This window comes from Gambusia affinis, linkage group LG23 (genome assembly GCF_019740435.1).
Source record: "Gambusia affinis linkage group LG23, SWU_Gaff_1.0, whole genome shotgun sequence".
Lineage (NCBI taxonomy): Eukaryota > Metazoa > Chordata > Actinopteri > Cyprinodontiformes > Poeciliidae > Gambusia > Gambusia affinis.
In genome coordinates this window covers 7,258,647-7,401,993 of record NC_057890.1, presented here as the reverse complement: position 1 = coordinate 7,401,993, position 143,347 = coordinate 7,258,647, and the positions used below count along the sequence as shown (strand labels likewise).

Below are 143,347 nucleotides of genomic sequence, written 5' to 3'. Positions count from 1 at the left end.
CTATTATACAAGGGAATCTTACCTTCTCTTTTTAAGCATTAGTTTGGATCTACTTTTTGGGGATATTACTTTTTGACAAAGAGCCACGTTAGGCGTTTTGCTAACTTTTTCCCCCCTTTAATAAATAAAATCAATATTTTAGCCCTGCATTTTGTATAAATTCAGCCTAAAATTGCCTGAAAATAAAGGAGAAACAGAAGAAACCTGGAGGAGAGGAAACTCTTTTTCACAGCACTTCAGTTACACAAACAGAGCAGCTTGAGATTTACTGAAGCTTGCTCGTCTTCTCAAGGCCGCAGGTCCTACGTCTATCTTCTCAGCGACGGCTGCTGCCGGTTTCCAGCCTCTGCTGCTCCAGGTGGCTCTCAGTGAACCCAGGATTGTTGTTTGCATCTGCTGACGTAGATAAGCTTGGGGCGCTTTCATCGGAACAGCCCAGAGAGGAGCAGTCGCTGGCTGTCACGGTTAAACTCCACGTGCAGTTTAACCTTTGACCTCTTCAACCGCGGCATTACCAGCAGAGCTTATTTTTCTTTTGTCAGGATTTTTTCTAGTTTCCTGAGCGAAAGAGTTGGAAGTTGTTCTGTTGGAACTGGATTTCATATTGAAAGTTGCTGATAGGATGTGAAATTATTCTTACACAACAACAACCGATCAAAAGACGTTGAGAATAAACCATCCATGTTATTTCAGATCCAAGTTGTGATCCGCATTCCTCCCTAAAATCCATAGTTTCCTTACGAAGAAACAGAAATTGCATTGTTTATTTTCAACGTTCTGTACCAAACTACTTTCTTTTTTTTTTCCTGAATTTGGGTGTTGTCTTTCTAGGAGCAACACTGCAAACGCAAACTTTGCTTGGATTCCCACAAAGCTTTTCCCAACAGAAGTAACTCTGCGTGCTCCGCTCTGATTATTTTTGGAAATTTTCTGACGGGTCAGCATTTTGATCTGCATGTGGAATTTGCTGGGACTCTCCGCTCCTGGAAGGAATGTCAACAATCCTGAACATTTTCCACTAGTGAATAGTCTTTCCCCCTGCAGACTCCCAAGTAATTTCCACTTGGAAAATTCAACCTGATTGACCCCGACTGAGAGATGCAGCTGCTAACATAAGTGCTGATAATAATCCCAGGTTAATGTTGGTGTCTCCAGAGTCTGCTGTGGGAGTTCAGGAGGACCGAAAGAAAGTGCCGTGGTCCGACAAAGAGACCATCATCCTCCTGGAGGTTTGGGGCGACCCTCAGGTAGAGATGCATGCGAGATCTACGCTGCCCCCATTGCTAAACCAGGCGGTTAACTGGTCTGAACCCAGTTTTTTATGAACTGGATACGTTGTTTAAGATGCTAAAGGTGCTTTACTGTTCAGATGCAGCAGTGCTTGAGGCGCTACCCGCACAACGGACACATCTTCACAGAGGTGTCAGAGAAGCTGAATGCCAACGGTTACTCCCGCACCCCGGAGCAGTGCCACACCAGGATCAAACGGCTGAAAGCCGCCTACCGCCAGTGTAAAGAAAACATGAGGTAAAAACAACTCAAGTGTTGTTGATTGGTGTGATTTTTTTATTTTTTATTTATTTTTTTTGTTACATGGGCGCTCATAAGTTTATTTTGCATCTGCAGCTCATCTGGGACGGACCGAGTCGACTTTAAGTTCTACGATCTGCTGGAGCAGATTCTGGACAAGCAGCCGTCGACGTCGTCCACCATCATAACCGACTCCATTGAAATATCGGAAGACTCCAACGGAGAGTCTGGAACAGAGAGAGGTAGGCGACCTCTTCCCTTTCTGTCCTATCCAGCTAAAGAGAGCAAACTAGCGTCACTCTGCAGTTTTAAGCACTGAACTTCACGACCTTGATACACTAAGGTTGAGCTGCATTTGCTGCCGGCTCTAAATTTTCCACATCATTTGTTTTGTGTTTTTCTGCTTTGTTGCCAAGAAAGGTCAGCAATCCCAGAATTACCGCCAACTCTCAGGTGACCACATACTTTACGGAAGCTGCTTCCTTTGAAAAGTGCTGCTTTTATTGTAGTAGGAGCTTTTTAAAATCCTCATAAATACACAGAAAAATCTGCTAACTTTCACATAACTTTTCTTTGGTTTGAGGGTTTTTTTTTTGCAAACTGAAAACTAATTAAAATGGGGAAAAAAATGAATCAATAATCACTTCAGGTTGAATCACTAAACCTCTACAGAACATTTAATACCAAAGCAAGCTGATTGATTTATAACAAAATAAAACAATTGTCTAATTCAGTTCAGTTCACTCAGTTCATTTCTTGGCTCCTTTTTAGTCCTGCTAGCTTGTCGGGTTTGTCTCATTAAAATTGCGTACTTTGTCTTGTGTTCACCTCGTTATACGACTTTAGACTCAGGTGAATTTTCTTAGGTTTTACTTTCATGGAGTCAACAAGTCACACAATGTTGCAACCAGTGCTGCCTGTTCTGCACCAGATGGAGAGAACCCGGACGTATCGGCAGACAAACCAGCGACCAGCACCTGGTCGGACGAGGAAACCCTGGCTCTTATCGAGATCTGGGGAGATGTGGACATCCAGAGGGCTCTGAGGGGCTTCATCCACAACGGGCACGTTTACGCCGAGATCTCGGAGCGGCTGCACGACCTCGGCTTCTCCAAAACCCCAGAGCAGTGCCGCTCCAAAGTCAAGTCGCTGAGGATCAACTTCCGGCAGTGCTACGACAGGAAGAAGTGAGGTCTTCCTGTCTGTTCTCCCCTAAAACCTTTTTTTGGGGGTTCCTACAAATTGCTACGCAAAAACTTTCCAGGGTTCTCAGTCCTTTAAAAGTCTTAAACTTAATCTTTACTATGGCTTCATGGTAGATATTTCTGAATTTTGATGCATCTGTAGTCAGGTTTTCTATATGGAGGCCAGAGAAAACAGACACTGGAAGAAAAGGACAAAAAAGGAAGACAAGAAAGAAACTACACGCAGTATTTGCATTTAATCATACTTTCTGATTTATTGACATGTTTTGATGCTCTCATTGAACAAACAGTGGAAAAAATTGCCTGACAATAATCCCGACAATGCAGACACTTTTGGGAGGAATTTAAACATCAATTGAAATTTATTGTGAAAGAAAAAAAATAGAAATTCAGATCATAATAAGAAATTTGACATAATAAATGCTGCATTAAATGCCTATTCCTATGAGGAAGGGGAGTAGATTAGGAACTGAAGTATGTAAATACAAAGATTTTTATATTTTCTTTCTCCAAATTCTTCTCAACCTGGAACAATATGGTGGGTTTTTTTTTTCCCCAGATTCTGTGTCAACCCTTTCTTTTGAGACAGTTGACAAAAAAAAAAAAAAATCAATTTGCTCTTTGTAGGAGTGGAAGAAAAATGGATTACAAGTTCTACCACCAGCTGGAGGGGATCCTGGGCCAGGAGGCCGTGAGCATCGATGAGTTTGACGAGCGGGACGATCAAGCGGCCATGGATCCAGGTACCGCCTCTAAGCGTTCACACGTTCCCGTTGCGTCAGAACAAGCAGCAACGTCCCACAGATCTTTGGATATCTCGTCCGCCTGCAGGGTCTTCGGACGAGCAGACGAACACGCCGTGGTCGGAGGAAGAGACGGTGGCCCTCGTCGAGGTGTGGGCCGCTGACGACGTGCAGCACAGCCTGAAGAACTCCATGCGCAACGGCCACGTGTACGAAGACATATCCGAGAAGCTGGCCACCTATGGCTACCTGCGGACGGCGGAGCAGTGCCAGCTGAGGATCAAACGGCTGAAGAAGACGTACAGGCGCTACTGCAACAGCCGCAGGTACGGGAATCGGATCGGTTTCTCTCCTTTTGTCGTTTCAATTTTCCTGCGTACTTAAAAGGAATTCACGGTTTCCAGGAACGGAGGGCGGCCGGCGGTGTTTCGGTACTTCAACCTTCTCGCCCCGGTGCTCGGCAACGAATTAGTGTTCGTAGATGTGGACGGTTCGGCCTCCGATACCGCCGTAGAGCCCCTAATGGACCACGATCCTGCAATGTGTACGTATAAATGCGATGACGCCTTCTTGTTTGCACTTGCGCATTCCTTAATTAACCGACAAAGAAATCTTTAAAAGTTCGATTTTTTGTTTTTTTTCCTTGTTTTAGACGAGCAGCCCTCGACCAGCCACATCCTGGCGGACATGAGCAGAAAGACGCCCTGGTCTGACCTTGAGACTCGCACCCTCCTGGAGATCTGGGGCGAGGACAGCGTCCAGCTCACCCTGAGGGGCTGCCTGAAGAACCGACACGTGTTTGAGTACATCTCAGAGAAGCTGAGCAACCACGGCTTCATCAGGACCACCGAGCAGTGCTACACCCGCATGAAGCGCCTTAAATACAGCTTTGTCCACGAAAAGTGAGCCAAACTGTAACAATGTGTTTGTTGTTAGGGTGTTTCCTTATGATTTTGTTTGTATTTGTCCTTTAAATCCAGGGAGGAATTCAAATTCTTCAATGAAATGGACAAAATCTTTAGGAAGGACCTGAACATGGAGGACTCTGCTGTCAACCCGTTCACTGTAGACGAAACGGAGGAGCTCGCCTCTGAAGCGCACCAAGTGAAAGGTAAAATGGAGGCATTTTTCTGACTAGTACCTTGGCAGTGAATATTTTTTGGGGTGTTTTTCTTTTAACATGTTTTACAAAACGGAAATCTGAAAAGCGGGGAATGAATTTGAATTCTACCCTCTTTATAAATAAGATCCACTCCACTCTATTGACAGGGCGACTTCAGGGTCGTTACACTTTCTGAAAAAGAGGGGGAAAAATGTAAGGAAAATGTTAGCTTCTTCAGAGTTTATTCCTTACTCCATAGTGCAGAAGTTCCTATGTTCCTTCCTTGATCTGAGTCCAATACCACTGTTTTTTTCTAGGCTTTGTATTTTAAATTGTCGTTGCTCTCCTTTGTGTCTTTCAAAAAGGAGGAATAGATTTCCTCCTTCCTTTCTTATGCAATTTCTTCTTCCTGTTTCCTTTCCTTCTGTTACTTTTTGCCCTGGTTCACTTCCTTCCTTCCCTCCAGTCTCTGTTTTTCCAGTATTTTATACAAAGGGCGACCGTAGAAATATATGCTACTAATCCAGAGTGAACTTTAGTGTCTTATATTTTAAACAGAAGTCTGGGTAGATAAGTATGGATTTTTAAGATGTTAAATGTTTCTGAACCAGAACACAGCTAAGAAAAATAAAAACATCGTTCATTCTTAAAGTTTAGATCAAGCAAAGAACGAGTAAATATTTCTTTCTGAAGATATGCACGGATTTTAAAGTCAAGACTTGGAACTGTAACTGCAGCGACATGGGGTTCTGAATCCAAATGCATGACACAATTTTCTATCTTTTATTGTGTAAAAATAAAAGTTTAAATGCATAGTTTTATTCCACGTCATAATCATGCACTGTGTTTTGTCTGTCCTGTAACATTCCCAATTTGGAAAGTAATTAGATCACCTTATCTGTCGTTTAATTGCTCCCCCCCCCCAAGTAAAGTTTCACGACGACTCGACGTTGTTCCTCATAGAAACATTCCTGTCTCGATGTGCTTCCTCGATAGCCTCAAGTAACCACTGGCTGGCCGACAGCTCCAAGATGGCCTGGGGGGACGGAGAGACGGAGGCCCTGCTGGACATTTGGGGGAGCGCTGAGATCCAGGAGAATCTGAAGGGTGGCAACAAGAACAAAAGCATCTATAAGCAGATATCTCAGGTCATGGCCAGCCAGGGCTACCTCCGCTCCCCTGAACAGTGTCAGTCCAGGGTGAAGAGGCTGAGGGCCAACTTCAGACAGTTCCTGGAGGGACGACAGTAAGCGCAGAATATTCTGTACAACTCTTATCCACCGAGCTTTTTTACTACTTATAATTATTCCTTTCTTTCCTGTACTCAGAGGGGATAAACAAGAGTGCAAATATTTTGAGCAGTTGGTGCAGATCTTTGGCACCAAGTATGTGATGAACTCTGATTCGCTGACTGACGACACACCTGACGTCATAGGTACGGCTGATCCACATAGCTTTTTGTAGTTATTTTACAGCTTGTTTTTGATGTTTACTTGATATTTCTGCTTTTTGCAGAGTCATGAAATCCTTCCTCTTCACGATGAGGATGAAACAGCCGCAGATGGACGTGCATCATCCAGACGAACTGAGACGTTGATGCTGAAATATTTACAGAAAATCTCTCTGTACACACTTTAAATACTTCGACATTCTTTAGAAATACAGACCTAGATCAGACTGAAGTTGTGTGTGTGTGTGTGTGTGTGTGTGTGTGTGTGTGTGTGTGTGTGTGTGTGTGTGTCCCTTCTCTTGAGTGTCTTGTGATAAATAAAAACCAGAGCCATGACACGAGGCGCTCAGGACTCAAGGGAAGCCAAACGCAGCGCTCCTCGGCGAGAACATGTTTTTGTAGTGATTGATTTTTACTTGAAGCTAAAGAGACTGAATCCAAGCACACGTGAGTTAAGAAACGCAAATCAGCTGTCGCCACAAACTTGCTTTTTCATCGCACTCCCTGCCCCACTCTGTTGCGTCAACTGCACATGTTTATACCGTTTTGAAATCCACGTGCTTAAAAAGAAAAACATTCGAGTCTCTTGTTCTGTACTCAGTGTGAGTTAACGTTGTCCAGAATTTTATTTATTTAATTTATATATGTATTTTATAGGTTTAATCGTGTCGCCAAACCTTATCGCAGTACATTTGTGCCACGAAATGTGTCAAAGTTTTTCATATTCATTAAAAACAAACATGCATTGCCTGATTGTGGTTCACTCTTTTTGCAAGTTGTTGCCACAGAGATTAATCGTTTATTCAGGGTTACTGTGCACTGAGAAAAGAGCAAAACGTCATTTATATACGCACCAAATGTGCATAAGCGAGGGAAAAAAAAATTCATACTTTTCTGCTTTCAATTATTCCATCTCACAATCTCTCCTTATTTTTATTCTCCTTTTAATCTTTCCATCCGTCATGCGAGTCTGTCCACTCAAATTTGAAGTTTCTTCAGAGAGCAATTATAGTTGCTGATTGTTGGGAGGAAGGATCTTCTGCAGCAGTCTGTGTTGCAACTTCTGACTGAAGACGATGGTGTTGATTACTGTCCTGAGAAGTTAAGCGACTTACTTAAATTGTATCCCTGATTTGTTCAACCTGGGTTGTTTACCTGGTAATGGTGGAAGGTAGGTTAAGACTTTTTTATAATATTTTTACCTGCCTAATATTTTATCTTATCCATATGTATATATTAAGTACAGTATCTTGTAAAACTGTTCAGACATTCAGGGAGTATGAAGACAAGAGATTTTAACACTGTGACGAGATGTTTTTTAAATTTTTTTAGGCAGTCTTACTAATTTGGTTGCTTTTCAGTTTTGTCATTCCTTGGCCATCAGTAGTTTCCAGCAGGAAGCAGCTGGCTGTAGCATCTGTTGTGTGTTAAAAGACAGACATTAAACAAAACTACTGAAGTCACAATAACTTATTCGCTTGCATTTAATTGTTTATTTTTGCTAAAGCATAAAAAATGACTTCATGTCGCTTCTCCCCATTTTGTCTCCAGTGTTGGACAGTTTTAGACGCATTTTGACAGGAAACCGACCTTTGGGACACTTTTTAAACCTTTTCATCGACAATATGAGTCAAAAATAACATTTATCTTACGTGTTACAAACTAATTTAATCAGTAAGTGTCCCACTTTTTCTTCAGTTGCTCTGTTTTGGTCATCAAATGCACAACCTGTCAGCTCATAAACGTTGTAATTTCTCCTAAAATGTATTTTGTTGTTGTATATTTCTTTATAAGCAAATTAGTACAATATGAATAAGGGTTACATGATGAAATTCATAATGTAATGAGTTGTCGGTTTATAATCGTTGTACAGCTTGATCGTTGGTACGTCACATGTATGTGTTTATGTGACGAAATGAATGACAGACATGTTTGTATCTTCCCATTTACCGCTAAAGTAGCTATTTGAAACAACGTGTTGTGTTATTAAGTAGCTTAATTTTAAATCATAATTGGATTAATGGGTAACCTTGGTGCATGTTGAGCAAGAGAAAGTTGGGTTACAGTTTAGTTTAGAAAACGTAACTGAGCGGCTTCTCTTGCCTTTATGAGCTGAAGTTAGTATACGACTTGTAGCTTGTGAAGGCTCAGTTTTCACTCATTTAACATCGGAAGGGTGAATCAGATGCTAACTTCGACGTCCTTTCCCTCTTTTTTGTCTAATAATAGCAGAAATCTCTTCATTTAGATTCGAGATGTATAAATATCTTGATGTCTAAAAAGTAGCTTTGTATTTATAGTTTTATCTTCCACATGAGCGGATTTCAGAATTTGGATCCCAGGAGCCGAAAAGTGAACAAATCTCACATTGGCCACTAAGTGGTGCAAATGGACAATTTAAAAAAAATAGAAAAATACTGGAGTTCACATTCACGTGCTCTTGAAGCATTTTGGCCTTTTACTTGATTAGTAATTGAAGTCAAGAGGGTCTGTTAGGACTGTAGCAGTAAATAAACCTGCTACATGCTGGCATTTAAAAGTATATTTAGATTGGCGACTTCACAAAGACACGTACTCACAAACATATAGTCCCCAGAAGTTAAAGCAGTAATTACAGGTCTAAATCTGACAGAGCATCTAACCACCACCGCCTGGCTGCAGCCAAGAGTGTGTGAGAGTGCGGTGTTGCTGTAAGGACACAAACACACCATGGAGACATGACTCTCTTTTAGGGTAATGTACTAACCTTCATAAACAAGTAACTCACTGTTTGTGCGACTGCATGCCATGAGGTAATGACTACAATGGTAGCTGTTGTGGTTTGTCAATGTGTTGCCCTGTGAAGTAATGGAGATTTTACAGCATGAGAGGATTTTTTATTTTATTTATTTTTTATTGGGCATAACTGTAAATTATTGAGGAGGAGAACCGCTCCGATGATGCTCTCAAAGAGACATCTGATGGGATTTTTAAGTTGTGTTTGTCGAGAGCTGTGGAGAAGTAATGACCAATCAGGGCCTCGGCTGCAGGAGATGACTTTCTAAATATCTTTATATTTTGAAAATAAATAGTTTAAATGTCAAGTCAGGTCAGGACCCTGTTTATACAGAAAAAGCAGAACAAGAGCAACATTTCTGACTTCACAGTGTAATTTAACTAATTTATACTGGGTCACATTTGTCTTTGAGGTCAGTTCATAGATTCATCCCTTAAAATGAAACACACTTAATGTTGTTCGAACACGTGACATTTTTACATTTAGATGCCCTTATTAATTTTCATCTCTCTTTGTAAACATTTTCCTTAGCTGCAAGACAACAATCTCCTGCTGTATTTAAATAACTGAATAAAAAATGCTGTTGATTTGATTCTAAGATGGCATGAATTCACATTTTGATCCATTTAAAGGATTGTGACACTTTTGTTTCTCTATACTTGGCACTATATTTTATATAAACACCTTTTGCGGATTCTGTTTATATTAGTCTTTGTTTGTTTGTTTTTTTTTTTCAACATAAGCATCTTCTCTAAGTTGACTGCAGTCTCTCTGTGCTGTGATGAACTTTCTGGATGTAATTAAACTGATGACTGCAGGGTGAAAGCACCAGCCACATGGAACCCTGCGCAACATTAAGGAGGTCAATGAAATAGATGGATGGATAATTAAGTAGACAGGCTTATGCTCCACCATTAATATAAGATTTCATAATGCAGATGTATCTAAAAGTCAAAGCAAAGTTTAGACAATCCAGAGAAATGTCCTGAGACCTTCCAGGATGAACATTATGAAGATATGTCTGCAGAACATTTCATAAGGACAAATTCCTAAAGAAGCATTATTCTGTGTTATTCCATGAAGGCAGAGTTTTGGAAAAGTACACAAGCTTACAAGATCTAGGAAGAATGGAGCACCTTCACCAGAACCCGATGGAAAAAACAACTTGTGCAGTAGGAGTTGTTGTTTTTTTTTGTTTTTTTTTTCTCAGGTTGAAGGACTTTACAGATAACATTTCTTTTAAAAGAGCAACCAAAAAACCTGCTAGAAATGAATCTGCCTTGCTGCCTTTAAATTGGATTGATAAGGTTTTACGAATTCTGACAAATTTCTTAAGTATTTTTATTGGATGAGCTGGCGTTTGGCAGCAAATACAAATTCTTCTCTGGCTGTAATGGGGCGCTCAAAGGGCTCTCTCACTTCAAAACTACATGAAGCACAAATATATGAAAAAGCAGAAAAAACAAGCAGCAAAGGGGGAACGCATTAAGATCATTTTCAACCAAGTATAACAAAAATACTTTTAAGCCCACATTTCTGTCCTAAAAATGATTTTTACTGGTATGTGGCAATATTCTAATCTAATCGTTCAGTAGTTGTAATTATACAGCTCCTAAAATAAATTTTAATTATACATCATGACAATAATTATAATGTATTTATACTTCACAATTAACAGAAAACATTGATCCCTTCCTGTGTGCAGTTAATCTATATAATGTGTTTCTCTTAGTGAATTGAGTTACTGAAATAAATGAACTTTTCCATAATATTCTAATTTATTGATAATTGTACAATAAAAAAAACAACTTTAAGCACAGTGTTGCAGAAACAGATGAGATGAAAGGAAAATAATCAAACTCGTTTCCACATAACGAGTTCTGACAATGAAGCTGAGATGCATTTTCTGCTGCTTTATCAATCGTTTTTTTTATTTTTATTATCCTTACCTAATCTACTGCTGTAGCACCTATTAGTCACAGAGCATGACGGCGATCATGTCGCCTATTAATACTAATCCGTTACCAGTAACTGACTGATATCTGAAACAGGAAGGGGCTTGGTCTGATTGTGTAACCTTCCTCCCCTTTAAGGCCCCACAGGGTAAAACTTTTTTACACTACTACACGACTGCGTATGCCAACCGCACATTCCCATTTCACCCCGCTTTCAGACGTGCATCATCATGCTCCTCTCGCAGAATGTGAGGAAGTGGAAATCTTCGTTAAAGCGAAGAGAGTCATGAGGAGGGAGATTTTTTTTTATTTGTGTTCTGTGAGTGATTGCAGGGAGCCTCCCCACCTTCAGGGTTATGCATGGGCTTGTTGGAGCAACATTCCTTTACTCAGCTGCTTCTGAACAGCACATTCCAGAAAGAGAGAGGGAGGACAGAAGAAAAAAAAAAGAAAGAGAGAGAGAGAGAGGAGGAGGAATGAAGTGGAGATAAAAGGAGGGAACAGAGGAGAACTAGAAAATTCCTGAAGAAATTTAACTGGGGCCTGCCAAAGTGTGCCCGTCGGTTTGGACCCAGCGTTCTGATGCTAAAAATTTGCATCAATGCTAAGCTTAGCTCAAAAATTCAAAAGAAGCATGTGGAGAATCACAAGAATGTTGACTAACATGGACATGAACGATTCAGCATGATAATCAGCTCACTAGCATGTTGTCTATACTTGACCTACACCATTAAGTATACTAAACATGGCTAATAAGTCAGAAAATAGCTAATAGCAGCTTTTAGCTGCCTTTTAAAGGTTTGATAAGGTTTATGAAGCATTCTAATATTGACAGAATTTCATGAAGGTCATTTTTTATTTTGAAATTTGCAGAAAGCTTCATCATAAATGCCCACACTAATCCAGTGTAAGAGTGCTTTGATAAACCAGTCACATAACGCCAAAACGAGCAATTACATGATGTAAAAATTGCCAAGGCTTTTATTTTGAAATTTTTGTTCAGCTTCATTTGAAAGGGTAAAAGTAATTCCATGTGTAACAGTCATTGGATTAAATCAGTCATATAACACTCAAAAAGCAATTACCTGATGTAAAAATTTTCAAGGGCTTTTATTTTGAAATTTTCAGTAAGCTTCATTTCAAAGGGCCAAACTCATCCCATGTGTAACAGTGACAGGGTTAAATGAGTTATATACAGCCCATAGCAGCAAGTAGTTCTAAAGGCCAGCTCAGTCCTCCTCTGTTTTAACTGAACTACTAGACAGTGATGCGATTTGTAGTCCTAAGCAGCTCTCCTGCTCTGGGTTCCTACATGGTGAATAATCCTCTGCCAGCTGTGAGTGAGACATCCAGGGGAGACAATTCTGTTTGAGCCAGCCAGTTTGACTAAAAAAGCATTGCAGACAACTCTTTCCTGTTCGGGAACCGTAATACATATTCAAAAACCGTTTGAAGCATATGAGAGGGCTATTTGTCGCCTCACATAGTCCCGCCATTCATATCTCTACCTCACTCACAGTATTAACAGCGATGAGATAAAAAAGTGTGTGCCAAGGTCAGAAATTTTTAGAAATACATGGAAGTGAATCAGTGAGATCTGTCTGCTACCCTGGCGCATGACTTTGCTCTGAAGCACCTGGAGAGAAAACCGTAAGCACTAGATAATTTTGAAAACATTTGACCGGAGCAGGCATGCGTATCAATGTCATGACCGAGTTTCATACCAATCATGCAATATTTGTGAGCGTGAGGGCGAGTTAAAAATGATTTGGGGTCAAAATGTCGCCTGACTCTCAGCGGAGCAGCATTTACACTCTGATTTTTCCAAAAATCAAAAACTTTGGGTCGCTTAGAAAGAAGTTGTGGACAAACCATAATTCATATTGACGGTTGTCTTCACTTTAAAAGAGATCACGGACGATTCTACAAAATGAAGTTTGAATGGTGTTTCTACATAAAGTTATGGACACAGAAAATCCTCAAAAATAGGGTATTTTCAGTTGCCTCGTCCCCTTGATGACGAGAGTTGCACCTGGTGAGCTCGTTAGTGATTTTGGGGTCGTTTTTTTCTTTTTAAGTCGCCAAGGTAACGCCAAAAACCACCCAAAATAATAGCACACCTCCGGGATCGACGCTTTGATACCACTTTGTGGGTGGGGCGAGCCGCATTCCGGGTGACGGAAGAATAATAAATAATACTTAAAGAGACATTCTATTGGGTGTAGAACAATAGGTGCCTGCCATGCAATGCATGGAGGCAGTGACTGACTTGCTTCGCAAGTCAGTCACTGCTCTCCTTATGCATTGCTATGGGCAGGCCCCAATAAAGAGCAAGACAGTGTGCTGTGTTGAAAGTTAGAAAGCACAGCAGTAGTGGACAGAGAGAGGGAACGGTTTAAGGAAGGGGAAGGAAATAATAAGATGATTTGTAAATGACCCCTGCTGTGAAATAGTGAACCTCTGGCCCCCTTTTTTCCCACGTGGGGATCAAAGGTCAGGGTCAGATACAGTACGGAGTAACTAGAGCCAGCGCTGAGAAAAGAAGGAAAGGTCACGAGGTCATTTTATGCATCTATTAGAGAAAACACACAGAAGACAGACTCGCTGAAGCATTTATTCATCAGTATACAGAAAGGAACTTGGATAACTGAAGTGACTTTTTATACACAAACTTGACACACAATTCCTTCCATATATACAAAATACAATTTTCTTTTTGATTTAATGAAAGAGAGGGGATCCTATGTAAGTCCCACTCTCATAGTTGTAATAAATGATTTAAGATTATTATTCTGTCCTCTAGAATTGATCAAAACCCTCTCCAACCAGGTGAAGAAGACTTCACAAAGTAAGATTTCACGTGTTGACCTAAAGAAATGAGAAGGAAAATGATTAGAAAGTTATCTTTGAGTTTGTAAAAGTATACAAAGCACATTTCTAAAGCTTTGGATTCACTGTGAAGCACGTGGTGAACTTAAAACAGAGATGAAACTATTTGTCGGAGCGACCAGCCTACCAAATTGTTCAGGATGTCGCAAAAGAACCAACATCTTCTAAACCACTGAAGACCTCGGTTATCTCAGCTAAGGTCAAACATATCCGCAAGACGAACCCCGGAAATGTTTGGAAAAATGTTCTATGCTTAAAGAAAACAAGAGTGAACTTTTTGGTTGGTAGCAGCACAAACTTTCCAAAGATTTGATCTCAGTTTAATTTAGTAGTTTGGACAGATGAGACTAAGATTTATTTCGTTCATAGCAAATATTCCACCTGACATAAAATAAATGAAAATAAGTGCATATATAGAAAATCATCTGCTGTACAATGATAAGTAAGGTGGAGGATCTATAATGCTGTGGGTTGGTTTCTCTCCTAAAGGACATGGGAGCATTGTTACAGTGCGTGGCATCATGAACTCTTTGGAATAACAGAATAAATCAACCCAGAAATGGTTTACTAGATACAAATTGGCCATTTTTGATGCTTGGTGCTCCTACAACTGCAATCCTGCTGAGACCCAGTGGGTGAGCTGAAGAGCGAAGATTTAATTTGATTTATTTATTTAAAACAGAAAGACAGCCAGACAGGACTTTGGACAATCTAGAGATATTGGAAAAAGATTAAGTCATAAAACTTTCATTTTTGCTTTTTTTTGTCATCCATGAGATGCATACATATTATGAGATAAAAAAATGCTTTCTTATTGTTTGTTGTTGTTTTTTTTCCTCACCGGAAAAGTTCATTTTCTAAAAAAACAAAAAACAAAACAAAAAACCCACTGGGAACCGAGGTGCATTTCAATTCTCTGAGCTGGATCAGTCTGTTGCTGAAGAGGCCTAATGAGGACAGAGCAGAAGCAGAAGTGGGAGAAGAAGAAGAAGAAGAAGATAAAAGAAGCAAAGACTGAATATGTACGGAAATAACAAGCAAATAAGTTAGAAGACAAGAGCAACAAAAAGCAGCCTGTGTGAGCAATACGTTTGCTGGCACAGCAGCAGCGTCCCCTCTCTGTTTCGCACTCAGTCGCAGTGAAAGGATGGGTTTGTCTGCCGTTGCTGCTAGAACTAAAGGAAAACAAAGTAGCTTGATTCCTTGTTTTGGTGTGTCTCTGTGTGTATGAGTTTACCAGAGGACAATTCCTGTGGCATAAGAGTCTATTGAAGTCCTTTGTAAGGGCAACATTATGGAGTATTATGTGCTTCTCTTTATTGCAAGTCATGTAGTTGTAAGTTAGCTTAAATCTCAAATGTGCAGCCCTAAACATATAAGCATGAGAATCTATTATCTGTTGGGAAGTTTTAAAAGGTTTTCCTGTACCAATTAGCTCTACCTTAGTTAGACTGGGTGGAGAGATTCAGAGAAAACAATTTTTCTTGAAGTCTTGCCACTGTTTTTAGATTTTACTTAGATCTGGACATTGACGAACTTTGTATTTCGTGTATTTATCTTCATCCAAATCCAAATTACTGTGATTTGTTCTCATCTGAGCAAATCAACTTTTCCACATTTGCTCCATTCCCTACATTTCTTGTGCCAAACAGGATTTCTCCACAGCAACGTGTGTGTATAGTGGCCAACCAACAGTTGTGTTGTCTTAACTGAGTTGTGGATTGTTGGAGTTCAACCAGAATTACAATGGGACTCTGGGCTTCTTCTTTGATTCATGACCTCATTGCTTGACTTGTTAGTTTAAGTGGACAGCCATGTATTATTAAATGGGCAGGATTTTTTTCCCCATTTTGCAATATCACATATTAAGTTGAACAATTGTATTAGAGTAAAGGGAGCAGAATGCAAATATTCTTCATCTCAGATTTTTATTTGTACAAATGTATAAAGACCATTTAGTTATTTATTTTCCTTCCAGTTCAAAATGATAACTATATTTGTTCTCCCCAAAACGTATGTATGTTTATTTATTTATTTTTTTTTTTTTACTGAAAAACAACATGAATAGTTACTTCATCATTTATTTACTGGTGCATAGTTTGAGTATATATTCAAATCAATATGTCTAAAACAGTGACGTGCGGTCAGGGGAGGCAGGTGAGGCAGTGCCTCACCAGCCATCATGGAAAGAAAGAAAATATATAATCATAAAGTAATTTAAATTGTTATATTCATCCGGTGGTTTGTACTAAAAAATATTTATTTTTCATGTAGCTTCACCAATTTCGATTTTTATTTGTTCAAAATCGCTGAATTTTCTTATTTTCCCATTCAAATGCTTGAAGCGATGGGTGAGGCAGCAGCGAGCTCTGCCTCACCTTGGATTGCTGCAACCCCTGGCTCTGCGCTGGCTGCTAAGCGGAGAGAGAGCATGTTGCTGTAGCGTCAATAAAATGGTTTAAACTAATTTAATATGTGAACTTATTTCCAATAATTTAGCTTATGTATATAATGTACAGTGCTTTTTGTCACCAACTGTGTTTAAGTGGACAGCCATGTATTATTAAATGGGCAGGATTTTTTCCCCATTTTGCAATATCACATATTAAGTTGAACAATTGTATTAGAGTAAAGGGAGCAGAATGCGGGCTATCTCAGATTTTTATTTCAAGTGCAGCGATAGATTATAATAGAGATAGTTATTTATTTTCCTTCCAGTTCAAAATGATAACTATATTTGTTCTCCAAAACGTATGTATGTTGTTTTTTTGTTTTTTTTACTGAAAACAATAACCTGTAAACTGCTGTCAATCTATGCATCTATTTGCAAATCTGATTCTGATGACGTCAGTGCCTCACCAGCTATGAACCTCACCGCACGTCACTGGTCTAAAATACTGTAAATGTAAAATATATTGGATATTTTCTTTAGTACATATTATTTATTTTATTTATTTCACATTATTTTTTGAAAGCGCCGACACTAATACGTGTCAAAATAAGGGACGTGCCTTCTCTCCAATCACACGTACTTATTTAGTAGAGCAGTATCCATTTTATCCAATGGGATTCCGACAATGTATTTTCACCAACCAATCAGAGGCGGACATTTCCTGTCAGAGGCGGGCCTACCTCTTGTTGGCTGTGCCCTGTCCGGATGTTCCCCCTAGTAGCGAAATAGCAAGCAGCAGCGGCAGCAGTGTGTGAATGTGGCAATCGAGGTAGGCAGGGAGGGGTGGAAATACTGACCGGACCGGTGTGGTTCTGATTTTTGGGTCCTGTTTTGCTTTATTTTTCGTTTCTTGTACCGCCGAGCCATTACGGTCGATACCACGCAACGTTTAGGAACTTGTTTGCGGAGCTGCTGAGCCGGTTGACGCTTTTCTTCGGGACTAAGTGCTGTCGTTGTGAAAATAGTCCAGAAGAAAGAAGGGAAGGCAGGAACAACATGGGGCGATAATAAAAAAATGTGTTGTGTAGCGGACCGACGATGACTCTCTGGGAGGACCCGTGAAGCCTATTTATTTTTATTTATTACCCATTTTTACCCCTACCCCCTGTATCCTCTTTGTATTATTCCCACCTTGTTAGTTTGGGAGATTTTTTTTAAAGGAAAAGGCAACGTTACAAGAGGACTGAAGGATGGACCAAGCCGGCATCCTGAGAAACTTTATCCAGAGGGTGAAGGCCATGAGCGAATTGGACGAGGACAGGGCAGAGGACAACTTCGGCAGCGACTTTATGGTGGGTCAGACTTACCAGGAGCACAAACCTGGACGTCTTTATCTTGTATTTATCTCACACAGGACCTCCTCCATATCCCACCACCTCCCCTTCCCGTCCCTTGGTTCCCCTATATCCCCCAGGAGGTGAGGCAGGGGCGGCCACACTGCCCTCTTCCTTTTCCTCCCATTTCCAGTCTTTATATGGCGGCCTTGCATTGTCTCCCAAACCTCAGAAACAACCACCGAGTTCTGCTTTCAGAAATGTATAAAAAGAAAAAAAAAAAAAACAACACACCACCAGGCAATATTTTTCTATTAATGTTTAGGTGTTACTGGAGCAGCTAAGTTAAGGTTAAAGTGCTGTGTTGTTGTGGCTTTTACTGTCTGTCTGATCATCATGATTGTTGGGTTACAGTGCAATGCTTCGTGTGTAAAGGAATATTGGGTGCAAATTCGTTTATGTATCTTTAAATTTCTTATTGACTGGATTGGTCTAGAAAGGTAAAATATGTACAATAGATTAAGATTTCTCCACCAAGCCTTACATTTATTATGTGACTAATAGCATACCATAAACATGAGAGAATTTCTTTGAGACCTTCAGCAGTTTAATAGATCAAAATGCATGGAAAAAATATACATTTAATCAAAATAAAGTAATCTGATTCCAATCTTAGGCAAATTGATTAGTGCAATCATTCCTCCTCTACATTAAATGAATCAAAACTTTATTCTCCCAGCATATTTGGTCTGTGAATGCATCAAGCAGCTTCCACTTTTTTGGGGGGTGGAGGGCCTAATATATTATTTACTTAAATAGAGATATTGAAGTTAGTTAATTTTCTGTTACATTTACAGATATTAAAGAACCTGTAGCACATTTGTTTTCTGTTATAGTTGTAAGTCAGACGTCAAAGACAATCGATATCTAACGAGAAAAGCCTGATGAGTGCATTTCTATAAATAGTCGCTCTAACAAGAATTGGGCAATATGAAATCAAACCCATTTATAGTCTAATACCATTAGTCAAAATGAGAGTTTTTTTGGCATATAATAGATAATTGTGGAATGTAATGAAATAAAAATAAATTGATAGATTGATTCTGATGAGGATGATCTTCTTCCTGTGTCGTTGTTTGATTCAAAACCTCTGCTCCAGTTTAAGGGCCTGCAGTACATGATGTTTTGCGATTTCTAGTCATCTAGACAAACGTTGATCTGAATTGGGAGGTTTGAGCTGGAAGAAAACGAGTTTTGGCCGACTTCAGCTCAGCATTTCGATGCCGGTGGGTTTACAGATGACAGCAGTTCTAAAAGTGCATGTCAAGGGTGAGAGGAGTCTGACTGTAGAGCCTTGACAGACGATCGAGATACTCAAATCGCCCTTTCTGCTCCCCTCACTATCTTCTGCAGGATCGTCATGTCGGCCAATTGATACGCGACGTGAAATCAATCCAGACAGTTATTTCCACTCAATCAATGGTCAAATGACTAATTAATTATTAAGCCATTTGTCTTGTATGCATGGAAGATCCTTCTGATATTGGAAACAGTAGTTTATTGGCGATTTCAACATCTTATTCTGTTTGTCTGATGACCACAGACTGGCAGCAGTAAGTTTGTGTTTGCTCCATCTCTGGATGTTGCAACTGTGAAGTCTAAATAAGGCCTCTCCTTCTCCCTGGGCTTGTGAAGTAGCTGAAATGGCATGAATGGCACTTCTATAATAACTTCTGAGGCCTTGAAAATTTTGTTTTAAGTGGGTGGTAGAAGACTTTTAATTGGTGCGTTTGGACTGAATAAAGTGAGGGATTAGAAATACAAATGGATTCAGTCGGTACTTTTTTTTTTTTTTTAATAGCAATCCTTTTTTTTCTAAATCATCGAGTGTCGTCTGGGCTAATCAGCCTCAGCATTTAAACTTTTCTTGCATTTGTCTACACTTGCAAACAAACACTCCTTACTTCCCTACTTTGTGCACACGCTGCTTGCTGGAGCTTGCAACATTCTTTCTTGGCCTATTTCATAACATTTTGTGCATGGCTAGCAGAGGGAAACATTATCAGCACATTAAGAGTCCAACAAAACGATGGGAATTATAACTGTTTGTCTTTGAAGAAGACAAACTGGCGTTAGGAGCTGGGTAGTGTCAGAGGTCTCTCTCTGTGTATCCCAGCTAGACGATTGCTTCACAATTTACCACCAAACATTTACATATTTAACACTTATCCACGCCTCGTTAGGCTATTTGCTTTCAAACGGCTCTTGCCGGTTTATTTGTGAAGTTGTGTTTCTGTACAAACCTTCCTTTGCTTCTTATTTCCAGTTTTCTCTCAGGTTACTGTGCTTCTCCTGAGGAGAGCTTTCTCTCTTGCTTCTGCATCAACCCCTGTTATATTGTCATTACAGTAACCAGATTATCTCAAGTGAAGTTTCGCAACTTAAACAGAGCTCCAGGCAAGTCTTGTTCCTTTAAAATTTTTAAAATTTATTTATATATTTTTTTAAAGCGACTTAGCTCACGCAGCCAGGAATCGAGCAAACCTGTCCTGACTGAACGCAGGTGGGCTGTGTGCCAGCACACCGATTAGAGCGATGCAAAGGTTGACCGGCCGCGGCCTTCGCGTCCGTTTTACCGAGCGCCAGCCTGCTGTGAAGGACGCATTTTAAAGTCTTAACGCCACAAGCCCAGGGGGTGTGCTCCCTCTGCGCTGTGAGTCACCAGAACAACCTGATGTAACTCCCACTTTAACTGTCTATTGTTGTTTATATATAGAATGTGTTTTATAGGCATAATTACAGGCTCCAGAGGGGCAAGGAGTCAGAGTTTACACTCTTTGTTCGCTGGACTTTTTCAGCAAGTTGATAGAGCAGCTTGGATGCATGTTTCTTTCCCATTTGGCTACAAGTCCAAGTTTGTGCAGCTCGGTTCTGTTGTTGTGGCATCCGATCCCTTGGGAAATATGTGGCGGCCATTTTTAATGTCAGGATTATGTTTCTCTACCAATATTACCAAAAATGCCCCCAAATACAAAAATTTGAGGTATTTTGTTGCTAGAGATGTTTATAATCGTAAATTGAAGTTGAAAGAAAGTAAAATCTTTAAAAAAAAATCAAAACAAATCTACTAAGTCTTATCATGCTTCTACTAGATTTGCCCATCTACAGACTAAAATTCATCCCATTTGGTTTAAGGCTTAAACTCAGCATGTCTGGTTGGTCTGTGAAGATTCTGAGTTAGAATTGGGTCTAGACTTTGACTGGGCCATTTCAAAGGATCAATGTACTTTGATTGTATTTGTTCCAAATGTCTCAAAGTACTTATTGGACTGAATTAACTCAGAAATATTTAGGATAAGATGTTTTGCTTCTGGTCATTAAGAAACTACAAATAAGCTTGATCTTCTCAGGACAGCGGATTTAGCCAGAAGCATCTTTTTAAATAAAACTGTTTCTGATTTCTACATAGATCGAGTAAAAATATATGTGATACAATTATTCCATCCATATTGAGGTGTGTTGGGTATAGAAGACGCGCTACCTTCCGACTCTGCTTCGGGTTATCTTGAAAACGCTGATTGTGCAAGAAACAAAACATGTACTGCTGCACCCTGGAGTTGGTCTCATGACACAGGTTCTGCAAAAATGGACTGTCTGTGGAGTTCTAGTTCCCCAAAACCAAACAATAGCAATCTTACTTGTTGCACAAGGTACTTATCAGCTTGCCCAGTCAACCCATGGCTTTTCCAATTGGCTGATGAAAGAGACACATTTTTCTTTTCTTATTCTTTTTTTTAGATGAATTAACCAAACACTAACAAAATGTTGGAAAAGGATTCAAGGTCAGATTAAAATATCGTTAGTAAAGTTTTACTAAAATGTCTTTTATTAAGTCACATATTTCAGCAGTCAAATCGAGAAAAGGCCACCACAGAGTTTGAGTGCATCTTTTCTTTGTCCAAATGCCATTCATTGTTTCGGACTTAAATAAACTAACCAAATGCTTTTAATATCACACTTTCAAAAAACACAAGACGGATCCAACAAAGAAAGAAGAGAGGAAGAGACGAGGAATGAGGAAAGGAAAAAGGAAGTTGAAAAATGAAAAGTAAAAGAAGAATGCAAGGAAAGGGGAAATATTCAGAGAAGGAAGCACTGAAAGAAGGAAGGAATAAAAATAAATAAGTTAATGACTAATGAAAGACGGAAGAAGTGAGAAAAGGAATGGAGGGAAAAAATAAAAAGCAGAATCAAGGAAGGAAAAAGATGAGGATGAGACAAAGGGAGGGAAGAAGGAAACATGGATGAACTGATGAAATAAAGGAAGAGGAATGAAAGAAGGAAGACAGGAAGTGTCAAAAACTGGGGAAGGAAAGAATCAAGTAGGAAACAAGAAACTCTGGACGGATGCATAATCTGAAGTCTCTTGAAAACGGTGCAAATCTCCAGCATAATACGCATTCTTACCACGATTTATTGGTTGTTCTGCAGCTGGAGACGATATCCTGAGGCAAACTGCATTTGAGCATAAGAAAGTCCTGAATATCACATGATTTTAACAAACTTTGTCCAACTTGTTATTGTTTCAAAATGCCAAGAATGTGTCAGTAGATAAAAGTAGATAATATTATTTTAAAACAATATCTAAAAAAAAAAAAAAAATCTGTATTGGAAATACTTGAAGTGATATACAATATCTAACAATTAAATATGTAATTTAATAATAACAATAAGGAAAAGTAATTGATAAGATTGATGTGACTATAGTAAGTGATGCGTAGGAATAAAACGGAGACAAAAACTAAAATCATGTCAGATTTTTATTTCACATTTTTGCATACATATCATGACAGAATGAAACTTTAGTATTTTTACAGAATATTTTACTTTTAGACTTCATAATATTCCAGCACTTAATCCAAAAACCACCTCGTCTGCACATTTTTAAGTACATTTCTGCGAGTTTGTTGTGTTGTATTTTATTTTATAAACGTACTGTCCAGAGTAGAACTGCACAGTTTATGGAAGATATTTTATTCTGGATTGCTGAGGATTTTAATAGTGATAAGGATTATGTTCAAATAAAATATTCTGGAGGCTTTTCTTTCTTTTTTGGTAGAAAAAGAAAGAAAAGCCTCCAGAAAATTTGGGGGCTATGAGCTTTGCCACAAAAATGCACGCTGGTGTAGAAATAGAGTAGTTATCCGTCCCGCTGACCAGATATGCTGTTTATATTTAGAGTTTGAGTACCTAATAATTGGAGTGTACGCCCTGAAAAAAACTGTGTCCAGTCCGTCTCTTCTGATAGTGATTTTACACTCAGCTATATTGTGATTATAATTATATTTCTATATCCTGTGCTGTTCTGGAATATCCTAGGAATCTGTTAAACATCTCGATTGATAGTCCATAGCTAAACTGTTGCTGCTGTTTTTCTTCTTCTGTTGCATTAATAGCTGCTGACAAACAGTCAGCGCCACCTTGTGTTAAAGCTCAGTGTAATGGGAGCATTAATTTAATGGTAATTTAATACAAATTAGGAGAGCTTCCTTCTTAGTTTTTTTAATTTTTTTTTATAACCACTTTGCTCTGTACAGTGTCGTCAACTGGCTTTAATCATTCTGTAATTACAATCAAATCGGATTTGCACACAGTTGAACCTGAATGTGGCTGTGATTCGACCGATCGGAGTTGAATTTGGACTGTTTTTAAATATTAGGTGTGTGCTATTCATGTAATTTTGGGCTTTTTTGTGTAGTAAAAGAGAACTGCAACATTGATTAAAAAAAAATGTATTTTATCTGAGTGCGCCGGGACAAGTGAAGGCTGAATGTTTTTGTTTCTTTTCTCTTTTTTTTTTTTTTTTTACACAAATTTACTCTCAGGTGTACCTCGTGCATCACTCAGGCTCGGTCTTTCATTTTGTAAAAATTTTTCTAAAATTTAACTAAGACTTTAAGAGTCTGCGTAGGTGTTTTAGTCAGCAGGTGAAGCCACAAATATTTTCACTCAAGAAGAAGTCAAGGAGCTTGAAGCAAAGACAGGAAGCAGGTTTGTACAGCCGGAAACTAAAAGAAGCACAGATCTGTGTGAGCTGCTACCTTTATGTTGTGTCACTGCAGCAGCTTTGATATTATCTTACCAACTGTTAAATGTGCCAACATAAAGTGCACATGTAGCTGCAGTGGAGCTCGATAATGCAGTCTAGACAGGGTTTAGGAGTTCAGCCCCTATGTGTGTGTGTAGTAGTAGTGTGTGTTCCTGCCACACCTCTGCATGCCGATGACTCCAAATCAGCACATCAAAGAAAGCGAAAAAGTGCAAACACACACACACACACACACACACTTCTGTGAAGTGTCCTGTCTGGTAGACAGGAGGAACTGAGATGGGATGCAGAAAAAGGGGAAACGTGAAAGTGTCGGACATAAGCTTATGCACGTGTGTGGTAACAGTTTCTAATAATATTCTCTTTTGGTTTTGCATGTCTATTAATTTTGCATGAGCTTTGTCATGCAAGTTTATGTTTTAAGTGCACAGAAGCGTGAAGGCGACTTTTTTTTTTTTTTTTTTAATGCAGCTGTGAGACAGAGAGTAGATAAGAAAATATGGTGCACTTTTAATCCAGGACTTAAGATCAAAATGAAGAAGTCGAAGTGGTTCTGATTTACTCTTGGTGAAGTCATTTACCACCTGGAGGGTGTTCGTCATGCCGCCGTCTTGTTTCAGACTCATCAGTGCCGAAATTGAGCCTTGGAGCTTCAGGAAACACAAACCAGACACTTGATGAAGCTTCTTTAAGATTTGACTGTTTTAGACAATAACTAAAGAAAAAATAAGAAGAAAATCTATAAAATAATTATAGCTTAAAACATTTTTCATACCTCCTAAAATTCCCATATTTTGTTTTTACCACTTCATAAACACAATCTTCAGTGTTTTTAATGGGGATTTTATATATTATATACACACAAAGTGGCTCATAATAGAGAATTGTAATAAAATTATATCATTTTTATTTCTGGTACGTGAGTGAGCCATTTGGTCCTGCAGGTTTTCTGTAACAGGTCATTTATGTATATTTAGATGTAGATCATTACCACCAAGGGTTGAGCATTTATTGTTTTTCTCATTTATCACAATAAATTTCTCTTTGTCACCATAAATTACATTTAATGAGGGATGACATGACTCACTTTTAAGTGGTGTCAGAGTAAAGGGGTGTACATACAAATGCAAACCACATTTTTGTGACTTTGATGTGTAATAAAAATTCAGTTTTCCTTCACTTAATTTTTGTGCTGGTTCTATCACATAAAAGTTGAACAACATAATATTTGTAGCTGGAAATTATTGCTAAGCGTTTCAGGAGTTTATCCATCTTACGTAAACTAGCCCAGAAAATGAAAAACATTAATCAGTTTCCAAAGCATATTTGCAGCCGTACTTTGGCTGTGCATGCATGTTTTAAAATATGTGCAGTGGAAGGCTGGTAAAATGTGCCCGGATGGTTGTATTCCCTCAGAAAATGAGAATCCAGCTGTGTTTGTTCGTCTGAGCTTTTATGAGCTTGTTTTTGTGCGTGGGTGCAAAGGGGCGCACCGCAGGGCTCGGCTGCCGGTCCTGGGTGCGTTTGTTTGTGGCGACTACTGTCTGCCCGCCTTGTGTTACTGCACCATGAAACACGACTTCCCAATGTCTCCTGGTGTCACAAGTCTCCCTGGTTCTCACCCAAACCCTTCCCAGGGCTTAACTCAAAACGCAGCCTCGGAGACGGCTGCTTCCGAGAAAAACCGTAACGCAGTATTTCCGTTCTGTAGTTCTGGTGTGTGTGTGTGTGTGAGTGTGAGTGAGAGAGGCTTTAGTGGATGAAAGTGAGCTGACCCACCGACATGGCAGAAGAACTTAATTGATCGAGATAAGGAGGCCACACACAGGAAATTTCCACTGATGCCGTCTTCTGGTAATATGTGATTTATGTGAAAGGAAACGGTTCAATAGACGAGTCGCGTTGGCTGTATGTGAAGCAAAGAAGCAAACTTTAAATTCAAATTGGGCTGCCTTTAAATAATAGAAATCACACAGTGGGGGGCACATTTATAATCTGACTTGAGAAATTAATCTTGGCAGTTTTTCTACTCAAATAACTTTCAGCTGGGAAGCAAAAACTACAAACTTGGACGCACTGGACACATAATGACCCTCGGTCCCAGATGACTGGGATTATGTGAGGTTTGTCCACATCTGCTTCCTGCTGCAGGGCTGGATCCAGAGAGGGAAATTATATCCTCACTAATACCACTTAACCCTTTTTGCCGACATACAACGAAGACTACATTTTAATTTAAATCATTAAAGCTGGTCACTTGTTGTGCCCACTCATGTTAAGAAAAAAAAAAAAAGAAGTAAATTTTACAATTTTTATTTATTCAGTGAAATAAATAAATCCCATGTTAAAAAATATTGATAATAAAACAACAACTAGCACATACATTGTTTTAACGAACAATCCCTTTAAAGAAATGCAACTCATGCATTTTTCTAATTTGTCACTTTTTTTTTGTAAAACAGCTTCTAGGAGATTTTAATTAGTAATCCAGGGTTCAAAAGGTTACCGTAGCAACCATAAAACCTGCTCTTTGGGAAGCAGCCAAAAGCGTGTCCTGTCCTATTGCAAAGATAAACGTGTGGAGTTTGCTAAACCTCACCAGGACTTCAACAGTCTCGTTCGACCAGATGAGACTCAAGGAGAAACATGTGGGCATGTTTCTCCTCCCATACATCTTTAGGGAGCTTGTGAACGAGTGGTGAGTTTGTTGAAAATTATAAATTCTTTACATGGGATTTTGTTTATCCAACAAATATGTGCCTTGATCCAAAAAAGTAATTGTATCCGTGTTTCTTTGTGAGAATCTATACATAGTGTTGGAACTGATTCACCTTCAAGAATGAAAGCACTAGAAAGCTGCTAAGCTAACAAATGCAGCGGCGTCTAGACTTTTTGTTGCGAAATTGGACATAATTCATACTTTTTCACAGAGATTTTAGCGTCAATTTGCAAAAGCAAAACTGAAGATCATCCTCATGGATTAACTTTTTGTCACGTCAGACCTTTAAAGATGCAGAGCTCAGAAAAAAAGGAATCACAAGATAACAATTTTTTCTTTATTCCTTCTTTACTGTGTTCTGTTAAAGGCTCATCTGACTTCTTCTGCCTCCTTCCCTTCCATACCTCTGACCTCTTAGTCAGTGAGTAGTTTTTTTCTGTGGCTGTCTGGGTTTACAGGAGGACACAGACGGTACATGCACGTTCGACAGATCTCTGAGGAAGTGAGCGCCCTGGCCGAAATGGCTGGTTGAGCCGACTGCTCTCAGTTCAGTGTAGGTGCTTCCTGCAGCCAAAGTTAGTTCAGTTTATTCTGACCACAGTTTGCATCAATTGTCACAGTTGCAGACTTTGGGGTTGGCGACTGTCGCCTGTGTGGTTGCTCTCTAAATTTGTTAAACAAAGTGGTCCGAGATCCTGTTTTTAGCCAGAAAAGCCACATGGTTCTTTGTTGCATAACTACGTTTGTGTGCAGCAATTGTGGCAGATGGCTGAGAAAAGAAAACGAAAGGGAGACAGAAAGGAAGGGAAGCCTGGTGGCTGATAAAAGGAAATCACATTCTGCTTTGTGTCACCGAATGACAAGCTGTTGTAGCCATCGCGTTGTGCATGTGTGAATGCTTCCTGTGCTCCACTGACCTATATTGGCCAGTTGTCATTAAATGGAAATGACAGCTTCATGATGAAGTGTGTGCTGGTGAGTGTGTGTTTACCCGTTTGGTAACCGTTCCAATCTGTTTGATGTTATCTTTGGAGAGATCATCGAGCTAGCAAAGGCCGGAGTGCTGACTCACGCTGGTTATCAGGGTGGAGGGTTCATGTTTTTGGATTTGTTTCCTTGCAAGCCAAAAGACTTAATGAGTTTGATTCATGAGTGGCGTTTGAAGGAATACCTGCACCAGTCCAGGCGGGTCCAAAGCCAGTCCTCAGCATGTGTCCTGTCTGCTTTCGATGTGTCCCTGCTCCAACACAGATCAACCAGTGGCCGAGTTCCCCTCCTCAGTACTCTACAGAAACCTGCCAGGATGCCATTCATTTGATCTGGGTGTGTTAAAGCAGGAAAACGTCTAAAACTGATAAGACGGAGGCTCCTCAGGGCTGGAGATGGTCAACTGCTTCCTCTTCAGCCCTTGTGCACCGAGGACGCAGCAGTCTGTCCCTGAGGGAGCTCTCCAGTTCTGCAAAAGCTTCTTGCATGAGAGTGACAGACATTGCCCAAGAGTGAGGTAATTTTAGTCAGACTCCTTCTGTAATGTCAAACAAAGCGTCTTAACCCTGGACCTCCTTAAAAACTGTATTTTGATTCGGAAGCACAACGCCGGCCTTTAGTCGAGAGGTTGGCTTGTTAAAAAGGCTACGTGTAGTTTGCCAACTGTGCTGCCAAAACAACGTTGATAAAAGCAATTAAAGGCGCTTCAATGGTCTGCATAACATGACTGTTGATGTTTTTCAACTGGAAAAATGCCCAGTGGTAGAGGCACAGAGAAGAAGGGACGCCTAGCTGACCAGCAGTGCACAGCGAAGGCTGTTTTGAGTTACATTTCATACAAACTGAGAACACTCTTTCTCTGGGATCTCGCTGTAGGAAGAGTCTGACGAAACATTCTTGTGGCTTAGAAATCTTTACTCTGTAAATCGGCTAACACGCCTTACCTACCCTTACTGCCTGATTCTTCTTGTCAAAATATTTCTATATAATATAGAATATAACTTCAAAAATGAAGATACAGCTTTGATCATCGCTTATTCCACTTATGGACTTGTATTAATGTTTTTAAAATGGATTCAGGGTGCGTATTGTCAGATGGCTTTAGCCTTTGGCCCTGCAGGCCACCAGGACGAACCTTCACCTCCCTGTGAAAAACCCAGCAAGCGTCTGTCTTTTTCTGTCAAACTTTTCTGACGCAGTATTATTGGATTGTACTCCATTTAGTTTGAAACGGGAAACATGCTAAGCATTCACACTCCTCAAGATGCACTTTGCAGCTTTTTGGCAGATCATTGACATTCCTGTTGCCCAGGTGAATAAAAAAGAGAGAGAGAGAGAGCCCACCACTGACTGATTCTGGAAAGAGCAGGAGGCAGATCCTTTTAGTCTCTGCACTGTTGCAGGGCATCTTTTCCCCGCATGCGTTTGCGGCGTGGCAGATAGATTTTTCTGAGAGCATTGTAAGGGCTGACCTATTTTAGCTTCTGTGTGTCTGTGTGCATGGAAGGTGACCGTCGGTAAAGGCTTTCTACCACCCACGCTCAACGAGCCCACTTCCTGGCCACAGTCGAAAACCTTTTCCCCACCGCCTCTGCAGGAAGAGCACGTTTTCAGCCCATCAGCGCTCAGTGCTGAGTTCAAGAAACGGATCGTATTTCTCTCTCTGTGTGTGTGTGTGTGTGAATTATTTATTGTGCCTGGGAAGTACAGAGATGATGGCTTATTCAGAGAAGAGTAGAATCTAGGTTAGATTCAATATCATCTCTTTCAGTTTCTATAACGTTGTCACATTTGGCGTCTTTCCCTCCTTTCATCCAGCAACTGTTCTGGCATCCTTGAGGCATGTCATCCAAGTCATTGTCTAAAATATTTCTGTTAACACGCATGAGTCACAAACACCCGGAACGGGGTCTCTGAAGTTGTTGTTGGCCCCTGTGTGGGCTCCTCCCTGTGAGTTCACAGGAAACTGACCGAGTGGTGGTGACTTCTCTGACTGGCAGGAAGTAGAAAACAGAAACAAGACGTGTAGAAACAGGGGCACAGTCCGTCTTCAGAGGTGGAAATAGTTCAGCTTTCTTGTTATTGCTGTCCGAACTCTATATAGGATTTGATCATCTAAATTAGAAGAGTGACGTTCGTGTTTATTCAGTGCGCTTTAATTTGACACTCTTAAATAGTCAAATGAAACCAAATGATCCTTATAACAGGGTTCAGATGAGACCAGAATGAAAACTCGTACTTTATTCACACTACAGTGAAACGCGGTGGTGGCAGCATCATGGTACGGGGTGCTTTTAGAGTGGGAAATATTGTTCTAGTTCAGTATACTGCCTCCTCTACTCTGTTGGTTTTTGCCCTTTGGTGGAAACTGATGCAAAAGGTAAAAAAAATAAAGTCTTGAAAGCAGCAACATTTCATTTACTTACTTGTCTTCTATCTTTACACACCTTGAGACACCTTTACACACTCTCAATAGTGTGTATTGAGAGTGTGGGAATTAAGTAACAGCTGCAAAGGAAATTGTCATTTAGTTTAATTAACATGAGTTTCAGAGAAAGCCTAGATTATTCTTTCTCCTCAACTTTTCAGTTTGTTTTTCCCTCTGTACCTGTAATACTTTTCCAAATGTTTTTCTTTCATAATATCATTTCTATCTTCTTAGTTGGTACGTAATAAAGAGGCTCCCCTTTTATGCGAGTCTGTCCTTGTGCTTGCCCATGTCAGTATTTGATGTAGGAAAGGAAGTAGAAGCAATTAGAGAGACGGTTCAGGACAATGGCGACTCAAATGTTTTACACGTACCTCGCTAATTAGAAGTAAATTGCCACATTTTTCTGGTTTTGTTCACATATCATTGCAGTATAAAGCATGTGAACATGAGAAAATATAGAAAATTCTTGGAAAATATTTCTCCTCTGCCTAGGCTGATTAAAATACAGCTTACTCGTATGTATTGTATTGCACAAATGGCTGGGATGAAGATTCTTGTTTGGTTCATTTTTTCGCTCAACGACTGGAGAAGAATTACAGCACGTTTTCTTTCTTATCCAGAAATGAGCTGGATTATGAGGAAATGTTGCTTCTTTACAGAGTTTATGAAGAGGTAAAAAAAAAGAGGCCATGCTTTTTGACATCTTACTGATTTAAACCTGGGATAGAGTAACTTTGACTTTTTCTTTACTCAGTGAAACTGTTTCACTCCTAGCACAAAGTGGTCATTTTAATTACGGTTAAGAAACCAACACAGATGACTTAGTTTGTGTTCACAGAAGACGTTTTGTGGTCTTCAGCCAAAATGAGCCAGAATGCTCCCCAGTTTACTTTTGTAATGAGGAAATTGTGTTATTTCCTCCACTTTTGCTGGAAATGGAGTGAAATGTTACTACAAAGGGAAGCTGCTTATCATCATTACTGCTTGAGGGTTTGTTGTTTTTTCTTCTTCTTCTTCTTTCTGCTGTTTGTGTATTTCTGTGCGTGCATGTTGTCGGGCTGTAGCCCAGCACAGAAGCAGACCTCTGTTGCAAATGTAATTCACATGAGGCCAGAGGAGCTGTAATGCTATTACCCCACACTCTGACATAAATGAACACACACGCACAGCTGTGCTGCCGCCCACGTTCACTCTGCGTACCTCAAACTCCCTTTTCTCCTTTGCTTCCTCTCCCTCAGTCGCTGATTGTCTCTTTGTTGTGGTGTACAAAGATCATCGTGTTTTTAGGGCACTTCTGTGCGTCTGGTATTAACTGGTTGTGAGTTTTCAGCAGCTCATTGCAACCTAAATAAGTCCAGAAGTTGGAGAAGTGAAACAGGAACAGGAGGTGGGTCTTTGGAGATTTGGGAAATTCGCAGTACAAGTCCGCGTCAGTAGCAGGAGGAAAGCCTGCAGCCGGGGCCGTCAAGCAGAGGTGGGGCCATTTTTCACTCGAGGCTTCCGAAGCCTCAACGCCCACGCCAACTTTCTCAGACTCACTAAGTGACGGAGGGGAGGAGAGACAGTCGAGATGCAGACATGCCTAATGTTTCACAAAGAAATAAAATTTCTGAGAGGATGAAGGAAAAGGGACTCCTGAGAATGATACTACATGAAGGTTATTGGAGCTCAACAGGATTTTTTTTCCCCCATGACTCCTCAAGGTTTTTAAGTCGGCATTCTTTAAAAGTTTTACTGTGATGTTCCAGAGGTTCTCATGATGTACCAAATTCTGGAAACGCTAACTAAATGTGTAAATTCTAGCAAAATTTCCCCCACAAAACTTGCTAAGCCTGATAGTTGGGTGCTAGAGCAATCACTCATCCATCGTGTTTTTGAGTTAAAACATGTTTGAAGTTCACAAGAAATTTGAAAATATCACTTGATAATTTTGTGTTATTGGAAAAATTGGAAGATGAATACCTGAACACCAATTATAAAGTTTTAAAAATACAAGCATTTTAAAAAGATGTAAATAAATAAGCAATGCTTAGCCTGGTGGGGGCACAAGTAAAGCCTGGTGGCCCGCCAGGCTTATAATACACTGAGGAAACCATTCAGTACCACAGATTTACTAAGTCCAAAATAGCTGATGAAGCTTTGAAATTTAGCTTCTCCGTGTGTTGGGGAAGAACAGTTTGGTAACACATGTGTGAATATCTTCTTTTCTGTTGAAGACCCCCTTTAAACTGGAAAAGACTCTCCCAAAACAAAAAAGAGATAACCACAAAATGAAGGGTCTGATGGTAAGAATGTAATGTTCTCCCTGTTGTTCAAGAAGGTTCCTAGAATCTTTTCAGCATACACAAAACTTCTGTGACGATATCGTAATGCTTCATTATGAGCCCAGTTCCAACTTCACCATGTAAACACTCTTCCTCGTTAAGATAATTCATTACGAGGCTCTTGTAGATGAGCTCTAGCAATAACAGAAACGACACAATAGCCGGTTGAGCAGGATGGGATGCTTGAAGGGGTTTTGCGCTTTTTGCGGTCATTTTCTGGTTGTTGCTTCTCTAGATTAAGACTGAAACTGATGATGGAGGTGCATAAACCTTTTATATTGTAGGAATTCTTCAAAGGCTTTGAGGAACCATCATCGTGAACATGTAGTTGGTTCTGTTGTGATAGGATGGCCAAGAAAGCAACAGGAAGCAAAACCCTCTGTGCCGAATACTAAAAGAATCGTCTCAACTTTTATTTTGCTTTTGATTCAGCAGCATTCATTCTTCAAGTTATTGTGGATGATGGGACAATCCTAACTCAGTCTTTATCCTATTTGGTGCCACACAACGCTAAACACTTCAAACTGTGGCTGTCGGTTTAGTCAAGACGTAGAAATGTGGAGGAAAATATGCAACGACCCACAAGATTACAACAACTTGGCATTATTTAATTTAAAAACCTCAATACTACAAAACTACTTCTCTCTGTTCCTCTGCCTCTGTTCTCAACATCAGGTAGTTTCACTGTCAGTCAGATATTTAATACTACACTTCAGATATCTGCAGACTAACGAGCCCTCCCTCTCTCCTGAGAAATATACATAAAACTATTGATGGATTGAACAAAACACTTGCTTCAAGTGATTCAAACAAATGCTTAGAACTGACAAAATTCCTAATATACAGTAGAAAAAACATGTTTATTACCCTGTACATACTTTTTTCTCTCTGTGAAACTAATTTATCTCTATAATTAAACATTTCAGAAAGCTGACCTTTTCCTTTCCGTCATCCTCTGCTGAATTTGTAGATAATGTACAGTTTTTGTACATTGTATAATGCTTTCAGGCACAATGCCTGATGGAGGTCACCTTGATTTCATCAGAGCTCAAATCACAGCACATGAATACTAGACTGATTTCTACAAACGGTAGAAGAAAACGCTGGGTTCAGAGCTTGATCGATTAGAAATAATAGCGCTCTGCTCTTTGAAATGTGTGTGACACGAATGGTAAAACATTGTCATCCCCGCTGCCGCTGGAAGTCCTCTGTTCTCGGCCAGTGTGTCTGCGGATGTCGGGCTAAGTTTTGTCCTGTCAGCTGAGGGACTGTGTAATTGTTCCCTTCCCATTGACCGAATGCGTCTTCATCAGTGTCAGCGAATATTAGATTAGGCTGTGCTGAACTTTATGCACTGTCATACGAAGAGAGAAGGGAGTGCGTTTGTGGAGCTTTGATGTGGCTGTATTAATAGCAGCGTCAGAGCTGACAAATGCACATTTATATGCAAGTTTGCAAGCAGGATTCCTGTAAGGACAGATGTGAAGCACAATGCCTTTATGTTTCGGCCAACTGTGGTTTTACCAGACTAAGACAATCATATTGGCAGGCTGCTTGTGTTGCTCCTGTTTTATATTTCTATCAGTTGTACTCCGTCACGCAGAGACGTTCACATGCACAAATTACCGAGGCGGATGCTACTTTAATCAGTCATCATTGGTGGCGAATCTCAATGTAGTAACGTATGAGGATGAGGTTCTGTGTCCTCTCTGTCCTCCAGCTGCTCTGTCGTGGTTGTGTTCGGCTCTCTTACGCCCTGTTTGCTGAACTAGTAAAATGTTAATTAGCCAGCATGTCTTGTTTTCTTGCGCCTGTTATCACCAAATACAATGAAACGTCATTAAATGAGAGTCAACTGCAGATTAAGCTGTTTGGCGCTGCCAGATGGATGTGGCCTGCGTTTTTAACCGCTCAAAAACCCACATGGGTCAACCTACGAATATATCTTATTCACCAATGTGGCACCGTTTTAGAAGACATTGACAAGTTTTCCAGGTATAGAAAAATGTTAAGATGAAGAAAAATTCAAGAAAACACAAATATCCGTAAAACCTCCTCAATATTTGGTTAAATGAGAATACTCTTCCTATCAGAAATGGCATCCGACACATTATGCAATGCACCAGCACCACTGGTACCATAATAGTCCGTCGGTATGACGTTGCCACCACCGTGCTTGACAGCTGGTGCAGCGATCTAAGCCTTAATAGCCTCACCGTCTGTGGTTTTTACAACCATAGTCTGTGAGTGACTGTTTTTGTAGATGAATGAACCTTAGTTTAAGAATTGTGCAATCATTTCTGTAAGAGCAGCGTCGTTGCGTATAACCCACTAATGTTTGTCTTTCTTTTGTGTCATTTAGCGGTTGCGGCGGCTATCAACCAAGTACCGGACGGAGAAGATCTACCCCACCAACGTAGGAGAGAGGGAAGAAAACGTGAAGAAGAACCGATACAAAGATATACTGCCATGTAAGTCGTGACTTACCCTCCAGCAAAGCTCTTAATGTAGATTTATTTTCTTTCTTTCTCATGTATATATGCATTCATTCCTGTGTGTGTGTGTGGAAGATGTGGGCATTAGACCATTAGAATAATACTCGCAGTTTTCATCCGGTCGCAGTGCTTTCACAATCTAATCTCTCTGCAACCTTGTGTCCTGCAAGGGCTGCAGCTTTAAAATTTCGTGCATCTATCAGCTCAGCTTTAAAGGTCAACCGCCTGACTAGACAAATCCACATTTCATCTGAGATAATATTAGCACCTAGAAAAAGAAAAAAATAAATAAATAAAAATGAAGGTTAGAGATTAGTATGAGTGCAAACATTTCAAGGATGATGTGAAGCTTTTACAAGAAAATCTATTCTTGCTTTTTTTGTATAAACGGTCATCTTTACAAGTCATGAGATGCTTTTGTTTGTTTCTGTGCGTAACAACCTCAGGGAAGCTTATGTGACCCAACGTCTGTCCTACTTCTTCCTTAATATGTTTATCCTCTGTTACCCTCTCCTTTCTCCCCATCCATTCATTAAAGCTTTTAGAGAATGAGCTGATAAGGCAAAGGAAGAACTGGTTCATCCATAACAGATGCAGACACGCACGCGAGCACACAGATGCTGCCGTACATAGCAATGAGGATGATGTTTTGTGTTTTTTTGTTGTTGTTTTTTCCTCTGAAACCGAGCATAAAACCTCGTTTGACCGTTTTCACCTCCTGTCTTATTCTGTCATTGCTGTTGTGCTCACTATTAAAGATAAATAAATATATTAAACCACTTTTGTTTTCCTTCCCACAGTTGACCACACTAGAGTAAAGCTGACATTAAAAACGACCAATCAGGACACAGATTACATCAATGCAAACTTTATTAAGGTAAACAATCATGTGGGTTTACAGTGAGATTATTTCAACTCGTTTCGATTCAGACCATGATTTCTTTGATTTGTTTTTCCACCACATGTTTATTCAGGGTGTTGATGGCCCAAAAGCCTACATCGCAACTCAGGGTCCGCTCCCAAACACGGTCAACGACTTCTGGAGGATGAACTGGGAGTACAATGTCGCTGTGAGTGTGATCCCCCGCAGAGGAGAGTCGTTATTTAGGTGCTGGGAAGGTCATACAAACATGAACCAGAGTAAAATCAGGCATTTTAGGCTACATTCCTGCTTTTAGAAATGTTTTTATTTTTAGAATAAAAATTGTTATCATGAGTCAAAATGATGTGTCTGAGCTAAAAGTACATTATTTTTTTCAAGAACATCTGTTCAAATTAAATCAAAAGCAAAAAAAAAATGTCGAAGCAGTGTCGAGGAATTTTTTAATCCATATATATATAACATTTGGGAGGAAATGAAAGGTTTTATGAGTCACAACATTTGTTTCAAAGAATCTGTTAAAAGTGTGAAGTATTCCAGTCTAGTGGTGTCCAGTTCTTATATATTAATTTTCATTTATATCCATTTGAAATTCAGAGTTAATCCATCCAAGTATCTTCATCTTTGAACAGGAGACGTTAGTCGAAAATCATTTATAAATCGACTTAAAGCTTTAGTTTAGCACGAACAGGAAGCCGCAAACGTGTAACTTTGTTTGAAGGGTTATGGTCCCAGAGTTGACTCTGCATGAAGGTTCATGTTTGTCAAAACAGATTCAAGAAATCATGTTTGAAAGCTGCTTTTAAAAATGAGCGGCCAAAGCAGCAATATTTAGTTTTAGTAACGAGGGGCACAATATTATATTAACTATTTGAATGTTTCATGAAATAAAACAGCTGCAAATCTAAAGGACGATCTGTATTTGTATTTCTATGTGTATTTACTCATTTATATGTATTCTGTAAAGTTGTAGCAACCTCCTAAACATTCGGGACTACATGCATCATGAAATGTGTTGGAAGCTGTTTCCTCGTATTAAAACCTGCACAAACACAGCGTGCTCAGATAGTATTCAGGATCTCTTACCAGACATGCAGTTTTCAGCTTTGTGCATGTATTGAATTGCATTAATTCCTCCTGTCTGTGTCTCTGCAGGTTATTGTAATGGCTTGCCGAGAATTTGAGATGGGAAGGGTAAGGCTCTGACTTGTGTCAATTCAGGCAAAGTGTTTGCACAGATGACTGTGTTTTTATTGCCGCCATCAAAGCTGCAGCACGTCGTCTCTGCACAACCTTCAACAAAATCTCGAAGAATAATTTTTTTTCTTCCCTCCAAGGTTTCAATCTTTAGCATTGCTATTGAAGATTGTTTGTCCTTGAAGATTTTCAGATTTTCTAGCGTTTCGTTGTGGATGTTTCTGTCTCTCCTGCATGGACTGGAATGTCTTTCTACAAAAAATAAAAAGCTCTTTAAAAAGCCTGGAATAAATTTCAGTTGATCCACATTTGGGTTGAAATAAATTGCTTGAATTTCCTCATGTGTATTCGTGCTACACTATTCTGCTCATATCTGATGAGAAGGTATTTAAATAAGCAGCTTATGGTCGTGGGAGAAAGATTAAATCAACTTTGTGTATTTGATTGTGTTTCTTTAGATTGATTAGAGAAAACTTCCTAATCTGTTCAAGCACAGCGTCTGCATATTTTAAAAGCTTTTATGCATGATTAGTTAAAGGGGAAGCAGTGTCATAGCAAGAAAACGTCAAATTAGAGAAAAGTAGAAAACCATTTCAAGAGGATAGTTGAAAGATTTCTGTCTTTGCTTTTCAGTTCTATTAAAAAGAATTAAATAAAATCGAGAATCTGAACAGTTACGTGACTATAAAAAATCAGAATTTAATATTTGTGTAGGAGAAAATGAAGGCAAACAAACAAAACAAAAAAACTGATCAATATATAAATGAATCACAAGTCTTGTTTGTAGTTTTTTCCCTCACCAAACATCCTTGAACATTTTTGACTATTCTCGTCAAAATAGAGTTTTCTGTCTTTTTCTGCTTTAATTCTCTCTGCCTTTGTTCTGCGTGTCGCTTCGATAGTGTACTTCAGACTACAAAGGTTGGTGTTGCGCAGGAAGCGGCGGCATCTCCCCTTTGTGGTAACGGCTTCTCTGTTCTGCTTTAGAAAAAATGCGAGCGGTATTTTCCATCACGAGACGAGGAGCCCTTGAGTTTCGGCCCTTTCAGAATCTCCTGCGTAAGTCGAGAAATATTAGACGTGTGTTGAAATGACAAGAATCATTCGTCCACATTGTGTTATGATGTGTGGCTTCGGTCAGGGATTATTAAAATGTTTTTTTTATCTCCGTTTTCAAGGAATCAGAGCAGCAGAGAACAGACTACTTTATCAGAACTTTGACGGTGCAGTATAATAACGTAAGTAGTAAAAGTACCAATGATCACAATTTTTTTGTGTTTTGTAGTTGTTCATAATTATGAAATTACGGAAAAAGCATTAGCTTTCTGTTTTTTAAACAAATCCGGAAAGTGTTGTTTACTTTTCTATTGAGCCTCTTTAACTCTAACTCCCCTAAATAAAATTCAGTGTAATCAGTTGCCTTAAATACAGCAGTAAATAGTCAATCTGTGTTGCATAATCTCAGTAGACACTCAGCTGTTCTGTGAAGGCCTCAGAGGTTGTGTGTGTTGTGGAAAGCTAACGCTGCATCAACCCATGCACACACTTTCTATGATGAAGCATCGTGGCGACTGCATCATGCGGATGCATCTTTTAAGCAGGAAGTGGTCAGAGTGATTGTAAAGGTGGGTGGAGGTTCATACAGGGCAGTCATGAGAAAACACTCCTGCTAAAGACGTGAATCAGGCGGAGGTTGATTTTTAGTAACTTGAATCACAAAATAAAAATCAAAACTTAAACTGAGAAACAGAAGCATCAGAACACTTTTTATGTTGTTCGTCTATTCTTGGAAAAAAGAAACAAAAATATGATTTTATCAAAATTTTGAATGTTCAGTTTATTGCTTGGCGGCTCAAAATAATGTGTTTCACCGCCCAGTTAAATACGAAGAAAAAAAATCTAATTTCTGATCCACAATAATGCTTTCAAATTGAACATTTTGGCCTTCATGGTAAAGTGCTTAGAGGGCAATAATTTTGAGCCGAGCGAACAGAATCCCAGTCCGAGTTCAGCCGTAAAACCAGCTGAGAAAATTGACATTCACAGATGTTCACCATCCACTCTAACTGAGCTACTTAGCAAAGAAGCTGCAACAATTTCAGTTTCCAGATGTGCAAATCTGGCAGAGATATACCCTGAAAGAGTTGCAGCTGTTGCAGCAAAACGCGGTTTTACAAAGTGTTGGCGTACAACTGAAAACTCATTCCACTCTTCAGATTTTTAGTTGGGGTTTTTTTGTGGTTGTTGTAAAACAAGGCAGAAAACCCAATTCTGCTCTGCTTTGTTTCAGTTTGTTGCATACCTCCAGTAAAAGAACAATGAAAGAAATGTTTAAAATGTGGTCCTGCAGGAAACACGGAGGATATCTCAGTTCCATTACATCAACTGGCCCGATCACGACGTCCCGTCGTCGTTTGACTCCATATTGGATATGATCGGACTAATGAGGGAATACCAGGAGAACGATGACGTTCCTATTTGTGTTCACTGCAGGTAAGCTCACGCAAAAGTAGCAAAAATATGCAATTGTTATAACACATATCACTATTGCTTTTACTATTGTACTGATCAAAATAACAGCAATTATTAAGAACCCATAACTATTAAAGAGATTGCATTAAAAGAATGAGCGTTCTAGCTCACTGCTGCACATGTGTTTACTCATAAGCACACAGGCTTGCCTCCATGTGTGCGTAATAAGCTGTAATGAGCAGCCTGGGGACGTTTCCGGGTTCCTGTGTCACACAGCAGGACTCAAAGCTGCGTTTCTGTTTCTGTGAAGATGCTTTGTGTGGGCTGATGTGGAGACAGCCGGCTCTTTCGAGTCACAGCAAGCTGTTTGACAGCATGAGATCAGGTTTTATGATTTTATACATAAGCAGCGATTAGCCTCTATAGCTTCTGTCGCCTTCCTGTCTGCAGAAGGTGTTGCTCTGCTTTTAAACATACATTTTTAGTGTATATTGCCTGGCAGCTAATAGAGAAAAGAGCTAGCATTTGGAGAGTTTTCATCTTAGCTGTAGGATTGAAACTCTCGTGTGTGTGTGAGTGCGTGTGTGAGTGAGTGCATTCTTTGATGGGATCTGTTTGTGTGTGCAGTGCAGGTTGCGGGAGGACGGGGGCTATTTGTGCCATTGACTACACGTGGAATCTCCTCAAAGCTGGGGTATGCAACAAATACGAACCTTTGATTCCTTACTGCAACACACCCATCTTTACGTATTCTTCACATCAATATTAAAGTCCAATGTCTGGTCCGATCTGTCCTCATTTTTATACCTTATTGTGTCTTTTCTAGAAAATTCCAGAGGACTTTAACGTTTTCCGGTTAATCCAAGAGATGAGGACGCAGCGGCATTCTGCTGTTCAAACAAAGGTTTGTTCTTACTTCAGACTCCTTCTTTCCTAGCTTTAGGGAAGCATGACATCACTTCTGATGTCACAACATGTGATGAAGTGATCATATTACAGACCATTTAAAACGATCGTGAGATTATTATTTTAAATGATCTGTAATATTGGTGGTTCTTGACTTTGTTGCCGTTGCCTTTCTGTTATCTACTGAGGTTGAACTCACACTTTGAATAAAATAAAAATACATACATATTTTGTGCATCCTTCCCTGACTGCTACCTTCGCCACCGAAGTGTAGTTGGAGTGCAATGTTCTTAATATGCGTTTGCTGAATGAAAAACATCACCATATTCTCCTTTTTGTTTAATTATTATTATTTTTTTTTTACTGAAGCAGACGAAGAGCAGATTCTTTTTCTTTTGTTTCTCGTTTTAGTTTCCGACCAGTTCATTAGCTCAAAACTGGCTAATCCTGGTCACTTTTCCTTGTGCGGATCATCAGTATTTAGGAAAAATGCCTTTATTTTGATTTTATTATTATAACATTATTGATTGGTATAAAGCAAGTTGGACCCAGTTACATTGATGTCTTTCATTTTCAGACAGACTGGATTTGTTTCAATCTGCTGCAGTCTTCTTCCTTGATTCTTGTCTGACTTTCCCTCCAGGCTGTTGGAATGATATTCTTGTTTTGCCCGTTGAGGCTGTTAGGCCAGTTTTTTGAAGTTCATTTCCTGTAAACTTTCCTACCGTGCAGATCTTAACATTCAAGATGAATGAGTTTTTAAATTTATACCGAGTCACTGAATCTTTCATTTGTATCATCCACATTTCATGTTCCTCAGATTTTGTTCGTCTATTCTGCCTCCCTCACTTTGCCTTCATCTCTCTCCGTCTAGGAGCAGTATGAGTTGGTTCACAGAGCGATCGCTCAGCTTTTTGAGAAACAACTGCAGCTTCTGGAGAGCCCCACCAGCACGCAGATACATGATGGCATGGTAGGACACGCTCACATTGTACTGATTTCGTCTGGTGTTTGAGAGACAGGCTGTGGCTGAGTAACACTTGGAGTAGGAAGAAGCCAAATAATTAGTCACGGGGGGATAGAGGGAAGGCGAAATGCAGGAGAGTCTGCCGTCTAAAAACTCAGAAGATCAGGAGGGATTGTGCCTGAAGGAAAAAGATCTTTTCGTTCAGGCTAATGCCAGACAGCTCCTCTGTTGGAAGACGAAAACAAAAACCTTTGTTCCGTCTGCCACCACTGACCTCATTGAGGCCAGTGTCTTCCCTCATCCCTAAAACATGGATACAAACCGATCTCGTATTGTTTTAGAGAGTCAAAAAGTTCTAAACACTTCTCTCAAATTCACAAAGTTGAGGTGAGTAAAACTTGATTATAGGTGATTTTCAAACCTGTAACTCCACAGAATCTTCCTATAAACCAGCTTCCCTACTGAAAACCCATGATGCTGCCACCACCGAGTTTTACAATGTGAACTTAGTGCTCTTCCTGCAAAACTAAGCTGTTTGCACAAAGAAAAGTTTCATTTTTTATCCGTCTGACCAGAAAAACTTCTTACACATGCTGGTTTCTGGTAAACCAACATGTGAATAACAAATAAACTTTGTTTTACTTATGGATAACAGAATAAAATGGACTGAATGCACCTCAGATTTTTCAGATTCTTACTTCTTGACAATTTAGTCATGTCATTTTTTTTTGTCTTCCACTTTAAAAACAGGACATGGAGCTCAGACATCAGTTTTCACTATGGACCAATAAAATCTTTTTCTGTCCTACATTGCGATCTAACTCGGTGAGTGACAGGTGTCCAGCCAATGATACGATACGGTTCACTTTCGCTACGGAGCCAATCATCACATGCTATTGTGTGTACGTGCCTGGGTCATATGTGCTGTGGCACCGTGCAGATTAGCTAGGTGACAATAGGGCAGCGGAGTTAAGAGACACGAAAGCTTAGACACCTCATGTCTAAAGGAACGGGCACCAAGCCAAAGTCAAAAAGAAGTGCACTTCTTTTAAGATTAAATATCTGTCGGAGTTTGTGGAAACAGAAGACCAGTACAGTGGAGAGACCGTGTCAAGGAGGCAATGGGGACCTCATCAGGTGATGGCAGAAATACTGGTGAGATTACTCTTTTTATTAGTAAGCTCTTTTATTGATGCTCGTTTTTCAGAGGACGAAGTAAAGGAATGGTCTGTATTTGACGTTGAAGCATTGAGGTCAGACATTTTGACTATGGATCAGCAGACATTTGTACAAATTTGCCAAAGAAGCACATTCACAGATATGGTGATGCAGCACTTAGATGGGAGGAGCTAAAGGAGATCTCACAGCTTGTGGATATTTATGCTACATTTCAAACATCCAGTACTGATTGTGAAAGGGGATTTAGTTTAATGAATCATCAAAACAGCATCCAGGAATCGTTGAAATCATCGAAACTGGCACATTTGGACAAGCTGATGCGCATAAAGTCAAAGCAAGACGCAGACGGAGCCATTGACCCGAGCAAAGTGTACAACCACTGGAGAAGTGAAAAAAAAACTGTGTAATTAAATATTTTACAAGAATTTCTACTGTATCACAGGCTACAGAACACATTTCATTGTGCAAAACGTGAATGTTTAAAAAAAAAAAAAAGGTGGAATGTCTCATTTCTCACCCTGGCTAAAGCAGGACTCTTACTTACAACCTACTACGCATCTCATGAACTGCAATGTTTTTGCTTTTTCATTTTAAGTGGGGCAAATCACTTATATTAAAATCAAACCGATGAAAATGGCTGATGTAACCTGATTCTTTTAATCAGCCATGCAACTTGCTACGATCCCAGATTTATAACGGGTGTAATACTGGTGCGTGGTTACGGCGTGCAGATCCGATGATGCCCACAGTGGTCCTCAGTGAATTGTGTGAATTCCCAGACACATGAAAAAGTAGAGGGAACAATGTTTACCATTATGCATTACCTTCTGTAAGACAAGGACATAAAAGCCCAGTTGCTATGTATGTGAGATGGTTGTTTTAAGTTCAAGTTCTTTTAGCACCATATCATGCTTCTTTCTTTTTTTTAAAGCTGACATAATGTGAGATCTTACAAAATGTCTGCTTGCAGGGTTTGGTAAGATTACCGCATGATTTCAATACTATCATAACTTGCTCAGAGTCTTCACGGTTATCTCTTCAACAACTGCTTTTGATGCATTTCTGCTTCTGTACAAACAAAAGGAAGATTGTAGTGTCTAAAAACCACAGATGATGAGAGTTCTGGCAGAAAACCAGATGACTTCCTGTCCAGGAAGCTCTGATATCGATGCACTTTGACTCTTAAACGAGACACCAGGACGTTGGAAAAGGGTAACAAATCTTTCAGTCTTTAAAAATACAGAGTGTCTGTTTTCCACCGTGCATCTTGAACTCCAAAGTTGAACCAGAATCTTACTAAACATAAGATACTGTCTTACCTTATATAAAAAGAGGAAGGGACTGGAAAACTATGACGTTCTATGACACGTTATTAAACAATGTGGCTGGGTACAGCTGATCAGGCTGTTTCCCTGCAGAGATCACATCCTGATGAGAGCGACGCTCCCACACGCCTCTGCCACTTCTGAGCCACCAGATTTTAATTTACCCTCCCCGGATCTCACTGCGGCGTTCGGAAACATTCAGGACGGATGACGTGCGGATGATTCCAAAACAATGGCTAACCCCGAAGGAGCCAACTCTAGACAAATCTAGCAAGATGGAAATAATTCTACGCCAAACAGAAACAGTCCTTGTTCCCTTAAAAAACATCACATTAAGGTTCTTTTCACATGAAAACTATCATCGATGTTCTAGTAAAACATACCCGTTACACATTAATTTATGTCGTTTGATATAAGAGCAAAAAACAAGTGTTAGAATAGCATTGTGTTGTTTATCGTTGCATTAAAACTCTTATTACATTATATTTTTTGCTGCTGATTAAAACTTCTGTTGTTTGGTAGTCCAAAAAGAAACTCCTGTCTCAGCCTACCGTTTATCAGAGAGATGATCTGACTCAGTTCCTTCTCAGCCTGACTCACGTCCAGTCAGCCATTGTTTGTGATTACTACACCCACATAAGGAGCTCCACAAGGCAACAAGAACAATAAAGCCTACACGGTTCACGCATCCCACTCTCGTTTCTGCGCTCGATGGTCTCCCACCAAACATGTTTGCATACGCGCCCTCTTAGTGAGCCAGTTTGCTACCAAAGGCTCTAGTCTAAGAGTTTATGACCATTAAAGTTATCGCAGGCAAAGTGAAATAAAAGCTAAGCGTGAAAAAAACAAGAGAAGAAGAAAGAAGAGTAGTTTGGAGGAAGAAGAAGGTGTCTTTCAGAATTATTTTCTCTGTTCTGGAGCAGTTTTGCTTCAGTCACTTGTAACTTTTACTCTTAGAACGGGATAAGGGGGAAGAAACGAAGATTAGAAAATGAACAAAGTTTAACCGTAAACTTCCATTTCCATCCGTCCATCCATTTTCTGTTTACCCTTTGTCCCTAATGGGGTCAGGAGGGTTGCTGGTTCCGATCCCCAGCTAGGTTTTGGGTGAGAGACGGGTTCACCCTGGACAGGTCGCCAGTCTGTCGCAGGGCAACACAGAGACAAACAGGACAAACAACGTGAACTTCAAATTTGAAAAATATGTGAGTTTGTAAGGCGACTGCAGTAACACTATTCAAATTTGGAAGAGTGGACATTATCATCCTAATCATTTTAACAAAGTTTCAAGCTAAATCCCCAAATATTTAGGTTACCCATTTAATGATGTAACTTTTAATTTAGACCTTTAAACATTTTATAATAAGCTTTTGTTTTTCTTTCTTGCCTATTTTCCTTACAGATTTTTTTCATAAACTTGAATTTTGTCCGTTTTTTTGACATTGTGCACATTTGAATGCAACATTTTCTGCGGCAAACTTAAACATAAAGTTAAATAGATGTAAACATCGATTTTGTTCTGAGAAATTCGGATTTATATTGGAAGAAACTTAATCCATCAGATTAACTCAGATTTCCTTTAGTTATTTTCACTCTCCTGAAAGATAATTTACAATTCAGCCAAGAATAATGGGGAGCAAAAGCAATTTTAGTTAAGGATAAATCTATATTTTAGAAATAGTGTCTAAGTTATAAGTATTTATTAGGAAAAGAAATAAAACCCTCATAAAAACAATCCTGTATTTTTTTTTTTTTGTCTGTCCAGAGCGAAAGCAGTCCGGACAAAACAAGCATTCAGTCGGACGGGGAACGATGGGACACTCCGCCGCCTAAACCTCCTCGCATTCGCAGGTAACGCTTCATCCTCCTCGTGTTTCTCTGTTACTATTTTTCCAAACAAGCTAAACTCAACCATTAAACGGCGTGAAGAATAGACCAAGTCGCATTCATCCTCCACAGAGATGAATTAACAGGCTCATCCCCGGGTTGACGAGTAGGTGGAACGCTGTTGAACGTAGCAGAGGTGGTGTTACGTCGGGAGGAAAAAATAACTTGCAGTGCTGTACGTTTTTGTCACCCGACGAAAGAGAAGCAGTTCCTGGCTCCTGTGCTCTGAATCAGCCCGCAGATGCAGCCAGCCTTTGGTTTTTGATTAAGCTTTTGTTTGGCTGGATTAGGGCTACCAGAGGCGAAGCTGTATCTATAAATCATTTTGCAACTTGCTGCAATACTGTGCAACTCCACATAACGTTGGATATAACACAACCCAAGGCGAGTTCAAGTTTTCATCTTTCTCTGTAAACAAAAAAGTCTTTAAAGCACATCCAGACGCTTTGTCTTTGATATGTTTTATATATAAATACATAGTTACCCTCTTTTTTTATATATAAATATATTATTTCTCTTTGTTTCTTTTTCATGTTGTTTTTTTTTTTTTTGGCTCATTTCTTCCCTCTCTCTCCTCCCTTCACTTGACATTTTTCTACTTCAGCTGTGCAGTATGTGCCCATCAGGGGTTCTGCTCCACTTCTTAGAGTCTATCCACTGAATGCATTACCCTCCCCCCTTTACTTCTAGCCATATATAACACTTGACTACTTTTTTAACAAGGCTGAAGGATGCCTAAAAGTTGCCTCTGTACTAAAGCTTTAATGTCTGAGACGATGTCTTCTTGCCAGGAGGCAGAATATCATTTCATATCTTGTTACGTAAAGTTTTGACAAGAAGTGTTTGCTTTAGCACCATATTGGGTGGTTGTTGTTGTTTCTCTGCTTGATCATTTATGGCATTTAGTGAATTCATTGTTTGCACATGCAGCTGCAGCAAAACAGCCTAGTTATTGTTGAAGATGTTGTCTTGGGTTTAAACTCGCCGACTAAATTTAAAGTCTTGCCATCATTTTTGTGGCTTTTATTTCTGTTAGTTTCAGGCTGGCAGGTTACAGTGGTTTAGTTAATTTCCATGTTCAAAGTCGAAAAAGGTTTAAAAATGATTGAGATAAATTATAGGAGTTGTACAGAACTAGTTTTTAAGCCAAGAAGAAAATTTACATGGCGATTTGTCCAGCAAAAAGTTAATTCTAGGGCAAACATTGTCAAAAATCAGAAGCTTGGTCTAGACGTAAAGTACTTCCCAGAGGCATAAAACTTTGCGACAGTCCCTGTGATTCTCTGGTGAGAGACCACTTTAGACTAAAATTTTAATTAAAAGAATAGACTTTTTTGACAAATAAAATAGATAAGTGGAAAATTCTGGCATCTTTTAGATAGACGTAGTGATTTGTACTCTATTTCTGACCAGTATTATCATCAGATCTCCCATTTCTCCTCGCAACTGTTTCCCATAATATTTTAAATTAGCAAGCTGTCCATTTGCTTTGTAAAAATCAGTGAAGGGAAGCAGCTAAAAGTCACAACATGTTATCCATGTTCATTGTCTCCCTCACCCCTCAAATTCTAGTGCAAGTTTACATTCTTCCAACCTAAAATGTAACGTCTGGCTAATATTACTTGTTGGTGATTAAAAGTCAGAATATAAATGGTTTTCTGTCATTCATGTGGCTCAGACACTGGGAAAAAAAATTAAGATAGAAGAGCAAGTGCCCATTATGAGTAAATGTTCAGTTTAGTTTAAAAACATCAATGGATATTAGCAGATGTTTTTGCACAGAGTACACATTAGAAAGTAAAAGTCACTGTAAAGGCCCATATTTTGATTTTGGAGAAATTTCACATTCACAAACATTTATCTCTGTGCTGTTTCTTTTGCCAGGAAAATATTTCCCTGTTACCACCAACCATTTTTCTGGGGTAAACAAAATCAACCAAAGTTCTAGTTTCATAAATAGGACAGCATCCGATCTACGTTTTATTGCTTTCGCTTATCAAATTCAGACTCTTCTACTCTTACTTTCCTTATTTCTTTTCCTCTTTTTTTTTAACTAACTGGTTTGATGGGAAACATTTTCCAGAGCTTCTAATTTTAGGATGTAGCTGTAAGTGAGCTGTTTACTGAAGAGTTTCTTTCCTGTTCTTATTAAAACACACAAATTTGAAGTTTGAGATGCAGCCAAGAGAGCAAGATTTCCTGGAAGTGGGACAGAAGAGGGTATTCTGCGTGTCTCTTATGCCTCTTGTCCTCTGACGTCTCAGTACGCCTCCTCTGTCTCTCAAGAAGTAATGTGAAGAACTTATTCAAGCCTAATCGGCTGATGGTATGAGCTATTTTTATCCAGATAAGCCACGTTCTTCCTGGGTCACTTTGGTGAGTGTGTGTGTGTGTTTAAGGGAAATTATAGCTGTGTGTGTGTGTAAGAGATGGAGGGAGATACAGCAGGAAGTGTAAAGGAGTGGTCATGGCTTTGTCACGTGCTTATTTACACACACTCGGCTTTTAGTCCTCAATACCTCTTTGAGTTCTCACTCAGAGAATCTTAAATATTGAAAGAAAGAGCCTTACTTGCCCGGCTTTAGAGAATGAGGGAGCGACCTAAATATATGTGGCCTGCGCGTACGGTTTGCCACTCTTCTTGGAACGGGGGACAAGCAGACGTCTTTCTAAGCTTCCCATCTGGAGCGTCTGCGAAAGCGAGCAACAGAAACCGTGCCGCTGTTTAAAACGCAGCAACACGCTCTCTAAGGAGAACTTAGCAGAGGAGCTGGATAGAGTAACATGTAGGAGTTACTTAACAGATGCCTTTGTAAATCTTGTTATGAAGTGTTTGAATCGTCCCTCGCTGCTTCGCATTTCGTTTCTTTTTCCTAATCTTTTAAGCTGATCTTCTCAGTGGTTCTCTCACGTTTCTGAATCTCTCTCAGAGTTTTTCTTTGGACTTGAACCACTTGTCTTCTAATGAGAAAAGCGAGTGCTGCTTCAGACTGTCGAGGTGAAGAAACAGCTCTGCCAAAAAATGAACAAGTTCATGATTTACCAATCTAGTATTCTAAACCTAAGATCATAAGATATGGATCATGATTAAAAAAAAGACAAGAAGCTGATGGCTGTCCTTTCTTAATAATACGACATTGAGGTTTTTTTTTTTTTTTTGGCAATTCCAATTCCATCGTTTATTCCGACAATTAATCGATTGAAAAACATTGGCACATTCTGCAGATTTTTCATTTAACCACTTAAGTCGTTTTCATACAATATTAGGAAGACAGAAAAAGATTTCAATTAATTCCTTTTTGAAATGAGGAGAGAGAAATTTTATTGCCTGAAAGGCAGCAACAGAACATTACTTTATTGACTTAACATTCAATAAACTTCAAAAATACAAAATATTATTTGTACAGTTTTTGCTTAATTACCGATAATCATTCTGATTAAGTCGATAAATCATTTTCTTGTGTCTTGTGCGGGTTTTGGTGTTGGCGCCGCTCGTTTTGTAGACAACATAATGATTTCTGTCCCGTAGAAATCATTCAAGCTTCAAGTTTAATCTTATGTAGTTTTATACAGATAATCCAAATCCCTATAGAACCAGTCCGTGTCGGCAGAAGTCGTCATTGTTATTGTTAAATATAATTTTTGCCTCTCGAGGTGAACAGATATGATAAAAAATTAGATATCCTCTTTCTTTTTTTATTAAAGAAAATAAAAGGATAACGTTTAGCCTAATGTGCTGCGGTTTCCAAAAGGTGACTTTTGGGATTCAGCAGGACATTATTACAGTTCGAAAAGCTCTGCACCTCAAAAACAGGACTTAGTAACTCGACGTTCTACTGTTGCAGTATTTATAAAGGAAAGCAAACATCTCGTGGGCTTGCTTTCCTCAACGTTTAACAGCTTTAGCGTGCCTCAGCTGAGTGTAACACAGAGACAAACAATGAAAAGCTCAGCAGTTTGCAGCCTCTTTCAAAGAATAAGCCAGTGACAGCTGTACTCCAGAACTTAGGCTTAATGACAAAGGCTTTTATGGCTCGACTGCCGCACAGAAGGAAAGGAAATCCCCTTGTGCTTCTAGCCTGTCTGACTTTCTGTCTGTCTGCCTTTGATCCACGCAGCATCATGTGCAGTCACTCCTGCCTCAGTCATGTGCTCTTGAATTAGCACACCACCACATCCTTTCGCTGTTTCTCCGCCTCGCTGCCGTTGCATTGCGCACCAGCGTGTAAACGCCGGTTTTGGAGGAGTGGAATGATGCCTTGGTGTGTAACTTTGTATCCTGTGTGTGTGTGATTCACACTTGCATGCAGCTGAATTTGTGCAACACTTAAAGCTCTGCATGACTACTTGCTCATTTTAGAGATTTCTTTTTCTTTTTCTTTTTGCGGGTAATTTACAATCCCTGAATCTAAGGTTTGTTAAAGAGAAATAAATCAGATTCTAAGGATGTTTTTCAGTTCGCTCAGATACTATTTTAACTGTAAATCCACAAAATACGGGCTGAAACTTTCTGAGAGTCGAACCCTGAAATCTGGGAACATGTAATTTGTCTCAGCAGAGCAACTCTGGACTGTACTGCCAGACTCTTTGAAAGCCTGCCCTCTAGTGGTGACATCACATCCGAGGAATATTATTTTCCCCATTAAACAGTATGCGAAACCAGTGGAATGATAGTTAAAGTGACCAGCTTTGTCTTTTTACTCTCTTTACGTCAGAAACGAATCATCTACTTCCTCTGTGGTTTGGTGTAGTTCGCAGGTGGAGGGTGACGTTAAGGAGGAGATTCTCCAGCCCCCCGAGGCTCACCCCGTCCCCCCGATTCTCACCCCGTCTCCCCCGTCTGCTTTCCCCACCGTCACCAACGTGCGGCAGGACAACGACCGCTACCATCCCAAACCGGTCATACATGTCCTGGATACCGCACAGCGCAGCCTGAAAGAGGTAAGCTGAAATAGATTTTGTTGTTTATTCATTCATTTTACGTGGGACTGAAGGATATGTAAAAACTCATGACAGATGGTAGAGAGCACAGCATTTCAGTAAAGTTAATTTAAAAAGTTATGAAGCATGGTTGTGTTGTTCCTGTAGATAATTTTATGCTAATTGAACAATAGGTTTGTTTGTAGAAGCTTTGTTGTGCATCCAAAATGAAATTATATGTGACTGAGGCTTTATTTACATAAAGATCTGTGAATAAAAAGTGATTTAAGAAAATGAACAAATTCCCTCAAGGTCTGATTCTCATCTCCTCGCCCACAAAGCAATAACAAACTCTACTGTGGCTCAGCTTAAACAAGGAAATGAGGGAACCACCATGTGTAGATCTCATAAACTGGATGAATGTGGTAGGAAAACGACAATAGACTACACACTAAACTATTAGCATTTATTAAAATATCTGTGCTGTAGGAATATGTCACAGGAAAGTTTTGTATTTGTCCTTTAAAGTTGTCTGCAAAAGTCCCCATGAACCATATTTGGGGTTTTTTTACACTTACAAAACCAAATTTTATTTGCGTATCACCAGATTAACTGAATGACCCATCAACAAAATAATACCTGAATGAGACGCAGTCATGAATACAAACAAAGCTGCTCAGGTTTTGCTCTCGTGATTGTTTGACTGATTGTCTTTAAGTCTGACTGACATTAAGTTGTTACTGTTTTACAGCTTGATAGGTGCTTTTAAACAAATGCTGGCTGCACTATAAACCCTAATTTGTTCTTGTCTTTACTGTTAGCTTTTATTTATAGTTTTTTTAATGGTACAAAATGAGAAAAAAGAAGCAGCAAGTTCCAGAATTAGCTACGTGTGCTGAAAGATTGGCTTTATTTATCCTACTTTATTTCATCCCATATGATATAAGAAGATCAAAGATTGTTTTGTTGGATGTTTTTTCCTTTCCGGAATGGAGATCACACGTCTCGTTTCTCGCTGATTACAGAACGAAGAAGCGAACAAGCAGCAGAACCGGTCCGAATCCAGCGTCAACCAACCTGCCAGCCAATCAGAGCCCAGAGATCTGAATGTACAAAGCCAGAATCAGCAGACCCAGGTCTCGCACCTGGATCTCAACGACAACTACAACAACAAATCTTCGTCAACGTCGACAAAGTCCGAATCGGGCCCCAGCCAGACTCCGACGCCCTCCTCGCCCCTGTCGCTGGTTGTCGAATGCTGCGGCGCCCCTCGGATCGAGAGGAAGCTCAGCATAGAGATCAAAAAGGTGCCGCTGCAGGAAGGACCTCGCAGCTTCGACACCTCCCCCTCCACGGGAGCCAACAATTCGACTAATAGTGGCTCCACACTGCAAAGGGCCCATGCCTTCAAAGCCCGGTCCGGTCAAACCCTGCTGACGTCCAGCTCTTCTCTGTCGGAGGACTCCGGGACGGAGGGGGGGTCGGGCGGATGCGGAGAGAGCCACTCGGACGACGGCGTCCTGACCAGACCGAACCACCTTCCCGTGACGAGTGACGGCAAGAAGAAGACGCAAGACCCGAAACTCGGCCACGCGACATGGACGCACTCCTGCAACAGCCCCGAAAAAACGTTTCCCAAGACCTCCTCCTCCTCTTCCTCCTCGGACAGAGCCGCTCCATCCTCCTCTTCCTCGTCCCACATATCCTCCTCCTCCTCCTCCTCTTCGTCCTCCTCCTCCACTCCTGTCAGGACTGCCCTGAGTTTCACCAACCCCCTGCACTCCGATAACTCTGAAGAGGAGGGGAACGAGGAGATGATGTCCGAGCTGAAGGAGAGTTATCATAAAAACGTCTCCACGGCGACAGGCACCGTGACGACCTCGACTCACCAGGAAACCCAGCAGTCCGTCAGAAAGGTGCTGCCCATGTCCATCGCGCGACAGAACATCCCATCACCCTCTGCAAGCCCAGCAAGTATGTCAGGCTGTTTTCACTTTCTGACTCAACATGTTGCCTCTTTTGCTAATCCACTGACACACTTTTTCACTTTTCACATCAAATAATTTAAACGTATTATGTTGTGATTTTTGTGTTATAGACCAACTCAAGTCGTTGCACAATTATTAAGCCTGTCACAATAAATAAGCAATAAATCAATTAATCGCAGGGTGAATTAAAATGAGTATGATCATTTCCATTTGGGCAGCGGTCGTTAATGTTGTTGAAAAGCCGCCATTTTGATAGTTTGCATTATGTGCCAGTTTGGCTGTTTTCCGTGTTTAAAGTGAACAATTATTAAGTTAAGTGTTAGAAATTATTACTTTTTTTTATTTTGAGTGCCTGTACTTGCATTAATATGCCATTAGTTGAATATGGTCTCAAAATGGCAATGCTATCACTTACCACAATAATCAGCAACATTTGTTATTGTGACAGGAATAATAATAATTGAGTGGAAGGAAAAAGTCACATCTGAAAACATGGTGTGAATTTCTCACTGACCTTACAGCTGCTAGTTTATATATATATACTTTATATACTTATTTATTGTTGAAAAGGAATGTTATTCGTTGTAGATCCAAAACCTTTCTATTAATTGAAAAGGATCTATTTTTTTAAAATTCTTGTAGGTTTGGTTAAATAAAATTTTTCACAAATATAAGAACAGGATTCGGGTCACCTTCTTTCAAAATGCTGGCTAAATTTAGCCAAGTTTAAGAAATTAAGTAAAAGTGATTTGGGTGCAGCATTGTCTTTTCAGTAAAAGCATCTGGAGTTTTACTTATTATTAAAGTTTTGGTAGTTAAAATACAAATACTTTATGTTGTACTTCACATTTTCCATCGCAAGAAAATTGTCAATAGTAATTTTACCTTGATTAAAAATCTAAAGTTTAATAAACAAATTTAAATCATTCTTTAGTCTTTATGTATTAAGTGTTCTTGTTATAAAATTGAGTGCTTTTCCTTCCACTTTGTAATTATGCACTACTTTGTGTTGGTCTGTCTCCTAAGTTTCTCTCAACTTTGTGCTTTAGTTGCTTCAAAATGTGGGAAAACTCAAGGATTATTTTATTTTTGCAAGACACTGTAACTGTCAACAAATTCTCTTAACTTAGTTAAAGAAAAAAAAACTTCATAAGACACGCAGGGAGCTTACAAGTAGAAGTAGTTGGAACAATGTGCAGCACTATTACTCCAAAGCATGACTTCTCCCTAATTGGTTTGGTTTGCAAGGAATGCTGCAAACATTTGCAGCCAAACATCTGTCCGGACTCCCTCCTCTTTCCGCCCCTCCTGTCTGCGTTTGTCCAAGCGATCGGTTTGGGAATGAGAGAAATCCTGTGGTTGTGTGTGAACTTGAGTGCACATCGGACGGCTACGGATCAACACTGCATGACACTGATTGGCGCCACATTTGTGCACGGCGGGGCTGAACAGAGCAGTGTCACCCTGTTGGCTTGTTTTGTCCTCTGCTGCCATGACAACAGGACGTGGGTTTAGTCAATTGGTGGTTTAAAGGCTGAAATTTCTCCTGATCTTTTATTGATTCTCTGGGTTTTTTTTTTCCTTCTACTTTAAGATTCTGGTTTATGGTGGCGGAGATGTTTGTTCTCGCTGTTGTAACGAGGGCTAATAAGGTTGAGCGTCTTGGCCTGCTTCGCTTTCTGGCACTCTTTTCAGCAGTGGCGGTTTTATTTACCACCAGCTAACGGCGGCTGTTTGATTGTTGCAATGATCTAATGGCTGCTTGTTAACGAGGCGCGCTGGGCAAGCTGCTGCATCGTGGTGGTTGAATGAACCTTATTATTGAATTCATAACTAACAGTAGGAGATGCAAGTTACTTCGAATGGAGACGCTCTAATCAGGGTTGGCACTAATAAGAAACTTGAAGACGTGTGGCTGCATTTTAGTCGTCTGAAGGCTAAAATTATAAGCTTAGATGTCAGATTTTCTAAAGGAAAAAAAAACATGACTTCAAATATTCAAATATTTTAATCTGAACAAGCATATTCATTGTGATTTACTTGATTTACATATTAAAATACACAGGAGACACTGTGATAGGAAATAATCATTTACGTCAACTAGAAATTATTGTAAATACGAGTCCAGGGCCACTGGACATATGTCTTAGAGTTTATTAAACCTTTTAGTTGTTCAATTTTAAGAATATTAATACAATTTCTTAATAGAAACCATCAACTTAATCATTTTTGTTCATTGAAAAATCCAGTGTAGGACCTAAATACAGCTGCAGCCTGCAGATTATAATAAATCAAATATAAGATTGTTTATGTACGGTTAAGTCACAGGTATTGTTCCCGTTATTGATGTGGACGCCTTTAAGCATGTTTACTTTTGGAGTGACATGCAAATGTTTAAGCCCTTGTAACAAAAACTAATAAAGAACTGAGCTGTAGTTTTCTATAATAAAGTGATTAAAGGCTATTTTTTTTTTACACGTTTTATCAAGAAGTGTCAGCAAAGCTACATTTTCTCCCTCAAATCGAAAATTCTCTCTTCAAGAAAAATATATTGGCTCTCGCTGGCGGGTGAAACCTCAAACTCGTCCTTCATCAAACAACCCGGCTGGAGCAGCAGTAAATCTGCAGCCTGGCTATAAATGTGTCGACTAATCCGGGACACACATCCATAAAGTATTAATATGATAGACAGACAAATAAATTAAGATAATTTCAAACCTACACAGTGTGAAGGAATAAAACTTTTAAGATGTCAGCAGCTTGTCATGTAGGCCTCAAAGACAGCTAAAGCAGTGATATTGATGGAGGAAGAGCTTTTCTTTTGGAAAGTTAATATTGTGGAGGGTAAATCTCTACAGTGAAAGAAAACATACATAGGTATTACTTCAGTACTCAGTCTTTGTAACATTAAAATGTCACAATCCCTCTGGAGTAATAAATGATATTGGAAACAAGAGCAGCGTTTTAAATCGTAGCAAATTACTTTCACTTCTCTTTCTCTTCTCGGCCAATTGTTAACTTTCCCTCTCGTTTGCCCTCTGACCTCTTAACCCAGACTGCTGGGACCCTGACGACTCTCCTCCCCCTCTCCCTGAGAGAACCCCCGAGTCCTTCATACTGGCCACAGGTGCGTTTGTGCTGGTCACAGTCGTCAGGTGGGTAAATCTGCGGTGGCGCAGATTTACTGGGTTGCCTCCATGCTGTCGGCCATCTTTTCCCCAGCTGGATGGACCCGTGAGGCTGAAATACAAAAGAGATGAGATGTGTTCGACAAAGATCCAAGTGGTTGGCTGACGCTTTTTGGGTTGTGATTAATCCGTGATTAATTTTAGCACTGTGTGTGAAAAGGTCATGATGTTTTCCTCGTGTTTTACGATGCTCTGTCATCCAAATGAGTAAGTTGGAGCAGAAGTGGTGTTTTCCTTGAGTCTTTACCGCTGTTACAACACTAGAGGGCAGCATTGACCACAGGTCTAGTGAATTTATTACATTAAGCTCACATGATGTGATGGACTAACAGAAAGTAGGGCACCATTGGGAAGTAGAAGGAAGTAGGTACACTGTCTCAAAGTCTCAAAAGTATGGTTAAGATTTGTCGTAAACGGTTTATATGCCCTCTGAAAGTTTGCAAAAGTATAGAACTACACTTTTTAATATCTAGATGACATGGGAATAAAACAAAGTCATTTATTTTGTATGTTTTTGGAGTTTTTTATTGTCTAAAAGAAAAAGATTGGTGTTTCTGGAGAATACATGGCTTTGTACAGTGATTTTTGCTTAGTTGGCGTCGATTAATTTTGATTTCTGACACCAGCCGTTGTGTTACACTTAGGTTTCCGGACAGTTTTTAAAATTTGAGTTTGAAAAATCTTCTTCTTTTTTTTTTTTTTTTTTTTGACATTGCAAATGTGACGGAACTGTGATTACAGCTGCTGGGGTTTTGGGTATTTTCCTAGGCCGCTCTGGAGACATCTTGCTGTCTGATTTGAATTTCATTAAGGTGCATCAGAGTAAAGGGGACAGAACAGAAAGGCATGCCACATTTTTCAGATTGCAAATTTAAAAAAGAAAACTGCCAATTATGCTTCATTTTCTTTTGGTCTATCAGAAAAAAAATTACAATAAATTATATTGAAGAGGAACTGAAGTTGTGTGAGCATCGTTTCAACGTGGGTTTATATGATGGGACAGCAGACAAAGAATTTAAAACCTGAGACACGCTTTGGAGTGAAGGTTTAGATTTTGCTCTTTTTTGGGGGGGTTGGCAAAGTCTGATTCTGAAAGTAGCATGAGTGGAAATGAGTGTGTGACGGTGTGCTCCTCTTCTCTCTTAATGTGTCCGTGGATAAAACTTTGAAACTGACCGATCGTCTTCCTCTCTCAGATCCTCTGGAAGTGAAAACATCAGCCTTAGCTGAATGGAGCTGCTCACAAAAAGGTACAAACACTTTGGTTGAAATCCATTCTCTCTTTCCTCAGTCGCTTTTGGTTCTTAGCCTCGGTGTGCGCAGGAATGATCGTCTCCGTTTGTCTTCTTCCAGACCTGCCCGAGTGCTCACAGAGGTGAGCGGAGGGGGAAATAGAAAGCTTTCGTGAATTAGCCGCGGCAGCAGTAGTCAGGGGCAGCTGTTGGAGAAAGAGTGTGAGAAAAGCAGATAAAGAAGAGGGAGAGATAAAGCAACTCTGCAGAGAGGTGCTATAAAAACGAGTGCTGCGAGGATTGTTTAATGATTGTTAGTGCCAATTTACTGCTTCGGTGGTTCTGGTGCAGGTCTGCGGCTTCATCCAAAGGGAATTACTCTTCGACTTGGAAGTGTTTTCACTGAGTGCAAATTTCATTTTAAGAAAACCAAGAGACTTCTTTTTATTTCAAGTCCCAAACCAGTACTGCAGGAAAGTATTTTCTTCCAAGTGGAGATCACTTTGAAACAGCACAGTGCAAAACAAGTTGCATGATGGTGCAGCTGCTAATGCAGTCTCTCTTTCACTGTGAATGTCACTGTAAAGGGTACAAAAACACAATCGATTAGATTAAGAAAATAATAAAGCCTGAGTAATAAACGTTCTGCAAGTCAGGCACATGAAAGCAGGTTAGGACTCTGACTGCAGCTGGCATACAGTACAGGAAGAAAAGGTTTTCCGTATAATCATGTAAAAAAAAAAAAAAAAAAAAAAGGTCTAGTTCCGACCCCAAGCAGTAACTGAGATCGGATAAAAACATCTCCAGTCTGACTAATTTAATGTTTAAAAGCCAGACTTTGAATCTGCACTCGTTGGCTTTCATGGGATTTACCTCCTTATAGCGGCTTTGGTCAATTTTGCAACTTTTTACAGAAGAACGTCTCACAGAAGCATCAGGATCTTCACTGCAAATACTTGTAGCTTTATCCACGTTTTAAGTATCTTGAAAAGTCTCAAGTGAAGCTCGTCAAAACATTTTTATCGGCGGGTTTGAATTAATCTGTCTGGGTTTTTTTTTTCTCTTCTGTCCAGATGTCTCTGATTGTTGTGAGGCATCGCCGGTGGTGTCCGCATCAGACGGCGGCACAGCAGGAGTTAGCCAACTAGACCTGGGTGGGTAAGTGTGTCCTCAACCTTCATTAATATATTTTACATACTGGCTACTACAGTGGATTGCACAAATTATTCATATTCCTTTTCCACATTTTGCGATTTTTTTTTTGTGTGTTGTTCTTGGACTTTATGTGCAATGCAGAAGAGCATCAAACATTAGTGTATTTGAACGGCCCAGTTAAAGCTCAGACCTAAATTAAATGAAGAATATTGATGTTCAACGTTTCGCCATACAGTCTACCATTTTACAAAAGAAATGTACTAATTTCTTTCAGTCTCCAGATGCGCAAAGCTGGTGGAGAGACAACCTAAAAGACTTGCAGCTGTAATTTCAGCGAACCGTTGTTCCGCAAAGTGTCGACACGGCAGTTCTTAAAATATATCCAAACCACTTCAGGTTTTTATTTGTGAGAAGAAAAAAAAAGCTTTTGAAAACCATTCATCGTTTTTCTTTTGCGTTACAGTTATGTACCACTTTGTGTTGGTCTGTCACATAAATTTCAGTAAAACTCATTGAAGCTTGTGGTTGGAATGTGACAAAAAATATGAGCAAGTTTAAAGATGTTTCCTAAAGGGGGGGGAAAAGAATCGCAGCATATTTGCAGAGAATGTTGCTGACGGACATATTTTTGATGTGTGGCGTTGCCTTTGCTGAAGGGAGACCCAGCTTTGGACCGCGTGTGCAGGAAATATTGGGCTTTAAGAGCAGGCAGGATGGAGGGAAACTTTCGGATGCCTTTTATTCCGTCCAAAGAAAAGCAAACCCAGCTAAGAGCCTTTCTCCTTTCAGGGTTCGATAACCGCGGCATTCAGCCCAAAGGCCCTCGAGAACCCCCTGTGAAGTGGACATGATGGAAGGATCCATCCACCATCAGCTGCTTTCCCTGTTAGGACACGGAGTCCGGACTGGTTGGCCCAAACAAAAAAACAAAAACAAAAAAAAAAACAACAGGCTGTCACACAGGAAAAGAAAATGAAAGACACTTTTATTCCTGAGTTTTTGTTGACTTCTGTAGAAGCTGACATGGGATCTCTCTCTGTTAAACTGATAGTGGGCTAAAAGAAGAGCCTAGTTTCTTCTTCTTCTTCTTCTTCTTCTTCTCTCTCTCTCTCTCTTTTTTTTTTTTTTTTTTTACACTAAATGAAGCGAGATCTAAGAGACTTTTAAACCAGTTTCAAGCCAAATGAGAAGAAAAGCAACTTCATCAGGAAAAGCTAGCGAGCGGGGAAGCAGATCTCTGTCCCAGAGGTGGTTCTGCTGCGTCCCGCTGAACGAACAATCTTCAAAGCGAACTTAGATAATCTCGTACTCATGATGCAACCTTTTCAGTTGGGTATGCAGAGGTTGCCTGGGTACTTTCTCTGACTTCTTTTGTATTGCTCTCTCTCTCTCTCTTTCTCTCTCTCTCTCTCTCTCTTCTTTCTGGTGCTACTTCACATGAGATCAGGATGGATACTGGAGCACTGATGGTTTACCACCATTCAGTAATTCTTCAACTTTGTTGTGGTTTTTCTATCGGGTTCCACTGTTTTCCATTTTTATGCCCTTTTTTTTTTTTTTTGTTGGCGTCCGTATGCTAACAGGATTTTGCTAATTGCTTGATTTTACCCTTAAATCTGACTTTGAGTCACTAATGTATGAGAATTTCCTTTCTTTCTTATGTGCTTTAGTCTATTTCCTACCGAGTCTGAGAAACACAGGAACAGAAAGTATTATATTTTTTCCTTCGTTTTCACTGAATCTTTCAGACCAATCAGATGTAGCTTGAGGCTGCAAGATTGGCGGGGAGTTTTTAAAACGGCAGAAAATTCACAATAAGTCATTTGCAAATTTGAAAAGATCAATCATTTATTTATTAGAGCTTGAAATCTAAAAAGGAAAATGTATGTTTCTGGTTTCACTTTTCGGGCCCCCTGGTAAAGATGTGTCAAAAGCCTAAAACTAAATTCATTTTTTATTCCAGTAGCACAATCCTACACGGAAATCCGATTCTTATTTAAGAATATCTGCTATTAATTAATATTAGCAGAAAGACCTCTAGTTGTTTTGTACTCTTTTCAGTATTCCCATTGTCTGTGGAAGAGAAATGGGCCCACAGCATCACGGATCCACTGCTGTACTTAACAGTAGGCACAACACGGTTTTCAGCATCTTCATTCTTTCACACCAAACTCACCTGGACTGATTAATGTGGAAAAGCTGAATATTGATCCTGTCTGACCAAAATCCTTCTGATCACTGTTCTAGAGCTAGTAGAAACTTAGTAAATTATAAAATAATGGAAAAGTGTAAATTATGAAATGCTTAAGTTGCATTTAGTTAATTGAAAGAGGGACCAACGATTGTTCCAGCTGTGACTTTGTTTAAAAACAATCTTTACTTTCGTCCCCTCGCTGAATAAATGTACTGACATTACATGCTGGACTTTTCGACGTTTCTCTGTAAGGAATTGTTTCTCTAATAAAAGATGAATATTTTGGGTTTTTTTATTATTATTATTATTATTATTATTATTATTATTATTATTATTTGACCAGTTTTTCCACATCTTCACCAGGGGTGTCAGTAGCTCTGGCCAAAATCGTGTTACTGTTTTCGTCCTTTTCTTAAAATATCTCCTCACGGTATATCTGTGTTTCAGAGTCTGAATGTTAGTTACACCTGAAACACTTGAAACTGGGATTTGACAGAAATATTAAACCGCCAGCTGCTCCTGTCTCTCTCTCTCTCACACACACACACACACACACACAGGCTAACCTCTGTACCTGTTAGTAATCCTATAACACACCAGGAGCAGCTATAAAGACCAAGGACCTTTTTTTTATTATTATTTTTTAGCAACAGTGGCCATACAGTATATGCATAGTTTTTTCTGTAAAATAAAGAGCTGTATAGAGCAGTTTAGTTATGTAATGTTTCCAGTTTCTTTGTGCTATTCGTTAAATATTTGCATTAACAGAAGATGTAAGAAGTTCAGTGCATGATGATGACGATTCCTCTCCATAGATAATGTAAGTTATTCTGATATCTTATGGTGAACATGTTCAGGGTTAAATTTTTTGTTGTTGTTGTTTTCAGACTTTATGGCTAACAGGTTAAGAAATGTTTTAACTGGTGGGCAGAGCGGGAAGCACAGACCACCTACTGGGTCCTGAATGATAACTACAATGGGCTCTGGATAAGATTGTATTAATAATAATAATAATAATATGAATGATGGAAATAATAATTCATTGTTTTTGTACATGATATTTTGAAAGTTATTTTTGTACACAAAGTTGTTTGCTGCGTCCCACATGCTCGCTCAGCTTCTCCATTTTATAAAATCTCCCTTTTTTTTCTCCCCGAGTTATTTTGTGCGCAAACTTTTTTTTTTTTTTTTTTTTTTTTTTGGTCTTTCACTTGGCGTCTTAGGGTTTAAATTTTTTCTTAAAGCTGTGATACTTTACTGATCGCTTCAATTATGCAGACGTAAGCTGTTGGCGGTTCAGAGTTACACAAAACGAAAACACGCAGACAAGAGACACGGGCTATTTAACTGTTTGGTTTTCTCGTTTTTCTGTCGCCGCTTCACTCATTTATGCAAACCTCAAACTCAGAAAGGAGCCCAACTGTGCCTTTAAGTGAGAACGCCTCCCATCCTCTCCAACCTCTCCTTCAATCATCATTTAACTAAAATGCGAGCTGATTCGCTGCCTCCTCCTCTTGCTCCACCATAACACAAAAACACACACCGACCCACTCCAAATGTTTGTATGTTGCAGAAATCAATCAGTAAAGATGAACTTAAAGTAAACATCCTCCTGTTTATGTTTTGTTTCTCATTCAGGTTTGGTCAGTCGGATGAACGACGGTGTGCGCGGATGGTAATCGTTTTAGGATGCAGACAAGATGAGCTTTTAATAATTCACTCTGACTTATGAAGTTCTAATGCTGTCTGATAAATTAGAATATGATGACTAGATAATGGATCATAAGTGAACTGTTGGAGGGAGATTAATGAACATTTGTCACGGTGTTTCTACGCATGCTTGGAAAAAGAAAACCATTTTATGGGCACAGGGGAAAACAGAGTTTCCACAATTTATTCTTTTATATAAAATAAGGATAAAATAATACCAAGCCATAAAGTAACTTAGCCAAAAATGTTCAAGAAGCATTTTGTTTTGTAATATTTTTCTTGTGCTTATTGTGCAAAAAATATTGCAGGTTTTTATCATTCTGCTCTCTAAAGAGTAACATAAGTATAACACACAACTGATCTAAGTTCAGTTAAGAAAAATAAAATGTATAAAAATTGTCATTATCTTTCGCTTTTAAATCAGGGAAATGAAAGCGATTTTAACTGGAAAATATACAGAGTTTTAAAATTCAGCCTATGCTTGATTTGCGTTAATTACACAGGGATGAATAATCATGACACAAGATTCACTATTCAGACCAGAGGTTGTCCTTTGCAGTGCTTAGGTGGGCAAGGACTGGGGGGTCAAAGGGTCAAAATGACCTCCAAGGGAGCCAGTTCCCACGCTGAATAGACATAAAATCATAATTATGAAATGCATTGACCTCTTAGTGTTAAACAATAGACCTCTGATTCACATTAATGGGCTATCCATCTCTCTTTTTTTAAGTGTATTACTGCAACTGTAAATTCTGCTGAAGGAAGAGAAACTGCACTCGTGTAAATTAATAACATCTAATTTAGACTTAAATTAGCTAAATTGAAGGGTCGGCAACTTTGTGTTTAAGGGCAGGGAATCAATTAGGGATTAACAGCATACTTCATCAAGAATCCGGAAATCATTAATGTTTCTTATTTACAGTCATAACATGCATTGGAGGTTAAGAGTTGTGATCCAAATACATGGCTTGATCTGTATGCTTTAATGGTTAAGAATAATTCATGAAGCTATTGAAATAATCTTTTTTTTACTCAAAATAGAGACTGAACTGTGTGCATAACTAAAACAAAACAAAAAAAACCCTCACCATTCTTTCTGGGAAAAACATTCAGAGGGACTGATGTAAGCTTGGATATGTTATTTGGCACAATATGAAATAAAAATGTTTCAAATGTAGCCGGGTTGCTGCCTTAACTGGGCCACCTTGGTTTCCCCAAAGAGCGCTTCAACTCAATGTGTAATGTTATAAATATAACCAGCTACAGCTGAGCATGTGTAGCTGTAGCACCAGGATGCACTGGCGTCTGAAGAGACTGCAAACTGTGTCGGCTCTGTTTGAAAACATGTAGAAAATAGAGAACTTGCAGGAAATACTGCATTTGAATCGGAGTGACACCAGGTCCCACCTCTAGCTTGCATCTAATCTCAACATCTCATGTGGTTTACTATGTTAATAACTGGCTGTTATTTGCTAACATTTTTGCCTTTTTTGAAATTGAAGAAAACATTTAAAATTCATTGAATCAGAGTTTAAAACTAGCCAGAAGATTTGCAACCTTGTACAATAAAAAGTGAGAGCGATGAACCTGTCGCTGTATATATTAGATTAAAAAAAAACTAAAAATAAAACCCCCAGAAGGTTTATCTTTTTAATTACAATAACAGGAGGGGACACATTCATACTGACTTGATTAAAACTATCGAAGAGTAACGCTTTGAATCAGATTGGCTGGCATCTGTCAAGGGAGAACAGATGTCCAAACCAACCTGATGCTCTGTGAAAGTAATTTCTCCAAATGTAACAACTGGTTGCGCTAACGACTGCCATGGAGCATTTGCTTAAACTCGCAGTCTTTTAAATTAGCGAGGAGGAATTTTTGTTGAATTGGTTTTTTTTCAGCCACATCAGAGGATTTCAAGCATGAACAGCCTGTTTAACATACTTCCACAGCATCTCAGTCAGATTTAAGTCAGGACTTTAACTAGGAAAAGTTGGACCAAGTTGATTTGGACTTTCTTCCCCTCTAATAAATAAAATTAAGACTGCGTTTTGCATTTACCTTGGTTGTCGTATGACTTCTAAATTATTTTCCAAATCAATATATAGTAAAATGGGCTTTATTAAATCAAAAATATAGCTTACTAAATTGAGTTTTGAAGTAGTTGTACATGCATTTATTTATTTTTTCCTCTGACAAAATTACTTGAGGCAATTTACATCATTCAGTGTGTGAGATATTGAGATAACTATTTCTTTAATACACAGTGAGATCTCACTGATGTGAAAAACAGTTCCTTATTTATTCAGGCTAGCCCCGCCCCCTGCTGTCAGTCATAATTAGACCCCGCCCCCGATTCCATACTTGTCAATCAATGCAAAGCCCCGCCCCCACATAGCTTGTGCGTCGCGGAAAAAAAAAAAAAACAGCAGCATCGGTGGCTGTTGGGGAAGAGAGTAAATAGAGGGAGAAGCCTCAAGATGGCTGACTCGCACGGCTCTGTTCACCTCTCCGGAGCTCCGGCTGTTGCTGCTTCTCCTTCCGCTACCGGAGCTTCGGTCAAAAACGGATTCGGTAAGGCAGCCGAGTCGAAGGGAGCCGCTGACAACCGCCCGCAGTGTTCCGGAGATTTTAGCCCACCCAAGAAGGTCCGAGTCGAGGAGAGGAGCGTTAAACCCAAGAAAGTCAGCAAGGACGCGGGTGATGGAAGCAACGGCAGCGGGAAAAAGAAAACCCAGCAGCTCACTAAGCAGCAGAATCGTAGTAGCAGTAGCGCGGGCTTATGGAGCTTCAGCCCGGTTAAGACGAACAGCAGCAGCAACCCTCCGGTGCCTGCTACCGATGGATCCCAGCCACTCAAAGTCTTTAAACAGAGCGATTTCTTCCTCCACAAGGCGCCTTCCTCGAAAACCAAGTGTAAAGATAAACAGAAGGAGAAGGAGAGAGAAAAAAGGAAAGGAGGCGGGGAGGAGAAAAAGAAACATGAACTGTTTGTGACCTCCGGAGTTGGGAATAATGTTACTAACAGCAACGACAGTAAAGGGTTTAACAACGTTTCTGCAGCAAAGAGAGAAAATGGAGATGTCCTGTTACCATCAAAAGGTAGGCCGTTATAATTTTCGTTTTTGTCTTTAATACCAGAACTTTCATGTTTTTTAATAAGTGGTCTCGAGTTGTGCTCTTTTATAGCTTCTTAGCTGGCAGATTCAGCCATTTGAACATGTGGCCCAGTCCCAGAGAGTGTCTGCCTTTTAATATATCCCAGTAGTCCCACTTTTAGCTCCTTTTTAAAAATCCTCAGTCGTGAAATCATACACAAACGAGCCAAGCGCTTCTGTAGTCAACATTTGAACGCCAGGGGGAATGTTTACAACCTGTTTAGTGATTTTTTTTAACTCCGTTTGATCGACGTGTCTATGGGCTGCGTTCTGCCAGCGTTTTTTTTTTTTTTTTTTTTTGTCGCTCGCTCACCCGCGCGTGAACCCTCGAGCTCTAGAAAGAACGTCGGTCAGTCACGCGACCTGGTATTTGGAATTATAATCAGCCTCTCTCTTGCTGCGGCGGAATAGTTACGTAATTACGACGTATGGCTACAATGTTACACATTTTCTTAGAAAACGGCAATTATAGTGAAACTAAACCAAATGTCGACCTAGAACCCAAGCCGAGTTGTTTATTTTTATGGTTCTTCGCTTTATTTTTATTACGAATTGTGAGCGTAGAAGAACTACACGCTCATTCTGTCAAAACAATATGACAGCCGCCCGCCATTATAGGCTAAGTGTTGTTTTGGTAGTGCACCACGCCCCCCTCTGTAACCTCAGGCGGTATGGATGAGCAGTCAGACAGCGTCCCGTGCTAGCTGAAACAATTACGAAGGTGGCAAAAATTAATTTAGAAATTAGAACAATTTGTTTCACATTCATTGCATTTACTACTAAAGCGTTATCACGGCCAACTGTGTTGTTAAATATTACACATTCTGAGAAGTAACAATAACATTGTCACATAGTTACCTAAATAAACTATTCAAGCCTTCTATGACTTAACCATTGCATATTGAAAGTAATTTAATATATTTGTATGGTTTTATTTTATTTTTGCTTTTTGTCTGAAGGCACGAGCCTCAATTTACATTTTCTCTATCTTCTATTTTATTCTACATCATGTCATTGGTTGAACCAATCTCCTTGAGTTACTTCATCTTCCCAAGTGTATAAAAGCAGTGCCAGGGCATCTGACCAGACTGGCCAAGTTTAATATTGGAAAGCTGAGTTTAAAAGCAAGGCTACTTCAATAATATGAACTATTCTAAATATTGAATCCATGCAGTCTTTGCGACAACAATTCTGCAGCTTTATTACATTTTAGTGAGAGGTTGAGTGCCACAGTATAGCAGTATTCATAAATGTTTTACTTTTCCACATTTATTCAAGTTATAGCGAATATAATTTTTTATTAATTCTGAGTCACACATTTTGCTTTGTTTTAGTCTGTCTTTTGACAAATATGTAGTTTTGTTTTATTCAGCTTAACCATTTATTGTAATTTTCTGACTCAATTTACTGTCAATATATAGTTGTCTAAAATATGAAGTCATATGAATGCTTTTTATTGGATCTTGAGTGTAAATAATTTCTTTTCTAAGGAAAATCTCCTTTGAGACTCATGACTTCCACCTTATGTTGGACGCAAATCGCCATTCACCCTACCACTCGAGAATGCTTGGTTTTTCCAGGTCTTTCTTTCCTTTCTTTTCTGTAGGAAAGAAAGACCTGGATGTAGCTTAAAAGTTTAAAGTTGGATTAGGTTATGAAACAATATCCCAAGGGTTGATAGACATATTTATTTTATCATGCACAAATTTGGCTTCTATGGAAGATTTGGCAAAAGAGAGCTATTGTGGAAATAAATCTTGTTTTCAGTTTGCCAAAAGGGATGAATGGGACACGGCAAGGTGTTCAGGTAAAACTGGACCAGGGTTGAACAATGTGACCAGCATCTAAATTACGTGGCAGAAAAGTAACTCGGTGCACCCATCCCGACAGTAAAGTATACAGTGAGACCAACTTTGAAAACAATGCATAATTTTCCTTCCACTTTAAAATTATGCATTATATTCTTTTGGTAAATCGGTGAAAATCCTTCTAAAACACATTGCTGTCTGTGGTTGTAATGTGAAAAAAACGTACAGTGTAGAAATATTTTTAGACAGGTCTGTGTTTTGTTTTCTGTGTGCCTCTGTCTCCTCACAAATAAAAATTTTTAGTGCTCTAGCGGGGAGATCCGGTGGGCACATGTCGGTGTGTGTGAGCGCATGATGTCACCCTTTTCCAGTTGGTCAGTTTAAGAGGTCATGACACACCATGAACAGCTACTGCTGTCAAATTGGACACCAGGATAGGATGTTATTGCCCAGAAAGGTTGGAAGATGCAGTGCTGTAAACAGACTTAGGGGTGGAGGTGGGGGTGGGGGTACTTTTATGTTGCTTGTGTAAAAAAACCAGCAGGCAATACTTTATGAAACTACAGTATTGATCAAAATTGGTATACATCTGTGTATTATTGCTTTAAAAGTAAGGTAACTGGTTTCCTTTAATGCTGTTCATTTGACATCTGTAGTTTGCAACTTGAACTATTATTTTCTGACACGTCTAGTAATATTTCACTGGTGTTAAACAGTTTTCTCAGATGTAGTTTAAGCATGGAGACTCATAGGTTCAGAAACACTTTCTTAAAGTTGCACTGTACTCTCTTGAAGGGCAAGAATTCTCCTGCGAGGATCCAAGCAGTATCAGATCATCAAGTAATATTATTAGCGTTAGCTGGCGTTGGTGCTTCCCTGAGGGAACAGCGACTGCTGACTGCGTTTGGTCCTGCAACAGAAAAGGGTTGGTTGTTATCAGTATAGTGAATGTAAACGTTTTAAGACGATTCTCAGAATGAAATCAAAATTTTGTGAGGGGGGAAAAAAGTGGTGTCACTTTTTTTTTTTTTTTTTTTTTTAGTTTTCCCTCCAACTTTGACCTGTGTTTGTACTTGGGCTAGTCAAAGAGTTAAAAAATTACTTTGTGTTGATGTAAATGTCTAATAGTTACCTTGGCCAGTAAGAGATGACTCAACAAATTTAAATAAAAGGTCAAAGAATATCAGACATTTTTGACCAAGAACATGTAAAACAATGTTCAAACAAACAAAACAAATCTATGCTGAGATTCAATTGTTGAACAAAAAAGAAAAATGATATTCCTAATGCTTTTAAAGTGATATAAATAGTGATATAAATTGTTTTTTTTCTCAACAAATATTTTCCATATTTGACTCTTGAAAAAAACAAATGGACCCATAAAATCTGTTTACCATTTACTTCTCTGATATCTATTAGAAGAACTTTAAGTTGCTCAAACGTCCTAGTCAGGGTTACGCCTGGGTTGGATTTAGTTTTCCCTTATTCGATATAATTTCTTTGAGAAGCTTGGACTTGCTATACCAGAAGTAGCATATTGATGTGGGGGTTCCCTTTATAAGACGCCGGTGTACTCAGCTTGCGTTCATTGGAAATAAAGGATATCTTCTTCCCTATAGCTATTTGTGAATCAAAAAATCTGACTTCATGCACCGTTTTATTATGAATAAATTCAGTTTCATTTAGGGGCCATGTGTGTGCCGAGATGCTGTTGACAGATCCACAGTATGAGCCTGCTGGACAAAATATGGTCTTCATTTAGCTCCTTTAAAAAAAACAAAAAAAAAAAACTTATATAACTTTAAGAATGCGACAGAGGCTTGATGGATTACACTTCCCAGCGTTTCTGGGTACACAGCGTTTGTGCTTGTTTGAGTCTCCCGTATTCAAACATGAAACATCCATTAAACTAAGCAGAGTGCTTCTTTTCTGTCATGCATTTGTGTTCTGCTTAAAATATGTCAATTTTTATATATATATATATATATATATATATATATATATATATATATATATATATATATATATTGATGGACAGACGTTGATATTGAAAGAATCAGTTTGTCAGTGTTTGTTTGCTCCATCAAGACTTGTACAGTAGCAATATTATGTTGCTGCAGGTCCAAATGTTCTCCTGGACTTTAAAGGTCACCGGGGTCACCATGTGGCAGGTGGGCTCAGAAATGTCTGCAAAATACACAAGTTTTAAACACCGGTGAAATGAGTGCAAAACTGAGCACAGACGGTGAAAGAATGAAGCCGTTTTTCATTCTACATCGTGTTTTTTTCCTCCCCGACAGACAACATCAAACAAAACCCCACTGATGTATGCATATATCTTATTTTCTCGTTTTGTTCCCCTGAATTTGAGACGCTGGATGCGAGCAACGGGTGGCGTAGTTGAAGATTGCGAGCCGCCTGCCTCTGGCGTCTTTCCTGTGATCATCGGAATGGTGAAAACCTCCCGCTGTGCTCCCCTTCCAAAACCGATGGCTGCAGCAAAATCAGAAAACAAAACAGCCAGAAAAGGGCTGCACATTCATTTCTGATCATTTATACCTCCACAGAAGTCTGTATATTAGAACAAGTGAAGCCTATGAGAAAGTTTCTGTTCATTTCTATGGGGATTCCCCTGTGTTGAGCTGTGATGCAGTATGCTTTTTCTTTTTTTTTTTTTTTCTTTTCAGTGTAGTTGAGGTTGGGTAACCCAGCTGGGCTTGTATTTGTTAATATATTTATTAGGCAGTTAATGTCATTCATTACTCATGATGGGATCAGAGTTGACGTCACACTGTGTGTGTGTGGGGAAAAAAGTAGAATTTCTGTAAAACAATGTTTCACGTTTTAAATGGTCACCTCCACTGATTTATTTCCCTGACATCAATATGGACAATAGCGATATTTACCCATCTGTAGTGTGAGTTGACAAACTGTGATGGATGCCTCAGTTTTTTTACCTGGAAAAGGCAATTAGGAAATGACACCAATGGCAAAAAAATCGAAACAAACACTGCCTAAATATTTCCTTACATGTTTGCTCCTTTTTTGTTAGAACATTACTGATTCTGATGTAGTTACGCCTTAGAGTCTCTCCTTCCTCAGCAACAACTCCCACATCTGGAGAGACGGTGCATTCACCGAAAAGATAGAAGATTGGAATTTTTGTGGTCAGCTGGCCAAGTTGAAAATTGGTAGATTTCAGTAACTTACTTGCCGTTATTTGAGTGTCAATATCGTACCAGCGAATCAGTTCACTTATTATTCTTCTCCGCTCCTGCAAGGGTTCTTTTATCTTTATTCCTGCGAACAGTGAGCAGAGCTAGACTGTGATCTTCAACCTGCAGTATGAAAACACAGCTTCCTTTTTACCAGCTGCTTCTGCTGACAGGGTTCAAATAAGAAAGTTATCAGTTTTTTTTAATGAATTTTTTATGGGAAGTGAAAGGAAGCAAATGATCAAAGAGGGCGAGTAAGAAAAGATTGGATCAAACTTGGAAGTTTTATCAAGAAAGGTGGAGGATCGTTGTTCAGGCGGGAACTGCGGGTGTTAGTCGGCGTCCTTGCTGTGCCTTTCAAAAAAATAAAAAAATTTAAAAAAACTAAAACCCTCCAGCAAACAAAAGAGGAATATCAACATTTTCAACAGATTTTTTTTTCTGGTTTAAAATAAGGTAGCCTGGACTAAGCGCACATCAACTTGTGTGGTCTGAAATAATCAAACCTACCTTATCCATTTTTGCAGAAAATCCCAACAAGGACGAGATGAAGGCCCGCGAAAAGAAGAAGGTGAAAGAACGAGAGAAGGAGAAGAAAAAGCACAAAGTGATGAATGAGATCAAGAGAGAGAACGGCGAAGTCAAGCAGCCGATTAAAGGTTGGGTGAAACTCTCATGCATACCAAATGACGAGCGGGAGGGAAACAAATCTCGTCTGTTGAAGCTGCAGTTGGTGAAAGTGGTATTTTAAGATGTTCAGATAATTATTTTCTAATTAAAGTAATTATGAGGGAAATTTAATTGTTAAGTCATAGCCTAAACGACAGGAAGTAGCACAAAACCTTCACATAACATTCAAAAAGGAAAATGTTTGTAATGTCAGACATCGGAATGAATGTGCTCCATATTTCAAACTCTTTCTTCCACAAGGTGGTGTGCCGTTAATCATTAGTGCAAGATTAATGTTCAGAGGTTATAAAAGCTGCTAATACGGTGCCGTAAAAATCGAAACGTTTCACTGTAATGGGGCTGGCAGCAGGAAGCTGAAGGTGTGACGATAGCATCTGTGACATTAGCTTGACCTTTGGGGCGGGCTTCCTGCCATGTGATGAAACGGAGCTCATGATTTATTTAGTCGGACCAGCTGACTAATTTTTACGCGCCTCTGTAAGAACTCCTTTTTGGCTTTTGGTCACTTTTGCTTATGGTTCATGAATTAGTTTTTTCTCCTACTGTTTTTGTCTCGCAAACGCATTAATATCCTCTGAAGGGTTTCATATTTTGCCAACGACAAACTTACATTTATTTTCATTTAATAAAAAGTCAAAAGCTGATGTAAAACAGTGAAGCTAAAGGAAAACAATACATGGTTGTCGAAGCTCTTTGCCAAAAATAAAAAATAAAATCTTTAAAGTGTGGCATGCATTTACGTTCAATCATCTGATACCAAACATAAAATCTACTGTGACGACACGTGCATGTTAGAATATTATCAGTTTATTTATTTCAGTAATTCTGCTCAGACAGTGACGATTGTATGATGTATGATTTTATATCCATCAGTTTCAGTTAATTGTTTTCTAGCTTCTGGATAGGGGAAGAACAAAATAGTTTCTTCAAAAACTAGGGCCAGTGAGAAATAGCTTTGTTGTTGCTTGAGAAATCTTTTTTCTCCACTTCTTCCCTCCACTCAACTTTCCTCTAACGTGCTTGCACACAGCCCTTTTTGAAAAGCCAACTAACATTTCCAGCTTACCCTCCTTGGTGAGGGTGACTGCAGCGATACTCCTTCTGACCACTTCACTGTGCCTTTCCTATGTTAGAAATGAGTTTTTGTTTGGCCTATTTATTCATAAAAATGAACAGAAATAAACCTATGAAAGACGCCACTCTTTGTGTAATGAATCAGAGTTTCACTCTTTGAACTTTTGAATTATCGGAATAAATTTCAGTAACGCTGTAAAGCACTGAGATTCACCTGTAGCAGGTCAGAAGGGGTTGTTGAGGGGAAAAACAAAATCCAAGAGTTGTGTACTTTAGCAAATTTCAATGCCTCTCGTTTTGCCTGTCGAAGGCTAAACTCGGCATAGATTCATTTATTAATATATTGCTTCTCACCACCCAGCCAACTTGTATTTTATTTTTTATCATAATATAGCATTAAAATATTCTCTTTTCTTTGTTTTCCCAATCGGGAAAAACATAAGTTGAGTGAAGCTTACAAGGTTAAATCGGCGTCACACAGCCAGGTAGATCTCGATGAATACCGGCTTTATTCCCATTGATTTGATTTGTTCTGAAACTGCAGTCGGACTGGCAGTCTTCCATAGCATAATGTCACGGCCGCGCTGACATTTCAAGGACTTAGCGGCACTTTAACCACACACCATGACCACTGGCTGCAGATGGAAATTACATAGAGATTATCTGTAATATGTCACTCTTCCTGCTCTCTGGAGAGAGGAAGTGCAGCCTCGTCATGTTGATTCATCTTCTCATTACTTATGAAGACTTTGGGAGATGACTGGTCTAGCGAGAGACCGAGAGTAAGAGTGAGCGCTAATCCTGCAGTCACCCTGTGCGGGAGTCTGGTATTTAATCATGTGTGTTTAGGATAATAGAGATGCTGAAATCCACCGTGAGATTTTGAATCTTTTGAAGGAGGCGGGCGAAAAAAAAAAAAAAGCTTACTAGCAGACCAGATCAGGAAAGTACTGTGGTGTTAACTCAGAGTACTCAGCCTGTAAATGCCGCAAGTGACATAGAGACTCTGAGGAGAAAGTTAGAAATCTAATCAGCGAAAGAGTGGTAAGTTTACGATTGAGACAGAGAGAGAGAGAGAGCGAGCGAGGCAGCCAGTGGAGGAGGGGATAGAGAATCAATAAGCAACAAACGACCATTCTGACAGTAAATCCTTTTCACTGCCGTTGAGGTGGTTTGTGGGTCTGTGTGTGGATTTGACTGCAAACTTATCTGACCTTAAGCAGATCAGGACTGTTCAGCCGAGTGGCACAAGGAATTTTAGTTATTCATTAGACGTGCTTTTACTTTAAAGCAGGCGGTAGAGGGGGGAACAGAAAGAGATTTCCTGTAAGGACTATCTCCACTGGTTTTATTGCGACAGTCACTGAGGGTTGCAGTGGATTAACTGATGGAGGGGTTGTTTATTAAAAGTGGCTTTTCAGTCTGTCTTTAGTTTCAGCGTCAGTCTTTTAGAGCTTTCTGATTAACCTGCACAAGTATTTTAACTAGATTTAAATAATAGTGATGGAATCTTCAATTTATCTGGCCTGTCCATTGATTATTAATTATGAAATGCATTAAAACACAAGTGTGCCCCTTTTTTTTTTTGTTCTATAAATGCACTGGTTTTCATTTTCTTTTTGAGAACTGTAACATAAGAAGATACAGGAACAGCATTCAAAACATTCAGCCAGCTTCCTGCTGCATTAAAAATAATCCGAACTAAAGTGAGATGATTAAAGAGTGTTAGAATAATCTGGTAGCTTTAGACACAACGTGTCATCTGGCCAAACAGGTGAAGAACTGGTGTTATTTTGATCAGTGCCCGATATTTTCTGGACCCTTTTTAGTTTTTGATAGATTCTTTGATGCATAATTTTATTTTATTTTTTTTCTGGATTTCAAAATCACTGCTTTATGTCAAGCAACCTTTTTTGCTTCTGCGGTGTGTGTTTTGCACACTTTGGAGACATTCGAAATCAGAACGGAGAGGTTAGACATCAGAACCCAAAACCTGGATATAGGTGTCAGCCTGATGAGTACGGTAAATAATAGTGTTCTTTGAATTTTTCAGTCTGTCAGACAATGGAAAGCCATGTGAAAATGTTACACAGTCATAATACACAGCATATTATGAGTTGGCTGAGGATTAGAAATGAAAAGCCTAATTATGCGAGTGATCCTAATTAGCCTAAATAATCAGAATTGTGTAATTATGTAACAACTGTGAAGGCCTGCTTCTCTTCTGTGTGAAATTATTTGGTCGTTCCATGGAGAGTTTTTTTTTTTTTCTTCTTTAATTTTTCCATGTTTTGTTCGAGACAGCCTCCGCAAAGGTTTGACCTGTTGAAGGGTCATTCTATTAATATCGATCATACATGTGTCATAATTAATGGAGGACTACACACCAGCTTGTGTGCTTTTGTCACGTACAATCCTTCACCGTGAAGTTGGGGTAGAGTAAACGGAAACCGAAAAAGTAACGGTAAACAAATAACGTAACGACACAAGTCACTTTGTGTTTATTGTAAGAAATACGAGGACATTAGAGGTAGAGGTCAGCGTCTTCATGGTTTTTTTTTAGAGTAAAGAAAGATTTTTGCTACCCTGCCGACAGACGGGCAGATTTTGGGAGGCGACTTTTTCTTATTTTGGGTTGCGAGATAAACGCACGCCGCACTTTTCAGACTTTTACTCTTTAAAAGATTTAAATAACCGAGGCTAAATTTCTTTGCACATAAAATGAAATGCACTGAAGCTTGTGGTAGCAAAAAGATCAAATAAAACAAGCTGTAAAGCGGTTATTAAATTCAGTCCTGGAAAATAATAACATAAATCTCCACCAGACTGATTATGATCCGTGCATTTTTGTCAATATCTGGCTGCTGTGATGAAGGTTCCCATTTGGGAACAGAAGTGTTTCTGTTTGTGTCCATATTTAGTTTGAGTTAGGGGGGAGGGGTGGTTTGTGTGTTAAAGAGCTTTTGGATTAGTAGCTCTAGTATTGTACTCTAAATACCCCGTCTCTCTGCTGCTCTCTTTAATACCGTCTGTCCCTCTGCTGTTTCGTATTCTCCCTCGTCTGGCAGGAAGTACATGCTCTAACGGCGTCGCTCACACACTTGCATGCACACAGATAAAAATGGGAGTAAGGAATAGTCACCATCAGAGTCCAGAAGATTCACCCTGGTAATTGTTTCCCTCACACAAACAGTCACAAACAGCGGCGAGTCGAAATTTCCACGTTCCAATTTGTCTAGCTTCTGGGATTTAAGGAGATGAACCGTGGTGCAGGTTTTTTATTTTTTATTTTTTTATCTCTCTTCAGATATTGACTAAACCGTTTCCTGACTCAGTCGGAGCTGCTTTTCTCGAGGGATTCTGTTTCAATTTATTTAGTATGTACACCACGGGAAGAGGCATGTCAGCTGGGGAGCGCGATGACTCATCTGTCTGTTCTTGTTTAAAAATAGTTAGTGCTCATTTCTTTCAGTGTTCTCCCTTTAAATGCTTGTTTAAAGTAGTCGTCTTGTTTGGCTCGTTAAAGGCTCAATGTGGATGTTTTGATTTCTTCTACCATTATTTGTTACTTTTCCACGGTGTTCCGAGATCAGAAAGCGAGAGAAATTATTGCAATGGAGCGCTTTGCTTCAAAATAATTCTTGAACTTGCTCATTAATATTTGAAAACTAAAGTTCGCTCTCCCTGTCTTTCTGTCGGCCCCGTCCAGAAGAAAAAGAGAAAGCGAAGATCAAGTTGGAGGAGCTGCAAATCAAAAAAGTGAAGAAGAAAAAGAAGAAGAAACACAAAGACGGGGAGAAGTACAAGAGAGTGAAGATGTACCACCGCTCCTGCCAAACCATCTGCGCCGGCCTGCTTCTCCTACCACCTCCTCCCTCCTCGTCCTCCAACTCCTTCTCCTTCCCCGAGCAAACAAACAACTCTTCTGCGTCGCCCTTCAAGTCTCCTCCACCCGTTTACCTGACGTCCAACAATAAAAACTCCAATCTCAGGCCCTCTTCTCCTCCTCCTGCCTCCAAATCACTCTTCAACTCCTCCAACTCAAAGCTCCCAGTTTCTACAAAACACAACTCGCAGAGGATCCATCCTGGAATGGCAGGCCTCGAGTTTGCGCCCTACATTTACATCGAAAACCAGCCGAATGGAGGGGCTCTGGTAGCTCATGCGTATGCGTCTCAGCTCTCCTCTCTCTCTGTGGACCAGAGGCAGAGATTTGCCCAGGAGTTTGTCACGTTATCGTTCAGCGAGGACCAGTCCAAGGTAAAGTCCTTCTGAGAAATAGATAACCTTTCAAATTGCTTTTTTTTTTTCTTTTTCTTTTTTTAAGATAGTTTTTAATGGCGCACGTTTCATTCTAGAAACCTAATCTGTCATTTCTGAATCACATACCAGCTTCTTCCTTTGCTTTGTTGCAGGCAGCTCATTACGTCATGGGAATTGTTCACGGAGAAGCCAAGAACCTTCCCGACTTCTTGGATTACTTTTCAACCAAGTTCCCGTCGGCTCCTGTCAAAATGGAAATACTCGGAAAGAAGGACATAGAAACAACCACTATGGCTAATTTCTACTCTCAGGTAGGTTGAACTCGATGGAGAACGAACAGCGGCAAAATAAAAGGACCAACACGCAAATGTTTTCACATGCTGCCGCGTTCAAACACAATCTTTTTCTTGACAAAGAGGCAATAATTTTGAAGCGGAATGAAAATTTTCTTTGCAAATAGAATGACCCTTTTTAAAAAAAAATTATAGTTGGAGCATTAACTTTTGAAGTCTTCTAACACAATATTTAAAACCAGACATCAGTTTCATTTCGCTTCACAGTTATGCGCTGCTTTTTTGCAGTCTATTGCAAAGTATCTTTGTAAAATACACAAAGGTTCGTGGTTAATATTTGACAGAAACGTGAGAAGACTCAAGGTGTGTTTTGCATTAAATGTGCAGAAGAACAGGCATGCACAGTTTTGCTTAATTCTTCCTTTAGCTGTAGAGAAAATCTTTGTTTAGAAAACAGTCAAGCAGTGTAGGTCCTACTTGGATTAAGATCACTTGCAGCAGAAATAAACGGAGTAACGAATGCCAACGCGGCATTTGAGACTTTAAACTGTCCCACATTATGCAGGCTTGCAGGCACAGGAAGAGGCGGAGGCCTGCAAATTGAAGCTTGTCGTTTTCTGTCGACCGAGACACATTCACACCCGCACCGACCTGTTTATGTCTATTTGCACGTTGCGGTCTGAAGCAGGGAAGATGTCTTTGCAAGTGAAAATGGTCTTGGCTGGTGAAGTTAGAACATGCTTTGAAGAGTTTTCACAGAGATATTTTATGAGCAGAATTGGTTGGTTGGTTTGTGGTTTCCCTCTCGAGGCACAAGATGTGAACCTAAAATACTGAGCAGTTTAAGCTGTGATCAGTGTTGTACAGATTATTGGAATTATAATGGCAGGATACAGTAATATGTGAACTTCAACTGGAGCACATTGTCCATGATTTATTTGTTAAGTATGCTTTTGTATTTTGGAATAGCCTGTCTGCCATGCAATGGTTTATTTTAGAAGATAAGTATTTGAGCGGGGCTCTTTTGGTGCAAGTTCTTTATGAATCTCTCTATTGGTTTGTGAAAATGCATCAATCAGAATTTTATGGCCGATATTCGATCAGTTGTTTGTTTGCTTTTTAATGATTCTGTAATATCTTCGTTGTTAATAACACACAAACCTTTAAACGTAGCATTCAAAATAATATTTCCATCTTTGCTGCTATGACCAAACTATCAATTCCAAAAAACTAGAGTTTGCACGTTGAGCAGTAATTCTTCTAATATTAGCTGTTAGCATGGGTAGCGTTACTAAAACTGTTGGTGTTCTGTAGAGAATGTAAAAAGTTGCCTAAAGGCTGCAAATATTCTCAGTTTCCAGACATATTTTTTAAGGTGTTTTTCTTGTGCATTGCGTCTTTAGCCTGCTAATATGACTATATTTTTATAATCAAGTAAAAATTCTTGTAGCCAGGTTAAAAGGTTAAAATGCTTAACTGTCTTCCATCCAGTATTCCTACACCCTGAATGAACAGGAAAAATAAGAAACGTCTCAAAGTACTACATCTAGCCATATAGTTACTCTATATGCATATTGCCTATGGAGTAATTTATTAAGTGATTAATAAATGAATGAATAAATTTGTCGTTTAACTGCTTGATAGAGTTGTATGGTTGTGTTTCTAAGCATCTGGTTAAAACATCTGCTTCCATCTGTTCAGCATGTTTGGTATAACAACAATGTGAAAACTTTAACACAATACACATTTCGACACAGTTTTTATGTCAGAGCTATCAAGATACAATTTAAATGAGAACTGAAAACCTTTTTTCTTTCTGTCTGACCTTAGATAGCTTTACTGATTTAGGTAAATTATTATTAATATTAAACATGAAGAGGCTTTTTATGCAGCGTATGTAAATACCCGCTTTCATCTGTGCCTTTCTAAAGAAATTAAATTCAAAAGTAACAAATGGTCATTTAAAAAAAAAAATAAATAATAATAAAAAAACATAGAAAGACAGAAGAAAATACAAGTGATGGTAGAAAATGAGAAGTGGCGTTACCAGGCTGTGAGAGATGAAAGCCGTAATGCAGGTAGCAGCGGTTCACAACACGTCAGGCTGGGAGTCAGAAACCACTTTAAAAAAAAAAAAAAGAAAAAAGGTGTTTTTCATCTTCACTACTTAAAACGCTTGAGCGCTGCAGCAGCTGATAGTCTGAAACCTGGTGAGGGAAACCGTTAGAGAACGACTGGCTAAAGGGAGGAACGTGTCTGCGTGTGTGTGTGTGTCTGCGTGTGTGCGTGTCTGCGTGTGTGTGTGTGTTGCTGATCCGGATGGTCTCCAGAGCCCGGTGACACAGATACACCTCTTCATTTCGACTCGTCTCAGGCCCACAGTTTACTAATGAAAAGCCTTTTGTTGCCTCAGACCTCCTGAGTGGGTCGGTAGTAAGAACCTGCCTGCTCTTTTTCAGTGGAAGCGTGTGAATGCTGCAGGGGGCGTGTGAGGGGCTTTTTCTTTCTGCAACACTCCCTTTGGGTTTACTGGAACTGAAAAAAAATAACCTAAAGGTTTTATTTTATTTTATTTTTTTGCCTTTCTTTGGAGCTTCCCTGCATTAAAAAAAAAAATAAAAAATTGTAATTTGCACATTTTAAAGGAAAGCCCCAGAATTAATTCTCTGCATTTGATATAATCTAACTAAACCCCTTGCCTGTTTTCTCAGAGTAATGTTCCCTGCGGGGCTAACATCATTGTCCGCTGGCCTTGTTAATTTTTTTCCCTCCCTCGTACCTCTCAGCAGTGACCTTGGGATGTAGATATACAGTCTGCACATACACACAGCTGTGAGCATGCATACTGATAACATACCCACACACACATGGATTAATGGTGTATCAGGCACATTTTTCTCTCCCTTTCTTTCTCTTTTATTGTGTGCCTCACTCTGTTAGTCTTTCAGTGTCTCTTTTATCCCCGTGCGCCACGATTCTGCTCAGTTGTGTAGCAGCTCTGTGTTCCAGCCATGAATGACTGCACTGCTGCCTTTTATATGGTGTGAGGGCAGAAAGGAAGGAATAAAAGGAGAAATAGGGAGAGGCAGAAGCTGCTTGTGCAGGTTTTTTCACTTTGGCTTCAAGAGCTCTGGGTTTATTTGCAATGTTCAAATTGTGAAAGCGGGCAGGAGCCGAAGTTAGTGTCGGGTGTTTTTTGTTGTTGTTTTTTTTTTAATTTAGTACCTGACTGAAGCCATTTTCACTGCTGGGAAGGATTATAGAAGATTACAGCTCTCCATTTTCTCATGGTAGGCAGAGCCCAGCAGTCGATACATGATGTGGCTGTACTAAGAAGTAATTTGGTCTCTTGTTCAGTCACAGGTAGCAGGAATGTTGTCACAACATCAGGTGACAAGCGAGCAGGAACACAGTGCAACCTTTTCAAGGTGGGATAATCATCACCTCACATTGTACACATGTAAGTGTGGTGAATTCAAAAAATGTATGCAACCAAATTGACTATCTAGCAGCTACTAATGGTAAAGCAATGACTCAGAAAACCTGCTGCTAAAACGACATTTTACAACCATTCTAATAACGTTATGGATGACATTTTAGCAATTTTACTGTAATTTTCAAGCGTCCTTTATGTCAGTTATAAGTTATAAATTGTTGCTCAGCCTGCCAACAGTCGCAGTGTTTCCACTGGACATGCAGATGTACGAAAATAAATTTGCTTGACGGAAACCGAAAATTCACGTCTCTTGATTAAAATGTTTTTGCGGCGGTTGTTTTTCGGCTGTTGCGAAATTTGTGTATTTCACAAAACCACTATGGAAACGCTTTTTTTCCTCATCACACGTCGCCTGGTTAACAAATGGATGCAAAAATGATGAAGAAAACAACAGGAAGTGGCAGAAGGATGATGGCGAGTCATGTTTTCTAATGACTTATTGCATGATTAAGCTTATTCACATTTGATTTTAATTTGAGATAATATGGTGATAGAGCAATACTGAGAGAATGAAGTAGTAATTTTATGACAAACGCCAACACGAATTAAAAAATAAAACTAATTATCCTATCTTTTTTTCTAATTAAAGTGATTTCTTTAAGGTGCTCTTCTTGTGCATTGCGTCTTTAGTCTGCTAATATTTTCATAATTAAGCAAAAGTTCTTGTAGCCAGGCTGTCATCCAAATCACAGAAGGGATGAGTGAAATAAAAGCGCTTTTTAAAATTAGTTCCTGTCATGTGTAATTTTTATTTATTTATTTATTTATTTTTGAGAAAAGAAAGCAAGAGAAAATTATTAAAATCAGATCTGGTATAAAAACATTTTTTACTTTCAGTCCATAGCTCCCTGGCCTAAGAGGACAGCACTGTTTTTGATCTAAGTGAAAACTAAAAGTATGTTCACCATCTTTTCTTTTTTTCTTTTTTTTTTTTTGCTTTACAGGCAAAACAATAAGTCGTTTATTTTCTTAAGTGTTACATCACTGTTTATGTCTATTTAAGGTTTTACGTTCATCTGTTTCACTTTGAAGATAGCCAGGGGAGAGATTACGATCCAAAAGTGTGTCCAGTTGTGTGTGAGGCCCCCAGTCAGCAGCCTGAAGCTTTGTTGTGACGCAGGCACAGTAATGGATTAATAGACTTAGCAGTCAAGAGACGGGCCGGGCCTAATGACTGAGACAGAGAGACGCTGAGACCCGAGGAAGAGGGAGACGCAGGCAGACACATAGGTTCCTGAAAGGTCAGCTAGAGTAGTGAGACGATGGCCTAGCGTAAACTCAGCCAGGATGAGTTGATTAAAGGCGAGGGAAGTTGGTGCAGAATTAACGAGCAGGAGAGCAGTTTAACTTTCCAGCAGGGATCAGAGGTTTATGAAGGAAATGGAAGGAGGGGCTGATGGAGAGACGAGACCAGGACAATGGAGAAAATGAGACGAGTCGAACGCAGAGTAGACGGTGTCTGAGCGCGCACGTAAACAGAGGCGATGAACCGGAGAACCTCGTTGATAACTACTCAAGAGGAAGTCTGCCGCATTTCCCTTTTCCTTCTGTTTTCCTCCTCTTAATATAGACCCGAGCTGCGAGCCAACCGCAGACTGTAAAACGCTTCTGTTTATTTGAGGCCTGGATAGTGTTTCCTAATGCCGCTCTTGCAATCGACACGGGGCTTATTCAACTGTTAAATTATGCACATGTAAACACACAAACACAGACAAATAGATGCTCGTGAGCGGGGCTAATTAAAACCAGGCGCACAGATAAATGCATCCACTCACAAACGCACACTGTGACACTGCGGAAGTCATTTGTGGATGTTGTGATGGATCCATGTGTGCACAAACATATTTGGGTCATTGACTCAGTGGCACTTTTTAAAGTTGTGGGTGGATGGGTGGGAATCTTCCAAGCCTCTGGCATACATCGTCTTCAGTGTTGGGACACAGATCTAATGAAGTGGGAGAAGCACGACATGTAGCCATGTTGCTTTTTGCCTCTCAAACAGAATGAGTCAGATAGTTTTATATTTAGCTTGTTTATAAATTACACACACCGTTAGATCCGTTGGTAAATAGTAATGTGGAAAACACCTGCAGAGTGGAGGCTACATGTACTCAATGCTCTTTTGGATCCGGCACTCTGCCCAGAGATGCTCCTGGCAGCTGTCAAGCACTTTCTCCTCAAGTGTTTCTCCAGGTTAGACTTTATACTCTTATTACCTATTTAACATTTTCTTTTTCTGCTTTTAACCAAACCTGACATGATTAGCCTCCTCTGAGATGTTCAAATTTTGGGCTATTGTTGGTCTTCATGATTCTGTTTGTTCACTAATTGCCGTCAACAAACCTCTCTGAGGCTTTCAGAGAACAGCTGGATTTAAACCCAGATGAAGGGCGTTTCCCGAAAATCCCAAAATTGCGACATTTGTTGCACTTTTCAGCCAGTGCAGTTTAGAAAAACTTGTTCACTCCCTCGCCTGTGGTGGCGCTAAACCAAGAACCACTGAAGGAACAAACACGAAAATCTCCGAAGAAGATCCTGAGCTCTACTTCCTTCTTCACGAAATGTAAACGATAATAGTGACATCAGATTTCTCTTTTGTTTTTGGTAAAAGGCCACAAGCCGTTTTCTCTGCCTGCGCTGGATTCAAGCATTTGTTTTGGTTGTATTTACCCAGAATGCCCTGAAATAATATAGTCCACCTCCTGCTTTTTGAGCGGTCTCTGATCTGTTTGCATCCACATCATGCATTCGAACCGCATCAGGAAACTGAACAAAGACCTTGAGTTCGATTTTTGGTCCAGAGTTGGTTGTGCATTCACACCTCACCAAATGAACCAGACACTTTAGTCAAATGAACCAGAAATTACATTTTTAACTATTTTCCCAATTATTTGTTACAGGGGAGCATCAGTAAATATCAGTACATTAGAAAATATAATTAAATGCAGTTACTGTGTGCAGTTTAGTTGTATAAAGAAAGTGTTTTTTCAAGAACTTTAATTGTTTGTGGCTCTATGTGACATCCATGCAGTTACCAAATAATGAAATAAGTGTTTTTATCATATTTTCTATTGTTAACACAATAGTACCTCAAAATATCATGATACAATTCTAATTGCATATCTCCAGTCCCATAGGTCATTTAATAAGCAATTAGTTGAGCCATATGGCCCATAAGATGTCCAGTATCGTATTTAGGGGCACCAAAGCAAAAAGAGGACATCAAATAATGCCTCACTTTACAGAATATGTTTTTCCTTAAAACAAAAATACAAAATGCAATTAGCTTGTGGTTATAAAGTGACAAAATCCTGAAAAGATCGAGGAGATTTTGTTTTTTCAAGGCTCTTTATGTATTTCGATTTGTTTTCCTTTTTGTCCATGTTCTGTCTGCACTCACTGTGCTGTGGTGATGTCACCCTCTAGCCTCTCTCTCTCTCTCTCTCTCTCTTTTTCCTCCCCACTTCCCTCCACCTGTTTCTTCCTCTTGTGGGTATCCTGACTCCTCTCCACCTCCATCTCTGCCTCGTTGTCAAGTGGTGACTCACTGAAGGCGCGCAGCCAAGGATTTGGCTAGCCCGCACGCACACACACTCACACGCACTCACTCCACCCGCATCCAAAATAAGCCAAGAGTACAGCGTGCAGGCCACATGCTGCACGTACTGCACTGGCATGCACACACAGAGGGACTGTTGAGGGGCCAGAGCTGTGAGAGACGGGTAGATTCACTGTCACACACGCGCAGTGCTCCGTCAGCCAAGTGAAAAGCCCCAAACCGTCTGAGTCACATCAGTGGAGCAGAAACGGAAAAGTAAATCCGCCGGCACTCACACATACAGTGTCTATTCTGACACCCAGCGATGATTTCACAGCTTCCATGTAGATTTGTTTCTCTCCAGTTCAGACTTTACTGCATCCGGTGTTTGTTCCCCTGAAACTCACTGGAATAAAGAATAAACATTGCTCGTGGTTTGGTAGCTCTGGAAACGTTGTATTTAGCTGTGGATCAGTGTTGTGTGTGAGAATCCCTTGAAAAATTAGGCATTTAAAGGGGGAAAAAAAGCATCTCTCTTCTATTGAAAGACAAATACGTACAGCAGTTTGATTTGAATTTTAATTTATACTCGTAATTGTACGTTTACCACCTGCTTCCGCCCTAAAAAGCAAAGTCAAGTCTCGAACATGTCTGCTTCTTTCTCCTAAATCAGGTGAAGAGAACTTACAGCCACGGTACGTACAGAGCCGGAGCCATGAGACAGATCAGTCTGGTGGGAGCCGTGGATGAAGAGGTCGGGGATTATTTCCCAGAGTTCCTCAGCTTGCTGGAGGAGTCCCCCTTCCTGAAGGTGAGGCTGCTGCAGCAGACGCGTGGCAGTGATCCAAAACAGCAGCTCAGCAGACAAATGGATTGAGCTTTGAAAAGTGACAGAAGGATTGAGACCGGCTCAAAACATTTAGAAGGTTTTTTTTTCTATCTTGGATTGCATCAGAGGACTTAAACCTTGTGATAGATTAAAACCCTTAAGTGGATGAGAGTCGCACTTGATTTTGTTTAATTATACACTTCAGATGAAGAATTGTTCCAGATGTCACCTTGTTAAAATACTGGCAGAATGCCTTTTGTCGCATTAAAACCAGACGTTTATTTGTCTTGTTAGGATTTAAAGTGATAGATCAACACACCGTAGTGCAGAATGAAGTGGAAGGGAAATGATTCATTGTTTTTAGCATTTGTTCATAGCAATGGAAAGCGTCCCCTCAGCATGATGCTGCTACTCCCATGTTTCAGTGTGGGAACACTGGTTTCAGGGTGATGTTGCTTTCCAAACAGGCCAAGTGTTTTGGGATTTTCTCTATCAGTCTTGTTTTTTTGAAAACCAATCAAAAGATTTTCACATTCAGTTTCACATTGGCCGAATAGAAGAGAAGACTGTTGAAAGAGCTGATGAACAGTGGGAAAACGTCTTAATGAGGGCTGAAGCGATTAATTGTGATGAATTGATTATTGAAAAAAAATCGTCAACTTGTTTAGTAATCAATTAATTGTTACCTGGAGAGACTCAAAAAAAATGTAACTTCATGAAAGAACAACATACTCAAACCAGATATTAAGCCAAAACCATGCAATTTGGATTTAAGATCAAATTAAAATAAAAAAAACCTCTTTGTTTGTAAGTATTTTTTACCCAAAACTTGTCAAGTGGCAAAGTTTTAATTTCACCCGGTTCAAATTCTCTAAAGAAATGATGTTATTGCATTTTAGGCAATAAAAAAGTTTTTCTTATTTAAAAAAGGAACTGATTTATTTGTCTACATGCATATCATAATGTATTTTTAATATTGTAATATTTAAAAGAGACTAAAGTGGTCCATTGAGAAATACGCAGAATATGCCAACTTTTGATAGATGAATCTATTACTAAAATATTTGCTACTTGTTGCTTTGGTGTTCCTCATTGCTTTCTCCTGCCTGTTTAAATGCAGCGGACTCTTCCATGGGGAACACTTTCCAGCCTAAGAAACATGAGTCCAACAAAGAGCGACGACGGTCCAATAATGTGGGTCAGACCAGGAGAACAGATGATACCTGTAGCCGATATACCAAAGTCTCCTTTTAAAAGAAAGCGGTGAGTCCAGCTGGAAACCCTTGCAATAATCCCGAGATGCATTGTTTCTACCTTGTTGACTCTCTTCTGTTGCTCTCGACGGTGCTTGTGCGCACTTATCATAAAAAAAACACACACGTCACACACACACATTTATATCAAACACTTACCAATTTCAAGCATCAGCCGTGGGAACGGCGTGAAGCTCTGTTGTTGTCGAGCGGGGCTGTATGAGGCAATTACCCTCTCCACTCGCCTGTGTCGCCGTTGCTCGCGTCTCGAACGCGCAGCGTCTGCGAGCGAGACCGGCAGAAACCAGCGAGCGTTTGCGTGTGTGACACCGCTCACCGCTCCGATGAGATCATCGTTGCATCAGACTCTGCGTCTCGTGGCTGGGTGGCAAACAGCGGGGCAACACACACACACACACACACACACACACGCACACACACACTGCACTCATTCCTGCTGAGCCCAATTTGTTTCACCTCATTCTTCAGTTTTATTTTTGTTTTTCATGGCAGCCACTTAAACGTGCTGAAAATATTGTCTGCTAATAAAGCACTGTATACATTGTACATGAAGCTGTACAATCCAATATGTGGATATTGCCTTCGAAAATAATATCGCATTATCTCTTTCCACCAAGAAAGTATGAATTTTCATTAATTTCTGTTAAGAACTGACATCCACTCTTTTCTTTTATTTCCTCCACGCTCCCCGTCTCGTTCTCCTTTCTGTCCTTGTCCTCCTGCGACTTGTAAACATCAGCGCTATCTCTCTGTTTCCTCTACCATCTTTTTTTCCAGCTTCATCCTCTTGACCCCCTTCTTCCTGCTTTTAAGTTGATTTATAGCAGAGTTATTATGCAGGTGTTTTCAGGGACCCAGGTAGCACATGCTAAAGCTCATATGTTGGAAATGTCATCAGTATGCAGCCGCTGTTGTTTATGTCTGTCGGCGCTTATAGAAAAAGAGACGTAAGAAAAAAAAAAAACTACTTTAGAAAAGAAAGTAATATTAGAAAGTGGTAGGGTGCAGAGAAAGATGTGAACGTGATCATGTTCGCAGTTAGTCCTTGGCTGCTGTTTCTCTAGACGTTGCTTTGAAGGAAGCGACCGCATCGCTTTCATGGGCTCTCATGCTGTTCGGTTGGTGGTTTCGGTGAAAAGGTCAAGACTTGGAGCATTTTTGACAGCGCTGATTCGCTCCGTCTGAGAATCTGAGTTTATTATAGCGACACGCTTTGAAAATAAACCCAAATACCTTGGCTTTCAGTGAAGGGGCATCCTGACTGCATTCTTGGACGGTAACGGCAGCCGCAGTCTTTTTCAATATTGATGTTATTACAGCATTGTTAAAATATCTCTGTTTAAGTATAGCGTTTCAGAATAAGACCCTGCCAGTGAGAATATGTGGATAACTGAAGGTAAAATAACAACATATAAAAACAATAGAATGAATTTAACATTTTCTCCAATATACACATAAATTGTAAAGATATTGTTAATAAAACTTGTGTAATAAACCTGATGGATGTCTCTTAAAGCAGAAAACTTTTTGGATGGATAGATTTGGAAGGAAATTGTAAAAGAATTGGTTGGATTTATTTAACATTTTAATTCAGTCATAAGTTTAAAATAGTCCGATCTTTTATTTTCTACTAACTTTAACTGCAATGGATTCTATACATGCACACTTTTGAACAACCCTGAAGTGTATTTAGTCTGAAGAAAATTATCCCTAATTTACTTCTACTGTCTTCTGTCTGATCTTATTGACAAAAATGAACTTTAACTTGTTTCAATCTTTTTAATACTACTGGTGGAAATTACACCACAGTTGTAACTGGTAACTTTTTCTTCAGTTTATATCCATGAATGAAAGCAACATTTTACTTCTTTTTTTTTTTTTTTCATATGAATGAAGAACTTTGAAACCTTCTTTTTAAGCCAAATGAAAAGTGAAACCAGCAGGTGGTAAAGATAACGAGGATTCTTCGGTCCACACAAGAACGTAAACAATCGTACGTTTTTGAACAATATATGCCCATTCTCTATTTTCTACTCTGCTTATAGCTTCATTTTATAAAATAAAATACAATCAGGACAAAAGTGTTGTTGAGTAACAGTAATATTTAACAAAAATGCAGGCAGATTTGTTTTTCTCAGCTAATAAACTTGTTGGGAATAAAATGGGATACATAAAGATTTTTCTTGGATTTGACTCCAACTCCCTTTCTTGCTCGTTTCTACTATATTCCATATCACCTTATCTTGTGATTCTCCCCCCCCCCCGCCCCCCCACCCTCCTTCTCCTCTTCTTCATCTCCACACTGTTACACCGCTCTCGGTTGTACCTCGTGTACTCCTTTCTTCCCTTGATCCCCACGTAATCTGGCCATAAATAATCATAAATGCATCCTGACGGCGACACACTCCCATGCATGGAAACAAAATACAGGACCTCACTTGCAGAGGGTATTTTAGGATCTAAGTTAAATGTTTTTTTGGGTTTTTTTTCCTCTGCAGTCCTTCCCGGCTGCTTCCCTTATCAGCTTTTCTTCTTTTACATTTATTACTGCCAGGCTGCAGTCAGCACACACACACACACACACACACACACTCAGAGCTGTGTGTGTTCGCCTTCATCTGCCCCTCTGCTCTGCAATATTTTCCTCCATCTCAGTTTTTTTCTTCTTCTTTTTTTTTTTTTCTTCCCGTCGTTCTCCACCGGCTCATGCATCTTTCTTCTTATCTCCGAATGAATGAGCACAGCGCGATAGTCTAGCTGTTCTTTGGTCCGTGCGTGCGCGTGCGCCGTGTGTTGCGCTCTTGAAGGATTCTTGCAGATTTCCTGCATGCGTGTTCAGCCTCCCGTTTGAACCTGAATGCAGCTCTGGTGTGAGTCGCTGATCTAGCGGGGAGCTGACTGCAGTACTTCTATTGTTCGGCGGTGTGGCTCGTTTCTGTGCTTTTACTCTTCAGGTTCTCGGGGGTTTATGCCGCGAAATCCAGTGTAAACACACTGTACACATTCTGCTTTTTTTTTTTTGTGCCTTACCTTATCGGTAATGTGAATGTTATAAGTAAAGCAGATTATACTACTGGTTCCCTGTTATTACTCTATATTAAGTGATTTATTTATTTTCATTAACTAAGAGGATGCATTACCCTTTATTTATTTTTGCAAAGTGTTATTGTGTTTTTTTTCCTATTACATTCGTTTGCCTTTGATCTTATAATATCACACCCAACAGTTAATAGAATTCGGCTGTTTTTGTTGCCTGCAGGTTAATAGTTAATAATAAAATAAGTTTTCAGTTGTAAAGTTTTAACACTGAAGGGTTTTGTGTGGACAGAATTAAAAATAACCAGCAGCAGTTCTGTTGATTAAAGATCAAATAATTTAATGGTGCAGCTCAACAAATTAAAATATCTCCCAAGAGGTAACTTACTTTAATGTGAATTTAAAAAGAAATGAATTAAAAGAGATACATCACACACAGTGCGATTAAAAAAAATTTTTTTTTTTTTTTAGTTGGCTGTAAGCCAAAATCATAAACAGTAATAAAGTTGTATATTTACAAGCTTCACTTCTTAATTTAATCACTGAGATAAAGTAACTTTTTGATGATGCTCTATATATGTATATTCTGTATCCAAAAGCAACTAAATATGGTTAAGTGTGGCTTTTAGTATTTAACTTATGGACACTCTAGATATAAATCAAGAGATATTAATCAATAATGCATTGTTATTTATTATCTTATTTCACACCGTTTGAAATCAAACACACTGACACACATACCTACACTCTATCTGTGTTTCCTCTATCGCCTGAAAATTTTTAGTTTTTGTTGTTTTAAAATAGCAGACAGCAAAGATCATCCCACTCTCTTTTAGTCACTCTTACCTTAAAATTTCACTTCGGGGAAGCAGACTCAAAACTGTGTTTGTTTGGGTTTTTTTTTTTTTCTTTCTTTCTTAGCTCCACTAACGAGGTAAAGAATCTGCTCCAGTCGATGCCCCGGACCAGCGAGCCCAGGGAGATTCTGTTCGAGGACCGGACCCGCGCCCACGCCGATCACATCGGCCAGGGCTTCGAGCGTCAGACCACGGCGGCCGTGGGAGTGCTGAAGGCTGTCTGCACTGTAGAAAGGTAGAAGAAGAAAAAAATCTGCGTCCTTTAATGGCAGTTTGCCCACAGGAGACACATGCTCAATGTTTACACAACTCACTCCATGACAGATAGAGTGTAATCGCTCGGTTTTCCTCCACCTACCCTCTCTGCTTTATTTTCAGGTCGGAGCCGCCTCATGTAACCAAAGACGTTGTTTGTTTCCATGCTGGGGATTTCCCTTACGTCGTCGAGAGGCTGCAGTTGGACTTGTACGAACCGCCGCTGTCTCAGGTGTTCATTTACACACAACCGCAAATAAATAACCACACAGCAGCATCTCCAGATAGACACAGAACGTACTGCTGGCAGTGTTGATGATACGCAACTCAAACAGAGGACCAATGCTGCCATCTGGTGGAAAAAGTGTTCTCATCTTCTCTTTGATACTTTGAGGAGACTTTCATAATCATGTTGAACGGTTCCAGTGGTTAAAAATAGACTGAATGAGATGGAAAGTTGATATCAGACATAACCAGATGTTTGCTACTTTGATTTGTGGCTTTCCAGACGTGTCGTATTTTTCCCAGAAAAAAGCTCACTAAGCTAAACTTCAATGACTTGTGCAGAAAAAGGCAACAAAACAAACAAGCCTTCAATAATCAAAAATAAACCATTGCAAACACAAATAAGAGTTCAGGAAAAGCAACTCATCGTCAAGCAAAAATGCAAATCATTTGTTTCAGTTTTGTTGAAATGCATGTTTGCTTTTATGCCTTATTATAAAACCAAACAGTTTTATTTTGTTCTTGCTTTACTGTCACATTTAAATGTTTCAGATCACCCAACTCATTTAAATATCAAACATAATCCACTGAATACAAAAATCTGTTCTTAAATGATAATTTCTCAGTTCGACAGGAAAAGGCTGTGCAAACCAACCTGATTGTATGTGTAAATATAACCTTGTTAAATCGTAATTGAACTGATTTACCACACGTAAACACAAACGCTTGATTACTGCTAGATGATTAGAAGCTAGACATGACCTTGGAAATAACCTTCCTCTCCTGGAAATTATTCCAGGAGAGAATAATAAAAAAAAAGCCACACAAACCCAGGAGGTTACCAAAAAAGCCAGAGCAACATGTAAGGAACGGCATGTTTTGCTCGCCTCGGTTAAGGTCAGAGTTCAAGCTGCAACAACAACAAATAGAGACTGGGTAAAACTGAAACATTTTAAATAAACAGCTGCTGATTAAATTACCCCTCTTTTAGCATGGAGTCATTTCGTGTCTATTTCGACTGCGGCTCTAATCGTCCTCTTCGTCCTCTCCGCAGTGCGTCCAGTGGGTGGACGATGCCAAACTGAACCAGCTTCGGCGGGAGGGCATCCGCTACGCCCGCATCCAGCTTTGCCACGACGACATCTACTTCATCCCCCGCAACGTGGTCCACCAGTTCAAGACGGTGTCGGCCGTCTGCAGCCTGGCGTGGCATGTACGCCTGCAGCAGTACCACCAGGAGGAGAAGGGAGAGGAGGAGGAGAAAGCTGGGCTGAAGGAGGAGAAGGAGACGGCGATGGCTGAGGAGCAGGGTGGCGAGAAGAAGGAGAGGATAAAGGAGGAGGTGGATGTGGCAGAAAAACGGACGTTACTCGCTGACAAAAAGGAAGAAGGCGATGATCGTCTTCTGTCGTGTCAACCCTCGGATGATATCTCAGATGCCGGCAGAGACGAAGAGGAGGCGACGCGAAAGAAAGAAGAACCTCACTGGGTTTCTCCTCCTCAAAAGGCGAAGGTAGTAGCTCCAACTTCTCCTCCCTGCAAGAATAAATCACCCTCTCCTCTTCATCTTCCTCCCCCTGTTTCTCCTCATATGGACGTGAAATCCAAAGCCTCAGCTAAACCTCACCTCCCCGGTCACCCTGACAGCAGGACGGCGTCTTCCTCCTTGCCTCAGAAACGCTCCGGTTGCTCCAAGTCTTCCGCCCGCGCATCATCCTCGGGAGTCGCCTTCACTTCCTCGCACACTGTGTCTTCTACCTCCCGGTTTCCGTCGGCTTCCTCTTCCTCTCTGACGAGTCCCACGTCTGCGGCAGAGGCTCTCGTGACAACTCTTCCTCTTTCCAGAGTCTCCTCTTCCCTCCATCTGCCTTCGTCTTCCCATACGGAGCAACTCGACGATTCCGGCACGAAGGACTCCGCCCGGACGCCGACGCCGTCCGACTTGTGGACACCGTCGCAGGGGAGACCCGCTGCGGACGTACAGACTCGCTCCGCCCCGGCCGAGCGTTGGACCCGCCCGGCGGCGGACACACGGACACAAACCGCCTCCGATTCGGAGACGAGGACTCGCGGCTCGGATCCCGACTCCAGGACTTGTGTCGATGTGCAGCAGCATCTGGCGCCAGACGTGACACGGCGAGGGGGGTACATGCAGCAGTACCCCCCCGAGCACCTCCCGCAGATGCTCGCCCCTCCTTTTCCCCCTCTCCGCCCCCCCCTTCAGCCTCACGTCCTCCCCCAGACACCCGTCTCCAGTCCCCATGAGCAGCGCCCTCTGAACTCCTTCCTCAGTCAGGCGCCGTCGCCCCATTCGGTTCACCTGGGCCACCTGCACCCCCCCCACCCGCCCAGCCTCACCACACAGTCTCAGCCTTACTTCATGAGCCCTCCCTCCTCCTCCCCCTCTCAGCCAAACGCCCCCCAGTCTCTCTCGCCTCATTTCTCCTACCACCACCAGTTCGCCAAACCCTTCTTCCCCCCCCAGCACCCCGGCTTCCCCTCTCACCCCTTCCTCCCTCATCAGTCCTTCCTCCCACAGCCACCCGCTTCTTACCCACTGCAGCCACAGTACCAAACCTCAGCACCGGTGCAGCCCCAGCTGCTTCTGTCGCAGTCGTTTACCTCCTCTCATGCTCCGCCTCCCCCGTCCTCCACGCCGCCTCCGCTCCCTCCCCCTTTCCCGCCGCCTCCCCCCTTGCCTCAGCCCTCCCCTTCCATCTTCCCCCCTCCCCCCAAGGCATGACAACGAGCAGAAGCAGATTTTATAGGAGGATTTGTATATACCAATGGTAAATTTAAGTAACTGTACATGTAGGAGGCTTTGTTTTGGTTGTGCCGTTGTAAAGCTGTAAAAAGGGAGTGAGGTGGGAGGAAGTCAAGTTTTTTTTTTTTTTTGTTGTTGTTTTTGTTAATGAGCAGAGTGGGACTAAAACACGGTGCCTTTCATAAGAGTTTATACCCTCAACTATTCATTTTGTCACCATACAACCGTAAACTTCAGTGCATTTTGCCAGGATTTTATAGGACGGACCAACAGGAAGATGTTTGTAATCTGGAAATGGAAGAAAAATGCTACGCAACTTTAAAACTTTTTAAGGCCACCTTTTGCTGCAATTACAACTGGAAGGCCTTTGGAGTTTGTTTATGAAGAAAAGTATTCCCACATCATGTTGCTGCCGCCACCGTGTCCTACAGTGGGGGACGAGGAGTTCAATCCCTCTCATTTTGTTTGGTAGTTTTGTTCTAATGCAACTTTTACCATCCAAAGAGCCAATTTTGCCCTCAGTCCAGCTAAATAAAACAGATCTAGATTTACAAATATGACCTTACCTTTTGAAAAAAGATAACACAATTTTTGATAATTATCCACTGTAAGTAACTTTTTAAAGAGCAACCGTTTCACTCCTATTTTTAGTTGAGGGTTTTTTTTTGTTTTTATTTATCTCGAAAGAAAACAAAACTTGTTTTCAAAAATATACTGGCTTCATGTTCTTGTATTGGATGTTAATATTTGCATAGTTTTAGTTTCCAGCCTGCAAATGAGAAAAATAGATCTAGTTAAGAAAAAAGACTGGTACTTTAGTTTCATTCTGTTGTGGAAATGAAATGCAATTATTCCAGGAAGAAACTGAAAAACAGCTAAAACTTGCATTTTTTTTTTTTTTTTTACATTTTTAGTCAAACTTTCTAAGAGCCGTTGTGGAAACTCCAAAGAGCCAGTCGTGGCTTCGGAGCCGACGGTTGCAGACGAAACCTTTATAAGAACACATATTTTCTTCCCATTTTCAATCATGCACTACTTTGTGTTTCAAAAAAAAAAAAAATCTTTAAAGTCTCAGTAGAATGCGCTGAGGTTTACGAGTCTAACGTGAGAAAACTTTGTGGGTGCGAATCCTCATGCAAGGCATCGTTTAAGCCCCGCCCCGCCGCACTAAACCGGCTCAGATTTTACTGAGGCTTGAAAGTATAAAACTGTTTTACATTTCACTTCGTTTGCAGGAAGCTGTTGCTTTTAGAAAGTGCTTTTAACCCCGAATGATGCAAGGTCCCGGTTCAAATGAGGCCGCTGGCGTGCAGGTGTGTTGTCCGGTTCTGTTTTCATCCTTTCGGAGCCAACAGAACCCACCGTCAGACATAGGAAGAAAACGTATTTATTTAAAAGAGCTTTTTTTAAACTGTTTTTCTAATGAAACTTGCAGCTAATGCTTCCATTTTCAGGGGGTTTTATTTAATTCAGTTGTGTGTTGATACGATACTGCATCATTTCGTCCTCTATTGTGTCGACACGGATACTGGCTGGACTTTTCCGCCATGTTGTGTTTAGAGCAATAACCCGCTAAATATCAAACAGAAACCTGTGTCTGTATTTTTACTCATGTTTTTAAGTGGACAATGGAACATAATAATGATGAGTGCAATTAATAGATGTTTCTAAACTTTTCAAGTGTTTTGTTGGTTAAAGAAAAGGAATGTTATCTACTCAACTGGAGGCTCCGTGTGAATTGTAAGTCAGACCGTTTGCCTTCGGTGGCAGAGCGCTAATGTCATTTTTAATGTCTTCTGGCTGTCTAGATGAGTTTTGGTTGAGGAGTTGGTTCAACCGCAGCCAAGACGGTCTCAGGAAAACCCATCCGTCTAAAAAATAAAAACCGCTTGTCGATTCTTAAACGTTTCGACTGAGGTTTCTGCAGCTATGCTGCTCCCGTTGAACATTTAAACGTCTGGATGCTAGAAAACTGAATTCAAAAAGCAATACAGAGACGTAGGAGGTCGAATCCAGGCACGGGCCGGTTAACAGAGTACAACCGAGGATTAAACGGCTGCATTAAAATTCACCGTTGTTGTGTTGCCATGGTTCAAGTCATTTCTTTTCTGGCTGTATGGGACATAGTTAGACACTGCTTCCCCTCCCTCACCTGTTGCTGCATACTGCCTCGGTTACAAGGCAGATGCCTTTTTCCGTAAATTATTTGCAATGACAAAATAAACAAAAGTGAATGGAAAAAGAAAAAGACAAATTTTTTGGAGGTTTGACTTTTCTGTCTAGGTATTAAAGTAATAAATGCCAAATTTATACGAAGATTTGATTTTTAGCTGTAATCACCAACATGATGTTTTTGTGGCAGCAGGAGTAATTGTTGCCGCCCCGTGCCAGGTGAACAGTTCCCATATGGGCAGCTGTTCACTTACAAAACACTTATTTCCTTCTGCCTGCAAAGGAAATAACCGTCAACGGAACCGTCTGGAGCTCCTCCCCAAAGCATTATGTATCGGTTTACCCGTCTACTTTTGCCACAGTGTTCAGATTTTTATTTGTCAGCCAGAGACTGAAGGGACCTGTGTGCGGCCTACATCTGCGGAAGTTTAACAATGACAGCAGCTTTTTTTTTTCTTTGTCACCAGTGTCTTTTCTTAAATTATTTTCATTGTCTATATTAGAGTACAGCCCTCTTGATAATGTAGCCCTCAACATTTCCCCAGTGCCTGTCCTTAACTGTGAACTCCTCAGTGGTCCAGAGGCGCTCAGTGCAGGGAGTTTCTTCCTTTTATGAGTCGCAGTTGAAGTTCTCTCTGAACTACAAGAGCACCGCCTTAAATTGGGTTCCCACATCCGCTGAAAAGCCTGTAAATATCTACGTTTCAAATAGGGAAGACTTAGAAGGATGCCACCCTCAAAGAAGGGTTTGAATTGTTCCTCTTAAGTCTCGCCACAGACAAGAAATCCAGATAAATGTAAGAATGGCGCCTTAGGTTTTTCTTTTTTCCGTCTTTTCTGCCTCAAACGACCCAATTTGAGCGACCTTACTCTGTGCGTCTCTGGGGAGATAAAGGCGATAACGAAGAACTTGATCAACAGTCGCAAGGCGCTCTGCAGCTCGTTTTGTGCTTTTTGGGTCTAAAAGTTACAGAAACATGACAGGATCTTTTTTTTTTTTTTTTTCTTTTTTTTTGTACAATTGTTACAAAACCTTTGGTTGAAAACAGATGTCCTCAGGGGCTACCATTGTTTTCACAGGATTTATTTATATCAGTGTTTTGTTTTTTTTCCATTTTAGTTATTTCAACTGTCAGCACTGTAGTGTACATAAGAGGTTTTTGTAAAGAGGAAAAAAAACTTGTAGTGTGGTTTCTACTTTAAATATGAACCTAGCTAATAAAAGGTTCAAAGTATGAAAACTGTTTGTACGTTTCTGTTCTCTCGTTTGAAATCCTCATTTGTCATCTTAAGACAAAAAGAATCAATTTCTTATCCAATTAAATCCTATTTCAGTTAAAATCGTAACAAAATGATGCATTTAGTCTGATTACAGGAGCAAAGTAATCAAAAGGCTGGACTTGGCTATATGCTAATAGATCTGCCAGCGTCACTAGAATGTGATAAAAAAAGCAAAATGCAAAAGACCTACTGATAGAAGACCTTAAACACATATCGCTGTTCTCTGCTTATGAGATTATGTTAATAAAAACAAAGTTCACATGAAACTCCATAAAGCTTACAAAATATTATCGCACAAGCCAGCTGGTATCAGTTCACACACAGTTAATGAACAGTGAATGACAAGTGATCACAAATAGTCCCGTTCTAAGAGAAATAACATTTTTACTCTCCGTGGGACAGAAATGCAGTTAACAGGTCTGTCATTGGCTTTGTTCAGGAAAGAGAATTAAACTGAACCAGACATGGAAATAAAAACAAAAGTACTGAAAATTAATGGCAGCTGTAGTTCATATTTGTCTTACAGATTCGTGAATAGAAGCAACTTAACATTGTAGAGATAATAATGTTAACGAATACAAATAGATTTTTTTTTTTTTTAAATGCATGCTTAGTAGTTATTTTTCTCCTGTGTGTTTTGTTTACCTGCCTGTACATTCTTTACAGCTGTTATGCAACCACTCGCTGCCTGCAGTCTGCGTCACGAAGACCACCACTATAATTCAGGCAGACAACACACACACACACACTCTAAAGCTGTGGCTACATAATTCAGTGCTGGTTTGCTTTGGCTCAAGTTCCCTTCAAAACTAAATTTTCTCCCTACTTAGTTTCCTGCTGAGAATCATTTCCTGCTGCTGTTATTATCCCTCTGTCGAGTTAAGTGTTGTTTAATATTGGACAAACTTTTGCAAGTGCAGTGTGCTGGCTGCACGTCAGATGAGCTGAAGTTTCCTTTAAAGGGCAGCCACTCTTCTGGCGGTGTGCCTCCTCCTCAGGCTATTTCAGATTGTCTTGTTTAGATTTTCCCCCCCAACAGCTTTATTATCTCCTAATAAGTGAGTCTCCAACATTTGTAAATTCTTAAGTATGAATATGAACTGCAACAAAAAAATACACCCAGTGTCATAGAAATCAGACATTTATTAATTACATCACATGCATACAGTCTTAGCAGTGTTGTTTTCTTCTCTCTTTTTTTTTTTTGTCAAATAAAGTGCAAAAAAACATATGTATATACTGAAAAAAAAGTGTTTGGAGCAATTGTTGGCACAAAATAAACATTAGTGGTGCAAGAATGAATTCGGCTGAGATCCAAACCACAAATAAACTGCTGGTATAAAGGGTTTAATTTGGATTTACTCTGCATGCACAGAGAGTGACGGTTTGAGACACATTACTACTTATAGAGTAGAAAAGGGAGCTTGTAGAAATCCAGGAGCAGCCAGAGGATAAATGACAGGATGGTGAGTGCTAGCTGCTAAGCTAACTCCCAATTTGCCAGCTGGGGAATGAAAGAAGTGTGGAGGAACGCAGCCAAAGCACATGTAACTCAAGTATAACAATTACAAAGTAAACAATTTAAATACTAAAAAAAAAGAAAACAAACAATACTGATCATGAGATTTTTTTTTTCTTCAGTGTTGGCTTCACAGTAGATTAACAAACAGCTGCTCTTCACTAAAGAATTGAAGTTCTGGGGATTGATTGACCAACTAGCAGCTTCTTTTATAGGGCAGGTCTCTTACTCAGAAAGTGTGTTGAGAGAACACTGCTTCAAGCCTCTCTCCTTTCAGGACAAATATTCAGCCCCAGCTCCACCAGTGCTCCCAGCAGCATGGTCCACAGCGGTATGCAGACAAACGTCAGCTTCACGTCGGCCAGCTTCTCCAGCTTGGCGCACAGCGTCAGGCAGAAGCCCAGTTTGAGCAGCATGGCGGTCAAGTACCAGGTGCGTAGGCGCAGGGACGACGAGCCGTTGCGCAGGTCGTAGCCAAGTTTGCAGCGCCCCGCCATCTTGATGGCGAGCATGAGGATGAGGATGCCGTCAAAGACCCAGACTGGGAGAAAGATGAGGAACCAGTTCCATTGCACCTGGAATGAGGAAGAGGAGATGATCATGATTGAGGTATTGAATAATTGTGAAATAAAGGGAAAATCAATGAGTACAAAGTGTTGTGCGCATTTGTATTCAGGCTCCTTTACTCTAATACCCTAAAATAAAATCCAGTTCAAACAAATAGAACTATTGTATTAAAAGTGAATATTTAGTCTCAGTAGAAAAAGGTAGAGTTTTACCGTCCAGCTGGCCAACTTTAAACATAAGACCAGAAGTACAATGATGGATAGGGTCTAGATCAAAGAATATTAATGCTAGAATGGTCTAGTCAAAGTCTAGGTCTGAGTTCATCTGAAAGTCTAAGCTACTGCAACCACTTCAGTCTCCAGCTGTGAAATACCTGTAGCTGTAATTCTACCAGAAGGTATTGTATCACGGGCTGCACAGTGGCGCAGTTGGTAGAGCTGTTGCCTTGCAGCAAGAAGGTCCTGGGTTCGATTCCCAGCCGGGGTCTTTCTGCATGGAGTTTGCATGTTCTCCCTGTGCATGCGTGGGTTCTCTCCAGGTTCTCCGGCTTCCTCCCACAGTCCAAAAACATGACTGTCAGGTTAATTGGTCTCTCTAAATTCTCCCTAGGTGTGAGTGTGTGTGTGAATTGTTGTTTGTCTTTGTGTGGCCCTGCGACAGACTGGCGACCTGTCCAGGGTGAACCCCGCCTCTCGCCCGGAACGCAGCTGGAGATAGGCACCAGCAACCCTCCCGACCCCGTTAGGGAAGAAGGGTGTAAAGAAAATGGATGGATGGTATTGAACACAAATACACACCACAATTATTTTTTATTTGTTGAATTTAAAATTAAAACAGTAAAATAGTTCGACCACAAAGAGAGGTCGGGATACCTTCCCATCCAGTTTGAGCACCAGCATGATGAGGAACACCAGGGTAAAGACCCAGGTCAACAACACCCTCTGGGCCAGAGACATCTCACTATGCGGACACACATCAGAGGAGAAAATGAATCCATGGTAAACACGCAAAACGCTACTGCTTTATCAATGATGATAATCGCTTGTTACTTGTAATAGAATTGTATGAAACTAAGAAGAACAGTGGATCAATCCTTTACCACAATAAGCCTGTCAGTTACGGTCTTGCTAGAAAAATATATTCATTTGATATAGTACAAACTGAATCTATATGTATTCAATTAAAGCTTTTCATTCATTGTAAGCAACGGGTTGCTCTCGGCTAGCTCAAATAGCATTGTGCTAATCCATTAGTTGACTTACATTAGTGTATTCCCGACTCTTTGTCAAGCATCCTCTTGTCTCTCTGCACCTCAAATATAGATAATCACAATAATGTCACTGCCTATCAGTTATATTATTAAGATTATTATAGTCCACAGCAGTAATAATGAACACGTCCCGTTATATTCGGATTTGTCCCGCCCCTCCAAGAATACGATTGGTTATTTTTTTTTCCTCCTTTACGTTGGTCGTACGTTCTATAGACATAAAAGAGTAGAAGTTGAACGGCATACGTCAACGTCACCGCCATGTTTTAAGTTGCATCTTTGTTGGAAGCAAATAGGTTTGGTTGTTATTATAGCTACAAATGAATTAAATGTGGTGCGTTGGTACATTTGAAAACATTATTGTACCTCCACTTCTAAATGTTTTTGACAAAACAAGATAGCTGAACTTAATACAGTTAAAACTAGGTCAGTTAAATGTAATTATTTGGTATATATTTTATTTTTAGTTAATTTATTTTATGTCGAACGCCTTGACGGTAGCCGTTTTCTCTTGCATATCTAGAACATGTGTAACCATTTTGGCGTCAAACCGTAAAGGTTTTGTAAAGGCGCACAGTCCGTGGTTAGGTTAGATGTCCACTAGAGGGCGGTAGTGTTTTTTTCACTATTTCATATGTTTATAGTTATATCCAATTTTACGCACAACTATTGAAAACAAAAACAGCGGGATTTGTACGTTTCATTTAAACAATTGTTTTTGCATCAATTTATACAGTTCGTTGTGTAAATTGATGGTCAAGTTTAAGTTGATTAAAATGTAACTTCACGTTCTCTCGAAGCTTTACGGTGATATTCTCCAAGTAGTATTTTCGCACTGAGCGTTAGAAAGGGAAAAGCTAGCGTTTCAAACATCACCGAGCAGGACTCTGAGCATCTCCTCCTGACAGTGGGAAAAGCTCGCTAACTCTTTGCGCCACAGTTCACCTTCAGATAGCACAGGTATTGCTTTGACGGAGCGGACTTGGGACAACGCTACTGCGGCGTGAAAAGGAGGTAAGACGGAGCTTATGCTCGTTCAGAGATATTAAGTACAGCTGTGCGGGCTCTTTGTGGCTGCCGCCGGTGGCTTAGCTAACTGTGTAGCTTGGCTTGAACCAAAGCAGCCAAGAAGACTGGTGGAGACCAGTTTCTGCGTCCCAATACACGGTAATTAGCTTTTAAAAATAGCTGCTTCACATGCCGTTACAGCACCACAAAGGTTACGATCTTTTGTTTCACTGAAAAATGCAGTAACACTACCTTCCCCCTCCTCCTGTACTGAAGTCACCCTACTAACTCTTTAAGCTAAACGTTTAAATTCTGCTATATCTACAGTCAGAAAACATTAAAGGGTTAATGCGGAACTAATCCAATTTTAATACAAAAACTCTAGCCGTGTGGCTCATTTGTGGTTGCTGGTTATGTTTATTTTCAACATGGTGCAGGAGATGGATGACTCACCGGGTTTAAATATTTCTTGCTCACTCAACTGTGGTTGCTCTCGGTAAACCAAGCAATGTTAACAGACCAGTCTTTCGCTGGATGGCGGGGTCAGCATCCTTTCTAAGATACAGTTTTGCCATTGCACCAATACAGAAGGCTCTCTATATATTATACATGATACAAAATTATGTTGAATTACAAGATTTAGTTTTTATTTTTCGGACAAAGAAATACGAACCTACGAGGGAAAGAAGACTTTATGGAGAATTAGGCAGTGCTTTATCCAGTTTCTTATGCACACAGGTAGCAAGTCAAGTTCAAATATCAGAATGGAGGGGAAAGAAAAGAGGATTTTAGTGACCTTGAACTTGGCTGTGTATTTCAGAGGCTTCTGATCTGCAGGGATTTTATGCTTAATCATCCCTCCTGTTTGAAGTGGATAGTTTGAAAGAGAAAATATCTTATGAGAAGCAGTTGTGCGGAATGGCCTGACAGGTTCAAGATCATAGAAAGGCAACAACAGCTCGATAACTTAGGAATACAATACCCATTGAATCTCAGAGCAGATAGATTATAAATAGCACCAGGTATTAATCCTGTCAGCTAAAAACTCCAATCTGCTGAGTCTAAACTTCACTTGTAATGTTCAGATGATAGGCTAAGATTTTGACTTTAACAATGTGAAAGCATAGATGCATCCTGCATTTTGCATCCAATTTTCTAAACATGTTTATTTATTGTCAAAGCTGTAGAAATGATTGATTTTTCTGTTTTATTGAAGCTTTTGGCTTGCTATTTTTATGTGATACAAGTTAAACCATTGTATTTGCACTTAAGAAAACTTTCGACCAGCCTATATTTAGTATTGTTGAGGCGTATAATTGCATACAAGAGGTAGCTGCTGTAAACGTGCAGTTCCTGATAACAGGCAACTTTGATTCTTTCTCTTTTTATTTGATCAGTGTGTATTTTTTATGACACTCATCATTTTATGATAAAATATGGCTCTTTATTCAGGGGTATTTTTGGGTGTTGGTATCTCTGCTACTGGATTATGTGCACACATGGATCTAATTGTAACCTGAAGACGCAAATAAGCTTTTTTTTTTTCCTATGGCAAACAAATTCTCCATTAGTTGGGAAAAGTCAGCATGACAATTGGCACAAAAATCTATTGGTGTTTGAAGGGTAAAAATGTCAGGAGAATAGACCCAACTCAACCCCAATTGAAGTCACTGAAACACATTTAAACTGTTTGAGCCAATTGCTGACGCAATTGGGTAGATTGCAGTACTTAGCTACCAAAATAGAGCATGTAATGCTATTAATGCATTACCCAGTATTTAAGGGCTCATACAAAAATCTATTCTCAGTATATTGGCGAGTAGTTAAGTTTCTAAATATATAAATCTGTATTAAAGTTGAAGAATGTGTCTCTGTCCTAAGTGAACAATGAGCCCGGTTTGATAACAATAAGCTCAGATGTTATCTACACTGGTGAATTTTTCTCCTTTGAATGATGTGTATGAGACAGAGAATATCTTATCAAAAAGAGTATACGTCAGCAGAAATGTCTCCACCACCAGATCCATAGAAGCACAAACAGAAAAATAAGGTGAAGCTTAGGCCTGTTTACAGACATGACTGGGAAAAAGTAGTCAGTGTTGTATTGCACTTAAACATTTCAGATCATCAAGCAAATTTCAACACCAAACAAGGTCAAGATAACCAAAGTAAATACAAAATGCAGTTTTTAAATTAGAATGTCACCTGTTGAAGGGAGAGACTATCCAAACCAGCCTGGTCCTGTTTCATTGAATCACAGATTACGAGGATTGTAGTTCTTTTGGTGGTTGAATTTCACAAGCAATACCAGCATAGTGGGCTGAAATATCCAAAAATTTAACTACTTTGTAACTAGAAGTTATTACAATAATATTGTCATTTTGAAACCATTTTCAAGTAATATATTTCAAATTGACCCTCTCAAAGACTAACAAGCTGTAACTTTGTAAAGAACACTCCACACTGGGATCTTTTAAATATCCAAAATAAAATACAACCACAAAAAGCAATTCATGAAAGGAAATAAAAGCCACATATAACCAAAACCATAAAAAAATTATTACGAAGTCTCTGGAAACAAAATTGCCCTTCAAAAAATATTCATAAGAATAGAAATTATCAAGTTAATTGTTAATTGAATAATTGCTTATTTCGACAGGTGTGCAAGACCTTTAAAGAAGCTGCTTATGTGAAAAACCTCTGCAATGTGGCTGTATTATAACAACTCTAAAGAATAGCAAAAGTGACTCAAACACTTGGAGTTGTTTCCACCAATTGTGGCACAACCAGTGATTTGGGCACCTTGTATGGCAAGACTCTTGTCAAATCTTTCCATATTGGAGATATATTTGCCATCATTTTATTTATGTGTCAGAAATAAAAGTATTGCGTATTTACAGTTTGTCAAATAAATGTGAACATGTTGAGCAGATTACACAAACTGTTCAACAGTAACTTACAGGACTGACATGCTTTTAGAGTAATATGCTTGGCATCCATTCCTTTTATACTGAGAAAGAAATGTCTTATCTCCTTTGATAAGACAAGGAAGCTGCTTAGCTGCTGTTTAATCCCAACTTTTTGCTTTTTAATTAACAGTGTGTTTATTACAAGGGTGTTTCCATTTCCATTTGCTAAATCAGTGTTTACAAAAAACTTGTTTTTCACTTTTTGACATATGAAAGATGAGTTATCTCATTTGAGACACTGACATTTCACTTAGTAGTGCGATTATCAGTATAGTGGTGCTGAAGTCAGGCAGTGCATTTAGTGAATCAGGAAACATGTTATCACACCAAATTTCAGTGTTAACAGAAATGTCTCCACCACCAAATCTATAGAGGCACTAATGAAGAGTGCAGCTTCACTCATCATTTTGGCATATCAGTGCATAGATATGTCATTTACAACTTCAGCTAGAGATTTAATTATTTATCATACTTATCAAGTCTTAAATTTTTAAATCTAAAATGGCTCTTTTTTGCTCCTAAATATTATTTTCTGCCGCATTAAACAAATATATAAAATACAATGATGCAGTGGATCACTGAGATCTTGCTCAACCAAGATTTTTCAGGTTGTGGTACTTTCTGACCTTGTTGGGGAACTTGGCATTGAAAGACCGAACAATAGCGTTCAATCGCTAAGTTTGGGTAAAATACCAGAGGAAAAGTCAACATTTGTCTTACTAGAGAGAGTTAAAGCCCAGGTCAGGCATGTTCTGTCAGAAATGCAATTATGTAAACAAGACGTGAGAATCTGCATCTTTGAGTGGAAACATTTGAGATGGTTGTCCTCAGTAATACCCGTTTATCAGCATAGCAGTGCATCAGTTTGTCAAAAGGCTCAAAATCCTCCTTAAGGCATGTCGTTTGACGCAACTGTCTGATTTAATGTTAGTGCTGCTCATATGTTGTACTTTAATGTGGACTCTTTGTATCACCTCCCTCTCACTCGTCTCAGATGATGAAGTGGTGTGTTTTGTGTCATTCACCATGCAACCAAACTGCAGCTGGTTACGTCACCAGCTGCAGTTTGGTTACATCACACACAGGACCGCTGTCATTTTATGTTTCAGCGAGAACACAGAGGCCTGGTGGGCAATTGGCTATTTTACAGAAGCATAAAACATTCTGAGTTGTGAGATTTATTGGTCTTGTTGCTCTGATTCACTATGGAGTGGGTTCTTATTGGTTGTGTTGCAACCTGAGAAGTCTTGTTTTATTTGCTCTCATCAGATGTTTCCCTCTATGGAAAACACGTCTCCACCAGGCCATCTCCAAATCAAATATGGTGACTGTAACAAATGGGACACAAATGCAACATTTTCTACTTAGTTCCTTTGACTAGTAAAATTAAATCCAGAGTTCCCCCCAGTGTATTATAAGCCTGGCAAACCACCAGGCTTTACTTTTACATTGTTTATATATTTAAATCTTTTTAAAATGTTTACATTTTTTAAGACTTTCAGTTAGTGTTCAGGTATTAATCTTTCAATAATACATAATTATCAAGTGATATTTTCAACTTTCCTGTCAACTTTAAACATTTTTTAACTCAAAAACACAACGGGCTGGTGAACGAATGACTGCGTTAGCATCCAACCACCAGGGTTAGCAAGTTTTCTTGGGGAAACCTTGTAAATTTGATCAAATTGTAATATTAACGTATTTTAAACATAGCATGAAAAATCTTGGGTTGTCTTGCTGTTGCAAAAGATGTCAGTGAACATTGACAACAAAACTGGCCTTTGACCAGATTAGTTTGTTTCAGGTTGATGAGCCCTGACTGGGTGGAAGCTCAAAAGTACAAACTATTTGTGTAAAGAATTGACAGTCCACTCTTCATTGTGGAAGTACTTACTGAAGGAAGATGTTGGAGACCTTAATTGGATAAGAAGAAGGCTGAAGAGAGTAGTGCACAGTGGCTCAGATCTATCTGTTTTGACAATTTCATCAAACATTTTGGGTTTGGGAATCTTGGCAAGCTTTCAGAAATCTGATTTGGTCACCGGTATCTCTCTAAAGATAATGAAACTGTGTCAAATTTGCCTTTGCCCTAATCTTTAGCTCCTCCACAGATTCTCTCAGATTCAAGTTGGTACTCTGGCTTGGCAACTCCAAAACAATATCACTTTCAGACAGGAGATGCAATAAAGCAGAGTCCATGCCTTTAATGCTTGGATTCTGGGAAAAAGTAAATAATCGTTGCGTTTAGCAAATTCCCCTAGAACGTTTTCTGCTTAGCTATATGTTTTGAGTTTAATTTAGCTGTGAGAGACATAAATCAGCTGCTAAGTCTGTCACACCCAACGTTAACGCAACGCTAGGATCTAATTACAAATCTGTCAGTATGTGAGACTTTTTTCTGAAGCAATCCATAATCCCACAAAGTAAACTCAATATAAGCAGATCAAGTGTCATTTTGATCTAAGCAGCAAAAGCGATGACTGGAGAATAACAGAAAAATAAGTACTTTAGTTTACTTTCAGGTGTACGTTCTGGCAATGACATTCCTATTTATACTTCTCTTTCAGGCACACCACAAATATTTTAAAGCATAGAACTGGCAGCAATAAAAAAAGAACTGTGTTCTGATGTTAAATTAAGAGAGTCTAAAACTTCTTTTTAATCCAGTTTTATATGTTAATGGATAATATTTTATATTTCATATGGTAAAAATCAAGGCTAACTGAATACAACCATAGTTTATACAATATCTTTGTTTCTACATTTTTTCTCTCTATAACCAACTATTTCTTCATTTAGCAGTTTTGATATTTGTTAGTCAGATTTGGGGATATTTGCAGCAAAAATCCTGATTTTGTGTGGCTCTTTACGTTGGTTAAAGAAAAGATTCATGAATTCATTCATTGACTAAAAGCCATCACATTCGCTGTTTTTTCGGGGTGGAGGCCGAATGCTCATCACACTTTATTTTGAAATGCATTTCAGAGTTAATGTAAGAACAAACAAAGTTCTAACCCAAGATTAAACATTGCATCCAGTCAATGAATCTTGAAGTCGCTTTTTGCATGTTTTGCCCTGACAGTTTATATGAAGCTGCAGCTGCGGACAGAAGCACCTAAATTCTAGATGCAGATTCAAACTTTTAAATGTCCTTTTTTAATTATTTGGTTTTATTTCGTTTTGACATCTGAGAAACACCGTTGAGGTGTAATTTGTTTACTAACTTGGACTGGTATGCAAATTAAGTTTGAATGAGTTTAGCTTGCAAATGTGGAAGCATGTTCTGGGTTTAATGGACATAGTCTCTGTTTTCAGTGGACTCGAGAGCGGTGCAAAATATTTTACCTACGGTAGGTTTACTGGAGCTCTTCCATTTGTTGAGGACTTGTGGGGTTTCTCCTGGTAGCAGTGAGCTAACTACTAATGCTATAATTTGTTTGGCCTGCAAATACAAGACAGCCTGTATCTGCTCACATGGTCCTGAAAAGCAGACAAACTTCTGCAAGTACTCAGCACAAAGCTGTTTTTACCACTGGCTTGGTTGATTCAAACCAGCTCAGTTATTTGTTCCCATATGACGGGCAGACGATGCATAACCCTGATACTCTCTCTGAAATGAGTCAGTGTTTCTTCACTTCTGTCGCCAATTTGCACCACTTAAGGAACTACATTCATAGCCTCAGTTTTTATCAGCCTCAGCGGTTTAATTTAAGTCATTTTGGGTGACTATAACGTAGACAACCAACATAAACAATAAGGAATCGTAAACTCCTGTTTCAGCTACTTCAAATGAGGCGCTTTAGTTGTTAAAAAGCTGAATATTTATTATTCCTATTGATTGGTTTTATAGAGTAACACAAGTAGGACAAGTTGGTTAATTAGTTGGCTCATTTGTTTAGGTTGAGCTCAGCCTAATGTGATTGTCCTCAGGAGCCGATGTCCTGCAAATTCTCTGCATCAGCTGTATCAAATAATTAGGACATTAGGCTACAGTATGCAGTGAAGTCTGTAGGACTTTATTGCATAAGTGAGGTGGGATCACACACAGCTGTTTCATTCAGGTGTGTTGAACTACGAACTAAAAGCTGCAGGAGACTGGACATTTATGGTGTGCCCCAAAATTTAACTCAAGCATCCTTTCTTTGTGTTTTTGTTCTTGCTTTCTTTCCTTTTATTGCAAGTGTTTTCTTACTGCTTTCTGTGTCCTCCATATCTTCTTTTTGTTCATTCTTCCTTTTGTCCTTATTTATTAATCCTTTCTTCTTTGTATTATTCCTCCTGTCTTTCCCTTTCTGTCATTTGCTTCCTGTCTTAAATGCTATCATTCTTCCTTTCCTGAGTTTTTCTCTTTCCTTCTTTACTTATCTTTCCTACTTCCTTACTCTCTTGCGACTCTCTCCTTCTTGTTCCTGTCCTTCCTTTTGTCGTTTTTCTTTCTTTCTGCCTTCCTTTTCTTGTGTTATGCCGTTTCCTTTTTTAAAAACCCTTTCATTGTAGAAATATCAGCCAACAATTCATTATAAATTTTTGTATTTCACATTTTAAAGTGAACATAAAGGATAATGGACAGAGTTACTTTTTAGATAACTCTGGAATGTTGATCTAAAAATTATGACGTTTTTAACGTGGATACATTTGTCAGAATTCTGTTTGGAAAAATGTCAAACCTTTTCATTATATGAGGAGTTTGATGGAACAACTTGAAGCTCTGTAATTATTTCCCTTTATATAAATTATTATTATGCAATCTTCTTTGTAAGGATCGGAAAAGCTTTATGCTAGTATTTATATATGTACAACAAGATCGTTGCTCCTGTAGGTCACGTCTTATACCAAATATGGTCTAAATTTTCGCTCTCTTTTCTGTGCAGGTCGTTGGTCGTGAGGACAAACCGTCACTCGGCTGCGAGGCCAGACCAGAGGTGAGTCCCGGTTCTTTCACAAACCCTTCAGACTTGTTCTTGTTTTTTTTGCTGCTGCTTCATCTGCTGCTATTAGCATGTCAGCCGCCTACATGCACGCATACGTGTACAGAGCCTTTCTGCTTGCACATCAACAACACTTCATGAAAACTGATGGAAACAGATGGAGGAGTAAGAGTGTGGATTTAGAAAACAAACATCCTGTTTTGGGAGCGCACATAAGACGCAAACTCAGGACTCTTATTTTTAGCGCTTGTCTGCAAATGCTGGCCTGCAGTCAGCAGCAGAAACCTTTTTTTAAAGTTTCAGTTCATCTGTGGTTACTTGGTTCCTGCTCAGGAAACTGCAGCAGTCTAGTTTTATGTGACCTTTCTGCACAGCTAGCTGCTTTGCATTCCCTCTTGGTTATGCTATTGTTTACGATTTTTGCAGCTTGGTGAGGCATCCGAATGTCTCGGGAGAAATCAGGACTGATCACGGGAGGTTGCATTTCTCTAATCCCAATTGTCCTGCTTCGGTGAGTTTATGACGAGCCTATTTGCAAACATTGGTTATGCCTCGCTGCCGTAAAAATCATGTTCTTGTGATGCAGCCACCGGTCGAACTCTTTCCCACTTTTACAAATGTAAAAGTGAATTGTTGGGTCATTTTGTGTAAGTTATTTTGGTAAGAGAATCTTCTTGCTCAATGCAAACCAGGTCTTCGTCATCTTGTTACTGATAAACACTCTTGAACCGATTACCAATCCTTTGACCTTTAATCGCCTCCTGGGCTGGAGTCTCGGGTTCCCTGTTGGCAGGCAACATACTAAATCGCTGTAACGCGGATGCCTCCACCCAGCAGAGATGGAGGGGAGGAGCTAGTGTTACACACCACGAGATTGCAGATTCATGAAGGATATCTCCTCCTGACTTACCGCTGACATCAGTTTGTATTTATATCAAGCTGAATTCAAATATATATGCCATCTGAATTTCTACTGTAGCTTTAATTTGACAACCACACCAGGTTAGTGACGAGGGTTACAACCTGCTAACAACCTGGTTCTGTAAGCTTATCACTTTGGGGGTGTTGCATTTGGATACTGCAAGGGTCAAGCTCAAGCCAGCCAAATAAAACTCATCTAGTCGCAAATGTTAAACAACTTTTTAATATAGCAGAAAGAAACTGAAACATTTTCATATCTAAATTTTAAAATATTAGCTGTTTTTAAAAAATTATTTTTAACCAAAGTTATTAAAAAGCATTGTGGAAGGATCAAAGAGCCACTTGTGACTCCCTAGACTCAGGCTGCAGACCTCTGGGATGGAGCAGTCAACAAATATACACACCTATGATGGAGCAAGCTTACGCCGCAGCAGCCTAACATAGTTTTCTATGCTTCACCAAGATCAAGGTATGAGCAAAAATAAACAAGAGTTGCTCTTGATTCTAATACACAAAACAAACCTTCAGACATGTTTAAGTTAATTTCAAAATTTAAGCAACACTGGATGATTTTTAATTATTATCAGCCTCTTTGATTGCATGTTACAGCATTTGAATCAGATTTAAGCCTCAACTTTGACTTGGCTGAAGTCAGACATTAATACCAGAGAAGTCACTGATGGGTGTGTGGTAAACTGGTCACGGTGCAACCTGATGAGAAAAATTGATCAGGAAAAAAACATGGCAGATAATAGGCCTAACAAATTTTCCTGGCTAATAAAGTGTCCAAAAAAATGTGATAATGCAATAATATTTTTGTTTTTAAGTAACGTATTTATAATGACGTAACAAGTTTGCCCTTTTAAAGACCTATTTTCTTTAATTTTGTACAGAACACGTCACACGTATTTTAGATTTCTAGGATATCTAAAATAAAAAACAAACACAAAAAATACAAACTACACACAAGCAAAACCATAAATTAAATGGATTATAAAGTCTCTGTAAACTTATATTAAAAAGCTGAATAGAAATTATCAAGTTCATTTTAATTTATCACAAGATTGTTTATTGCGACAGCCAGGCTTAGCAGATTAGTAGCGTTTTGACTAATTATATAATAATACTTAGTCACCAGTTCCTTGGCCACAGTTCAAACGTTTATGAAAGAATGTGTTGCTTTCTAGAGCAAAGTGATAAAATGCCAAAGGTGAAATAACTCACCAACTTCCCTCGCTGCTCAATATTAAGGCAGGCCTGACACCAACCTGAGGAATTGGAGCATAGACTATTGTTCGTCCAACATTAGTGCCTGACCTCATTAAACCTCTCCTGGAAGAATGGTCAGATATTCCCATAAACACACCTTGAAATATGAAGCATTTCGTTGAGATATGAAGCTGTTACAGCTGCAGAGGGTCGAGCAATGCCTTTTTGTATTAAGGTAAGAAAGAAATTAGAAGTTGCATAAAACAATACCCTTGAGTGACACATGGCTTTCACGTACACATCCATTTTCACCCACACTCACTCACCACACCCACTCTCATAGCTCTGAATTGGCTGCGGTGAATTCATTTTAGTCCTTGAATTGTGGAAAATCCCTGTGTTTGAGTTCAGCAAGGTGTTTGTTTTTTGTGGAAAACAACAAACTCTCTGTGGTTTATCTGTTTTTTTTTTAAACCCTGGCCTAGTTAGCGCAGACTGTCCGACTTGACTGCTCTCTCTGTAAATAGGTCAGTTCAGACAGACTGCTGGTCAGACAGATTTGGCAAGATTCAAGGCTGCAGGCTGTGTGTACATGGGTATGGAAAATCTTCTCTAAGAGCTCCTTTTGGAATAAGTTTTGTTGTAGACAGATTTTTGTTGCATCAATGCCTAAAGCAGTAAAGGATTTTGTTATAAATCACTTCTTGAATTTGTGCGATTTTCCTCTTGTGACCATCTTAGGATAATAAGTGTTTTTGTGTCAGTGTTTTTGTATCAGTGCTTTAAGCTGCATTTCATGATTATCCCAGAGGCTAACCCTCATATATTTTGGAAAACAATGTTTTAATAAATATATTTCTTTGTCACAGGGGTAATTACCCCTCATCACACACTTAGGCTGATGATTGAAGCTCCATTAAGCAATAATGAGCGTCTCTGGGATTGTTTTTGTCTAACAATGTGTGTAGAATCTCAGCGAAGATGAAAATAGGATTTAAAGGCTTAAAATAAAGAGGCTCTCGCTGTTTTTCCTATTGCTGTTTCTGCATGAGGAGGATTTGTGGTCAGAGAGTTGCCAATCTGAGAGTTTGTGTCATACTCCAGTAATGATGGGGTGTTGCTCCTTTGGGTTTGTTTACATGGACGTATTTTATTGCAACTGCTTCCTGAATACCTCATGGTGACTTGTGTTTTTGGAGGGGTTTTTTTGCAATTCTGCTGTCGGACAATATTTTTTGACTTGCAAGGTGGTTAAAGACTTGAAGGTAAATATAATTTATCCTGCAGCTAAATAATAATTAATATAAAAAGAAATTTTTCCAACTTTTAAAAATGTTTTACAAAGGTCTCAACAGTTTATTTATTTTTTTATCATTTAACTTTTTATTAGTATGTTTTACTTTTGTTTATATACACAATGTACATGAACACTTTACAATCAACATAACATAAAACGCTAGCTTGGGAGCTGTTCCTCTAGTTGACCTTCGTCCCGTCTAGTCTGTCTAGCTCTTTATTTTTGTCGCTGTCTTTCATCTTGAATGTTGTAAGTATAGTATAGTATAGAACAGGGGTTTTCAAAGTATGAAAGGGTGAGCCCCCCTCCAAGGAGCACAATGCCTGATGCGCCCCCCCTCCCCCCCTCCCGTGGAGGGGGGGAGGGGGGGGTGGAGTTGTAAAAACTCCACCTTCAGCCCCGCTCTGGCCAAAACCAGTGATGGCATAGTTACTTTGAAAAAGTAACTTTAATCGGACTACTGATTACTCCTTGAAAAAGTAACTTAGTTATATTACTGACTACTTGATTTGGAAAGTAACTAAGTTACACTAAAAGTAACTTTTTAGTTACTTTCAGCAGCTGCTAACAACAACGCTCTGCCTCCTGTGAAAATCACATTGATCTTTGCTAATACCTAATTGTAAGCTATTTTATAATGGTAACATCAACAATGTGTCTCCACTTATAAGGTTGAACTGAAGAGGAGATTGTAGAAAAAACAAAAAACGTGAGTAATTTGTGTGGTCCTCTGTTGTCTGGAAAACTCTTAAGAAGGATTTTAAAGCCCCCCTCACCCCAGACTCCAGATTCTGCGTTACGCCCCTGAGTTTGATGTCGCAGCACAGAGCTCCTCCTGCAGCTCCACAGCTCAGATGGCTGCGACACTTACCGTAATATTAATAATTATAACGGTGCTAACTTGCCATTATAATCATTGCCAACTACGGACACGTTCATTCATGGCTGTTTTCACGTTTATTGCGCTGTTCATATTAGTCTCGATGTTTGCAGTTTTCTGGAGCGCAACGCGAAGCTCGACGTAATTCAGAGGTAATATATTAATTTGACATTAACAAAGACACAGCGGGACGGATCATCCGGGAAATGATGAATAGGGAGAGACTGACTAAAACTACCTTAATGACGAACAAATTCTGGGATTTATTATGAGTCTCTGCTTATTCCCAACCCCAAATGAGTAACTTCACGTTCAAAAACGAGCCCAAAAAGGCGCAACCAGCAACTCGTTAAATTTTCAAGCGACTTTAAAAAAATGAAGCCCAAAGCCGCTTATAATAATCGGACGTGGCGACAGAAACTCAAAATAGTTCCAGTTTTTCCACCAACAAAATGCGCATCTCCCTCTTGTTTACATTTCTGTTGCATAGAGACGTCGGTCACTCGACAAGACGAGTAGAGGAAATACGATTAAATAACAAAAGAAGATAGTAACGCACAGTAACGCATAAATGATTTTGATAAGTAACTGTAGTCTGACTACTGGATTTGAAATAGCAACGCGTTAGATTACTCGTTACTGAAAAAAGTGGTCCGACGTCAGTAACGTCACTGACATCACTGGCCAAAACATCCTCTAAGGGGGGAAACATTTCCACTGATCCCCGCTCCACACGCGCACCCCACAGTACCAACTTTTTCCTAAATCCACAGAGTTGATCGGGTGCGTAAAAGACGTTTCTGTCTGCTTGCAGTAGACAGCAAGCAGATAGCTTTTCCGGTTTACTTTTTCCCTCGCACCGCGCCTCCCCTAAAGTGCTCTGGCGCCCCCCAGGGGAGGCGCGCCTCACACTTTGAAAACCGCCGGTATAGAAGCTTTGCTTGCACATTCATTCATTTTCAGTTCTTGAGTTCAGAGTAGTCCATCTGTCCATCTAGAACTCTTTTAATATTATCATGTGTTTGAGATCCTCTCATACATCCTGTTTGATTTTCCTCTATCAATTCTGTTACAAAGGTATTTAATCTATTAGAAATAATGGTTGTGTATATTTTATAGTCCACGTTTAACAGTGAAATTGGTCTATAATTACCACAGTGTTCCTTATTTTTTCCTTGTTTTGGGATGACTGAGATGATGGCTTCGCTCCATGATGGAGGTATTTTGTTGTTATTGAGTGTCCAATTGAAAGAAGCTGTAAGTATTGGCGTCAACTCTTCTCTAAACATCTTGTACCATTCTGCCGGGTATCCATCACCGCCTGGCGATTTATTATTTTTCAATGTATCTATTGTCTCTTTCACTTGCTCTGTTGTGACCTCACCTGTGTGGGGGCTTTTAATTTTATATATCGCATTAAGTGTTTGTTGTTTTGCCAACAGTTTAGTTGCCCTTGAACCTGCTTCGTAGTAATTCTGCTTCAGAAATGCGTTCCTTTTTTCAATCTCTCTTAGTAATTTGTCATTTATTTTGGTTTTAACTACCTTGGTTTCTTGGTAAACCTTTGAGTCTTTTGTTTTCTGACATTCCTGTTCTAATTCCCTAAGTCTCTCCGTATTTGCCATGTATGTCTGTAGTTTAATTCTTTTATCATGCACAGTTTCAGCTGTTAACTTTCCCCTCATGACTGCCTTCATGGCATCCCAGAATATTGTTGGGTCTACAGTTCTGTTGTTGTTTTCTTCAATATATTATTTTATTTCTGCTTTTATCTTTTCTCTTTGTTGTTCACTATTCAATATTCCCACATTCAATCTCCATACCGTATTTCTTTTCCTGTTACTTAGACATAAATTTAAATAAATTGGATTATGTGTTCCTTCACTCTGTGTTTGTCATCTACTTTGGTTAAAAAATAATCTATTCTTGAATGTACTCCATGAGCAGCCGTAAGCGTTTTTGTTACTCTCCGGGGGTGCGTATACATTTACCAAGGTTATTAATTCATTTTTTATTCTTCCTTTTAATATTATATATCTTCCTTCTTTATCTTTTAATTCCTTTTTGTAATCAAATTGTATTATGTTTGAAATTAATATAGCCACACCTCTTCTACGCCCTTCTTTATATGAACTGTGGTATAAATTCCTGTAGCCATACTTTTTTCATTTTTCATGCTCTGTTTGGATAAATTAGTTTCTTGTAAGAATATAATTTGTGCCTTTTCCTTTTTCAGTTTTGTCATCACCCTTTCTTTTTTACTCAATGCATTCAAACCATTCACATTCAGCGACATTATCTTGATACCAGTCATAACTATGATTTACTACTCCCTTTATATATGATCCCAAGCAACTCAAAACGGAACCAGCATGAACTTTTGCTAACTAAACATAAACCAAAAATCTGACGGACTTTCAAACATGGGGTATCCTTCTTCCCCCAGTCCCAGTTGGTGGGTGGAGAGGAGATCCTCACCCCTACTGAGGGCCCCTCCCTAGATCTAGTACTACTCTCATCCTGTGGGGTACCACTCCATCTAGACATGTCCAACTTAAGTATCTTACCCTCTCCCAGTCGGTTTTAATTTAATCCTCTTTTCTCGCAGTCAACTTCTTCTGAAAGCAAAACATCCTAAGATTTCCATTGGAAGCTTTGTAGTTTTTCTCTCACTCGGTGTGCCGCGTCTCGTTCCCGTCCTTTCCCCTTCACTCGCTACCACCCCGCGGCTCCTCGCTGTCTCTCCCCCGCTGCCGCGGCGTTTTCTCCTGGCTCAGCAACCGTGTAGCCCACGTTGATCGCGATCGACCGGTCGACCACGTTGAAGGTTTTGAGTCGATCAGGTGACAAAGTTGAACGCCGCCAAGACGCTGAGACCAGCACTTCCTCTTCTAACAGGCTTATCAAAAATATTCACCAAGACCCCTCCACCCCCCAAAAAAATCAACAAAACCTAGCTAAATGAATACTCTCAGTAATTATTCTTCAACAAGGTGTTACGCAATTCAGTGCGTTTCAGATCCATTAACGAAAAAAAGGCGACTCAAAGACCAACTGACTAGCAGAGCAGGAGCTAATTAGATAAACAACCTCCGCTTCCAGAAATAAATATCAAGACTGGAAACTTGATATCGTAACGGACTGAATGTTATGTTTTTAACGTAATCTTTGCTCGGTTTGCGTGGCGCAGGCGGTTGCCACGGTAACAAGTGTGCTTAACAACAAAAAAAGAGAGAGAGATAGAGAGAGAGCGATTGAGTAAAAAGGTAGGAGTGGTTTTGAGTTGATCACCTCTTCGGGTTATTTTACCTTTGTTTACCTGTGGCGTATTATAGCCGCTGTAATTTCTGAATCTTCAATAAACGACAAACTTGGACTAATTACCTTGTTCGTTTGTGAGTACACAACAAACATCAATATATTTCATTACATTTTAACAAGCAAATGGCTTCTATCAATTATGTTAAATTATATTAATTATATCCCAGCTTCAGAAGATTTGCCTTTACCTTTACAGAGTACCTTTTTGTTCCGTTTGTGATTTCTGAATGGACCAGTTGATTAAATATCAGATGAAGTCAGAATAACTGAGCAATTGTTGTTTATTTGATTCATTTAATTGCATTTCCTTTCAGTAGTTTAGTAGTTTATTGAAAATTATGTTAAGTCTTCGCTTGTCAAAATGGCAACAAAATCTTTTCTGTCAACTCAGTTCTTGTTTTTCTACAATATCCCAGTTTTGGGATAATAAATCTTTCATTTTGCATCGATTTGCATCAGAATCTTGCATGTAAGTAAATGTTCGGAGTAACAGATGTATGGAGGTGCGATGGCAGTTCTAGCTGTCAGAGTGTGAGAGAGAGACTTCCTTCCTGTTTCCAATAATGTCTCTGAGCAACTTGCAGTATGTATACATGCAGACACTGATGCCACCCCTGCAGCATTTTATGCATGCGTGTGTACAGAAACTTTTAAACAGTTTGCATGGTCAGACTCCTGAGAACATTTCCATGTAGCTAGAACAGAACAGTTTCTCCTCTTCCTGCTTTTTTAGTTTTAACTTCTCACACATTTCTTACATTGGTTTAGTTTTTCATACGTCAGGCGCTCACACTAGCAGGCCTTTGAAGTGGTAACTTTATCACCGATAGAAACGTGGCATGTTGTGTGGTTTGGTAGTTGAACGATACAATTTGCTGGCATCAACTGATCTCTCTTATTTCTTTGAGCCACAGGCTGCAGATGGTCTCCAAGCTGCTTCATGAGATAATCTTAAGGGTTTTTATTTTTAGCCCTTGCACGTGTTACTGCTTTTGGGCAGTGCCGTCCCTAAAAACAGGCAGCAAAATTGTTCAGTACTGACAGAGAAGCACTCTGTAAAGTGTTGACTGTGGTGCTGCGCTGTCGAGTTTTCACATGCAAAGCAGGACGTCTTCACTTGAATATGTTGAAACCAAGAGTTCAGCTCTGAGCAAAGAAGCATAAGAGATGCTTTCATTACTTTACAAACTTTTAATCGGACGGAAACTGGTTTTAAAAATAGTACTAAGGGGAGAAGAGCAATAAAAAAACACATTTTGTTTTGCCTCTTGTCTTTAAATACAATAATTTTGAAAATAACATGAATTATCTTCAACATTAAAGAGAAAACTTTCCCTTCAGCTGCTCTGCTTACTGGGCCACCCTCTCACTCAGCTGCACAATACCACACTTGGGTAACAGAATAATAAATAAATTCAAGGAGTCTCAAAGGAAGATGAGGAAGGAAGAGGGGTTAAGACAGGGTATGAAGGAAAGCATAGCGGCTAACCACAAAAACCTCTTGAGTGTTATCTGAACAGCTGCCTACTAACCACATCTTCTGTTCATTTATTACCTCCACTGATGAGAATAATACATTTTATTTATATAAAAGCGCTTTTGAAAAACTTAGAAAAAATAGAGCACCTGCGCACCAGACAAAATCATTAGCAAAGCAAAAAAAAAAAAAGAGAAAAGATAAGTTTCATGTCAAGCTGATTTAAGATGTAAAAGCTGTCAAAGCTATGAAAGAGAATTGCTACAATGAATCTGAGATACCTTATGTTTCAACAAAACATTTATGTGTGTGTGTGTGCGTGTGTGTGTGTGTGTGCATTAGGAATGTTAAAATAAACATTTGAATCATATTCTTTTAATCCTATTTATTTTTATTATACAAAACGATGACTTTTTGGGTATCATCTTCAATGTAGTTTGATGACGTGACAGCTAAGTTTCTCCAATCTATATACAATACAGAAATTTTTATGAAAGACTCAAGTGAAACTGAAGCCGTATTTGTTGTTTATCTATAAAATATGGATATAGTCTCTGTGATATCACCTGGCTCACAGGAGTCAAACTCCAGTCCTCGACGGCTGCTGCCCTGCAACTTTTAGATGTGCCTCTGCTGCATCGCACCTGAACAGACTAATTAGGTCATTAAGGCTCTGGAGAACTGATCTACACAAGGAGGAGGTGATTAAGTCATTTCATTCCAGCGTTTTGTACCTGTGGCACATCTAAAAACTGCTGGACAGCGACTGGAGGACTGGAGTTTGACACCTCTGACCTAGCTATTCAGAAACTAAATGTTAGGTGTCAGTAATTTTGTTTTTGAGTTTCTGGTTTGACAACCTTTGAACAGCATTCACAGCTTCAGGTGACGTAGCAGACTTCAATCAATTAATCAATCAAATTTTATTTGTGTAGCACATTTCAGCAGCAAGTCATTTCATAGTGCTCTAAATCATCAAAAACACAAAGTTATGCAACATAGAATGAACAATCAAAACATGACATTAAGTCAAGTGCCGTCATTAAATTTGTAATTGATTACGTTTCAAATACAACTCTAAACAGGTGGGTTTTTAGTCGAGATTAAAGGCATTCAGTGTTTCAGCTGTTTTACAGTTTTCTGGAAGTTGTTCCAGATTTGTGGTGCATAGATGCTGAATGCTGCTTCTCCTCATTTGGTTCTGGTTCTGCTTCTGGGAATGCAAAGCAGACCAGAACCAGAAGACCTGAGAGGTCTAGAAGGCCGATACAACAACAGCAGATCTTTAATGTATTGTGGTGCTAAACTGTGCAGTGACTTATAAACAACAGTATTTTAAAGTCTATTCTTTGAGCCAGTGTAGGGACTGTAAAACTGGTCTTATGTGCTCTGTCTTTCTGGTTTTAGTGAGAACACGAGCAGCAGCATTCTGGATCAGCTCCAGCTGTTTGATTGATTGTTGGACAGACTTCCAACTAATTGTGTGACTTATGTTTCAGTTCACATTCCAAGTAAACACAGTTCATAAACATGCACACATAAGATGTTGAGGAAGAGTTTCAGCTTACTGATTTAAACTTTCATCAAAATGAGGTGGGAAAACCTTTTGTAAATTTTGACTAATATTTCTATATTTATAGATTGGAAGAAGCTAATTATGGAATTGTGTCCTCATGTAATGTTTTATTTCTGTAATTTATCACAAAGTCTCACCCATTGATGTTAATTCTACATCTTCTTTCACAGATAACTTTACCGTGTCAGAAACTTTGTTGAATAAAACCAACACACATGCTTGAAAACTCAGCAGCTCTAAAATTCAGTAAAATCACATTAGTACTGTGATGTTATTCAGTAACTGAAATTTTGTTGACATGCCAATAGCTTAGTTTTTAAATATTGATTTACTGCATACAATTAGTTTTAAAAAAATCATTTTTTTGATATTTATTTTATATAGATCAGTGAGCTAGAGTAGTAGGCTATCATTAGCATGTTCTTTGTTTTGATATGACTTATCGGTTGTCTTGCCTGTAACATATTTTATTGTGCTTCTTGCTTCTCCTGAGCAGACAGCTTGGAAAAATGTTATTCTCATATCAAAATGCACTTTTCTTTGAACATTGTAACATTTGCTGACTAGTGTTTCAGCTGCTTTCTGTGTAGCTGCTAATTACATGGGCAACATTAGCACGTTCACTGTTACCTTTATTGTAAAAAGTCTGATTTGTTACATTGACAAAATGAGTGCAGTCTGTGGTGTTTTGTTGGCAGCTGTGCAGACAAAAATAGGACGTGATATTTAAAAACTGGCTTCACAAATTGCAGGTGTGCAGCTCACTGGGTCTGCGGATGACAGAAAGTTAGAATCAACCTTCAAGTTGTTAACTCAAACAACTGAATGCTCAACTGTTGAAAAATTGGGATTACAAATTTTTTCTAAAGCTGTAATCGTGGAGCTTCTTGGAGTAACATTAATATTTTTTTACGTATCAAACAAATAAATTCCTCTGGCCTGCTAACACTGAATGACGTATAATATTGTCAGTTGAGTGTGATGTTTTTCTACATGTTTCCCAGTGAATTATAATTCTCCTTTGTAGGTTAAGATACATGCATATTTTAGAAGAAACGTATTATAAGATAAGTTTATTGCTTTTAGGCTCCACTGATGCCTGCTGTTGTTTTGGTGTTGAGGTGATTGTTTAAAGGAGGTGATGTGTAAGCATGAATTTATAGTGATACTGCTGCACTACATACCAGCAGTACTCTGGATAGTCATGTAACGTGTTTAGACATTTTGACCTTTACTCAGAGAAAGATGGGAGTTGCTCCAAGAAAACATTTTCATTTTTATTTAGGACAGAAATGCACGAGTGTGTTCTCCTCCCTCACTCTTCTTAGATCTCAAGACACACCTTCTCTCCAGGTGTAGATCTCCGCGCTGCCCCCTCTGCCTCCTCATTACGTTGCCACTCACTCTGCTGTCTTCTTCTGTGTCTCTCTGTGGTTTCAGCCTAAGATGCCCTAGGCGGGAGAAGGAAATGTAAATGGCTTCCAAAGTAAAAGATGCTGTTGTTTGGTACCAGAAAAAGGTAAGAAGTTTTGTTTTTTCAGACATGCATTCTAATTTGAAAACAAGGTCTCCTTTTATTTATTTATTTTTTGTTGGGATTTGTAATAATGCTGCAGAGACAGCACGGCAGATAATCAGATTTAAAGCAGGAGGCAGAGAAAATGTGTTCTTGAAATCAGGTTTGCTACAAAAATGTGCAGAACATTTGATCTTTTTCTCAAAGTTGTGGTATCTTATTGCTGAACAATGTTAGATGGACAAAATACACTTTATTTTTGACCATAAACAATAAAGTATACTACTGTTAAAATTAGACAACACATTTTCACAGAGATGGGTTGCTGCTCACTTTCTTGTCCCTTTTCCATCGGCACACATGCGGAAAGCCAAAACGTTTCGGGTTGTCTGGCTCAGTGTGTGCCAGGCTGGTGTTGTATGTCCTCTTCTTCCATGGTCTCGGATATCTGATCAGCTGCTGGACTCCTGCACTGTTCCTCCTGCACTCATCAGCTTACACTCTCATCTGCATCTCTTGTCATTCCAGCCTCATCTATCTCTTCTTTGCTCTGCTTGTTTTTGCTCTGAAACCTCTGCCTGCCTCTTCCATCCTTTCTCCTCTCTGTGGTCCTGTTTGCATTTTAAACCATCCAAAACAAAACATAACTCTCGAGTTTTTAACTCTAATTAAAAGTTTATACTCTCTGTTACAGCTTTCTCCAAGCTGCGTTTTATAGCTTCAGTTTAATTTGTCTCGATATAACTACAGTGAGAATTTAATTTAGCTCAAGTATTAGATGAGAAATCCTAAATTATATTACACGTCTGGATTAAAGGTCAGAAACTGGAGAAAAACCAGAAGGCATTCAGATCAAAGTTGATTACTCTCTCAGTGGATCTTGTTACATGAGTTTTGTGTCAATCTAAGCTTGTCTGGGCAGAACCATCACCCGGGACGACAGCCGCTGAGTCAGAGTGAATTAACCTTTTTAAGAACCAGACACACCTGTTGTCAGGATGTTTATTTCGTAGATATGTCACTCAGTGTAGTTGCTTGCCATCTTGAACACCTGAATAAAATGCAAACAAAAGTAATGTTTGTGGATCAAGGTAAGACGTCGTAAAGTTAGCTGTGATCAGTATGATGTTGGCAGGTGCTGGAAAGCAAAGATTGACATTCAGTTTGCTGTGTTGGCCATGCACTGAAACAGGATAAGTGAAGAGCTGAAGCCATGATAGATTAATAAAAAACTTCCTTTGGGAGTTTCCCAGGTGCTACACAAGCCTCAACAGGTGGAAAAAGTTGTGTTATGGGATTTTAAAAGTGATCTAGGCAGAGATCAGTACGAGATTAGCATGGCATAATATAAAAAAAACCAAAACAAAAAAAACCCGGTTTTAGAGTTTTGCCACAAAGATTCCGGACAAAAATGAAATGTGATTTTGTGCTCGACACATGGGATGATGGGAATTCGGTTCAGTAAAAAAAAAAAAACACAGGGAACTTAAACACCAACTCTGACAAATAATCAGTAAAGCAGGTGTTTAAATTAGCTAATCGACTACTGCGATCACTTATTAATAATCGCAAACTACACATCAAGACTAAAAAACATGACACACTAATGTTCTGTTGTTTGAGTGATTTTTGGTGTTGAATCCTGAAACATGTAGTGACGTTGCTGTCAGTTGCTATGGCAACATGTCTGTGCATAGCGCTGCTGACGGAGTGAGAAAAAAAGTGGTTTTGAGTTATTTTTCAACGGTATATTTGTGTTGTTTTTGAATTTCCTGTGGTGTAATGCACTAAATTAATAACACGTACTTTTCAGAACCAGATTTCATTCAGTTAATGAAACCTGGTTCTGCTGCAGCAGTGCGGCTATAGATGGCGTGTAAAAGAGTAGTATTTTTGCCCTCCACAATTGTGCACATATGCAAAATTTCCAGATGCAAACAATAACATGTAAGGGATCCATAAGGTGTAGTTGGAGAAGCTTGGGTTGAGATATTTGGTGAGGGAATTTTGCCTTTAAGACAAAGAAGATAGGCAAAATATTTTGAATGAGTCATACACCACATCCAGGAAGTTTTCTGCAGGAAATCACTGAGAAAATGACAATGAGGATCTGCAGAACTGGCTTTTGCAAAAAAAAAAAAAAAGATTATTTTTCAAAGGGCCTTTGACTCCATGATGGTTGGCTGTTTGTATTTTTTGGTTTGTGAAACAACATGGCGCAATATTAAAGTTTAATCATGGTGTTTTGCTTTTATTGCATAAATATTGCCATCAGTCTGGCTGCACTAATCTGCCCCAGTCGGGCATCTTTTGCCTGCACATGTTGTGGAAAATGCAGCAAGTGTTTTCTGCAGCACCTTTACACGCACCAACTCAGAACAATTGAGGCAATCTAGCTCAGTGAATCATCCTGCAGAGCCTGAATTATTTAATTGAGCTCCTTTTAAACGAACTTCATTCACATAAGTATCAAGTTATCTGTATTTTCCATTAGTTAGGTGTGTAAACTGAAAGATCCATAACCTGGCATGTTGAGCTGGGCTATACAGACCACTCAGACTTACACCATGCTCAATAATCTCAGTAGTTTATTTCAGACTGATTCTGTCATCTGCAGCCTTGCAGCCTCTGTGTGCGCCACAGGCGATGAGTCACCGTGTATTTCTGACTCTGTCTGGACGCCTGCTGCAAATAGACTCGAATCGTTGCTATGTTGAGAGCTGTTTTTTTCTCTGACTACACAGCCGAGTTAGGCCCAGATCACAGTGATGGGTCACGCACTCTGAATCTGCTGGGTGCCAGATAGCAATATGTCTGTGCAGCCAAGCAGTGAAGCCCTTTTTCAGTTTATTTTGGAGATGAATTATCATAATTGTGAGCGTTTTGATTAGTAATATGTCTTTAATTTCCACAATTACTAACGAAATAATCTGGTTTTGCTTTAGTTGTCTGACGAATTTAAAGTTTGAGGAGTGAAGTGAAACCAAACAGTTTAGGTTTTCAGTCTGTGGGCGAGAGTTGTACATGTTAATGGATTTACATAAGTGCAAAGTGTTGGTGTGAAGATTCTCTCTGGATGCAGTGGGATGTTTGTGGAGGATGTTTATATTTAGACCAGAGTGGAAGTTTTACACATCATCTAGTATCAAGCTTTCAGTTGTGGGTTCTGCTGTATTACACCAACACAGAGAGCCAATTCTTGACTGCTTTTAACTCCTCCACCCATGAAACATCCCTAAATATACAAGTGAAAATAGATAAGACACCAAACATTTTAAAATCTTGTCAGACGTGGTTTACTTTTTGTACTTCAGCTTCTCTTCATTCTTCCTGTTTTATGATTTCTCAGGAAAGCTTTAGACAGAAACTAAACAATGATGCAGTTGTTTTCTGCTTACATGTTTTGTCTCTAAAACAACGTTAATAGTCAAATTTCTTCCGTTTTAAAATGGAAATTAATTTTTGGTGTCTAATAATAAAAAAGTGTGTCTGTTTAATTATATTTTAATCACTTTATTCTTAATTTTAGCTCTGAACACAACAACAGTTAAGAAACTATCATTTTTTTAATGTAATATGACAAGTATATTCAGCAAAAGGCATTTATAATCTAAGCAATAAACCATGAGGTTTTTAATTTAGATATCATTGCATTTCATTAGTGTGAAATTTCCACCTGCTCCAGCAACATGTGACCACACCTAAACACACTTGGGAATATGTATAAATGGGAGACTGATTGACATCCACATGGCATTGAAGCATTCGTTATTCATGACGGGAATTTTGATTTGGGGCTTTTATATTTGTTATGATTCATTCATCTGCAAAAAATCTGTTGGGCAATACTCATTGTTTATTTTTATTTTCCATATAAGAGCAAGGAATGTTTTCTTTTCCCTTATATCCAAGCCATACGAGTTTTTTTCTTGTTTAATTTGAGTGTATTAAAGGTTTATAAGACTCAGGATTGAACCGTTTTTAGATAAACAGCTAAAATGTCTGACAATTTATTCATGTAGCGAAACAGATGTTTACTAAACTGTTGTACCATTCAATGAAATAAAGCTAAATCTATTGGCATTTACAGTGTTTCAACTGAGAGATACATAGGATACTTTTTTGTTTTATATAATGTATCATGATTTACTTTTTGATTTAATTAACTTGGGTTAGCGACACATTTCTATAGATTTCAAAACCACATTAACAAGCAAACCTTTTTTTCTAAAATTAGTTACAATCTTTAGCAAAGGAAATAAGTGAATCAAAGTCAAAATGATGCATCTCTGTGCTGAAAAAATGCGACCATAATGATTATTCTATCTGATGCTCCATCATTCTTGTCCACAAAATAAATATTTAAAGTTTATCATTAGACCTCGATGATTGACTCGTTTTAAACCCAACTGTCATTTTGGCTTAACTTTTTCCGTTTGTCATACAAGGGCTTATTTTCCCAGTAAACCTGTTCCTCCGCATCGCAGAGACAGTTGTTATGGAACTGTCTCTCTCTCTCTCTCTCTCTCTCTGTCTCTCTCTCTCTCTCTCTCTGTCTCTCTCTCTCTCTCTATCTCTCTCTCTCTCTGCCCTCCAGCTGGTGTCATAAAGCCGCCAGCCGTGCTGCAGCAGCTCCGCTCTCTGCCTGGTCATCTTTCTTTCACTTTCAGCCGATGTTTTGCCTCTGAAATCACTGAAGCCTGGGATTTATCTCCTTTGAGCCTACACAAATCCTTTGTTTGTCTTGATCAGGGCTAAAATATTCGACTTCCTCTTAAGCTGCTGTTTATATAGAGATACTGTCTCTGGCAGCAAAGGGCTCCTTTATTTTGAGAGGAGCAGAAAGTGATGCAGGGATGTGTGTGTGAGGATAAGAGGATTTACTTTAGTTCTCAGTTACCTCATGACTTTATGATGAAACGACACATTAGGTTTTTTCTTTCTCTCCTCAACAAAGCCCCTCCTTCATATTCAGACTCTGTAGTCTGGTCAAGTTTGCCCTCTATCTGTCCTATACTCCATATTCTCTGCTCATCTCACATTGTGTACCCGTATATCTAGATTTTATCATTTAGAGAATATATCTGTAGATTTAAAGTGCACTGTTGCAGTGTGATTATCTGTAGCGTTTCTGCAGAATTGCTCTGTATGTTGCAAATGGTTTGGCATCGTGTCAATAACCTGCAGGCCTGGCTGCCAGTCACTCACGTCTGATTGGCTGAGTCGAGCGTCAAAAATCATCAGGTAGAACTGTAAAGCTGCCAATCCAGTAGCAACATCCAGGACCAGTAAAGCCAGGGTGTGATGAGTGCACAGAGCTGCCTGTAGCCGTCCACTTACAGTGTGTGAGATCTGGGAGTGGAGCTGGTTATGTGACAGAGTTTTCACGCTGAAAAAGGGAATGTTGAATCATGAAAGGACATGGGCTGAGCAAAGTATTGCAGACAATTTCCGACTCAGATCTAAGCACGACTGGGTTTTACTCATTTAAAACAGACAAAATTAATTTATGTTTTAAACTGTCTTCAGTATTAAAACTCCAAAATATGAGTCCAAAAGAGCAACTTTGCTGCAGGAAGGCTCTTTTCATTCAGCCTTCCTGTTATCTGCTGAAGTCTTGCTCTCACATCTTGAATGAACCGAAGATGTGCATCAATATTTAATCAGAAATGTGGTTTCCTTGTAATTAACAAGGAAACTTGTTGGTAATTAACGCCATACTAGGTGGAAACATGCGATTCGTGATACTGGTTTGATTTATAAAAAAATTAAAAAGTGTGAAATTTTTCTGCTTTGAGTTCATATCAAATACAGACCCTGGATAATTAGTGGCATCTCCAGTTATTTGAAGAAGGAAATAAGATTTTACTGAGAGAGTCTGATTAAATTTAATTTATGGCAAATCACAAATACCAGTCAAGCAGCTGATTGATTAATGCTGCAGTTTCCCTTCGACCACCAAAGATTCAAAGTACAAAAAATGAGTAACGAGTTCAGCTGTTTAGTGTTTTTATTTTTATGTGACATTAAGTTAAGTCACCACTTTCTTGGTTTCGTTTTTTAAATTTTGTGATAAGTTGACATCTGATTTACTCATATTGACACGTGATCGCATCTGGGTTTAACCTATTGTAGTTCCAGTAGATTCATTGCTTACAGGCAAAACAAATTGATATATTTATAACATTTTGAGAATTTCCCAGAAAGCTAAACCATCCAGGCTTCTAGTTCAGCTTAACAGTATATAAATTACTAGAGATTAGTTATCGTTTGGAGACAGTTATAAGATTAGCATGCACACAACATTCACTGCTGCCTGCATTCCTCAAATCATCTTGCAGTGCAACAATCCTGCATCAGAGGCACTTTCTTTACTCTTCTTCTGTTTCTTTGTGTTCTTGTCCTTGACCTTCCTCTCTTCTTTCCATCAATCTTTAACGAGGACTCATTAATGATGCAGACTTTCCACTGGCGAGCTCAAAGCTTGACCCAGACTCCATGAATGGGAGACAAGCTCATTCGCATGAGTGCAGCAATCTGCTTGGGTGGTGTCATCCTACATCTCACATTTTATACCAAACAGATGTTTTAGAAATTGGTAACCATTCCCTTTTTGTCATGAATCCCTGAATCGGTGGACATTGATTTTTGCTGAACAAAATGAAATGTGTTGAACGTTGACAATGTTTTCGTTGTTTGGATGTTTAACGCAGAGAGCGCGTTCTTCCTTGTGACTCACAGAGTTGCTTATCTTTGCAGATTGGAGCCTATGACCAGCAGATTTGGGAGAAATCGGTGGAGCAAAGAGAAATAAAGGTCTGTTGCTTTTGTGTTTAATTATCTCACTCTTTTTTTTCCAGTCGTCTTCTGTCATTCTTTGCCTTTTCTCAGTCTCCACTCATTTGTCTGGTTTTATTTCTCCGCTCTCTGACTCTCACTCATTTGACTCCATGTCGCTGCACCATCGGTTCTTTTCCGGTGCTTTTCTTTTAACTCTTTCCTCTCTGGCCATTTCCTCCTCCGTCCATCCTTCCCTCCTCCTCTCTGCAGTTTATTTCTCTGGTGAGTACGCAGCAGGGCGTCCCACTGTGCATGTCCTCTCACCCTCGCCGTAGAGCGTTAGAATGTGGTTGGTTTGACATCAGCTGCAGTGCTGCACACTAACCCAGCCTGCGTTCAGATTGATGAATTAAAAATGGCTGCAGGAAGGTTAACATGCAGCCGTAGCTGGAAGTTGCTGGAGTTGTCTGGGTGGGACCACAGCATGATGAGTCAGAGCAGCATCAAGTGAATTTTTTATTTTTTTTCTTTAAATGCCACAGACAACTGAAATGATTGTTGATCTCAATCAAATGTTTTAGGATCAGACACTTCCTGTGTTTCTGTCATTTTAATTTACACACGACAAAAAACTTATTCTTCTTTTTATTGAACCGCTTTGCGTCAGCCCAGCAAAGTTTATCGATAATCAAACAGCACGGAGGACGGGTCGATGGTGGTAGAGGAGAAGTGGGACGAATGATTTACCAGAACAGCGAGGTTTGAAATTATTCTACCTGCTAATTTAAAAGCACATTTGTTTTGTGCTGAAATATTATTCTCTTTAATAACAGGAATATTGCTGTGTGTTTGTGTAATTAAAACTGGGCTATAGCAGAGGATCGTACCATGGTGTCAGATTAAAGGCCTAACCTACAGAATAATGAGGGAACGGTGTGCGTGTGTATGTGTGTGTATGTGTGTGTATGTGTGTGTGTTGTGCATGAAAGTTCATCACGTTGCTGGGAATCAGCCCCTCCTATGGTGTCTTGCTAAATTATTTAACCACATTCCAACCACACACTTCATTGTGTTTTATCAGGACCAAGTGCTGCATTATTGGGTATTGAAACGATGATGATAAATGGGTTTCACCATTTTGACCAATAAAAATCTGAAAAGTGTGGCATACTTTTCTGTTCAGCCCCCCTTGTTGCAGCTGCTTGCCTCCTGGGATGTGAATCGGTTTGATTCAGGTCAGGAGTTTAACTCGTCATTGTCCTGCTGGAATGGTTTTCTTCCAACTCCGACCTGGTTTGCTGCACCTTGATGCTGCCAGCATCGTGTTTCACCATGGTGACGGTATTGGTGCTGTAATGTGCAGAACCAGTTTTGGTCTCATCTGACCAGAGCGTCTTCTTCCAGATCAGGTTTTTGGAGACGCAACTAAAAGCTTTCTCAACACATTCCTCTAAATTCAGTTCAGTTCAATTCAAAAATACTTGAATACGGCCATATTTTTCTGGCTAATTTACTAACTAGATGTCTTTGAAAGGCAATTTATTGTACAGAATTATAGAGGTATTACAGTAAAGGGGGCTGTATATGTGCCCTTTTATTAAATTTTCATTTCATTTCACAATTATGTCCTGCTTTGCAATCATTTGTTGCATAAAATCCTAGTAAAATTCACTGAAGTGTGTGGATGTAACACCAGGAAGTATGAAAACATCTGCAAGGTGCTGTAGGTCTGTTGCGTAGCCGTGGTGCTGCAGGACTGTATTCAGGATGAAACCATTTGTGGCGATAGTGAACCGTGTCTCCTCTTCTCTGAAAGTTGCACCATCTTCTCTAAAACACAAAGAACTCTCAGGGCTGCGTTTGACCTTGCCTCATTTCTCTGAAAGGTCTCTGCAGCAGGCAGACTTTGTCAGTCCTGTGCCAGCGTTGTGTCCTTTTCACCCTTACCGAGGGGTAATTAAGCTGCTCACAGGCTAATAAAAACTTGACTCATGAATCTAGAGTAGTTGTTTGACGTAACTTTAGTGTAGCTCTATTTTTAGCACAATGCATCTTCCATTATTGTTCCTGTAGTTTTCAAGCTATCCAACATTGACGAATGTTTAAAAATATGTCAGTGTGCAGAGTTCCACTGTTAATTTTATGTTTGATTAAAATAAAACAAATAAGATGTATAAAAAGTGAATGCCAGAATAGTTGATGCTTTAGAGCTCTTTAATTTGTGATGCAAATGCCAGAAGAACTCATTATTTCACTTACAGCTATTATATATTGTTTGAAGAGAAGACATTTTACGATTTACACTTTTCTCAAGGTTCAACCCAAAAGCCTCCTGCTGGTAAAATCAAAAATTACATTTTATTTTAATAGGTTTGACCAAATAAAGCTAACGGCAATTTGTATTAGTAAATGTAGAGTATTATATTATTAATGACATGGAAAGACTAATAATCCTGAGTTAATCAGTGTGGGAACATTTGCGTAAGGCTTTAAATAGCACAGATAAATGGGTTTATCAAGCACTACGTTGCAGTAAATCTAACAGGAAGTTATTGGGCAGCTGCTGCCAGCTTTACACCCTGATTACGCTCTGCAAACAGTGATTTAGCTCGTTGGATGAGCTGTTTTCAGATAAAGAGACCAATATCTGATAACGGGACGCGATAGGTTTGTGTAAATGTTAGCCTGACTCTAACCACATTTCTTGTCAATTGTAAAAATTGATTCACGTTTTCAGTTAGCTTTTTCTTTATACTTAAATGTTTTGGATCATCAAACACATTAAATGTCAGATTAAGACAACTTGTGTAAATAAAACAAAAAAATACAATTTTCCATATCCACTTCTAAATCACTCCAAAAAAAAGAGAGAAAAGTTTTGGAAATGCCTAGTTAAAGTTTTCACTTAAACCTAATCAAATCCAACTTAGACACAGTGGCATAATTTAAAAACTATTAATGCTGTTAATTAAAAAAGGTCTGCAAAACCACTGAAAGTGAGGAAGAATTCATCGCTAGTCAGAATAAACACTTTTTTACAAAGTTAGCCAATGGGAGAGATTAATTTCCATTAAGGGCCAGGTTGGGTTGAATAACTTTTTTTTTTTTCCCTCATTTTTATTTATAAAATAATTAAAAACATTACTTTGTGTCTGTTTACTTTCAGACACTAATACGAAAGCATACAAACTAGACTTTAAGCAGTATATTCAAATTCTATAATATATAAAGCTGCAGCCCAGCTTTTCATTGAGTCTGTGTGTAAACACACTAACCAACTCGCTGCATCACAAGAGGAAGTGACACACTGGTGCAGGAAGTTGAGAACAGGGGAGGTGTATTCCCAGGGCCCCGTCCAGCTCTACAGCTGGCAAACACGCTGACAACTCTCTTTCAACAACTGAGACCTTTAGGAGCCATAAAAACCGCTGAGTAGAGCCAGTAGATGCTGGATGTATAGAAAAACCCTCCAGAAGTGAGTAGATAAAGGTTAGAACCTGTTCTTGATTCCACCAGTGAACACCTCGGTTTAAAGAGTTTGATTTCCACGAATGTGTGGCTTTAACTGTGTCTCTGTCTCCCCCTGCAGGGCTTGAGGAACAAGCCAAAGAAGACTGGACATCTCAAACCAGATCTGATAGATGTGGATTTAGTCAGAGGTGACGACAGAAACTGGAAACACTTGCTCACACACTTCTGGGCTTTGCTGAAAGATAATGAGCTGAAACCCGTTTGGTTCTCAGGTTCAGCGTTTGCCAAAGCCAAGCCGGAGAGTCCGTGGACGTCCCTGACCAGGAAGGGCATCGTCAGAGTCGTCTTCTTCCCGTTCTTCTACCGATGGTGGATTCAGGTCACCTCCAAAGGCATTTTCCTTCTCTTGTTGGCTCTGTATCTGCTGCAAGGTAGGACTGACCTCCTTTCTCTCCGACATACTAAATTAAGACCAACAGTGTAAATTTGTGCAGGGCTCAACAAATGTCTGCAGATGCCTGTGAGCTCTGTTAAAATTTAGGACCCATAGTTAATGTCGGATATTAGCAAAACTCCTCTGGGCTGGGGTTGAAGAGGACATATTGACTGACCTAAATTGAAACGGAGCAACACTTTGAACTGAAGCAGGCAGTTTATCAGACGATCCCACCACCGTGGTGTGAAGCACGGTGGTTCAGGCATCATGGTACGGGGCAGTTTCTCACTCTGACCTCTGATCTCATTCTACATGTCACAGAGCAGCTTAACTTGCAATACGTGATCATGACACCTCATGCAGAAGAGGAAATGTCCTTAAATGGATGCATCAACAAGGCAATGACAAGCAGAATAAACAGTAGAGAGAATCCAGCCTGATCACCTTTACTCAATAAAACCCTTCCAAGACGATGCCTCAAATCCTTGTTGAGGTAAAACAGAGTAATGCAGAGGAACTGGAGAGTGTAGTCTGATCATCTGGATGGGAACGTCTGCATTGTAGCATTGTTTCCCCCCAAAACATTATGCTCAATTTAAATGTGACAACAAACTTGACAGAGTAATCAGCTGCTTGCATGTTTCTTTGCTTTAATGACCAGTACCATCAGTACTTCCTGCAGGATTTTTATTTGCAAATATCTGATCTGTCAGATGCTGATTTAAAACTGTTCCTACATGTTGTCTCATGTAGAAAAATCCCCCAAAAGGAAAGAAAGACACAAAAAGGGAAGGAAAGGATGAGTGACGTTAGAAAGGAAGGATGCAAAGGATGAAAGGGCAGGAAGGAAAGTGGGATAAAAGGGCACAAAGGAGGCTGGACAAGAGGATAAAAGTAACATAATAAAGAAGAATGAAGATGGGGAAGGGAATACATCTGAACATTCTTGCTTATCCAGATATTGAAAACAATAAAATTTAATTTCATACTTCAGAAGTGTGTTTATAGCCCTCCTTAACTTTAGAGTCCTGTTTTTGATTTCTCCTATAAATCTAATGATGGAGGAATTTCTGGCTGCCAATTTTGATGAATGAGCTTCAAGTTCCTGGCAATAATACCGCAAATAAAACTAATATATGTGGACAGTTGGATGGACTTGTACTGCCCCGATGGAGATAATTGGGACCGAAGAAGGAACTGAACCAGACTAATCGTTTTGTCCCTGGTTTTCCTCAGTGGCAGCAGCCGCCCTGTATGTGTCCGTCTCTCAGTCTCATGGGATCCCAGCCACAGAGGTGTTCGGAGCCACCTGGCTCATGTTGCTGCTGGGAACCGTCCACTGTCAGATCGTCTCCACCAGGACCCCCAAACCCACCTCCAGCAGCGGGGGGAAGAGACGCAGGTGAGCTGCTGAAGGAATGTGGCGACAGAAAGGATTTTAAGTGAAATAAGAAGAAGAAAATGACAAATTCTTTCCCAGCTGATAAAGTAATCAGCTGTAAGTCGTATCTCATTTATCAGTAAAGTGATGCAGGGACATCTGTATCTGATAAACAGGTTAAAAACATGAATCTTGACTTGTAGTGGCGTGCTTGTTTGCTGTGTTTGGAGTGTTTCCAGTATGTTGGCTTCATGCTCGTCAGCATGCTGCTGCCAGTTTTCCGACCCAGAAGAAAACTGATCCTCTGTTTTAGAAAAGAATTTGGGGGATAAAACATCTGTCGTTCTTTAGCGGTTTTTAATTCGTTTGAAGGACGGCCGGAGGGGATCAGAGCAGAATATAACGAGACTTAAAGCCAGTTTCAGTTCAGCTCATCAATACAAATGCATCTCAATAAATCAGAATGTCATTGAAAAGTTGATTTTAGTACATTTAAACGTGTATAAATGCATTAGAGTGAAATATTTGAGCTGTTTGTTTCAGTTAATTCAGCTGATTATAGTTTTTAGCTGAAATAAAATCCAAAATTCAGTTTCCTGAGTAATGGGAGCATAAGACCAAGTAATAAAACATATTTATAGTCCATGTCTGCATAATCAGCAACTCGGGCCACAATTCACTCCTCGAAAATCTCCTCCAAATATTAAAATGTCTTCACAATCCTCTCAAGGCTGCAATTTTCACTCTTGGTAGCTAAACCTTTTCTACTATAGTTCTTCCTTCCACTCAACTTCCCAACAACATGCTGTGAAATCATTCTTTACGGCCTACCGTCCTTGAGGATGGTGATGATTTTATGCACTTTTTGAGCTGCTTAACCCTAGATTTTTCTTGGCAGAAATAGAACTGTGTTATTTAACAAAATGAGTTTAACTCTTCGATGATATTCTTATTTACTCATATGTTACTTTTAACACGTCACTTTGACATCCAGAATAAACCTTCAAGCAGAGACTCTTTATAGAGGAAACATTAACAGTAAATCACACCTTTCCTTTTCTCCTATCAGTGATCATAACATAATTATCTTGACTTTAAAATGAGAAAATCGTATTTCTAAATCTGTTTAAGCTTTTCTTTGACCCGAGTGGCTTTTTTGGATTAATTTGTTGAAAGGGTTAATTCTGCAACCATAGAGAAAATAAGCATTTAAAACTTTATCTATCCACTTTTATGATGCTTTGTTTTAAAGAGGTCATTAAATATTTACTTTTGCAGAATAATAACATCAATGTGAAGGTTTATTTTTAATGATTTAAATTCTGTCTCAGCCTTATTCTGAAGACTTTCTCATCTCTGGCCTCTTGATTTTCTCCAAGTCTCTCCTCTAATCTCCGTTCTTTCCATACTGAAGGAAGTTGAGGAAGGCATCTCAGATGGAGGTGCATAGGGAAGGAGACGGGTCTAGCACTACCGATAACACACAGGAGGGGGCGCCACACTCTCACTCAGCCAGCACCACATACAGCCTCGGCGCTTTCTTCCAAGATTTCTGGCATGATATCTGTAAAGCTGGGTGTGTATTTTCATTCTCCTGATTTCTGTGATGAGACGATGCAAAGAGACGAGGCTGCGCTTTGGGAAAAGAAAAGAAAATCTGGTCTATTTATTCACACAAAATGCAGTTTATTAAAATGTGAAATTTGGTCATGTGTAAAGTTTAAACAAAATAAGAGCCAGCCTTTGCCGTGCTTCCTTAGCTGCAACATCCTTTACTGTCGCCTTGAACCCTTCTGAGAAATTAAGTCTTAATTCAGCTGATCTAAAACCAAAGTGTCTGTTGATTTCTTACAGCACCAAATCAATTTCTTGTTTTGTTTTTTTTACTGAGCAGTTTAAGGATTTTGCAGCTAATTTTGTTGTGATTAGTCTGCTGATTAAGGTTGTGTTTAAACAAAGCATGCTTCCCTCCCTTCTATGTTTTCCCTCTAATAAGATTTCAGTCTTGGATAATTTTATGCATCAGTGTCACTTCATCTAGTGAAAAGAAACTTGAACATCTCTCTTGTTTTTCTTATTAAAGGGCATATAACATAAATTTTTTAAAATGCAAAATATTTTAAGAAGAAACATGAGCTGAAGGCATTTATTTCAGCTTCCCAAGCTTTTGAATATTTTAGAAAGGCACTACTCTAAAGCAGTGGTCCCCAACCCCCGGGCCGCGGACCGGTACTGGAGCGTGGACCGATTGGTACTGGTCCGTGCAAGAAATAATTAAATATTTCCATGTTATGTATTATCTGAATCTGGAGGATCTTTTATTTTGAAAATCCTTTAACCGAATTCTCTTGATAACGTCTTTCTTGCCAACATTGAGCCCACAAGCATCAAAATGAGTAAGAAACAGATCAGATGTATTTGGGAAGTTTGTTTGCGAAGAGGAAAAGGCCCAGAAAAGAGACAGGAGGATGGATTTATCCCAGCAGGTGATTCCCACATTGCAAGCTCTGCATGATATGGTGACCGGCTCGTTAATGAGGCATTGAAGGTTCAAACTTCAAACACGTAACACACCACACAGACGGGATAATCGTACGATTATCACAAGCGACAATCTTAGAACTCGGAACGTTCTAAGATTGTCATTAGGGGAAAACCGGGGCAAAAAAATGAAAATTGTGTCATGTGACCTCCTCCCCACCGTCCCCCCGGGTCGCAGTAACACTGCCAAACCTTGACCGGTCCGCGGTGATAAAAAGGTTGGGGACCACTGCTCTGAAGGACCTGGAAATAGATGCTACAATAATGTAAAAGTCGAAACATCCTGTCACGTGACTTGATCTCAGTAAGTTTAAAAACTGCTTTTTCCACAAGAAACATGAAAGTCATTTTATACTAAAGGAATGGTGGATGGAAGACGAGTTCACTCTTCTGTCCTTCACTTGGCTCAGGCACAAAGGAAAATGAAAGCATTTTCTTACCTAATACATTTTTATGCTGACAGATAGTTTAATAGTCTCGTTGTTTGTGTAGTTTCTTTACCATAAAATGTCATCTCTTTGTTCCTACCCTTGAATCTGAAATATTTACTTATATAATTGTATAATGATAATTAGATTACAATGTGAAATTTCCAGTTTGTGCTGTTGCAGAACTCCTCCTCAGGTAGTATTGATTCATCTGGTTTAGCGAGCATGACTCGAGACAGGAAAAAAATAATTTTGTGTTTTTAGCATTTTTGGCTGTAAAAAGATATATGCCCTTTAATAATTCCCTTACCTATTCACCCATTCCTAAAACCAATATTTAACAAGTTTGCTACAATTTATTTTGTCTGCAGTAATACATTGTTTGCAGTATGTGGATTCATCTCCAGTTCAGCATATAACACATGACCCTCTGTGTTATTGATGTGTTTAATGCGTCCTATAAAGACCGAATGACGACCGATCCGCTGACTCTGGTCACTCGCCTCCCTTCCTCTGTAGATCTAAGAAGTCCAAGCTGTCCATCGATAAATCGACAGAGACAGATAACGGCTACGTGTCTCTGGATGGTCGGGTGACCAACCGCAGCAGCGAGGAGGGGCTTCAGCTACAAGAGCAGAGATGTGACCCACCGACCCGGCCAGACGAGGTGTGCTGGACCCCTCACATCCAATCCTCACACTCTCACGCACCACACAGCTCAGGGCTGCTCCTGGCAGGCGGCAATAAGGTAACGACTCAGAAATTCACTCGACTTTTTTAGTTTTACAAAGACATCAGGGAACATTTCTCACTGCTTTATTTGTTTGGCTTTCAAGGAGCCTGTGTCTGAAGCGTCTAGCGAGGAGGATCCTGAAGCGTCCTACAGCGCCCTCCGCAGGGCATCCGAGAGAAAGAACAGCGACTGTACACTCAGAAACCGCAAAAGCACACATCTTTACAAGAAACACTACGCTGTGGAGGTGAGCCACGCAGTCTGATTGAAAGAAAAACCAAGCAGAATCTGCTTCTTAAAAATCACAACCCTTTGTTTTTGTCTTTCAGGATGTTCCCAAATCCGGCACCAGCTGCAGCTCCAGATGTTCCAGCATGAGAACCCAGGACTCTGAGAGCACTCGGCATGAGTCAGAAACAGAGGACCTGATGTGGGAGGACTTCCTGCACTGTGCAGAATGCAGGTCGTCCTGCACCTCAGAGACAGGTGGGACGGTGTAAACATTCATGGGAAACTTTGGGCTCCAGCATGATGGTTTACGCTGTGATTGTTGTTTTTGCAGAGGGAGAAGGAGGAGGGACATCTGTATGTCCTCCATCTAAGAAGGAATACAGGGACGACCCTTTCCATCAGGTGTGAAAGCATACAGTCCAGATACTTACAGCTCAGCTTGTTGAATTTTATGCCTCTAGTCTGATGTCTTTTAAGAGTTTGGCATTTTAACCCTTATTTAGGAGGATGGGAAGATCAGCAAAGTAGAAGTCTGTTCTGTTGTTTCTTTTAGATACTGAGTTTTTTTATGTTTAATAGAAAAAGAAATGACTTCCAGAAAGTACACTCTTTTTCCAATATGTGTTCTTTCTCTGACCAAGCAGTGAACAAATATGATCCTTTATATTATTTATACTCAATAACCCTTAAGTTGGTCAGGACTCTGTTTATCCTTGTGTATTTTTTCCTTCCAGTCAACTTTTTACATATATGCTTAGATGTAACTCTTTAAACGGCCAACAATGAACTCAGAGGATGCCTGCTGAACGAGTCAGTATCTTTCCAGCGACTGTTTAGGCCACAACAAAACATTGTGTACTAAGTGGTTTTTTGTTTTCTTGGTAGGTTTTACATTTTCTGAGTTTTTTTGTGTGAAATAGTCATTGGTTGTTGTTTTTGCTGCAGAGTCATATTCCCTGGCTGCACAGCTCCAACCCCGGCCTGGAGAGGGTGAGCGCCATCGTTTGGGAGGGAAACGAGTGCAAGAAGGCCGACATGTCCGTCCTAGAGATCAGTGGAATGATCATGAACAGAGTGAGCGGCAATTTGAGTATCTGTGGAAGAAAATTAACGTCTTATCGAGTCAACCACGCTGACATTCCTCTCTGTGTTCAGGTGAACCTCTACACTCCTGGTATTGGCTACCAGGTCTTTGGGAACCTGGTCTCAGTCACACTTGGACTCACACCGTTTGTCTACAGGTACAGCAAACTCCAGTGTTCCTAAAATCATTTCATGATAGAAACTTCCCTGATTTCCACATTTCCTCCCTCCGCAGGTTGATCCAATACTGTGACCTGGATCAGTTCACCACGCTTTCAGCCAATCAGATACTCTCTGTTGTTTTGGGGGGAGGGTCTGAATCTGATGCCTTGGTGATCACCATGGTAACACTCAGCTTCCTGGTGCGTGTTTGCCTTATATGGCTCTTCTTCTTCCTGCTCAGCGTAGCAGAGAGGACCTACAAGCAGGTCAGAGAATGAAATCCTGAATAATTTCCCATAAAACCAGCAGGCGTTTGTAGCTCCTCTGATCTCTGGATTTCAGAGGCTGCTGTTCGCCAAACTGTTCGGTCACCTGACGTCGGCCCGCCGAGCCAGGAAGTCTGAAGTCCCACATTTTAGACTGAAGAAAGTTCAGAACATTAAGATGTGGCTGTCGCTGCGCTCCTACCTCAAGGTACACGACTAATAATACGTATTCGTGATCTGACAGAGGTTTTATTGGAAGACGTGATACAAATCTGAATGAATTTGCAGAGACGAGGTCCTCAGCGCTCAGTGGACGTCATTGTGTCCTCTGCCTTCCTCCTCACTCTGTCAGTAGTCTTCATCTGCTGTGCCCAGGTGAGGAAATTAGACTGTAATGGTTAACAGACCCTTTATGACGTCCTGGTCAACAGTCTGAACCCAAGTTGAAAAATATGACCTTTAATTATTTTCTCTTGAATTAATTTATGCTTTAAGTCCCAATGTGAGATTTATTTTAAGGCTTTAAACGTCTGTATTCGATGTGTCAAAATGGTGTTTTTGCAACATTAAGGTGGCTTTGGGGTGACATTTTAATACTAATGGTGGTACTTTATTGGAAGAGACATTTTAAAGACTTAGTATTTAGCTGGGTTTTATCTGTAAGTATCACTTTAGTTTTTCAACATTCTGATTTTTTTCCTTGGCACATAGGAGGAAATAAACTTAAGTTATAGAATAGGAGCCCAATTGCAGTAACAATATCTACAAGTTTGTCTTCTACTCAACCAATCTGCCTCTCCATCTTCCTGCAGCTTCTCCACGTGCATGAAACGTTCCTGGAGTATCACTATAACTGGGAGCTGGTGATCTGGTGCACCAGTTTGTCTCTGTTCCTGCTCAGGTTTGTCACTCTGGGCTCAGAAACCAGCAAGAAGTACAGCAACACCTCCATCCTGCTCACTGAACAGGTATACTGCAGATGCAGCAGAGGATTTTGTTCCCACAGTCGCGCTGACCTGTTCCGTCTCTCGTAGATCAACCTCTATCTAAAGATGGAGAAGAAGCCGAACAAGAAGGAGGAGCTGACGCTGGTCAATAATGTTCTGAAACTGGCGACCAAGCTACTCAAAGAGCTGGACACTCCGTTCAGGTTGTACGGTTTGACCATGAACCCTCTGCTCTACAACATCACCCAGGTCGTCATCCTGTCTGCTGTGTCAGGAGTCATTTCTGACTTACTAGGATTTAATCTCAAGGTAACAGCAATAAAGTCCTAGCTGTAGAGTATTATAAATAATTTGACTTCTGCTTCCAAAACTATTCTATATTATATTTTGAAATTCTGTTAAACTGGTGCTCCTTTAGCTGGGTCAGAGGAAAGAACTGTTCTCATCAAGATCAGCAACCAACCAAAACGTTGTTAGTGTCACGTTTAAAAAGAACCAGAGATTAAGTCTGCTTTTAGTACCTGCATATTAGTTTACTGAAGGTGTTTTCTCAGCAGTCATCGGCAGAGGATGAATAAAACTTTGTCACTTAAATCTGGATAATCACTGTTTTCGCTACCAGAAAGCCAACTCTCTGTCCTGTCCAGGTAACGTTTAATCTGGTAGAGGATACAGATTGAACAATTATCACAGTGTTGTCCCAATCAACTCAACTTGGAACTGCAAAACATAATAAAACAGAATCTGCAATGACCCACTTAGTGTCTGGTTCTTTCCTCTGATCCAGTTGTAAACAGTCATTTGTTTTTAAAGACTTAATTGTCTAGGATGGATGATTCTATAACAATCTAAATGACTTTTCCATATTTTAATGGGGTTTACATAATTAATATCACCTCAAATGTTTATTTGCCTGCACTAATTTTGGATGGATGACCTTTAATGAGCTGCAGAGAAACCAGATTATTTGTAAACATCAAACCACTTTTGGCATTAGACTGTCAGGATATTTGACCTTTCATCTTATCAAAAGTGGAGTCTGACAGTTTAACTGAACTCAAACATTTTTGTCAATATTGCACCTATTTGTTTATTCTAAACAATTTTTTTTCTCTGCGACCTGCTGAAAGTTATTTCACCAAAAGATTAGTGCATAAATCTGAACAATTATTTTTAAATTTTGCATTATTAGTCAATGCATGAAAAGTAACTGTTCAGATGTAATGAAACATTCTAATTATGATTATGTAAGTTTCTGGCGAAAGACCAGAAAAGCTTTTAATGTAAGGTTAATAATTCCTGCATAGCCAATAGTTTTGATGGCATTTGTAGACTAATCTGTTTTCCTCTTCTGTTTGCAGCTTTGGAAGATCAAATCATGACAATAAAGAGAAACTGCATCTCAGTCTGGACATATCAGTTTTCTGACCTTCAATGTTTCCACTTTGTGCAATTCAGATTATTTATTTACCCTCCCAGTGTTTCTACTTAAGTTTTGTTTTAATTCTAGGTTGTACAACTTTTTTGTGTTCTGCAACACAAGACAAAGCTATATTTGCCTTCTGGGAAACATGTTATGAACATAAGTTATGTTCTCAGCTGCACATTACTTTGTTTTTTGTTTTGTTTTTTTACTCAAAGGCGAAACATGAAGAGGGTAAACACTGTATCTATCTAATGCTGATAACGGCTACATAGCTGCAGCAAACAGTTTAAATCCCACATGTAGACATTACATGTTCACATGTTCACGATGGCGGTAGCGACGTCTGGTGTAGCTGAGAAAATAGATCCATGACTTGTTGTCTCCTGGCAGAACACGGCAGCACTTCAATAAACAATCATTGATAAAAACCCGATTGTTTCAGGCCTCTGCAGTATTTACAGCAATACATGTGTAGATAGAGAACCTCTCCTGGTATAGCTTAGGACAAATAAAAACAGAGTGTATTCTAACAAGCAGCAAAACCTTCGTTTTAGTGTTTTGTATAATTTGTAGATAAACGTCAGCCGTTTCGGTTTCCTGAGCACATTGAGGTTCTAGAACAGAGAGTCAGTTACTTTTTAAAATGCTGTTTTACGTTGTTCAGTGTTGATCAAAGGCATTTTTATATACTTCACTCGATTTCACCAATCTCTCTGCCGTACAGCCGGTCTGAGACGACGCATGTTGGTAACGTCTGTATGCAAATGAGAAATATGCACTTTAACATCAGATTTTATGGGGTAGAAAGTTACAAATGTTTCTGTGGTCACGTTTCTATGTACCTCACTTGTGTTGGAAGTAAATGCTAGCTAGCACTTTTCTATTTTGACAATTCAAATCATTCTCTGAAGGAAATCCTACGTGGTACGTAAAGTTGTGATTAGGATGCTGACATAAAAGAAGCCTCAAAACAAGTTCGAGTTGTAAAGTTGCTAGGGTTATCATTTATGTCTCGAGAGCCTTTGAGGAGGAAGACCAAAGTGCTTATTTAATTGTTTTTGGGGGGGGTTTGTCTCTGCTGGGAAAAGAATGTATTTTTAGCATTATGCTTTAAAATTTATTTATTTCCCTGCAGAAATACTTTGAGTATTGTTTGGTTTTTATTGACATTTGTAACGGCTGTTCATTCTTTACGTTCTGAAAGCAGAGGCATGATTTACTGTTTTTAAAATATGCTTGATTTAAATGGAAGTGACTAAAGGTATCAGACTATGTTGTAATGCTGTTTTTCAGAAAGTCTGAATATTTAGCTTTTTATGTGTGTCTGAGCTTTTTTTTAAAGAAAAATAAAAAATATTAAATTTCTGGCTGTTTTTTTTTTTTATTTATTTTTTTATATGTATATGTCTTTTTTTCCAGCAGTGGGAAAAAGACTTCGTAAAGCATGTTATGAAACTTATAGTTTAAAATCCTGAAAAGTTTATGGTGCAATCCAATCTGATTCTCAGGGTAAGGTGAAGTAAAAATGTGTACATACACATAAATACATACTGTATGTATGATGTCCATTGGAAGCCAAAGGACAGGTTAGTGTGGATCATTTGAGCTCATTTTCAATGTCTCATTTGAGGAAGTTTACATCATCATTCTATACACTTTCTTTTTAGCTCCTTTTCAACACATCTACATGTCGTTTATGGTAATTTTGCAAGTCATATTATAGAGGGACATCAAAAATGACCTCAAACTACACATAATACAGTAAGAAAAATAGACCCCAAATGACAGCACAGTGACTCATTTTTTCACATTTTCAACAGACTCCTCTTTGCCCTTTTTTGACGCCACATTATACTACGTGTCATTTTTGCACATTTTCTATTTGAAGTGCGTCACACAGAGAAAAAAACAGCTGATCGAACATTTTATTAAAATAATCAGTCGCTCAGACCCCAGCAGAAGACTTGCATGCCAAGAATCGCCAAGAGCTTGGATCAAGGGGGCGATGTTTGGGGTAATCTTCACCCTAGAGCCCAGACACTGGTGGTGGAGCACCACCTGGAGAGGGAGGAGGACGAAGGAGGAGGGACGAGGGAGGAGGACGAAGGAGGAGGGAGGAGGACGAAGGAGGAGGGACGAGGGAGGAGGACGAGGGAGGAGGGACGAGGGAGGAGGACGAGGGAGGAGGACGAAGGAGGAGGGAGGAGGACGAAGGAGGAGAAACGAGGGAGGAGGACGAAGGAGGAGAGACGAAGGAGGAGGGACGAGGGAGGAGGACGAGGGAGGAGGACGAAGGAGGAGGGAGGAGGACGAAGGAGGAGGGACGAGGGAGGAGGACGAGGGAGGAGGAGGGAGGAGGACGAAGGAGGAGAAACGAGGGAGGAGGACGAAGGAGGAGAGACGAGGGAGGAGGACGAAGGAGGAGGGACGAGGGAGTAGGACGAGGGAGGAGGAAGAGGGAGGAGGACGAAGGAGGAGGGACGAGGGAGGAGGACGAAGGAGGAGGGACAAAGGACGAGGGAGGAGGGACGAGGGAGGAGGACGAAGGTGGAGGGACGAGGGAGGAGGACGGAGGAGGAGGGACGAGGGAGGAGGACGAAGGAGGAGGGACGAGGGAGGAGGACGAAGGAGGAGGGAGGAGGACGAAGGAGGAGGGACGAGGGAGGAGGACGAAGGAGGAGGGACGAGGGAGGAGGACGAAGGAGGAGGGACGAGGGAGGAGGACGAAGGAGGAGGGACGAGGGAGGAGGAGGGAGGAGGACGAAGGAATTTGAGGAGGAGGACGAGGGAATTTGATGATGCAGATATCTCCCAGCTTGAATCATGGTAATCATTTTAAACGTCATACTTGACTAAAAATAAATTTTGCACTTTTTCAACATCATTCTATACTTGGATGGTTTTGGTACTTTCTGAAATTTTTGATAGTATGATTGATTTTTCCACATCATACTGACTAAATTTCTTTAACATTTTCGACATATTATATAATGAATCTTTTTCCAACTTTTTCGACGTCATACTATACTCTTTTTTTTCTTTTTTTTTTTAGTACATTCTGATGTTTGCAGATTTTCCACGCCATAGTATAGTATGTCGTTTTTTGCAGATTTTCGACGCCATAGTATAGTAAGT

At 39.6% G+C, this 143,347-nt stretch overlaps 5 protein-coding genes and 1 long non-coding RNA gene across 17 annotated transcripts in view; 4 read left to right on the top strand and 2 right to left on the bottom strand.

Moving 5' to 3' along the window:
- Nucleotides 1-6,783, top strand: part of zgc:113263 (uncharacterized protein LOC503753 homolog) — a 14,681-nt gene extending 7,898 nt beyond the window's left edge. The window contains exons 13-25 of one of the 3 annotated variants that reach the window (XM_044108560.1): nt 1,156-1,247; nt 1,370-1,527; nt 1,627-1,772; nt 1,951-1,983; nt 2,462-2,717; nt 3,363-3,478; nt 3,567-3,804; nt 3,883-4,022; nt 4,131-4,380; nt 4,459-4,589; nt 5,577-5,826; nt 5,909-6,015; nt 6,096-6,783. In XM_044108560.1, the coding sequence (XP_043964495.1) occupies nt 1,156-1,247; nt 1,370-1,527; nt 1,627-1,772; nt 1,951-1,983; nt 2,462-2,717; nt 3,363-3,478; nt 3,567-3,804; nt 3,883-4,022; nt 4,131-4,380; nt 4,459-4,589; nt 5,577-5,826; nt 5,909-6,015; nt 6,096-6,103 (1,925 nt within the window). In that variant the 3' untranslated portion in view covers nt 6,104-6,783. Of the gene's footprint in view, nt 1-1,155; nt 1,248-1,369; nt 1,528-1,626; nt 1,773-1,946; nt 1,984-2,441; nt 2,718-3,362; nt 3,479-3,566; nt 3,805-3,882; nt 4,023-4,130; nt 4,381-4,458; nt 4,590-5,576; nt 5,827-5,908; nt 6,016-6,095 lie in introns of all 3 variants that reach the window. The other 2 variants (XM_044108559.1, XM_044108561.1) reach the window with 2 other exon arrangements.
- Nucleotides 6,784-16,809: 10,026 nt separating this feature from the next.
- On the top strand, nt 16,810-61,540 carry ptpn12 (protein tyrosine phosphatase non-receptor type 12). 4 transcript variants are annotated; one of them, XM_044108963.1, is made up of 18 exons: nt 16,810-17,394; nt 34,309-34,417; nt 35,242-35,318; nt 35,416-35,511; nt 36,477-36,515; nt 37,506-37,577; nt 37,697-37,756; nt 38,869-39,011; nt 39,618-39,684; nt 39,817-39,894; nt 40,771-40,869; nt 45,133-45,218; nt 50,006-50,195; nt 51,200-52,148; nt 55,218-55,289; nt 56,547-56,600; nt 57,656-57,736; nt 58,527-61,540. In XM_044108963.1, the coding sequence occupies exons 1-18, from the start codon at nt 17,293-17,295 to the stop codon at nt 58,586-58,588; spliced, it is 2,436 nt and encodes an 811-aa protein (XP_043964898.1). In that variant the 5' UTR covers nt 16,810-17,292; the 3' UTR covers nt 58,589-61,540. The 4 variants fall into 4 exon arrangements, with proteins under 4 accessions (XP_043964898.1, XP_043964899.1, XP_043964900.1 ...); XM_044108964.1 differs by having other exon boundaries at nt 16,811-17,394; nt 57,656-57,740; XM_044108965.1 differs by lacking the exon at nt 55,218-55,289 and having other exon boundaries at nt 16,811-17,394.
- Nucleotides 61,541-64,041: 2,501 nt separating this feature from the next.
- On the top strand, nt 64,042-93,211 carry LOC122826743 (lysine-specific demethylase RSBN1L-like). Its single transcript, XM_044108962.1, has 9 exons — nt 64,042-64,743; nt 70,350-70,481; nt 75,296-75,846; nt 76,002-76,160; nt 83,850-83,987; nt 85,126-85,268; nt 89,237-89,407; nt 89,551-89,659; nt 90,707-93,211. The coding sequence occupies exons 1-9, from the start codon at nt 64,122-64,124 to the stop codon at nt 92,393-92,395; spliced, it is 3,714 nt and encodes a 1,237-aa protein (XP_043964897.1). The 5' UTR covers nt 64,042-64,121; the 3' UTR covers nt 92,396-93,211.
- On the bottom strand, nt 88,989-89,648 carry LOC122826747. Its single transcript, XR_006369859.1, has 2 exons — nt 89,531-89,648; nt 88,989-89,397 (listed from the first exon to the last, which is right to left on the bottom strand). It is a non-coding gene; the product is annotated as an uncharacterized LOC122826747 (long non-coding RNA).
- A 3,302-nt stretch (nt 93,212-96,513) lies between the features above and the next one.
- On the bottom strand, nt 96,514-99,391 carry LOC122826746 (transmembrane protein 60-like). Its single transcript, XM_044108975.1, has 3 exons — nt 99,218-99,391; nt 98,828-98,915; nt 96,514-97,963 (listed from the first exon to the last, which is right to left on the bottom strand). Exons 2-3 carry the CDS (start codon nt 98,909-98,911, stop codon nt 97,646-97,648), a joined length of 402 nt encoding a protein of 133 aa, XP_043964910.1. The 5' UTR covers nt 98,912-98,915; nt 99,218-99,391; the 3' UTR covers nt 96,514-97,645.
- Nucleotides 99,392-99,479: 88 nt separating this feature from the next.
- LOC122826745 (protein PHTF2-like) lies at nt 99,480-141,577 on the top strand. 7 transcript variants are annotated; one of them, XM_044108969.1, is made up of 22 exons: nt 99,494-100,239; nt 108,074-108,124; nt 108,557-108,641; nt 120,252-120,330; nt 127,087-127,143; nt 127,378-127,389; nt 130,697-130,766; nt 130,851-131,009; nt 132,251-132,416; nt 133,810-133,971; nt 135,884-136,112; nt 136,201-136,344; nt 136,427-136,583; nt 136,660-136,730; nt 137,274-137,402; nt 137,484-137,569; nt 137,647-137,839; nt 137,916-138,047; nt 138,128-138,214; nt 138,652-138,807; nt 138,874-139,095; nt 140,148-141,577. In XM_044108969.1, exons 4-22 carry the CDS (start codon nt 120,286-120,288, stop codon nt 140,166-140,168), a joined length of 2,298 nt encoding a protein of 765 aa, XP_043964904.1. In that variant the 5' UTR covers nt 99,494-100,239; nt 108,074-108,124; nt 108,557-108,641; nt 120,252-120,285; the 3' UTR covers nt 140,169-141,577. The 7 variants fall into 7 exon arrangements, with proteins under 7 accessions (XP_043964907.1, XP_043964909.1, XP_043964904.1 ...); XM_044108971.1 differs by lacking the exon at nt 99,494-100,239 and adding an exon at nt 100,306-100,392; XM_044108968.1 differs by lacking the exon at nt 108,557-108,641.
- The last annotated feature ends 1,770 nt before the right edge of the window (nt 141,578-143,347 follow it).

Bases quoted from the DNA above. Each gene is read 5' to 3' on its own strand.
- ptpn12 (XM_044108963.1), top strand. From the start codon at position 17,293: ATGGACCAAGCCGGCATCCTGAGAAACTTTATCCAGAGGGTGAAGGCC. The intron at 39,895-40,770 runs GTTTGTTCTTAC...CTCTCCGTCTAG, and splicing joins ATTCTGCTGTTCAAACAAAG to GAGCAGTATGAGTTGGTTCA. The intron at 52,149-55,217 runs GTATGTCAGGCT...CTCTTAACCCAG, and splicing joins ACCCTCTGCAAGCCCAGCAA to ACTGCTGGGACCCTGACGAC.
- LOC122826745 (XM_044108968.1), top strand. From the start codon at position 120,286: ATGGCTTCCAAAGTAAAAGATGCTGTTGTTTGGTACCAGAAAAAG. The intron at 130,767-130,850 runs GTGACGACAGAA...TTTGGTTCTCAG, and splicing joins AGATGTGGATTTAGTCAGAG to GTTCAGCGTTTGCCAAAGCC. The intron at 139,096-140,147 runs GTAACAGCAATA...TTCTGTTTGCAG, and splicing joins TACTAGGATTTAATCTCAAG to CTTTGGAAGATCAAATCATG.
- LOC122826743 (XM_044108962.1), top strand. From the start codon at position 64,122: ATGGCTGACTCGCACGGCTCTGTTCACCTCTCCGGAGCTCCGGCTGTT. The intron at 75,847-76,001 runs GTAAAGTCCTTC...GCTTTGTTGCAG, and splicing joins TCAGCGAGGACCAGTCCAAG to GCAGCTCATTACGTCATGGG. The intron at 76,161-83,849 runs GTAGGTTGAACT...CTCCTAAATCAG, and splicing joins TGGCTAATTTCTACTCTCAG to GTGAAGAGAACTTACAGCCA.
- LOC122826746 (XM_044108975.1), bottom strand. From the start codon at position 98,911: ATGTCTCTGGCCCAGAGGGTGTTGTTGACCTGGGTCTTTACCCTGGTG. The intron at 97,964-98,827 runs GTATCCCGACCT...TCCTCATTCCAG, and splicing joins TGCTCAAACTGGATGGGAAG to GTGCAATGGAACTGGTTCCT.